Source organism: Rhinolophus hipposideros (genome assembly GCF_964194185.1).
Source record: "Rhinolophus hipposideros genome assembly, chromosome: 12".
NCBI lineage: Eukaryota > Metazoa > Chordata > Mammalia > Chiroptera > Rhinolophidae > Rhinolophus > Rhinolophus hipposideros.
Genome location: NC_138058.1, coordinates 4,537,433 through 4,681,611, shown reverse-complemented (window position 1 = coordinate 4,681,611; position 144,179 = coordinate 4,537,433). Strand labels below are relative to the sequence as shown.

The window sequence follows — 144,179 nt, the reverse complement described above, 5'->3', positions numbered from 1 at the left end:
GCCCATCTTCAGTTTCCCCAGGCCAACAATCTCCAATCAGGACACACCTGAAGCCTTCCATTTCATTCCACTATAAAGCTTTTCTACTCCTCAGCCTGCCTTTGAGTCTGCCAAAATATAAGTGATGGTGCCTGACTCCCAGCTATGAATAAATAGCCCATTTGTTTTCATTTAGTGAACTTTATTTTCACAAGAAAAAATGTTTAGGAGTAAAGATGATAAATATCTATAAAATCAAGAAGGATGGGCATAGAGCAAACAGAGATTTATCAATAAATATTGTTCTTTGAGAAGGACAGAGTAAGTTACTCAGTGTCATCTAACCTTAAGGCCAAGGTTAGGGAAAGCCCCCTGTGAAAATGATCATAACAAAGTAAACATATCAGACAACTGTAAAGGAACCCATCTTAGAAAATTATCTGTAAAGTTGACCTTGCTATGTGTAATGTTACCTCTGTCTCTTCCAATATCAGCCTGTCAAAAAATATGACCAAGAGGTCAGTAAGTAATACGAGGTCTGACAATTAAGTTCACAAATTCATCCTAGAAAAAGTGCTGCATACCTCATTGCTGAATATCACTACGGTCACCTTTGAAGTACTCCCCTTGGGAAGCTATGCATCAATGCCAGCACCTAGTCCACCCTTCAAAGCAATTTTGGAACTCTTTCTCTGCAATGGCCATCAGAGCTGTCGTCGTATTACCCTTGATGTCCTGAATGTCATCAAAATGTCTTCCTTTCAATATTTCCTTTATCTTCAGATAAAGAAAGAAGTCACTGAGGGCCAGATCAGGTGAGTAGGGAGGGTGTTCCAATACAGTTATTTGTTTATTGGCTAAAAACTCCCTCACAGACAGTGCCGTGTGAGCTGGTACATTGTTGTGATACAAGAGCCATGAATTGTTGGCGAAAAGTTCAGGTTGTCTAACTTGTTCACGCAGCCTTTTCAGCATTTCCAAATAGCAAACTTGGTTAACTGTTCGTCCAGTTGGTACAAATTCATAATGAATAATCCCTCTAATATCAAAAGAAAGGTCAACACTATCGTTGCAACAAGTTCGCGAACTTAAATGTCAGACCTCGTAAATCCACAGTGAGATGCAGAAATAGAGATATTTTTGGTTCAAATTCAATCCAAATTCTACCTCTTCCATGCAGCTGTTCTAGATCTTTAAGCTCTCCCAGCGCTCCTCCTACCATCACACATTGCCCTCATAGACTGTGATCAACCATACCCTTAAGTTCCATGTTGTACATGATGAATAATTAAGTAACTACTGTCCTCTCGTCTTGCTATGCTTCATGAGTCAATGTCAGCTCCCTCAAGCACATGTTAATTTTCTGAGGGCAGGAGCATAGAACGTACATTTTCTGGACTATTCACTGTAGTAACAACACAGTTGGACTGACCAGTAAGCCTGACTTGAGGAGCAACCACTGTCACATGTCCTCCTGAAATGACTATGGTTCCCACATCATAGCTCTTCCCATAGTGCATTGCAGTTGCTTGTTTTCTTATCTGTGTTCAACATCCAACTAGGAAGACTTTAGGGCCATGACAAGTGTTTTTTTCATCTTTAAATCCCCTGTACCTAGCATAGTAGCTGGCTCATAACAGGGCTTTGATAGTGAATGTTTTGTTGGCTGTCAATTTCTATTTGAGAACAAAATATGTATGAATCAGCAATGATCTGACTGGGTAGCAGTTGTTGCATTTAACATATCAGGGGGCAGTGAAGATTTTCTTAAAGGAGCAGATAGAAATTTTAGGCTTGCAAGATATAGGGTCTCTGTGGCAACTACTCAACTATATCTTTGTCGGCCAAGGCAGCCCTGGACAACAGTAAACAAATGGGTGTGTCTGTATTAGTACCATTTCTTCCATAAAAATAAAAGGACTCAGAAAGCTGGATCTGGCCTGAGACCCAAGACATGCCTGCCTTTGCACCTTTGATATAAAATGTCAAGACTTCAGAGAGAGGTGGGAATTAGAAATAGTCAACAAATCCAAACAATACTTTGTAACAGCCAAAGGATTGGCCTCTGGACCAATCTCAAAAGTGACATAATTTGTTGCCTACATTCATAATGGAAGAAAATGTTCAATTTCAGTCAGAGTTTAGTAAAGACAAAAGTGAACCCTGGGTGAAGAACCCTGCCAGAGGAGGAATGGAGCTACCCTCAGTTACCAGTCTCCACAATAACACCATTCATTGAGGGATTACATACCATGGGTCAAACATTTAACGTGCATCATCTTATTCAACCCTCAAAGAACACTTCCAAGTAGGCATCATCGTTTCTATTTTATACCTAAAGAAACAGTGATATAAATTAGAAAAATGTCTTGTTTGGGAACACAAGGCTTGTGTGAAGAAAAGATAATTTCAAGTCCAGGTTTACCCAGCTATAGAAGCTGTGTGCTCTTCAGACTCTGTAGAGGGGGTGGAAGAAGCCCATGTCACGAGAGGTGTGTTGTATGTATGTTACAATGATGACCTGTGTGACCAAATAAACATAGCCTATATTCCAAATACAATGTTTGACATTCTTTTAACTATTGAAATTGTCACCCAAAGATTAGAAGAAACCCTATATGATGAACTTAAACATTTTAGGGTAATAACTGCATTGCAATTTTCATTATCTAAGCAAAAAGCAACAAATTGCACATTTTAAAGAAAGAAGTCTTCATATTAAAACAATTCTAGCTATTTCAAAAATAGAAAATACAGACTATTTTTATTTAAACACATTGTAAAGGTGTTTAAAAATTCTAGTTTTCAAGTGTTCACTAACATGAGATTGAAAGTGTAAAATGTAACATGGATTGGTAACATTTGTAAAACTTGCTATGTACTACTACTACTGGCAGATTTTCTTATTTGGTATCCACAGTTTTCATTTTTACAGATGTCATTAAATAGAAGCACGAGGGGTTTTTTTGGGGGGGTAAAGGGGAGTTACTAAAAACACCCTGTAATATCACTGGCTCAAAACATGCACTAAAGAGACTGTGATGATTTGTTCTTCACTGGATTTTGACCTAAACTCACAATCTTTACAAATGATTCAGCCTTTATAGAGATGATGCAGAAACGGTGGCGAGAGTATCAGGTGTACCAATGAATTTTTTCTTTTTGAAATACTGACAAAGAGGTCATTTGTTTTCGGTTGTTTCCTTGCTTTAAACACACATCACACACACACACACAGACACACACACACACACACACTAGTTTGAATGTGCTAGAGTTCAAAGGCTTTCAAGCCCTCACCCTCCGGTTGAGGAAGTCTTTGCAATGATGGCACCAGCCCTCCCCCAGGGAGCCCCTCCTGAGCGAGGGCATCTCAAAGCCCTGCTCTTCAGAGGTCTCCTTGCCCTGTGAGCCTATCCTGGGGACTTCAAGAAATTCCTACCTTTGGTGTTTTTTTCTTTCCTCCTACAAGGGTTTTAAAAGTTAAAATCACATATATATATATATATATATATATATATATATATATATATATATATGTAGCAATTTCACATTCAGGTTATTTTGAAGCCTCCACAATCAAAGACTGTAAAAGTAAAGGTTCTTATAGCAGTTTCACCCACGTGGTCCATATGTTGTATTTTGGATAGGCAAGATGTTAAATATAAGCTTTAATAAATGCAGCGAGGCTAAGTGAAATTAGGAAACGTGAGCTTTGCATTTATTGCTTAACCATGATGTTGCCTCACTGTCCCAAATAAAAACAGAAAAACTTGAGCATGAGAGAGGGAAAAATAATAATTGTTTGTTTTTTACCATTTTGTAGACATATATTCTGTTTCAACTCTGCCATCTCATTTCCAGTCTTATTTTTTCTTCATTTAGGTTTTTACTTATCTGTTTTTTCTTCATAACCTCATATCATGACTCAAATAGAGAGAGAGAAAATAGGGAAATAACATTTCCCTATGCTCTCAGATATGTTTGGAGATAAGATTAGAATGCAGTGGATAAGCCTTGCCGGGGACTCATGATTCATGTGATGTGAGTTACCATCTGGATGACTATGCTGGTTTGTTTTGTAATTCAAGAATACTAATATGATTGTGTAGAGAAAAGAAAAGCTAAGGAGGAATATATCTTTGTTATTTGATTTCAAGTATATTCACAAATAGCTTTCAACACTGACAAAAGAGCAACACTCAGGCATTCTTCTTGTCAAGTAATGCCAAACATCTGGATGAAAACTAAAAAAGAAAAATCAAGCAAATTACCTATCATTGAAGAGTCATGAACTGAAACGTCATGGAAACATCAAACAACCATTTGATGAATGTATCCCTCTTTGAAGCTAAAATTCTATGAAGACTACTTTGTGTTCTTACATACAAATTATAGAGCCTTATGTCACAGAATGACAGAATTAGAGAGAAATTGGAGAGCTTTGGAGAGGCTGTTCTAGGGGCTGACATGTCCTCTAGCCAAGAAGGCAGGAAGTGAGGAGATTCTGCAAAAGGTGGTTCTGAGGAAATGGAATAAGTTGCTCCACCATAGAGAGACTGACAGCTAGCATTTACTGAGAGCTCACTGCACCAGGTGGAGGGTGGGTCCTCCATATACATTACCATATGAGCCTCAGAACAACCCCAGGACAGAATTCAGACTGCTGTTATTATACTTCTGATGCTACTAACATATAGTAGCTCTGACTTACTGAGTAATTCTCATAGATCAAGAAGTGTTCCAAGCACTTTACATTTACTTATTTGGTACTCACAGTGATCTAGTAAGTTAGTTCCATTTAATAGATGAGGTAATTGAGACCCACAGAGGTCAATTTACCTAATCAAAGTACTTGGGGAAGCTACAATCTGTGTAAAGGGGATGGTCCTAGATGTCAGTACAATGTGCAAACTGTCCATATGTCTCAGAGTCAGGGACCGTCTCATCCAAAGTATTGGGTAGGGATCCCCTTCCATCCACTCCAGAAATGCTTATTATGAGTAGCTATTCTTTATGGGATGTTTATTGTGTCTGACACTATGATAAGTGCTTCACGAGCACTACCTGTCTACATTTTATGACTTTTTTCTTAGAAAACTCAATTCCAGAGTGGTTAATTAACTTGCCCAAAGTCAACAGCTGTTAAATGGGGGAATTGTATTCATACTGTGAGATTGAAGCTCCGCATTAATTACTGCAGTAGGTATCACCTATGTGACCATTTTTTATCACATGCTATGGCAAAGTCTAGGTTAGATGTTGGGTATGCTGAGATGAAAGGGCAGAGTCTTTGCCAGAGAGGAACTAAGGGTCCATTGAAGGAGAAATACACAGACCAATAATCAAAATATCTTAAGATGGTTGTTTGAATTAAATGGAGGTGCATCAGGAAAGCACCTCATATATGACATGGCACTTGAACTGCTACTTAAAGGATACATGGGAAGTTAACTGGGCTAGATATAAGAGGAGCCTGACTGAGAGTGAACATATGCTTTATTGTATGGAGTCGTCTAGTCAGCTGTCGTCTTGTGACAGCTACAAGAGAGTCATTTAACATGCAAATGATATTTTACTGTAGAGCCAGAATCTTTTGCATGGGCTTGCACCATATTATGGCCTGGAATGTCCCTTCCTCCCTCTGTACCTTTTCAACACACCCACCCTCAATTTCTACATAGCTTTGATACTTAGTATTCCTAAGGCAGATTCAAGTCACACCTTCACTTCAGGCAGTCCTTATCTTACTATATTATAGTTGTTTTCTCCCATCTCTATCTCCTCTACTGGATTGTGCACTCACATTTTTATTGTCCAAGTGCTAGCCCTCCTCCAGGCCAGTGACTTACAGCCACTGAGGAGGTGCTTGAGAGAAAGCTTTTGTTAAGAATGGAGCCCAAACTCCCCATGCCCAGAGAACTTAAATTTGCCCCAAAACATGACTAGTAAGTAGGTGTCAGAGCAAAGTTTAGGTCCTTTGCTTTCTGGTCTAGCTTTCTGTCCATCACAACACACTGTCCCCAAATCAAGCAGAAACTCAAACTATTGACTCATGAATACGGAGCTATTAAGCCGAAGAACTAGAACTCCAACTCAAGTCTCCTGAGTGAGATTTAATAGTTTCCTCCACAGAAAATCAGCTAGGGTTTCTTTGCAAAAATGTAAGGTTATATATTGAAATGACAGCTCATAAGGCAATGAGCTTAGCTCAGCTACACCATGGCATCACTGCCGTAGCATCCATTTTGTTTGGCTAAATGGCCTACAGGGACTTTAAACTGACAACAATGCAAATATATGCTCTAGGTAGCAGCCAGAGTCATAAGCAAATTTAAGTCCCTGATATGACTTCCCCAACAGCCCTTGTGACCAACAGTCTCCCCTGTCTCTCAGCCCCTATATGCCTTATGACACTCCTTAAAAAAAAAAAAAAAAATCCCATGGGACTTACAAAAACCCCACTCAAAAACAAAAGATTTTATTGGGGAAGAGGAACAGTGTGTTTTTCCCTGGACCCATCAGCTCCAAGTCAAGAAGTCAAGTTGTTGTCCTTCAATCTTAGTTGTGGAGGGTGCAGCTCAGCTCAAGTTGTTGTCTTCAATCTAGTTGCAGATGGTGCAGCTCACTGGCCCATGTGGGAATCGAACTGGCAACCCTATTGCTCAGAGCTCATGCTTTAACCAACTGAGCCATCCGGCCACCCCCAAAACCTCACTCTTTTGGTTTACATTTACCAATACAGCCCTGGCTTAGGAACCCCAAATAGCTCCACCCATGGACCCCAATAGAAGCATGTATCTCAGGTCAGGTCTTTTTCTTCCTTTGTCTATAGGCCACCTTGAACCCCTTGTGTAGCTCCTCAAGGCATGTCCTTTACTTCCTCCATGAACTGTGAGTAATAAACTTCTCTATTTCAATTTCTCTGTGGTCTGTTGTTGAATCACAATTCACCAGCAACCTGTGCTCCAATTAGCAAATATTAATTTAGTAAAATCAAAACAGTGGAGCTCATGTGTAATAACAGGGGGTTACAGTTAAAAGAAGTACAAGACTCAGACTCTATTTAAGAAAGAGTCTCCAGGAGAACCAAAAGACAACAGGAGAGACAAAAACATTAAAGAAAATTTTAGCCACTGACACCATAGCCAGTGCAAACAGTAAACACAACAAATTCCTAGCCAGATAACATAAATCCTCACACTAAAGGCCCATTTATCTCAGTTTCTTTTATCCAATATATTATTTCTCACATTCAACAAAAAAATTACAAAGCATACTAACAGGCAAAAACCACAGTTTGCAGAGACAGAGGAGCCATCACAATCACACTCAAGTATGACAGAGATTTTGGAATTATCATGCTGGGAATTTAAAGTAACTAAGACTGATGTGCTAAGAATCAAATGGCAAAAACTAGACATGTAATAACACGTAAGTAATATGAACAAAGAGACAAAACCTTTAGAAAGAATCAAAAGGAAATCAAAGGCACTGTAATAGAAATATATTGGAAAAACTTTTCAAGTAAATGAATTAAAGTCCATATCAAAAGTTATAGATTGACTAAATAGAGAATGCTAAGAGAAAAGTTTATAGATATAAAAGCATACATTAAAAAGTAAGATCTGAAATCAACAACATAGCTTCACATCTCAATAAGCTAGACAAAAACTAAAACAAAACTAAGGAAGAAAGTAAATTTAAAAGATTTGAGCAGAAATTAATGAAATACACAAAAGAAAAATAACAGTACACATCAATGAAATTAAGAATTTGTTTTAAATATCAACAAAAAAAATTGACACTCTTCCCACATCCCTAGCTTGGATGTGGTCCCAAAGGAGCTCACCGATGAACAAAAACAAAGGGGAGTGGAAGTTTGCCAAGACCTTTTAGAGAGGCAAGATGATGTTTTAGACCATGTTATCACTTGTGATGGAACATGGGTGCACCAATACGACCCTGAAACAAAGCATCAAAGTGCACAATGGGAGTCAGCCAATTCTCAATGACTTCTTTCTTTAAGTAAAGAGAAAGGAAATATTGAAAGGAAGACATTTGGATGACATTCAGGACATCAAGGGTAATACGATGACAGCTCTGATGGCCACTCCAGGAAAAAAGTTCCAAAATTACTTTGAAGGGTGGACTAGGCAATGGCATCAATGCATAGCTTCCCAAGTGGAGTACTTCGAAGGTGCCCATAGTGATATTCAACAATGAAGTAGGTAGCACTTTTTCTAGGATGAGTTCACTAACTTAATTGGCAGACCTTAACTTTATAGTGTTTGATTAGGAATAGCCAGTGGTGATATTTTGAGTATCTCTATGGCCAGATCATGCCATGGACTTTCTGGGCTAGCTTTACTACCAGAAATCTAGTCTTTAAGTCTAATGACATTAGAGCACTAGTGCCAGAAACCCCAGAGTTAATTCTAAAGTTTCATCCTTAAGATTCTGTTCCTCCAGAACAATCCCCAGCACCAAAATCTGTATTAGTCAGTGTTCTCCAGAAACAGAACCAGTAGGATGTTTGCAATTTTTATATCCATAGGGTATATGGAGATTTACTATAAGGAGTTGGCTCACACAGTTATGGAGACTGGCAAGTCCAAAACCTGCAGTGTGGGCTAGCAAGTGGAGACCCAGGACAGCCTCTGTTGCAGCTCTAGTCTGGAGGCAGTCTCTGGAGGATCCCCTCTGGCTTCAGGAGGCCAGTCTTCTTGTTCTATTCAGATCTTCAATTGATTGGACGATGTCCACGCACAGCATGGGGGACAATCTGCTTATTCAAACTTCACCAATTTAAATGTTAATCTTATCCAATAATCACCCTCCACGTTGACACATAAAATTAGCCATCACATCTAGGGAGCTTTACAAAATGCAGATGCTTGAGTCTTACCCTCAATGGTTTTAATTTCATTGGTCTAGCATGAGGTCTGAGCTTCCAGATGTTTAAAGGTCTCCCTCATGATTTTATTGTGCTGCCAAAGTTAAGATCCTCTGGATTAGATCAATTAAGATTTGCATCCTTGTGGAGGGAGGAGAGCTCTGGAAGCACAGGACCTCCTGATGCCTGAACAAAATTGGAGTGAGCAAGAAAGAATCAGGTAGGGGTACCATGGCAACTAGTTTGGGATTAAGAACCTATCATCTCTGGCACAAAGTTTAAAAATGAATTCTTTTTCTAATTGTTTCTTTATTCATTAATACGTTCTATCATCCTTGTTTTACATGTGGCCATTTAAATTTAAATTTATATTAATTAAGAATAAATAAAATAAAATATTCAGTTTTTTAATCACTCTAGCCACTTTCCAACTACAGAATTCCATCTACGGCTGATGTCTACTGTGTCAGGCAGCGGATACAGGACATTTCCATCTTTCCAGAAAGGTTTTGGGGCAGCACTGGTCTACCATCACCAACTTAGCAGAATTCAGTTTGCTTTTGTGCCAGAAACTGAAGACAGAGACTACTAAGACACAATACTGCCCTCACAACACTTCTTCTGCTGCTGAAGAAACAGTATGTGATATTATATAATAAAATGTGATATTAACAATCATAACACATTCATTACACAAACATTTCAGAGGTAAAAGGTATCATAGGCCACTATACTTTTTTTTCTTAACTGTTCAGTTTTCAAACATTTCAGGCCAATTTTTCCCTTTCGGTATTAAAATAATAACTTCCATATACTTAAAGAAAAAAAAAAGAAGACTGTTTATAAGCACAGGTTACAAGGAGTAGTGGCATAAAAGAGACAACTTTTTAAGGTATTTGTCTACCGCACAAAAAATTAGTCCTCTACCACTGTACCAGGTACAGGAATCAATCCAGAACTGACAAAGAGAGACCCCAAACATCTGGTCGTTATTAACACAACCAGGAAAAACTCAAATTAAACTAATCCTCAAGAATTGTAAATAGAAGTGAGAAGCATGACTGCTGAAATTTGACCAGAACTGAGGATGTTGGTTCTCCCTTGGGAAGCACACAAGATGTAGAAGTATGCAGCCAGAATGCAACTCTTACCTTCATGGGCAAGCAGATCAGAAAATTATTTCAGCTCCACTGCTGAATTCTCTCCCAGTGGGCAAGCTACACAGGAAGCCCAGTCATCAGAAATTCATTTGTGTGCATGGCCTCAGAGTTATTTTATTGGAGCATGAAGTGGTAGCAACCCCAGTGTGGCCTGGGGAGTCTGTGGTCACAAAAAGGAATTACTTGTCAGATGGTCTGGACATGCCAATGAAATGGAGCCTCAACACCTTGAGAAAAGGGAGCAAATCTTCAAAAGTTTGGTTTTGGATCAACTAAGGAAATATTCTCCTTCACTCTTTCCATGGTGACTGACTCATTCACTCCTTTCCACTAGAATTCCTAACTGAAAACCGTTTTCAGAAACTGAAGCAGCTCCTTCCTTTGCCTGCTAAGGACCCTTGCTCACTCGGCAACCCACACTTCTTTTCAGATAGAGAGGAGGTGTCACGTGACGTTGACCTTGTCAGTCAGAGTCCTTCCTCCTGACTGGTCTGAGGGAGGTGACCAGAGGCCTCTAGCCTTTGAGGTCACGTAGCTACCCGAATATGAAATGGTTCAGTCCTTGAAGCCCTGGTTCCTGCCTCGTGGAGAATGTTTGTTTGTTTGTTTGTTTGGTTGGTTGGTTGTTTTTTTTGTGTGTTAGCAGAGAATGGCAGGCATTTGGAAACCTTTAGAAGAATTTGTATACGTTTAGGTGGGTTTGTAAACATTTAAGTAATATTGTCTTCTCAAAGAATGGAAATGCTGGAAAGAGAAAATATGAAGAAACAATGAAAAGGTGCTTGCTTTTCTGATGTAATCTTTATTTTACTACCATTTCAGTCCTGTAAAATACATCTTTTTAAAAAAGAGAGGCTATAGTAGATTGAATTGCGGTCCCTAAAAAGATATGTTCAAGTCCTAACCCTCAGGACTTATTTGGAAAAAGGCAGACGTAATTAAGTTAGGGCTCTCAAGATGAGATCGTCCTGGATTATCGGGGTGAGCCCTAAATCCAGTGACCAGAGTCACAAAGGAGAGACACAGAGAAGCAGACTATGTTGCGTGAAGACAAGTTAGTGGTTGGATTGATGCAGCCACAAAGCAAGGAAACTCGGTGCCATTAGAAGTTGAAAGAGGTGAGGAAGGGGTCACCTCTTTGGCCTGACCAAAACCTTGATTTCAGACTTCTGGCCTCCAGAACTGGGAAAGAATAAATTCCTCTTGTTGTAAGCCACCATGTTTGTGGCAATTTGTTATGGTGGCCCTAGGAATCTAGTACAAATGCTAAATAAAAACACAGTTTGCTGAATCATTCAATACTCTGATTATAGGAGGCATACGACTAAAGCCAATTTCTCGTTTCTAATAATTCTTGGTCTGACATTAAAAGAACGTTAAACAAAATGCTTGGTGTATATCTAAAAGTGGTTTTTTTTTGTTGTTGTTGTTTTGTTTCTTTGTCTGTTTGCTTGTTTGTTTGTTTTAAGCCAACCTAGATTGTGGGAAAGATCTGTCCTGGTTTCAAACGGGCTTTGAATCCTATTTCTTAAGTCAAAAGCATCGTCAGTTTTGACTGTTACTGGAGGTGGCAGAGAAAGATAATTGAAAGGGAATCTTTATCTTCAAATGAATTTCAGAATTCTTATGTAGGATGTTTCCAACCATGTGAGTATTTTGACAGGCACACTTCAGGCATTTGAAAAGGTTTTTATTGTTTGGTTCCATATTTTTGGCTCACATTTCAGGCTAAGATAAAACATAAAAAACATATTATCCTTCAGGAAATAAAGGACACAGTCTCCTAAATACATTTAAGTTTGTTGCTTCATATTTTTACGTTTTTCTAAGGCTTGCGTCAACTAAGAAGCAGAAATGGCACTTCCTTCTTATAAAGCATCATCGGGTCCCCAGCAAGGAAGCATCTAATGTGATTGTAGGAAAATTAAACTATTATATTTTCAATTGATTCTTACAATTCCTCAGTATGGTAGTTGAATATTCTTTCCAATCTCTTGACATATGAAGAAGCAAGGTGTTAAATTATTTTCCCCGAGGCATTATGGCTCAGGAAATGACAGACCTCTGCCCCCCAGGCATCTGCATTAAAACACCAGGTCTTAATTTATCCATCCATATGGCTCACTTGCCAAATCAAATCTTCGGAGGGTCACGGCATTTACTTAAGCCAAAGCCATATCTGGGCTGGCTCCAGAACAGCTGTAGGTGGCCATTCATTTGCAGTTGTGTGTTACCAAGGCCAAAGAAAAGCAAAGCTGTCCTTTCCCTCTAATCCTACAACAGGCGGTTACTCAGAGGCTCAGATGCCTGAAATCACCCATTAGACACTCATTCGTTCCCCTCTTAGAATGTAACTTAGCCTGGAGTGGAAAGACAATTGCTAACATCTCACTGTGGATTTGCTCATCGCTATGTTAGCGAGATGAGATGTGGGGATGTTTGAGAGCACTGAGGACTGCTCTTAAAGAAGATTGGAATAGGAAAGTTCTCAAAAAGAACAATGAAGATGCTGAAACAAGACAAAGAGAAGATAAGCACCCCACCTGAACAGTATTCCTGCAACATGCAGAGAAGCAAATAGCATGGAGGGAGGGATAAAGAAGCATTTTTTTTTTCCCCGTCCAGGTATTTTTAGATTCTGTTCTGAAATGTGCCAGTGGAGTATTACAGGTACCCTCCAACCACCTGTTTGGTTGGTATTATGGATGCTGTTTTGATACTGTGCTCATACTCCACCAGGTCTGGCCAGAGTAGTGCACCAGTCTGACTTCCAACTGCCATCATTTCATCTCTACACCTGGGGACTTTCTTTGGCAACCGGAGTCCTCTTAGCATCAAAGAACTAACGCCCTCTCCCACTGCCCACATCCCCCAGGCAGCCCTTGAACAGAGATTGACAGGAACTAATATATAAAACTCCTGGCTCCAACACACTTAGCTCTGCATACTACACTGGTGCCCACAGTACCCCAGCAGGACTGGTTATTTGCTTCACAATGCACTCTTTCTTGGCTGCCTCTCTTTACAGGCCTTCCATCGCCACTCTCCCTCCTACTGCTGTTTCCTGGGATTACCTCCAAACAAACTTGCACTTGTCTCAAGGTCTGCTTCTGAGGAAACCAAACTAAAACAATTGGCAAAGTTATCTGTAACCAGAACCTTTCCTATGCCTACATGACTGCCAACCTTACATTCACAAAGGCCTTTTCTGTCAATAGTGCTATATTATCCTCTCAAGAAAGGATCAGCCAAAATTGTTATCTGGTCTAAATACATAATTTCCTTCTTGGCTTGTGATTTGATTGTTGACAGAGAAATACCTCTAGATCTATCATTTTTAATACACAAAGGATGCCAAGGTACAAAGACAATACCAGCAGAGGCCTAGATGGGGACCTAAATTCCCACCCCTGCCCAGCAATGCCAAGGAGTCCCATCCTGTCCCAACAGAGGCCAAGTGGAGACCTAGACTTCCACTACCACTTGGGAGTCACAAGGTGACATCCCTTTTGCTCCACTGAAGTGGTGTAAGAGGAGCCCTACAAAAACACAGGATTTAAGTAATATCTTGAATCTTGTAATTACCAAAATATTCAGGTTTCAATAAAAATAATCACTTGTCATACAAAATGTCAGGAAGATCTCAAACTAAATGAGAAAAGACAATCAATAGACATCAACACCAAGGTGACACAGACGTTAGAAGTATCTGACTAGGATTTAAAGCAACATCATAAAAATAATTTAACGACCAAATATGAAAAGAAACAAATTTAAAAAATAGAAAATCTCAGAAGAGATATAGAAAATATAAAGAACCAAATTAAAAATTTAGAACTGAAAAACACAATGGCCAAGATAAAAGTCTCAGTAATGGGATCAGCCACAAAATGGAGAGGAAAGAAGGAATCAGTGAACTGGAAGACAAAACATTAAAAATTACCAAATCTGAACAATAGAAAGAGAAAATAGGCTAAGAAAAAAAAAATTGAACTGAGTCCCAGGGACATGTGGGATTATAACAAAAGATCTAACATATATGTCATCAGAATCTCAGAAGGAGATCAGAAAGAGAGTAGGAATGAAAAAATATTCCAATAAATAATAATTGAACACTTCCTAAACTTGGCAAAAAGCATAAACCTACAGATCAAGAAGTAAGTAATCTCCTAATGGAATTAAACCAAAGAAATCCATGCTAAGACACATTATAGGTAAACTTTTGCAAACTAAAAACAAAGAAAAACCTTAAAAGCAGCCAGAGAGAAATGACACATTACAAACAGGGGAAAAACAATTCAAATGACAAAAACTCTGTCCAGAATCCATGGAGGGAAGAAGGAAGTGAGACAACATTTTTCAAGTGCTTAAAGAAAAACACTGTCAACCCATGATTCCACATCTAGTGAAAATGTCCTTCAGGAATGAAGAGGAAATACAGACATTCTCAGATGAAGAAAGGTTAAGAGAATTTATCACCAACAGATCTACCTTGAACAAAATGGCTAACAGAAAGTTTCTAAACAGAAGGGAAATTATTTGAAAAGAACACTCTTGGAACCTATAGACAAAAGAAAATGTAAGAGCAAAATTAAGAGTAAATATAATAGAATTTCTTTTCTTAAATTTTCTTAATGATATTTGCTAGTGCAAACAAAAATTGTACCAATGTCTAGTATGGAGTCCCAAACTTTAATTGGTTCTTCTTTATATTTTCTCATTAAATATCAATAGCCTAAATACACTAATTAAAAGTCAGAGATTGGCAGAGTGGATTAAAATGTGACCCAAGAATTTGTTGTCTACAAGAAACTCACTTCAAATTTAATGACATACATAGTTTGAAAGTAAAAGAATGAAATATTATATAAGCTACAAACATTAATTGAAAGAAAGAGTAGCTATATTGTTAGATACAGTGGCTTTCAGAGCAAAAAAAATGATCAGAGACAGAGAGGGACATACATAATAATAAAAAAGGTCAACCCATCAAGAAGACATAACACTCGTAAATGTGTGTGAACCAAGCAACAGAGCTACAAAATATGTGAGCTTAACTAAAAGGAAAAACAGACAAATCCACAACTGTTATTGGAAACTTCAACACTTCACAGATAGCACTATACTCAGCAAGACTGAAGCACGGAAAAGATTTGTTTTGGTACACAAATGATATCTTAACTCTTCCTCCAGTCCTCCAAATCTAGGGATTCTGGAAATAAAATGTGAAAGACTGTGGGACAATTTAGTATGTCTAACAATGGAGAGCTAGAAAAAGAGCTGGCCAAATTCTAGTTGCCACTGTTGGTGAAACTAGGATATTGTGGCCTGAGAAAGGAAGGTGGACAAAGAATGAATACTGCCTGGGTTTTGGAGTTAACAGTCTCATGATAGAGGTGGATTCCTTTGTACTATGATCAGTGTCATCATGGGGTCACTTACCACTTAGGATGTAAGAGCCAAAAGAGGAAGTGGCTAATGATAACCAAAGATACAGAGATGGTATCAAATAAGAAGGGACCACCACGTTGGGTTAGAAAAGACTAAGATATCAATAACTTGGGGTGAAGAGTAGAAAAGTAGAAACCAAAGGTTCTCAAACTTCTATTTACAGTGTTCGTAGTGTCTCTGAAATTTTTCAAGGACCTGTAGGCTAAGAGAAATACCTAGTAGTTTAGTTCCTTTTACTAATAGTTGGGTCCAAATAACTTCTAAAAATGTGTATATTTTATTAGCTTTGTACAGCCAATCCTCATCATCCATTGGGTTCTCTATTGGGAATTCTCCTACTTGTTAAATATATTTGTAATCCCCAAATTAATGGCACTTTCATGGTCATTTGCAGACATACACCACTAGTTGAAAATGTTGAGTCATGTGACGAATACGTTTCTAGTTGACATCAAACAAAGGACCCTCTGCCTATTGTTTCAGCTCGCATATGCTAAACAAGTGTTCTTTTCTTGGACTAGTAAGTGCCATCTTTCTCACATTTTTGTGCCTTTTGCTGGTGATTTCACTGTTTAGAACACACGCAAGCACATCAATGAAATAATGTCTGTGTTTCTGAGTCCAGGGAAGTTATGAGGTGCCTCGCAGAGAAACTACATGTATCAGATCAGCTTCCTTTGGGCATATGTTACAACGCTGCCAACTTTGAGTGCAGTGTTAATGAGTCCACAGTATATATTAAGTAAGATGTCTTTAAACACAAACACCAATAAAACAAGGTTGCAAATTGATCAGTTGATGAAAATGTTGTGGCCAGGAGCTTGCAGGATCCAATTCAGTATTTCCCCTAGGAGCAATGATTCAGTATTTCCTAATTCACTGTTTGAGGGAACATTCTAGAACATAACTACTGCAAATAGCAAGAACTGACTGTGGCCATTTCAAAAACAACAAACATATAAAATATAAACTGAAGGAAAAAATACTTCTACTTCGTCCTTAAATACCCCAAATTACTTAATAATGTGTGTGCCTGGTGAGGACTGCACAACTTCTCAAACTTGAACTCAGACTGAACACTGCTGCCTTTATTTCTGATTCCACTTTGATTTTCTTATGATAGTTAATTTTTAATCACAAAAACTCTCAGCAACATAATTTCAAAGAGATATGATACCATCAATAACAATGTAACACAATCTCATGGTGAGATTCTCAAATCACGTTATTCCACAGGTATCAAAAAGCCCTGTTTCCCTTGAAAGTTTAAAATATCCTCTATCATCTCCATGAGTTTGCTGTGGCATCCCGGGCACCTCCACACACAGTGTGAAAACCATGGGTCTAATTAAACAAAGGCAGAGTCAAACTGATTTTTTTCCTTTTTTTAATTTTTTTAAAATTAAAGTTTATTGGGGTGACAATTGTTAGTAAAGTTACATAGATTTCAGGTGTACAATTATGTAATATATCATATATATATATATGTATATGTGTGTGTGTGTGTGTATATATATATATATATATATATATATATATATGACATTGTGTGTTCACCACCCAGAGTCAGTTCTCTTTCCATCACCACATAGTTGATCCCCATTACTCTCATTTACAACCCCCTCCCCACTTACCCTCTGGTAACCACTAAATTATTGTCTGTGTCTATGAGTTTTGTTCCTTCATTTGTTTGTCTTGTTCTTTTGTTGTTTTCAGTTTTACATACCACGTATCAGTGAAATCATATGGTTCTAGACTTTTTCTGTTTCATTTATTTCACTTAGCATTATAATCTCAAGATCCATCCATGGTGTCGCAAATAGCACTATTTCATCTTTTCTTATGTCAGAATAGTATTCCATTGTGTATATATATCACAACTTCTTTATCCATTCATCTATGGAAGGACACTGTGGTTGTTTCCATGTTTTGGCCACTGTACATAAAGCTGCAATGAACACCGGAGCACATATGTCTTCATAGATAAATGTTTTCAGATTTTTTGGGGGTAGATACCCAGGAGAGAGGTTGCTTGGTCATATGGTAATTCTATTCTAATTTTTTTGAAGAACCTCCACACTGCCTTCCATAGTGGCTGCACCAATTTTCAGTCCCACTAATAGTGTATGAGGGTTCCTTTTTCCCCACAGCCTCTCCCACACTAGTTACTATTTGTCTTGGTGATGATAGCCATTCTAACTGGGGTGAGGTGATATCTCATTGTGGTTTTTATTTGCATTTCTCTGATGATTAGTGATGTTGAGTATTTTTTCATATGTCTATTGGCCATTTGTATGTCCTCTTTGGAGAAATGTCTCTTGGGTTCCTCTGCCCATTTTTTAATTGGATTGTTTGCTTTTTTTTGTTGTTGTTGTTGAGTTGTGTAAGTTCCTTATGTATTTTGGATATTAGCCCCTTATCGGAGGCGTCGTTTGCAAAAACCTTCTCCCATTCGGTTGGTTGCCTCTTTATTTTGTCAATGGTTTGCTGTGCAGACATTTTTAGTTTGATATAGCCCCATTCATTTAATTTAGCTTCTACTTCCCTTGTCTTTGGAGTCAAAGTCATAAAATGCTCTTTGAACCCAAGGTCCATAAGTTTAAGACCTATGTTTTCTTCCGCGCTGTTTATTGTTTCAGGTTTATGTTTAGGTCTTTGATCCACTTTGAGTTAATTTTGGTACATGGTGACAGATAGCAGTCTAGTTTCATTCTTTTGCATGTGGCTTTCCAATTCTCCCAGCACCATTTGTTGAACAGACTGTATTTTCTCCATTGTATGTTTTTGTCTTCTTTGTCAAAAATTATCTGTTTCCATATTTGTGTGGGTTTATTTGTGGGTTCTCAATTCTATTCCATTGGTCTGTGTATTTGTTTTTCTGTCAATACCACACTGTTTTGAACATTGTTGCCCTGTAGTACAAGCTGAAGTCAGGCAGTGTGATACCTCCAGCATTGTTCTTTTTTCTTAGGATTGCTTTGGCTATTTGGGGTCTTTTGTGGTTCTATACAAATCTGATGATTTTTTTGTTCTATTTCTTTTAAAAATGCCATTGGGATTTTGATGGGGATTGCATTAAACCTGTATATTGCTTTGAGTAATAAGGCCATTTTAACTATGTTGATTCTTCCAATCCATGAACATGGAATGTCTTTCTATTTCTTTGTGTCTTCTTCAATTTCTTTTAAAAATGTCTTATAGTTTTCAGTATATAGGTCTTTCACATCCTTGGTTAAGTTTATTCCTAGGTATTTTATTCTTTTTGTTGCAATTACAAAAATAATTGTGTTTTTTTATTTCTTTTTATGAGATTTCATTGTTAGTATATAGAATGCAATGGACTTTTGTACATTGATTTTGTAGCCAGCAACTTTACTGTATTCGTTGATTGTTTCTAATAGCTTTTTGTTGGAGTCTTTAGGGTGTTCTATATATAGCATCATGTCATCTGCAAAAAAAGACAATTTAACTTCATTCCCAATTTGGATGCCTTTATTTCTTTCTCTTGTCTGTTTACTCTGGCAAGGACTTCCAATGCTATGTTGAAAAGCAAAGACTGAGGGAATTTTCTAACACACAACCTACCACTACAAAAAATACTGAAGGAGGCTATTCAACCTGCACAAATAGGGATAATTTGTGACAACAAAAACATAAAAGGGGGTGAGTAAATATCTGAAACCGGCATAAGGGAATGGAGAAAGTAAACATGCTGAAGAAAATGGAATACTCTAAATATGAAACTTTATTTTACATAAACAATGGTAACCACTCAAAAACAAACAAAAAATCCAGAACTGAAATATATAACATAATAAAAGAAGAAACAAAGGGAAAAAGCAGTTTTAAGAGGGAAATTTATGTCGTTACAGGCCTATCTCAAGAAACAAAAAAAATCCCAGACAAATAACTTCATGTTAATAAATAACCTTAAGGAACTAGAAAAAGAAGAACAAAGGAAACCCAAAGTCAGCAGAAGGAAGGAAATAATAAAAATCAGAGCAGAAGTAAATGAAACAGAGAACAAAAACGACAATAGAAAAAATTAATGCAACAAAGAGCTGGTTCTTTGAAAAGATTAATATAATTGACAAACCTTTGGTTAGACTCACTAAGATAAAAAGAGAAAAGATACTAATAAAATCAGAAATGAAAGAGGAGAAGTTATCATGGACACCACAGAAATACAGAGGATCATGCAAGAATACTGTGAAGGACTATATGCCACCAAATTAAATAACCTAGAAGAAATGGACAAGTTCTTAGAAACATATAGCCTTCCAAGGCTGAGCCATGAAGAACTGGAAAATCTAAACAGATCGATCACCAGTAAAGAAATTGAATCAGTCATCTGAAACCTTCCCAAAATCAAAAGTTCGGGACCAGATGGCTTCACTAGTGAATTCTACCAAACCTTCAAAGAGGATCTAATACCAATCCTGCTCAAACTTTTACAAAAAATTGAAGAAGAGTCAGTACTCCCTATCTCATTTTATGAGGCCAACATTACCCTGATACCAAAACCTGGTAAGGACAACACAAATAAGAGAACTACAGACCAATATCTCTGATGAATACAAAAGGAAAAGTCCTAAACAAAATTCTAGCAAGTTGAATGCAACAATGTATTAAAAAGATTATTCATCACAACCAAGTGGGGTTCATCCCCGGGGCACAAGGATGGTTCAACATCTGCAAATCCATCAATGTGATACATCACATAAACAAAATAAAGGACAAAAATTATATCAATAGATGCAGAAAAAGCATTTGACAAGATATAACATTCATTTATGATTAAAACACTTAATAAAATAGGTATAGAGGAAAATACCTTAACATAATAAAGGCCACATATGACAAATCCTTAGTTAATATCATAATTAACGGTGAAAACCTTTAGCCCTTTGCTCTACGTTCTGATTTTTTTTTTTAAATGAAGAACCAATTTGGTAATATTTCCAATATGGAAAAAAATGTAATTTTTGTTTTGCAGAAAATAAGGCTGGAAAATGAGGTTTGAACTAGTAGATGAAGACTTTAAACACCACTTCAAAAGTGGTTAGCTTTTTGGGAGGAGGGGGTTATCAATTTGTGAGGGTTGTAAACGTCTAACTATAATGTTGCTTTATACAGCTGAAACTAATTAAAAAATTGAATAAAAAAGAGTGTTTATCTTTTACTCTGAAGGCATTAGAAAGCCAAGGAAGGTTTTAAAGAGGGGAAGACAGACTGGCAAATCTGTATGTAGATATGTTTATATGATATGTAGCTATGTATACTAATAGAGATAAACTCATATATATATATATATATATATATATATATGATTAATATAAGTCATTGTAAATAAATATACCTATATAAATGAATATATAGATACATATGTACGTATCTGTATTTGTTTTAGGAATACAATATAGTGGCCATGAACGATGACTTGAATCAGGGAGAAATTAGAGGTAGGAAGACCAGACTGTGCAATAGTTTCACTAAAAGATGAGAAGAATCTGACCCAAAGCAATAGAAGGGCAAAGGAATATTTTTAAGAGATGGTGAAAATATAGGAGCTTAAAAAATTAATTAGCTAATAGGGATCAAGGGGTGTGCGTTTTGTTTGATTTGCTGCTTCCCAGCTTGGGTAAACAGGTGGAAGGTGATTTCTTCAACCAAGCTATATTCAGATTTGAGTTTAGAATTCTTCTCACTAGTGTCAGGTGAGAGAATAAATTAAATAAAGCTCAATTTTAGTCCATGGGCCAGTTAATCTTTATAATGGCTGCTGGTATCCATCACTGTTTCATTTTTCTGTCAATGCTAAACCATATTTAATAATGATGGCCTGAAATATTACTACTTCTAGAGTTTGAGAGGCCTAAACCTGTACATTCCAGGCTGTTTTCAGATTTTGTTTTTAAGTCAAGCCTTACTAACTCAAATTAATACCCCTTGGTAAATGCACCCAGGCAACTGTTCTAAGATTAACACACAAAGGTAACAATTATTATCCATCTTCCCTCAGGAAGATAAACACTGCCCATTAAAAACATATATGGGGCTTCTTGGGGAAGAAATAGGCTTATGGGACGGGGGGGGGGTGGTGGGGGGGTGGGGGGGATGATTGCTATGCTCTGAATGTTCGTGTCCCCTTCAAATCCATATGTTGAAGCCCCCATCTTCAATGAGATGATGTTTGGAAGTGGGGTCTTTGGAAGGTAATTAGGTTTAGATGAAGTCTTGAGGTGGAGCCCCCATGAGGGGATTAGTGCCCTTATAAGAAGAGGAAGGGATACCAGGCTTCCTCTCTCCATTATGTGAAGACACAGCTGGAAGGCCATTGTCTGCAAGCCAGGAAGACAGTCCTCACCAGGAACAAAATTGTCCAGCAACCTGATCTTAGACTTCTAGCTTCCATTACGGCAAGAAATAAATTTCTGTTGTTTAAGCCACCCAGTCTATGGTATTTGTGTTATGGCAGCCCGAGCTGATGAAGGCGAGTATAATGAGTTTAACTGTAGGTCTGAAAAGTTCTAGATGCCCAGCAGGCAGACACATGGCTGGGGCTGGTCTGGGGCAGAGGTCAGTGGGTGCCTCATGCTGGGGGACATCATATTACAAGTGCTGCTGGTGCTTTCAGGGTGAATGCTAGAGACTCTGACCTACTCCTGAGGAAAGCCTCCCTGACAGGATGGTCAAGCGCAGGGACTCAGATTTTAGAAGAAAGAGGACAGCACATTTAGGTCAAAGCCACGTTGTGCCTGGCTGAAGCATGAATGAGAGGTGAGGAGGAGAGAGAGTTAGTGTGTTCATTCAGAGTTTACCTAACAAATATTTACAGAGCATTGAACACAGCAGATGACATCCTTGCTTTTACTCATTCAAGTGGGGGAAAGAGATGACTGAGAAAGTATATCATTATACTTTAGAAGTACATACTTCCTTATGCAACTCTGTTATAGTTATCTGCAGGCACAAGCTGCTTCACCTCAAAATGATTTTGGTTTTCTGAGAGCTGTATAAAAATTGCAGGGATAATCAATGGTAAACCTACCCAGCAGTTGAGGTAGGTTTTAATTGGTTTTATTTCAGCTTGTTAGAGACACGTCTTTGAAACAGTAAGCAAGGCGGCATCACATATGTGCTGTCTGTTCTTGTAGAAATATATTTAAAAAGGAAATGTCTTGACTAGTCCTCAACCCACATCCAAATTCTCCCAAGGACTGGGGGGGCTGTTGGAATTAGATGTCCTTCTGGTAACTTTCTAATCAGTCTTTCCTCTCCTTGTGTGGAAATGAACACAGACCACCCAAATGAGAATGAGCAAAGGCTATGCATTCACAGCTGTCCATAGCAAGGGAGTCAGCCACCATCACTTGCATTTGGCAGAGATTCAAAGGCAGGCAGTTTAAGGTGGAGAAAAAGGAAGGTTTCAGGTATGTCCTGATTAGACTGTTGGCATGGGGAAGCTATAGGTGGGTGTATTTGTTTGCTAGGGCTGCCACAACAAAATGTCTCATCAGAGTGGGTGGTTTAAACAACACAAATTGATTTCTCACAGTTCTGGAGGCAGAAATGTCATGAGATGAAGGTGTCAGAGGGTTGGTTCCTTCTGAAGCTTCTCTTATTGGCTTGCAGATGGTCGTCTCTTGGCTGTGTCCTCATACTACCTTTTCTCTGTGTGAGAGTATTTTTGCTGTCCCTCTGTGTGTCCTAATCTCCTCTTCTCATAAGGACACCAGTCCTACTGGGTTAGGGACCACTCTAATGATTTCATTTTAACTTAATCACCCCTTGAAAATTCTAACTGCAAATACAGCCATATTCTGAGGTATAGGGTGTTAGGACTTCAGCATATGAATTTTAGGGGGACACAATTCAGCCCACGACCATTGGCTAACTAGAAATGGGGCATCCTATGTGATTTGTTAGAGGACCATATTTAGCTTTCTATGTATGGTCTTAAATTGGAAGTGGGGGCAAAATTTTGAGAAGTTGACAGTTATTAATTAAGCCTTGACTGGGGTCTACTGTATGGAGGCTGCGGTGTGGCTTCCTGGTCTTGTTGCAACAGATCGTGGGTCAGTTTTATTGTTATATATGGTATGGCTGTTGTTGATTTGTATACTCAGTCTCACCTGGAAAAAATAGTAGGTAGTAAGAGCTTGGACGTGTTCTGTCCTTGACTTCTATATCTTTAGATGCTAGAATTGAACCTGGCAGATAGCTGGCACTCAACAAATAGTTGCTGAAGGAATGAATTCAGGGCCAGAATGCTCTTCAATAAACGAACAATATTATGCCTCGCTCATAGCCTGTATATCCAGATTTTCTTATCTAAAAAGTGGGCATACTCCCATCCTTTTAACAACAGCAATTGCTTATTGAATAATTACTATAGTAGTGTACCACTTAACAATGGGGAAACTTTTTGAGAAATGTGTCATTAGGCAATTTTGTCGTTGTGTGAACATCATAGAATGCGCTTACACAAACCTGGATGGACAGCCTACTACCCATCTGGCTTTATGGGATAGCCTATTGCTCCTAAGCTACAACTCTGTATAGCATGTTACTGTACTAAACAACATGAAATTAAATCAAGCACAAGAAAAAAAAAATCAATGCCATCAAGAGATGTGGTAAATGTGAGATGTATGAGGCTAAGGCATAACACAGCCTACTGTTTTACAGCAAAAAAAAATGTTAAATAGAAAAAGTACATTCTAAAATAACAATAAAAAGTATCATGTAGTAAATATGCAAACCAGTAACATAGTTGTTTATTATCGTCATCAAGTGGTATGTACTGTACATAGTTGTATGTGCTATATGTTCATGACTGGCAATAACCATAAGTTATTGGTTACACCAGCATAACCACAGACACATGAGGGATGCATTGGACTGCAACGTTAGGATGAGTAAAACATAAGCGACAGGAAATTTTCAGCTGCACTATAATCTTATGGGACCACTGTCATATATGCTGTCTGTATTTACTTAAACGTCATTATTTGGCACATGGCTGTACGTTCAATTGGGGTAGGCACCTTGAAATTACTATCTCATTTAATCCTCTGGACAGCCTTATGACATGGATTATTACTGTCATTTTACAGATGAGAAAAAATATTCCAAGTTATTATCTTGCCCAAGTTACAATTACTAGATATGTGATCCCGGACAATTTGCTTCCTTTTTCTGTGACCTTACAGTTTCCTCTTCCTTAGAAAAAGAGTGACAAAAAAACTTGCATCAAAAGCTTGTTGTGAAATCAATAAATAAGGGGAAAGAAAAAGCTCTTTCTTATGGTACAATGCCAACCACGAGTGTCGAGGAATAATGGAACTATAATAGAAAATCACCACCATTGCAGGCGAGCATCATGAATGGAGGTAAAAACTGGTGAGTAAAAGTTTAAGGAGAAACAGAATATTTACACGGCTTCAAAGTATCTCCGCACACATTACTTTTTAATTATAAAGGAAGGAATAGTAACTTCACTGTGGAGAAACTGGCAGACCGCACCTTAACCAAGAAATAAAAGTTAAGGTCATCAATATAGCAACAATAAACATAATGCATTATTTTGAAATGATGTTCTGAGAAGAACATAAAGCTGTTGGATTCCTGGTCAAAAAGACAAAAGGAAAAACAAAAACATAACCTGAATCTAATCTGAATTTAATTGTGAGGAAATAACAGATAAGCCCAAATTGCAGGTATTTAACAAAATAAATAGTCTGAACTCAGAGAAAATGTTAACGTTAAAGAAACTGAGGAGCCATTCCAGATTAAAGAGATCAAAGAAAAATAACCCCTAAATATAACAGATGTACTAGGATTAGACCCTGGGCCCTATTATTTATGATTATTTTTTGCTATCAAGAACCTTAGTGGGACAATTGGTGAATTTGAATAAAGTCTGAGATTTTAGATAATAGTATAAGCAGTGTTATTTTCCTAATTATCATAGCTGTATTCTGTTTATATAAGAGAATGTCCCTGTTCATAAGAAAATGAAATGAAAGATTTAGGGGGAAAAGGGTGTGACATGTGCAACTCACTCTCCAACAGTTCAGGAAAAATCATAACCGGAAGGTGCAAGAATGATAAAGCAAACACAGTGTAGTGTCAATGTTTAGAGACTCTGGGGGAAGGTATTAGTTATGCAATTTTTCTGTAAATCTGAAATTATTTCAAAACAAAAAGCTTAAAAACCTTTGTTATAAGGATTAAATAAGTTGATACATACAAAGGACTTAGAACGTAGACCATTAAATATTTCTGTTAGGTATTATTATCACCACACAATTAAAAAGTGGCAGGGCCACTTCCCTATGACTTTTAATCCCCTCACACATTCACTTCATGATTCAGAGTTGGGGAAAATCCAATGAGATAATGGACAGGAAAGCCTTTACATTAATTGTCAAATGGTGTGCCCTTGTGAATGTTTGTAAGCTTGCGATGTGAGCTTAGATTCTTGGAGATAACTACAAAATGGATTTATTCTGTATCTAACTTCACCAAGGTGACAAGGTCAGAACTAAATCCCAGAACTCGTACACTTCAGTCCTTCCCTTTTAACATTAGATTGTGGACTATAAAGAAAGGAAATGTCTTTCACACCCTGACATGTTTTTATCCTGCTATGTCTGGATGGTGCTGGTTGACAATCTGAGGTCAGGCTGTGACCTCTGACCCCACCCTGAGGCATCTCTGTCCTTGACTGGAGCCCAGGGACCCCGTGCAGACTGTGGACCTCAGTCAGCTTAGGGACAACCAATTGCATCTCTTTGTCCTCTCTTCAATATCTGATGTTGAAAAGGCATCTTTCTTATAGCTGATGCTAAAAGCAATTTTCTTTCTCTGCATCGGAAAATATTGAAGGAAAGGATTGGGGTAGGAGGAGGTCCTGGCCTACGATCTTGGCCTCTACACACATCCAAATATCTGAGGTTGTTTCCTCATTAATTAAATATCCCTCATTAATATTTCTAAAGACAAAATGATGTAATTAAAAAAAAATCTATGGGTTGGCTAGGAAACAAATACACATTTCTTCTGGATCTTAGCATTATAATGGGTTCCAAACAAGTGAGTATCCAAAATTTACTTTTTCCAGGAACCACATACAAATTTGTTTCACTATTAAGTATGAAAAACACATCTATAAGTGATTTTCCTCTATGAGGTATTAATTTCATCTATGAAATGGCAATCTCTAGTAAATAGAACCAGGAGACATTATGCTTAGAGAAAATGGTCCTAATTATTTCCATCAGCCTCAGTTTCCCCATCTCTAAAATAATCTATGAGTTGATTGTGAGAGTTGAATGGCATAATAAATAGGAGACAAATATTTTCTATGAACAATAGTTAAGTGAAAACAAGTACCCCAGACTCAGCTGTACTATTGTACAGTTAGAAAATGTTTACTCTTCATTCCCTACTCAAACCCAAATACTTCTCAGCTGGAAGACTTACTGAATTTCTTAATTTGACCGCTTATCAATGAGAAATTTCTGAAAATGGAAGGAATGTCCCCTGTGAAATACAGTCCATCAGTCAACAGTGCATGAGATAGGACAGGCAAGGAACGCTGAGTTTAAAAACAGAAAAGGAAATTCAGGTTGTTATGAACAAATGGATAACAGCAAGCACATTTTGATGCCTCCCATTTGTAAGAATAAGTTTATTCTGGTTTTTTTGCGGTGGTTGTTTTGTTTTGTTTAGGGAAAGCACGAGAAGTGCCCAGAAAGTTTTCAGAATCTGTAGACTAATAAAAAATTAAATAATCTGATTCTGTTTGGAGTGCCTCAAACAATTAAACTAAAGGATGTCAAATATTTTATTTACCATAACAGTTTGACAGAAACAATCATCAGTTGATAGCTTTATGCTTATCAACTGGCTCTCTGATTTCTTCAGGAAGCAAGAGATTAAGTCAGGTTAGCCCCACTTCATTTACTACCCTAGCCATAAATAATAAACTCAATCCACTTAAAATTTTATAGCAGTGATTTGCATATTTGCCTTCAGGTGGTATTGTCTTTTACAAGCATAAAGTTAATTGTTATTTGGCCACTCATTTAGTTTCTCATTAAAATTTCTTTAAGGTAGTCAAGACATCAACTTTTGCAGCATTTATGGAAAAAGAACAGAAAGTATACAACATACAAATACACTGTAAGAACTGTCTAAAATTATTTTTCTGTTTCACAGTTAAAGTGTGTCAATAATGGCTATTATTATTTATTAACTATTAAAATTTATTAAGCATCACATTCCAGGCACTTAGGGGAGACGCTTTTAACACATGATCTCTACATCGTACAACAAACCTTAAAGGGAGGTATTGTTATAGGCATTATACTAGAAAAAAACCAAAGCTGATTTAGTCTGTGACCTGCTCAGGGCCCCTCAGCTGATAAAGGGATGTATTTTTCTGCATGACTTCCTTCCTTCACCCCCACTAGAGTGGGACTCTATCGTGTCACTTACATTTAACCACACTGAACATATTTCATATTTATGGAACATAGTTTTGTGTTTTGTTTGTTTTGTTTTTGTTTTTAATCCCTATGACACATTGTCTCTTCATGCAGCGTACAGAATTCTAGGTGTGAGAAGCAGTTATGGGGAAATACTGAGTAAGTGTCTCTGGCTCACAATTATGATTGAGTACTGTCACGCAGGGGACCCTGCTCGCTGCGCCATTTGTCGTGCAGGGTCTCAGCTCCCGCTCCCCGCCCAAGAACGCAGGACACGGTAAGGCCAAAAAGGAACACCCACGGAGCCATAGATAGGGGAGTCAAACCAATATATTCTCGCTGGAGGCTTGGCTGGAGACACAGGAAGCAGGATCTACATAATCTGCCTAACAGCAGTCCGCGCTTGCCAGCCACCATCTTCTTGCTAGCCCCCATTCCTTTTCTGCTAGCGTAGCCACAGCCGTTATATTAGTGGCCAATGGCCTACGGGTTACAGCTGACGGCCAACTAGCCACAGCTGCTGGCATCTGATCACAGTTGATGGCCATTTACTACCCGAGCCAGCACCTTTCTATGTGAGGCCGAGAGCCTGGAAACTGTTTTTTGGGGTTTTGTCCCCACACTCCACCCCTACAGGGTCTCGCCTCACAATCTACGCGACAAGCATCTTCTGCGAGGGGCCCTGTGCAAGGAGCCTGGAGGTGAATGCACTATCCTGAACACAGCCAGGCTCTCTGAGCACAGCCAGGGTTTCTCAGGGCACCACCACAGTACTTCTGGGCACAGCCAGACATCCTGGGCTTCTTAGGGTACCACTGGTCTCCCCGGGCACAGCCAGGGTTTCTCAGGGGACCACCACAGTACTTCTGGGCACAGCCAGACTTCCTGGGCTTCTTAGGGTACCACCTGTTTCCCCGGGCACAGCCAGCTTTTCTCAGGGCACCACCACAGTACTTCTGGTCACAGCCAGACTTCCTGGGCTTCTTAGGGTACCACCTGTCTCCCCGGGCACAGCCAGAGTTTCTCAGGGCACTGCCACTCTCTCTGGACACAGCCAGACTTCCTGGACTCAGCCAGGGCCTCTCAGGGCATTGCCACTCTCTCTGGACACAGCCAGACTTCCTGGACACAGCCAGGGCCTCAGGGCACTGCCACTCTCTCTGGACACAGCCAGACTTCCTGGACACAGCCAGGGCTCTCAGGGCACTGCCACTCTCTCTGGACACAGCCAGACTTCCTGGACACAGCCAGGGCTCTCAGGGCACTGCCACTCTCTCTGGACACAGCCAGACTTCCTGGACTCAGCCAGGGCTCTCAGGGCACTGCCACTCTCTCTCTGGGCCTCTCGGGGTACTGTGCTGGAACAACAGCGGCTCACATCAAGGTGCTTACATATTATCAATGGCGGCCAGTCAAGACACAAAAGCAAACATTCTCGCCAGTCCCACTACATGGTGGTATGTTCCCAAACAGTCAAGCGTCCATTAAATTAGGGATAGAAGGCAATTCCCCATAGTCCATAGTCATTCGCCAGGGCTGTCCTGGGGGTGAGGGATGACCTTAACCTCACCCTCATCTCCCAAGGAGGACTCTGCAAGCATTTTCTCCTGGGACTAAAAGTCCTGCATCCGGGCTGCCTCAGCAAGCAGTTCCCAGCCCACAGGGCGGCAACAACTTTCGCTTTCTCCGCTTTCTCCGGCCTCTGCTGGTTGGGGAACCATCCGCATCTTTCCACCCCTCCACGGGAATCGAGCTCTCCGGCAGCTGCTCCTCCTGGTCTTCCTCAGACTGAGGTTTCATACGCACAAACTGCTCCACTGCCCTTCGGAAAGCTTTGGCCAGCACCGTATCCTGCCGGCTACGCCATGTGTGGCGCAGGGGACCCTGCTCGCTGCGCCATTTGTCGTGCAGGGTCTCAGCTCCCGCTCCCCGCCCAAGAACGCAGGACACGGTAAGGCCAAAAAGGAACACCCACGGAGCCATAGATAGGGGAGTCAAACCAATATATTCTCGCTGGAGGCTTGGCTGGAGACACAGGAAGCAGGATCTACATAATCTGCCTAACAGCAGTCCGCGCTTGCCAGCCACCATCTTCTTGCTAGCCCCCATTCCTTTTCTGCTAGCGTAGCCACAGCCGTTATATTAGTGGCCAATGGCCTACGGGTTACAGCTGACGGCCAACTAGCCACAGCTGCTGGCATCTGATCACAGTTGATGGCCATTTACTACCCGAGCCAGCACCTTTCTATGTGAGGCCGAGAGCCTGGAAACTGTTTTTTGGGGTTTTGTCCCCACACTCCACCCCTACAGGGTCTCGCCTCACAATCTACGCGACAAGCATCTTCTGCGAGGGGCCCTGTGCAAGGAGCCTGGAGGTGAATGCACTATCCTGAACACAGCCAGGCTCTCTGAGCACAGCCAGGGTTTCTCAGGGCACCACCACAGTACTTCTGGGCACAGCCAGACATCCTGGGCTTCTTAGGGTACCACTGGTCTCCCCGGGCACAGCCAGGGTTTCTCAGGGGACCACCACAGTACTTCTGGGCACAGCCAGACTTCCTGGGCTTCTTAGGGTACCACCTGTTTCCCCGGGCACAGCCAGCTTTTCTCAGGGCACCACCACAGTACTTCTGGTCACAGCCAGACTTCCTGGGCTTCTTAGGGTACCACCTGTCTCCCCGGGCACAGCCAGAGTTTCTCAGGGCACTGCCACTCTCTCTGGACACAGCCAGACTTCCTGGACTCAGCCAGGGCCTCTCAGGGCATTGCCACTCTCTCTGGACACAGCCAGACTTCCTGGACACAGCCAGGGCCTCAGGGCACTGCCACTCTCTCTGGACACAGCCAGACTTCCTGGACACAGCCAGGGCTCTCAGGGCACTGCCACTCTCTCTGGACACAGCCAGACTTCCTGGACACAGCCAGGGCTCTCAGGGCACTGCCACTCTCTCTGGACACAGCCAGACTTCCTGGACTCAGCCAGGGCTCTCAGGGCACTGCCACTCTCTCTCTGGGCCTCTCGGGGTACTGTGCTGGAACAACAGCGGCTCACATCAAGGTGCTTACATATTATCAATGGCGGCCAGTCAAGACACAAAAGCAAACATTCTCGCCAGTCCCACTACATGGTGGTATGTTCCCAAACAGTCAAGCGTCCATTAAATTAGGGATAGAAGGCAATTCCCCATAGTCCATAGTCATTCGCCAGGGCTGTCCTGGGGGTGAGGGATGACCTTAACCTCACCCTCATCTCCCAAGGAGGACTCTGCAAGCATTTTCTCCTGGGACTAAAAGTCCTGCATCCGGGCTGCCTCAGCAAGCAGTTCCCAGCCCACAGGGCGGCAACAACTTTCGCTTTCTCCGCTTTCTCCGGCCTCTGCTGGTTGGGGAACCATCCGCATCTTTCCACCCCTCCACGGGAATCGAGCTCTCCGGCAGCTGCTCCTCCTGGTCTTCCTCAGACTGAGGTTTCATACGCACAAACTGCTCCACTGCCCTTCGGAAAGCTTTGGCCAGCACCGTATCCTGCCGGCTACGCCATGTGTGGCGCAGGGGACCCTGCTCGCTGCGCCATTTGTCGTGCAGGGTCTCAGCTCCCGCTCCCCGCCCAAGAACGCAGGACACGGTAAGGCCAAAAAGGAACACCCACGGAGCCATAGATAGGGGAGTCAAACCAATATATTCTCGCTGGAGGCTTGGCTGGAGACACAGGAAGCAGGATCTACATAATCTGCCTAACAGCAGTCCGCGCTTGCCAGCCACCATCTTCTTGCTAGCCCCCATTCCTTTTCTGCTAGCGTAGCCACAGCCGTTATATTAGTGGCCAATGGCCTACGGGTTACAGCTGACGGCCAACTAGCCACAGCTGCTGGCATCTGATCACAGTTGATGGCCATTTACTACCCGAGCCAGCACCTTTCTATGTGAGGCCGAGAGCCTGGAAACTGTTTTTTGGGGTTTTGTCCCCACAAGTACAATGCATTTTACCTGGTTCGTTTTAGTTGAACCACTCTGATGTCTTAAACTTCTGAAAGCTTCTTGAGGGTAAGAAGGTGATTTTATTCACCTTTGCATGTATGGGGAAGAATGAAACTTTCTTCTATCCTTCAAAGATGTTTCAGCTGGTCGAAGAATGAAATCTACATGAGAGATTAACAACAGCAAATAACCTTATTTAATTACATACATACCTATGGGAACCCCACCAACAGGAGCGGTTCATAAACAAAAAGGGAAAACGAGGTATATGTGGCTTTCTGAGCTAAGGGGCGTCAGAGGGGAGGAAGGTACTGCAGGAGGATAAGAAGAGCAGACTTTCAGTAATTACAGTTTGCCCTACCCTGTAGATAGGTCATAAAAAGCTATTTCTGGTGATAACTCACTGTGGGCAAGTCCCCTCCTTTAAATTCTTTAAGGGAGAGGGAAAAGTTTCTCTTGGGCCTGTGGGTCTCAATTGCCTTCAGCTGAAAACAATAAACAGGCAACAGCGGGACATCTGGGGAGGCCTCTGTTCTGAACCCCTTCACATTTCTGTGGAACCCAGAGTCCCCAACACATAATAGGCACTCAGATACCTGATGAGATGGGTATCTAGTTAACTGTTTTCTTATAAAAATTCTCAATTAGTTAAATGAACTTAAATACGAATTTTAAAATAGTAGATTTAGTGAAGGGTTTGTGTCTCCACAATGTTAGCCCCTGCAGGGACCTGGGATGAGATGGAGGGGGGCGGGGACTGGTAGGTAACTTCTAGTCCCTCTGAGATGGGCAGGAACTATGTGGTAATGTCCTTGAACTCAATCAGCTCTGCCTGGGGAATCCTCCACGCCCGAACAGCTCTGTGTCCGGAAAGGACCGCCTGGGAGATAGTCGGGTCTCAGGGCCACCTTGGCACACGTGGGGAGCCACGTTGAACTTCAAAGAAGCGAGTTTACCAGCAAACAAAGGGCGGCGAGGTTGGTCCCGGGACCAGCTGCGGCCGCCTCGGAAGAGCAAGAGAGCCGCAGTGACAAATGGACATTCCGCACACGAGCAGACGGACACCCGATCTGCTGCTCCGGGTGGCCCCACCCGCCAGCTTCAGTTGCCCGGCCTACAACCGGTTCTTCACGCTACCCGAGAGCCACCTCAGGCGCCACAGTTTCAAGAACTTGACCGTCCCTCTCGGGGCGAGGAGCGGGCAGGTGGGGGTCTCTAGGGAATTATTTCACTGGACTTGGCCGGAGGCCCTTCCCAAGTGGAAGGTGGCCGGCTCTCAAATCCAATCCCGACCCTCGGGAGCCTCGGAGAAGGTCTCCGGAGCGAGGGCCAGGGGGCAGCGCAGAGCCGGCCAAACGCGAGGAACAAAGGGAGCCTGCGGGCCGGGGAGGATGCTGTGCTCCCCGGTGCCCCAGCCAGCCAGCTCGCGGGCGCTATCTCGCCCGCAGGTCGCCTGGCCTTGGGCGCTGCAGGAGGGTGTGTTCCAACAGGGTACACAAAGACTCACTTCCGCGGGGCCAGGCACCCAGACTCCCCTCCCCGACACCCACAGCTCCTTTATATTCCTGCATCCCTGCCGCCTTCAGCGACCTGCGTGTCCGCTGTGTGCCCGGCGCGGTGCCAGGCGGAGCCCATGTAGGTAACGCTGGGGAAACTGGGGCTGGCTGGGGGCGGCGGCTGGGGAGAGGCATGCCTTTTCAGGCAGCTGCGCCGACCGCACCGCCCCACGCAGCCCAAGTCAGCAATCACTCTGCCAGAAGCAGGGCTCGGCGGCCGCCGGGGAGCGCCCCGCCGTGCACCCCGCCTGGGGCCGGGGGCACAGAGAGCGGCCGGTGCAACTTCCCAGGGCCCGGCGTCCGCCCGCGAGGTGAGTCGAGGCCCCGCGGGGGAGGTCGGAGGCAACGGCGGAGGAAGGGGGGCTCGGGCTGGGCGGAGGGGGCGCGGAGTCGGGGGCGGGGCGCGGCGCAGGCTGCGCACTGGGGCCGGGCGCCTCCCGCGCCTCGCGGCTCCCGACCGCGGTCCCTCCCGCCGTCCGCGCCGCCGGCGCGCTGCCGGGAACAATGAGGCGCGCGGCGCGGAGCCGCCCGAACCCCACGCCGGCCCCCGGGCCGCGCCCCCCGCCGCGCCTGCAGCTGGCGCCCGGCGCCCAGCGGCTTTGACCCTGGCGAGGTGATCCCGCAGGCCTCCCGACGCGGGCAGAGCGCGGGCGCCCCGGGCTCCCGGGGTGGCACGAGGAGGCTGCCCGGCCGCGGCACGGGCGTTCCCGAGCGGCCGCAAGCCCCAAGTTCCGCGGCGCGTCGGGCGCCCCCAGCCCGGGGGCTCCGCTCCAGCGGCGTCCGAGGGCGTGTGGGAGCGCGTGGCGCGCGCGCACGAGCGGCTGCCGGAGAACACATGTGACACGCACGTCCCCGACTTCAGCGCCGCGCGGCTGGGGAGCGCCGAGCCCCGCGGTGTCCGGCGCTCGGAGGCGCGGCGTCCGGAGAAGGTTGGTGCGGGAGGGCGCGGGGGTCGCGAGGGGCGGCGACGGCTTCCTTGGCGCGGCCGCAGCCGGTGCGCTGCCCAGTACCGACTTAGACGAGGAGACCGGACTGTGTGGCAGACACGTTGAAGGTGGTTTCGTGGGGGGAATGGGATTGTTGAGAGAGTGAGCGAACCCGAGGGCTTGCGCTTTGAGCAGAGGTGGACAGGATCGTGCCTCTGTGGTTTAGTTACGGTGATCTTTTATTGTATTTTACTTTGGCTCTGGAGACATGTTTAATTGTCTTTCTCGACCCCATCCCCATGCAAAACTGCACTTCGTAAAGCTCAAAGTGTGTGCTGTTGATTTCTAGTTTTCTGTGCAGAAGGGACCTTAGGATCCTAAATACCGGGTGTGAAGTCTTATGCACTTGCACGGGGAGAACTGCTTTTGAGCTGTTTTACTTTCCACCGTGTACAGAGAGGGTGTTTGATGCATTCTTTGGACACGGAACGCGGCATCCATCGCGTTCGGATGTGACGATGCTGGGGCACCGAGAGAAGTTAAACTCGCGGCTCACACCAGGTGGTGCCTTCCAGAGCCATCAGCACAGCTCTGTCTGGAGAAGCCGTGCTTTCCAGGAATTTAAATGAGACTTTTGTGATCGCCTTCCAGGTCTCTCCTCCTAGTACCCTATTCGTTTGGTCAGGCCCAACTTTCAAAGCTGTTTTATAACCCCAGAAGCACTGTGGGAGAAAAGTAGTGCGTGGCTGGATATTTGTGAACCGATTTTTACTGGTCATGCTGAAAATTGGGAGAGAGGTATACCATATTTCGTCGAAATCTTTGTTTTTCCGTGACGTTGGCGTTCCCATCGCGAAGAGGCTCGCAGATCCTCAGCGCCCCGGACTCTCTGCTGGCGTGAGGATATCGTTGGAGGACTTGCAACATATTTTGTGTTTAAGTACTTTCTGCAGTTTAAAAGAGCCTCATGCGAGTTACTTGATATTTTAATTTTTTTGAAATTTTGCCATTTTGAAGTAAAATTTGTGACTAATGGAGAATTTCAATAAACTGAAATACTGTATGTCGTCTTGTTGCAAATTTAGGGTTAACATTTCTTTTAAAAGAAAAAGGATGTGTGGCCTTGAACCTGTTTTAACCAACTCTCCTTCCCCCATTATGTTCTGAAACCAATAACCAAAATGTTCACAGCACTTGACGGTTTGCATTTCCTACCAATGCATTAGAAAAACTGTTGACAATGGAGCATGGATATTATGCAGAGAAAATCCTAAAATAATAGGTGGATTGCTTTGAATTTTACAGGTGGGTTAAAAAATGGCACTTAAATATGTAGGAATCCTTGATTCAGTTTTCACTGTGATTGATAAAAATTGTAGCATTTTACCTTTTTGCTTGGTACAGTCGAGCTACTGCAGTTTTGAGTTCAGCCTTTTGTAAAGATTGTGATATGAGCCTCAGCTCTTAGTGGAGTTTTGAGCCCCACAGTTCAGAGAGCAGGTGTAGACTGTGGGAGAGTTCAGAAGAAGACCACCGCCTTTGGGGAGTGTATGTGGTGCACAGGATCTAGGAAGTAATAATAAAGGAATGAGGATATTTAGACTGGAGGATTCAAGGCTGAGATAATTTAATATTTGAAATATGTGAATGGTTTATTATGCAGAGCAAAGCAATCATCTATGGGTTCTGATGAGGATAATTAAGAGGGAAAGACTTTCCTATGGGGTGAAGACTTAAGTTGGATTTGTGGCCAGCCAAGGGGGAGATTGGTTAAATGTAGAAGTGGTTGCTGAGAAATTCCTGTAGATACTTGTCTCTGTTTTTTTGTTTTTGTTTTGTTTTGTTGTTTTTTTCCCTGAAGTTCTCTTCTTTCTGAGATGATTTAAGTGTGTGAGTCTCTGATTTATCACTTACAATACCTGATATTGTATACTCTAGGCCTGTAATTTATCCAAGTATTTCTCAAGTGCTTAAGTCTTCTCTAAAATGACAAACATTCCTAGGCTTCTACAGCTTCTGCTTAGGTAAATAAATGATGGATTTCTTTCCAAAATCTTGGAGCTCTGTGTCCTTTGAGAAACGTTTAATTAATTTGCAGACACGGATTCATTCTTGATATTTTTGGATAAAAATATGCATGATCATGTAGTCTTTTAAAAAATATGCATCTTCTCTTTAAGTATGCTTGATTTCCCTCTTCTGTTATATGATCTTCAATTTACCTGTTTAAATTAAATGAAGTACTTTATTCGACTTGCTTAAATGTCTAAGTGAAAGATAGTGTTCTCAGAGTAGTTTTGAGTTTTTAAGCCCTGAGCGCTCCTCCTTAAAAAAGAGCTGTGGGATTAAATTCACAACTGACTGTAAGAGAAATAATTACATAGAGTCAGATACTAATTTTGGAATCAGGAAAGTGCAGGTGTACATTTACAAAGAAATTTTCAGTGTTCTTAACAGATTGATGCCAAGCCCAAGGAGTGTGCTGTAAATGACTGGTTCCCCTTAGTGGATAAACATCAGACTTTCAATTTAATGAAAACCCTCCTTCCTATTTTTGAGAGGTTTATCTGTAAACATTATTAAGTACACAGGGCCCAGGCAGAAGCATCAGAGCAACATGGACTTATGCCCCTTATCAAATGTCATCCTGATGTGAAATTTCAAGCCTCTCCACCCCAGAACTGATGGGGAACAGTTGCAATTCACAATGCTTGGAACCCACCTGGCCTGTGGGCAGAATGGCAGCTATGCCTTTAAAGGGTATGAGGTGGGAAATGGGCAGTCAGTCGTAAACTTTGCAGAAGCTGGTTGTTTAGTCCTAGTATCTTCAGTCCTAGACATGCCACTGGGCGAAAGCTAGGGCTCAGCAGCTGCCCACTTGCTGTCTTCACTTGGCCCCCTGCAGGTTTTGGGCTGTCCCACAGCACCGAGTGCCTCCTGTTTTGTGGACAGAAATGACACCAGTGAAATACTGCTCTTGGGAAGTTTTGTCTGCACAGACTGTCCCATGCCCCCTCCTGGTTTCTGCTGCCCTCTATGGTCTCCTCTAGGAAAGAATTCTGAATTCAAGGCAAACAGTGGCTCTATCAAGCTAGATGGATGTGAGGGCTGGGTTTGCAATTATGCACTGGACCTTTTCAGACAGCAGAGTGTCAAGGAAGGCTCTTGGTGGCGCCTCAGACCTGAGCCCCAGGGAGTGCTACCCTTGCAGGAACCAGTGCTGGAAGAAGTATGGGCCTCCCCAGAGCTCAGTTTTTAGGGCTGTAAAATGTAGACTCTTAGATTTAATCCCCTGCGTAGTGTCTGGTATGCTGGCATTCCACGAAATTGATAATTATATATTCTGGCATACTGAAAAGCTAATTCCAATGCATGAAAGAGAATTAACCTCTAGTTAATATGCTGGACATCCTTCAAATACCATATAGCGCAGGGAGGAGTAGTCATTCAAAGACTAATAACAGTGACTGATTGCTCCACGCAGTTCATCAAAGTACATCTTAGCCACAACCCTGGAACATATTATTAGCGTCTTCATTTTATAAGTGAGGAGACTCAGTCTCAGAAAGGTGAAGCACCTTCCTCAAAGTCCTACAGTAAGAAAGTGGCAGAACCTGGGTTTGTGTGTCTCCAAAGTCCATGCTGTTAGACTGAGATCCGACTGTGCAGAGGAAGGGGAATGACCCCTTACGTGGTCACTGTATCAGGGCCAGAGAACAACTGTGACTGTGAGCTTTCACTTGTTCAAACCACAGCCCAGCTTGCTGGACCAGGACGATCGTACTGGATGGAAGAGGGTGGCAGAGGATCCAGGTGGGCATAAAGCCCATGCATTTAATGGCAGCAGAAAGAGGCTTGAGCTGCAACCTACAAATGGCCCTGAAATTTGGAATGTCCAGAATGAAATTCACACTCATATGCAGGGTATCAGAGCAAGTGAAATTTCCATGGAAAATTTTAAGCTGAGATTTGAGAAAATTATCCTTATGCTTTGAGGTACTGGGTTGGTGAGGAGAGCAAGCTTAGAAACTAGTCTCTTGGGACATTTAGAAATACATTGGCTAAATAATTAGAGAATACACTGTAAAGAAAAATCCTGCAATATCTTCATGATAGCTTTTGTTTTCAGAAGTTTATAATTCACACATTAAGTTCCACTCTGGGCTGCTTCTGGTGTTTGAGCCTGAGAGGAAAATACTTTATTAAATTTAAAACAATTGGTTTTCTATGTTCAAATTATACAAATTTTTCAAGTAAAGGTACTTGCATGTTGGTGATTATTGTGGTTTCTAAATTACTTAGCTTTAAATTAAATTTGGAAAGGGTAAGTATCTTAGATAATCCAATAACTTTCCTTATTCAGAACTAAATTTGAAAAGTAGCTTCCTTGAAAGTGTAGCTATGACTTTTCTGAAATATAAGTATATTATATGCTAAAAACCTCTGACCACAAACGGATAGAAAAAAGTACAATTAATATCGGATTTGTTTTCTAAATGATAGTTAACCCACTTACTATATGGAACTATAGATGCATGATTAAATTAATGAATTTGTTTTTATGGTTAGAAGAAGGATCTTGTGTGTAAATTATATTTTTAAATTGGGGAAACTATATCTCATAAGAAACCCCAATATGAAAAAGAGGACTGTTTTAAAAAAGAACATGTGTTTCTCTCTCTCTCTCTCTCTCTCATACACACACACACACACACACACACACACACACAATCAAAAATACAGGAGGAATATGTCCCTGCATTAATATATTTTTACATTAACGATTAGGAGTAAGCTCTTGAATTAGGACACTTAAGCATTAATTGGGAATCCCAGCTATTTTGTAATAAAATCGGGACTGACCTGACTGAGAGAAGAACATTCTTTTTCCTGTACTATGTCTGAGAGAACTGCATGTTTCAAATTACATGTGGCTTGTTGGAAGATATCAAAAATATTTCAGGTTTAAACTCTACTCTTAATGTAATATAAATAGCATACATATGGAAAAGCACTTTTATTTATGTATATGTAAGTGTGTGTATTTATAAATGTCCTGTATGACAATAGCATCTTCAGGGTACCTTTGGTGGTTTGCAGAATGACTGAGTCCCGTATTAGTTAGTAGCTGGAATTAAAAGAGATTGAGTCTTACCTGTTTCAGGTCAGCCTAAAGTTGGACAAATAGTGCGGGTGACAACCTTTGTGATGGAGAACAGATTAGTATTTGAAGTTGCCTTGAATTGTGTCCTCTAATCACTTTAGACTTTAGATAAAAGAATTAAGACAATAAGCTCCAGAGTTTTATTTTTTTTTAAAGCACTATACCCTCTAATTTCCAAGGTAATTTTTTGAGCAATTTATGAATAAATGGGAAGCTGACATGTGCAATGTAGTTTACTTTATTAATGATATTAATATATATGTGTATATGTGTATATAATGTTTATGTAGGTATATAGTTTCCATGCTTCAAAGGGCAGCTTTCCCCCTTTGAGTCACAGTGTAGTGATAAACTATATTCCTCCTCCTTATGTTCAAAATTAGTAGCTGGGAGAATTGAACTAATTAAGTAATTGGCCTGACTCAATACTTGGTATTTTATAATAACATTCAGAGATGCCATTAAATAGATTACATCATTAACTATTTGAGGTGGGAGAGTTTTAGAAATTGACTCGCTAGTAATAGGAAAATGTCTATAATGTGTGGCTTTAATACAATGTGATTGCTTTTGTAAGGTAAGCCCGAACAGTTTTATATTTGCTTCACTCTGCACTTTCCACCACATAATTAAAGCATATCATTACTGTATTATAGTCACACCCCAGTAATACCCCACATACCACTGTTTGATACATACCCAGAAAGAACAGAATTAATTTTTTGGTTTGTGTTTTTTTTTTCAATATTTTCATAACTGGTAAACATAGTATTAGATGTAAAAACCAGAAGTGGGTAAAGAAAAGCTTTAGATTGTCTTAAATAATATGCCTTGTTAGGGGTAGTCAGCAGAATCTTAGACCAAGAAAACTTTGTTGTTCCTGGGTATGTGTAACCCAGTTATAATATGGAACTCTGTGAGTATAATCAAAGCATGCTATCTATGCATGTCTTACTGGCAAAACTGAACTCACCTTACCCCATATCTCCTCCCCAGGGGCGACCCTGCCAGTTCATTGCCCAAATTAAATCTATCTTAAACTTATCACACCATGTGGAAGATAAGAGGTGAGTTTATAGTGTAGAAATACATAAAGTCATCTGCATAATGGCAGCACATTTGGTTCGGGAATTACTGGGTCACACTAAATGCTCCCTGTGATCCTGTAGCAAGCAGCAGGAGGGGCTGTCGCTAGGTCCGTATACCACCAGACCCTAGCAGCTTGAGAGGACGACCATTCCTTAGAATTCATTCCTTGCTGAACTAAAATGCATACTTAGGTTGACTAATTAGCTTTCCAGGGTACATGTTTTCTGTGAACCCCACCTACTCTTTTCTCTGAAGTGAAAATTCAAGTCATGTATGTGAGAAAGGTCGCCATGGAACGGGGTTACAGGAGGGAGGTCATGTGTTTTTGTTTGTTTGCTTCATATTGTTTTTGACATTGTGGGTAGAAAATGGAATGATGATGTCACTCAGTATGTAAGCATTCCCTTTTTTATCCTGTGTAGTCGGTTAGCACATTTTTTTTTTCAGAGATAAGGTAAAATCCCCTGGAATGTGAGTTCACGTGTGTACTCCAAAATGGCATTGCCTTCAGTTGGTACTGACAGTTCAAAGGGTAGAGAAAAAGAAAACTGACTGAGTCATGGACTCCACTGCTTCTGTTGGTCGAGTGAGAGATAAATGTTAAAGTTCACCAAAGAAACTCACACCACAGCATTTGTTGAACTCTGGGTACTTGGAAGCGGGACATCATGCGGTAAAATAGACCTGGAGCATGGTTTTGTTTTCAACTTTTTTTTTTTTTTAATTCACAGGACTGTAGTTACTTTCATGTGACATTATTCGTGTCGGCTACATGTATGCTCACGTATTGGATTTCATCAACCACAAATACAAAAGACAGAGGTGGAACAATGCCCCGAAACCATGTTCTGGGACCTCAGAAGGATACAAAGAAACAAGCTTAGCTATGCCTAGCTTGCACAGCAAATAGGCCATCAGAGGATTTACTAAATCATCCAGACTTGGTACACTAGTCAGGAAGAACTGACCTGCCTCTTTTCCTGCTAGTCCTCAAACCAGAAATGGATGATGTCCAAGGAAATTTGGGAGGAGAAAAAAGGTGCATAGAAACATGCCATCCTTACTTCCCCCCACCCCAGCCATCCCTTGTTTTTTTTTTCCTCCAGAGAGCTCAGAATTTTTATTTTCTTTTCCGTTCTCTCTAAATATGTCTGTTATCAGTCACGTGCTTCTTGTGTCCATGTACGTAAGGAAGAAGCATTGTCACTCTTTCCAAACTTGAGTTTTACTGTGGTTTTGGGCAACTACGTTAGCTGTCTTGTTTTCTTCAACTATGAGGCTTGACAGTTAAGTTTGCGAACTTGTTGCAATGATGTTGCTAATTTTTCTTTATATCAGAGGGATTATTCATTATGAATTTGTACCAACTAGGCAAACAATTAACCAAGTTTACTATTTGGAAGTGCTGAAAAGGCTGTGTGAAAAAATCAGGTGACCTAAACTTTTGCCAACAGTTCATGGCTCTTGCATCACGACACCGCACCAGCTCACAGGGCACTGTCTGTGAGGGAGTTTTTGGCCAGTAAACAAAAAACTGTATTGGAACACCCTCCCTACTCACCTGATCTGGCCCCCAGCGACTTCTTTCTTTACCCAAAGATAAAGGAAATATTGAAAGGAAGACATTTTGATGACATTCAGGACATCAAGGGTAATACGAAGACAGCCCTGATGGCCATTCCAGAAAAAGAGTTCCAAAATTGCTTTGAAAGAAGGACTAGGCACTTGCCTCAGTGCATAGCTTGAACCCAAGGGGAGTTCTTCAAAGGTGACCATAGTGATATTCAGCAATGAGGTGTGTAGCACTTTTTCTAGGGTGAGTTTGCGAACTTAATTGTCAGACCGCATATATTCCTAGACCAGAAAAGTTAATTAGTAAATCCTTTGCTCATGACAACTGTGCACAGCTCATAAATGTAAAGATAAATTTTCATGAACTGAATATACCTGTGTAACCAGGTAGATCAAGAAACAAATATACCAGCATCTCAGAAGCCTCTTCTGGTCACTGTTCCCCAAAAGGCACCTATGATTTCCAACAGCATAGTTTTGTGTCACCTGCTTACATTCAAGTTTAAATAAAATATTCTTTCAATAATTTAGTATCTTTTTCTAGAGCTAAGGCAAAGTTAACCAGGTATGAAATATAGGTTATGCTATTAAAGTAGAGAAGTTTTGTATTAATTCATCATTGAAACTACCATGCTGTGTGAAGTGTACATTATGCTCTAAATCTTGAAGACATATTTTAAAAGCTGAATATACAACATTTATATGAAAAAAACACTGTAAAAATGAAATTTAACTAATGGAATTTGTTTTCATTTGGCCACTTCTAGCCTCTGCACTATGAATTCAGAATACTTGAACATTGCAAGTGGACACTGATATACGGATAATTCTATGAGATATTTTATATAATACGCATACAGTTAGACTCTTAGGAGATGTTTTTAAGAAACTAGCTCATAAAAAAATCAGCAGGACATTAAAGATTAAAGTCTTAAGTTCTTTGGAGTTTTTATCCTCGTAGAGAAATTCTATATTGCTATTTGGAAATAATAAAAATCTAAAACTGAAAAATCTGAAAACTCATTCCAGGCTGTCAGTTGCCTGGCCTGTACTTGGAGTACACTCACTGACTTTGAGAGAGGTTTCCACTATACCAAAAACTAAAGTTCAAAAGGATATGAAGAAAAGCTAGAATGATATTTAAAATCTAACAGAAAGGAAGACAATAAGAAATGAAAATGTGATTTTAAAAAGAACAGAGAGATTGCTTACTAAAGATCCGATGTACGCAGATTACATCGTATAAATTCAGGGTTTTGCTAACGCCTGGGAGATTGGCTTAAACCCAAAGCCAATGGCCGCAGTTGGTATGGAGCTGCGTACCTGGCAGCAAAAGTTCACACACAGCATTAAGAGTTTCATGATTCAATCCCTGTCTCCTGACAAGGAAGCAGCATCTCTTACCTGCTTGTGGAAATGCTGGCTTTTCTACAAATGCCCTTGGTGTGTGCTATTTAAGTGGCTTGGAAATGTGTGATCATGCTTCAGTGCCTGTCCAGAGTCTCTTTCCTGATGGAGACAGTGACATTTACAGTTTCTGGAGGGCAAAGTGTTTCTTGGGCTTTAGCTGCTAAGGTTTATCATCTTATTTACAGAGAAGAATGGAGGGAAGCCCTGCACTATTACTAGCCAAAAAGGCATTTTATATGAGAAATTCATTTTATAAGAGGTCTCCATCCACTCTTGCTCACCTCCTGCACCCCCTCCCATTCTCCATATTGGCAGAGGATCATCTTCCCAAACCCTAAGCTTGATCATCTGACATTCTCCTCTTGGATGCTCTGGTTGCCCTCCATTGCTTACAAGACGCAGGCTGGAATTTTTAGAATTTCATGAGCTTCCTCACTGGGCCCCAGTTTTATTGTCTCCACTTTCCCACTTGCAGGCTCTCCACTTACCATATTAGGCTGAATGGAAGAATGAATCTGGTTCTTTCTCCCTCGGTCAGCAAGCCTTCCATCACACACGTGTACACATGCACACACACACACACAATGAGTTAATGGTCTCCTGTGCTCAGCATCATCTCTCCGTTGTTGCACTTACTACTCTGTATTATAATTGTTTACTTCGCTCACATCCCTGCTTAACAAGGGTCCTTGCATGCAGCCCGAACACCCTGTGTCTCAGCTGCTGAGCTTATCTAGAGGTACTGTGCTTCTAGATGCTTGATGAGTGTTTGCTGAATGAATGAAGCTAAGAATCCTATTAGATTAAATGACTATGTTCACTCCCCAACATGATTTCTACTACTAAAAGGGAGAGGGAGGATCTTTTCCACCTTTTTTGTCAGGGTGAATCTCCATGAGTGCAGCTCCCCCAATTCTAGCTATACATTTATAAACAGCGTTCAGAAGACCAGGGACTGTGGACCAGGAGAACAATTCTGTACCTGCATTATCTTTAGAATTGTAGTTAATCACTTGGGAGAGACACATTTACAGCAGGTCCTCAAAAACCCTCATGTCGTTCAACATGGATTTGCTATAATGTTGAGGAGATGCCGTCTGAACTTAACTCTTGTTTATGTATCAATTCGCCTGTGGTAAAATAGGCTGAATAGTTTAAGTTTGGCTTACTCACACTGCTAGTACAGAAAGTCTTCACTTAATGTTGTCGATAGGTTCCGTGACTTTAAGCTTGAAGTCACAGAACTTATCAAAACAAAATTAAACCATTCAGCCTTTTCACTTTTATGCTACTTGTAATTCTCACAGAGAAAACCTGAAATTCACATTTCTTTCGATAATTATTACAGATGTGGTCGGGAATCTTTGTTCCTGTCTTGAACAAAGCATTCAGAAGTGAGGGACACAGGTATTTGGTTAAGTAATTAGTAAATAAATTAGGTAGGACCTGTCCAGGGGGATTTTATAAAAGCACATCATCTGGGATTTGTAAATGTATCAAATTCTTACAGAGCTACATACATTTTCAGTGCCCGGTGTGATCACAAAGGCCGCTCCACAGCAAAGGGGCCCAGCAGCACTTCGTTGTGCTGTACTTTTTTCTACCTGCCCAAGAATCATCTGTGAATACCATAGATATTAAAATTTGGAAAGGTCCAGAGAAGGTATATATGGCAAGGTCTTGACCCTGAGTTCAATCCAGCCAGGTGTAGGTGGGGAAACTAACATACACATGGGGAAGAAGCTGTGCTGTGCTCATAGTGTGTGTCTGATGTGTGGCCATGACCTCATTCTGCCAATGCTCCCTGCAGGAGACAGCGCCAGGGCTGAGGTGCGCCTTCCAAGGACAGAGGGTCAGCGTGTCCTTGGGGTCATTAGAATTTATGAGGAACTTTGTGTATTTTCAAAGTATCTTCCTGGACTCCCATCCTCTTGAGGCCTGAGCACTTGGTATTTCTCTCCCCACAATCTGAAAGAGGGTTGTTTTAAATTTTGTACTTCCCTAAAGGGTCAAATTAGAGATGGGGCATGCCTAGCATGTGTCAGTTAGTTAAAGGGACATTTTCGCTTACTCTGAACCGATGGTAGAATTAAAATGAAAGAAAACGTTACCAGTGGTTGACCTTAGGAACCTTTAGTGATTCTCAGTGGCAAATGGAACACTGCAGGAATTTAATGAAAGCACGCAGAGTTCAGATATATATACATGGAGCATTTAAAAAAACGATTTCATTGCTCCGTTTACATATGCATAAGATACCAGGGACAGCTTTGGAGTCAAGAGAGTACCTATGTGTGGATTTCTTCTCACCTGTGGAAATAAGTGAAATCACTTCCATAATCAACATAAGTAGATTTTAATGACTTCATGTGTGTTGGCTATTAGCAGTTGTCTGGCACTCTGACAAGTCTTCTGTCTGGTCACCCACCCTCTACCCCGGTTACAGGTACTCTCCACTCAGCACAGACTCCGATCTGCCCCTGGATTCACACACCAGGCAAAGGAAACATCTTTAAGTAAGAAGATCCGGTCCTCTGTGAGAAGTCTATCTTGGGTCCCAGGGCATCAGGCTGTTGCTAATACTTAAAGTAATATATTACATTTTGAAAATCTGCAAAAATTATTTCATTTTTCTTAATGACCTTACATCTCTGCATGTCCCCAAGCCCTTTTAATTTTCCTTATGAGTCCTGCTATGCCAGCTTAATTAGGTTTACATTGTCGGTTGGTTTTTCTGCACTTTTTAATTATTCTGTCCCAGACAAGGTTTTCAATAACTGGACGTGGTTAGAAAATTCTCTTACTGTTTTGGAATTCTGGTGCCAGCCAGGAAGGCCTAACCCTGTGATAAAACCAACCCACCAACTTATGTTATGAGTTCAGGAAACTCCTAACCACTAGATGTGGGAATGGATACTCAGCTGGATCCCAAGCTTTCGGGAGGGTGGGAAACTTGGCCTGGGCCTAGGTAATGGTGTTTTGGTGTTTTGCTCGTTTATTTCTTTGGTTTTCTTTTCTTTGCCTGCGTTAAACGCCTTGAAGGCTTACTCTCAGGCCCTGAGCCTCAAAGTCAACAGAATTCTGTGGCTTCCTAGAAACTGGTCTTAAATCGTATGGATCTAACAAGAAGTTCTGCATTTACCTTGTTTACAGTTCATAAATATCTGAAGTAATTGGAGATTTTAACTTTTCAGGCCCTCTTTGTGAATTACTATTAAACATTCCGTTTGAACACCAAAATAGTTGTCTTTATTCTTTTTAGAAAGACAAGCCTTCTCTTGGTGCCCCTGGGAAGGCACCAGGGGCACCTTCCCAAGCATCCTACCTGAGTCATACTCATATACATAATGCCTTCAGCTCTCTCATGTGCAAATGAAATGTGGGGAAGATCTCACTGTGTGGTGATTGGAAACATTCCTTGTCCAAACCGTGGCTGAGTGCAGTGATACCAGGTGATTGTCTGTGCAGAGCTGGTTCTCCCTGCCCTTCTGTCATGGGCCATTTTGCAGACAGGTGTTTGAGCAGTCTCCCCAGGCAAGCTCCCTGTTTTGCTGGGCCCACCAGGAAAAGTGCAGCATGGCTCAGGACAGAAGTCTGCCTGAGTATAGTCTTCACAAATAAATAAATGTCAGGAAATCTGTCTCCCAGCCTCAAAGGTCAGGTCTCCTGGCTGAGCCCTCTGCTCAGTGCTGCCACATGTCAGAAAGGGGTGGGACGCTGGGATGGGGAGAGCAGGGATCCATCCCCTCAGGGGTCTTGGAGCTTCACCCTCAGCGTCTGATCCCTGCATTGCTGAGTGTACCCCTCAGCATTCAGTCAAGTTAGTGAGAAGGGCTTAAAAGCAAACAAATCCTTTCTTACTTCCCCAGGGTTCTTCAACATTCTGGAAGGTTCTGACTGACAGCTTTCAAGGCCCCACTTCTATCCAGAGAGCCCAGGCAGAAGGCGGGGGCTTCTGCACGTTGTAACCTGTCAGCTTCTCCCCTCCCTGACCTAGAAAACAGAGTGGGGGTCCCTCTGCCCCTCATCTCGGCAGGCATCCTAAGACAGGAACAATTCTCATTGTTTGGGGCTTCTGGAGGGAAAGATGAAATGACGAGATTAATTATGTTTTCTCTTTGCTGGAGGAAACAAGCAAAGGAGCCCAAGTTTGCTTTTTCCCTGGAATGGCTGAGTGGAAGAGATAATGACTCTGTGTCCAAAAGAGGATGACAGAGGTCCCAGGGCCATTCCCCTTGCTCACTGGCTGCACCTGCCTGAAAGGTGCAAATGGCACATTCTAGTATGTCTGGAGCCTGCAGCACTGCTTGTATCTCCTGGAGTACTTGTCTTGTGCTTGTGAATGTTCTGGTTGCCACCCCCAAATGCTCCCCAACCACTACCCCCAAAATTCTTAGGTTTGGGAGCTTATCTAGTTTACCTCTGTGTCCCCAGGGGCTGGCAAATTCCTTCCGTAGATATGTGTTGAATGAAAGAAACTTCTTTCATCATTTGTGGCAACTGAGCAATGGATGGCCACCCATCTACTTTTTATTTTGCTACTAATATTGCAAAATATAATAGCATTCCCTCAACAAATAATGAGTTTAATAGGAAGGTTTTTTTGTTTTTGTTTTTATTGCACTCTCTTATTCATGTGTTTCAGCCATAATTAACATAAGTAGAAGAAGAAACTTATAGAAGAAAGGTGTACATTCTGAGATTAGAAATTTCCTTCCTAAGAAGAGAGACAAAATGGCTTATTACAATTGCCACTTAAGCCTCCAAACTCTACATTGATGCTAGACTGATGACATTTGGTTTATTATATTGGATTCTGTCCTTGCCTTTCTTCAGCTTCTAGTCTCCCATCTCTTTCTCCGGCACATGTCAGTATGTGAGCACTCACGGCAAGGACCCTTGAAGATTAACTGTAGGTTTTCCCGACAGTTGTCTTTGCTTTGGGCCTTGTATATGGATATTTAGTTTATTAGGTCAGGCTCTAAAAATGTATGACCTATGAAAAGTTTATTTTCAGTGTAACTGGGATCAGAATTGGACATTTAATCTGAAATCCGTATGTCCCTGAGTTGCACGATATGTGAAAGCTCTTTGTAAACTGTAGAGGGTGGCCTGAGAAGGGACATGGGGTCTGGAGTCAACAGATTAAGTCTCGAATTCCAGGGCCTCCAATTCAGAGGGATTTGTGTGAGTTAGTCTTTCCCTTTTCCCCTACTTTTCTAAAAATTAAGACTTTTAGAGTGGTTTTAGGTTCACAGCAAAATTGTGCAGAACATACAGAGATTTCCCACAACCCCCCTGCCCCTACCTACATGCACAGCCTCCCCACTAAAAACGTCCCCCACCCGGGGGTACATTGGTTATGATCCATGCGCCTACATTGACACATCATCACCCAAAGTCTGTGGTTTACGTTGAGATTGAATCTTGGTGGTGTATATTGTATGGGTTTGCACAAATGTGTAGTGGTGTGTATCCATCGTTGAAGTATCATACAGACTATTTTCACTACCCTAAAAATCCACCTATTCATTCTGCCCCCCCAACCCTCCTGCAGCCACTGGTCTTTTACTGTCCCAATAGTTTAGCCTTTTCCAGAATGTCACATGGTTGGAATCATACAGTATGTAACCTTTTCAGATTGGCTTCTTTCACTTAGTGACATGTGTTTAAGTTTCCTCCATGTCTCTTCATGGCTTCATAGCTTGTTTCCTTTTAGCGCTGAGGAGTATTTCATTCTCCTAATTTGATCTCTTGATGCACCATAGTTCATTTATGCATTCATCTACTGAAGGACATCTCAGTTGCTTCCAAGTTTCTGGCAGTTGTGAATAAAGCTGCTATAAAAAGCCATGTGCAAGCTTTTATGTGGACATGAGTTTTCAGCTCCTTTGGATAACTATCAAAGAGCATGATTGCTGGGTCATAATGGTAAGAGTGTGTTTAGTTTTGTAAAAAACCGACAAACTGTCTTCCAAAGTGGCTGCCCCATTTTGCATTCTCACCAGCACTGAAATGAGACTTCTTGTTAACTCCACATCTTGGCCAGTCTTTTGTGGTATCAGTGTTCTGAATTTTGGGCATTCTGATAGGTGTGTGGTGATATCTCATGGCTATTTTAGTTTGCATTTTCCTGATGATGTATGATGTGGAACACCGTTTCATATGCATATTTGTACCATCTGTATATCTGCTTTGACATGGTGACTGTTAAGCTCTTTAGCCCATTTTTTAATCAGGTTCTTATTGTTGAGTTTTAAGAGTTCTTTGTACATTTTCAAAAACGGTCCTTTACAAGGTATGTCTTTTGTAAGTGTTTTCTTCAGTCTGTAGCTTGTTTTCTCATTCTCTTGACATTGTCTTTCAGAGAAAATTTTTTTAATTTCAATGAAGCCCAGCTTATCAGTTATTTCTTTCACGAAACATATCTAAAAAGCCTTCACTAGACGCAAAGTCTTCTGGGTTTTCTCCTATGTTATCTTTGTTAAACATACATTTTAACTTCCATGCTGAATGTCTTTTTGAAAGAAAGGGTTTATTAGGCCATTGCTAACAAGAAAAACACCAGGTCCTGGGGCAAGAAGTGTCAAACCACAGGCAGCATGGGTATGTGGAAAAGACAAGCACATCCACCATCCTGGAGCTGGAGAGAATTTTTATACATCAAGTAGTGGGGAGACAGATGTAAGTTGTTTGGAAAGAATTAACATCATCTATAGATGGGAGAAGATGAAGTGGACAGGGCTAGTTGTGGGTAAGTGCAGTCTGTAAAGAAGAAGTGTTTGCTTTTTTGGGTTGGTTATGGGCAACCGTGTGGAAAGTTCATGTGTAAGCAATAAGTGGAGGTGCCCAGGGTGCAGTGGTGCCTGGCTATTTTCTTCAGATAATGGTGGAAATAGTCACCTGGGTGTTAATCCCAAATTCCAACAGACATACAGGAATGTGAGTTTTCTTTTGTTAGCTGGTCACAGCTATTAACAGGCTAACTGTTCTATCACTTTTTCTCACTCCAATGGGTGTCGTTTAATTTAGAACACCTCAGAGTTTTTTCTTGTCATCTTCTAGGAATCTTATAGTTTTGTGTTTTACATTTAGGTCTGTGATTTTTTTCTACTTTTTGTTCTAACGAAATGGGGAAACTAACCATATTCAAGCCTTTCGTTTCCTCCTCTATAAAGAGAGAATAAATGATCTGGTTCTTTTTGACAAACAGTATTTTTAAATACCAACTCCTCATCTGTACGGGGCTCAGGGTGGCTTTTGTAGCTATTATTATTAGAACACAATACAAGAATCAGAGAACATGAAATTGGCTGCATGTCTAGCAAATTTTTCTTGACTCTTCCTTTGAGCAGTCTTCATCAATGTTTTAGTGTTTGTTTGCTGGTGCTTACCTTCTTATATAACACCGTATTCTTTGAAGTGACTTGTGGTTGGTATAATTTACAACCCAGGAGATCCTGAGAGTGCAGAAAAGTTGGGTGAAAATTCCCTGACCTCGAGTCCTCTTCAGACTCACGCACACATAATTTTAATCGGCTGCTTCTAGTCCACGTTCGGGGTTCAGCTGAACAAGCCCTCTTTGAAACGCAGTGAGCCAAGGATTCATTTCAGTCTGGCTTCCTTCCTGGCCAGCCCATCCTCTAAAAGATTATACCTGCCATGAAGTACAGCCTCCGGTTATAGAGGTAATTAAGTATTGGGGGGCAAGAAGCTGAAAGACATTGGAGTTACATAAAACTCATCCTTTATTTGCTTTTAGTAGGCTTCCTACAAATGACTGAGCCATCTTTGTCTCTAAAATTGTAGGCTTTCCTGATACACTGTTGAGGAACAGAGTTATATGTATGTTCCTGGCACAGAGTGAAGATTTCCTCAGAGAATGGAGAACACACAGCTTAAATGATTGAGAAAAAACAAGAAAAAAGAAAAACCAAGAAATGCCAACGGGAATAGACAATTAATTGTCAAGTGTCTAGATCGCTAACAGTAGAATAATGACAAAATTGTTCTGAAACTCTGGGAGCCCTGTTGCTTTTAATGAAAGCTTGAATCAGACAGTATCAAAGCAAAGGCACTTTGCAGTCAGCCTGGGTTCAGATACTTATTCTGCCACTTACAGGCTGTGTGACATTGAGGACTGGCTGAAGGACCTCAGGCCAGATTAAAATGTGGGCCCCTTATTCAAAAGTCAGGGAAAAAATACCCTTTGTGATATTAAAACCAAACACGTTTTCCTTCTCTTCCCTTTCTTCTCTCTTGTCAAGGTGTTCTTAATGTTGTTCTAAGAAAAATTAAAATTATGAGCATGCATTTTACTATTCATCTGTATATTGTGCTATGTCAGTTTTAAATGCAAATAAAAGAACATTTAACTCCTATGCAGAATCCCCGAAATTACACAATGTGTACATTGTAACTGGCACGAGCCTACCAGGTTCTTATAATTAAGTTGGCGAACTTGTTGCAATGACGTTCCTAACCATTTTTGATATCAGAGGGATCATTCATTATGAATTTGTACCAACTGGACAAACAGTTAACCAAGTTCACTATTTGGAAGTGCTGAAAAGGCTGTGTGAAAAAGTTAGACGACCTGAACTTTTTGCCAACAATTCATGGCTCTTGCATCACAACAATGCACCAGCTAACACGGCACTGTCTGTGAGGGAGTTTTTAGCCGGTAAATAAATAACTGTATTGGAACACCCTCCCTAGGCACCTGATCTGGCCCCCAATGACTTCTTTCTTTACCCAAAGATAAAGGAAATGTTGAAAGGAAGACATTTTGATGACATTCAGGACATCGAGGGTAAGACGACGATAGCTCTGATGGCCATTCCAGAAAAAGAGTTCCAAAATTGCTTTGAAGGGTGGACTAGGCGCTGTCATCGGTGCATAGCTTCCCAAGGGGAGGACTTTGAAGGTGACCATAGTGATATTCAGCAGTGAGGTCTGTAGCACTTTTTCTAGGATGAGTTCATGAACTTAATTGTCAGACCCCGTATGTCTAGGTCCTAGTGATGTCTAACGGGTTCTTGACATCACGGAGCCTCTGTTTCCTCATCATCAAATTGAGGCAATCCTATTACCTGACTCACAACTTGTTCTTATGTTTAAATGAAGCTCTGTTTATATTTACATGCTACCACACTTGGTATGTAGTCAGTCTTTATTGAAACTTCATTCTTACTCTTCTACTGAGCAAGTTTTTAAACAAGATGCCTCTATTGTTGGAAAGCAAACCTAATGCGGATGCAAACCAGAGCCATTAAATGTCACTTCTAGAATTGAGCTGGATGCCAAACAAATTTTGTAAGTCATCAATATATTTTATTTCTCTTGAAATGAGTCAGTGTTTGTACAAATGAATAAACAAATAAAATGTAGGGCCTTAAGGGTTTTGAAGAGCAAGGTAGTCTCATAAAGATTTAAGACATGGCTTCCAGTTCCACATCTCTTTACTTATGGCCACCTTACTGTCGTCTGTACCTCAGTTTCCTAATGTATCAGATTAGGAATCAGATGTCTGACATGGATACTAGAGTTTGTCACATCATGGCATTGTGTCTTACAACTAGAATGGACCTAAGATAAAAACAGACATATAACTATGTGCAATGGGGACATACACGATGGAGAGAAGAGCTACAGTAAGTTGGTTTTATCATCGCCATTGATGTTGACTGGGTGTTGACAGTCTACTAAGCACTGCAGACCTTTCTCTCTGCACAGCTAAGGCGGTTGCTCCCCAGGAGACATGCACACATGCACTGTGTGCCATGAAGAGGTTCTGTATCCACGTTTCACCCTTGTCGAAAGTCTAAGCATCTGCTTTCTGCATCCATTCCAAGGACGCTGCAAAAATAAAGGCCTCTAACTGGGCTGAAAAAACTCTGAGGCCCTGGAATTAATGCCCTTGTGTAGTCAGCGTTCTCTTGGTGGGGTGACATACATGGTGTGCTGGAGCTGGCTTGTAAAATGTCAGGAGTTTTGTGAGCCAGCTATTAAATTATATTGAAAATAAAGGTAGCACATTCTCAAAACTCATCACTTCCGAATTGTTTGGTTACTTTTTACTATTGCCTGCTGTCTTGAGGTCGTTTACATGTGCTGTATCTGTATGGTGCAAATACTATATGGTGAGGACCTTCTGCTCGTCTCTTCCTAACCCTGTGTTCAGTAACACCACACTGGTAGTTGTACTTGGCCGTGGTGAAAGTATATCATGGATATGGGCAGATGCTAAAAATCAGGTTTTCTCTCCCCATTCCTCCTTCCTACAGAACCAATTGAAAAACATTTATCAGCACATTACTGAGTAGGAATGAAATTTAGTGTAAAAGTTCCTTTTGGCAGATTTGTTAAGCTGTGGCTATTGTAGACCATTACAGAACCCACTTAGAAAGTATAAAAAGGGAAAAAGAAAAGAAGGAAATGAACATCCTTCAACATCTGTGCCTGGCAACACAATTGATTTTCATATAGAGGTCAGTTAAAATTGTTTTAAAGCCTGGCTAAGCCATGCAGTATCACCTCAGTCTTGCAGTGAAAGAAAGTGATCTGTGCTTTAATAACGTGCCTATTTTACTATAGCTAATAAGTGAAGAAACTTTTGTTTCTTAAGTATTTGAATGTAGGTGTTTGTGATTGCTTATGATCTTTTCCCTATAGAAGAGAAATTTAAATACATTTTGTAAAGGAAATCGTGTTAAAAGATATGGTAACATTTTTATAAGTATAAATAATATATTTATATTTTTTCATTCATCCGTTTATTTGTTCGTCAGACATTTAAAGTCAACTACGTCGCAGCCACTGGTCACTTAAAGATTCTACCTGAGGGAGAAATAGGTATGTGCTGCGGTAACCCAGGAAATGAACAGGGAATGTCAGAGAAGGAGGCTTCGGCTGGTTCTTAAAAGGTGACAGCTCCACGTTTCGTGTAGAGGAAACAGCCCTTGCAAAGTCTTGTAGATGCGTGCCTGGTATCGCGTGTGGTCTCCGGAGTTTAATATGTTTTGATGGATGTTGGTTTGGTGGAAGTGACAGGAATTAAGAGAATGTGGTCAGACAGGTGTCTGTGGCTAGTTTGGGTGTTCCAGCCAAGCTCCCTCCTGAGGGACCCATGGCATGCACTTGCCATTCGTACCAGCCTCTCTGGCATCCACTCATCCGGTCTCAGCCCTTTCAAGGGCATGCCATCAAACTGGAGCGTCTACGATGCAGGCTCCTGGGCCCTACCCCTCAGGTTTCATTCTGCAAGTCTGGGGTAGACCCCAGGCAGTTTCCTTTATCATCATCCTTAGAGATTCTGAGTCAGCACCAGGCACTCCTCATTGAAAAATATTATTCTGTAGTTCTGTGCGGTCTTCACCAATGAAAAGAAAGGGCACGTATGTGATAAGAATAATAGCTCTTCCTGGTTTTACACCAGTTTATGTCGTCTGTCTATCCCCACGATTACCCTGTGAGATGTTCAGAGCACTTAATTACTTTTCTTATTTTACAGTTGAGAGAACTGAGGATGGCAGAGGTTAATTAAGTAGCACCGGGCCCCAGCATTAGCAAATGGTGGACCCAGACTTCTTGGCATTCTTCGGTGCATAGTACCCATAGGGAGTACTGCCCTCTGGCCACCACGTGGTGACCTGCTCTGGGGCCAACCTCAGAAACATTGTGCCTTAAACAGAGGACCACTGATACTCCTGGAAATATTTGGATATCCATTGGAATGGTGCTACACATTTCATGTAGTAATTTTAATCTTAAGCTTCCTTGTTCTCAATTTCTGCAGGCTACTGTTCAGCCACAGAACTTTAAAATATAAAATCCGTTATCCGATGTATTTAGTATCATTAGGCTAAATATTAACAGCCAGTAGACTAGATTTCTATAGGTTTTAAGTAGTCTCTTTCCACCACTTAATGAACAGAACAAGACAGAATGGGAGAGTGAGCTTCAGCCAGGATCCCTGTATTCTCATTTGTATCAGTCTCGAACTAGTTTTGTGACCACAGGTAACATACTTTCCTTCCCCGGTGGGTTCCTTGCTAGTAAAGAGAAAAGGTGGACTCCATCTAAGTCCAGCCAGCTTTTGTTAAAGCTCCAGGGTTAGGGGTGAAAATGTAACCACTGATTACATGTTCTTTGGCTTTTCCAAGACAAATAACACGTTTACATTGTGAGCAATGAACTCAGGAGTCTATTACTATATTCATTTATTTAAGGTTTGGGAAAAATAGAAATATATTTTACCCGTCAAATTAATTAGATTTAAAATAGTTCAAGTGTTTGTTTTCTCTAGTGTTAAGTCACTTTTCCCCACTGCCCTGCTCTGCCACCATCTAGATTGGGGGTTTTCTTATATGATCTCCCTCTGTTGAATGCTTTGGTCAAAAAGTGAAGTAGAATAAAATTCCATTCATCTTGGCCTATGCTTCTCAGTTGTTTGCCCTTAGAACTGATATTTTGGCTCATTGTAGAATTGGGACTAAATTTTTTTACTAAAATGAGAAGGGCAACCAAGTGAGAAATGGTTTTTTAGCACACAATGCAGTGTAGACGGCCAGTAGCCATACACGGCTTACCTTGAACTTTACGTCCCAAGAGAACTAGAACAGTTTTTAGGGTATATTCTTTTCCTTTGACTTCAAAGTCATAGCTCTGTGCTGTTCAGAAATGAATTCCAGATATAGATTTTTATCAAACACATCTGACACTTTAAATAAATTTTAGACTGATGAATTCAGTGTTTCTGTGATAGAGATCATAAACATTTTCCTTTTTCAAAATGCAATCTGGAGAGGGTATATTTGTACTGCAGTTAATGCTGTGTAAGTCAGTGTAATATAGCTGCTGCAAACATTTGTAGAGCGAAGAAAAAAAGCTTGTATTTAAATCTTGCCAGGAGCAGAAATAACATGAGCAAAGGCACACTGGAGTGAGAGGCTACATAAAGATTAGCACTGTTTTACTACGGTGGTGCAAGTGGTGCTAGTATCTCATTTAAACCCCATGTAACATGGTATAATCACTAATAATTTCCCGTCTGAGTGTGTGCCTTGTAAGAGATGTTTGTTGAGTGAATAAATGTTGGATCAGTGATGTTTTTTTCTACTACAGAACTTTCATTGACTCAGCATGGAAATTAGATACAGATACCCTAATTGTAACGCTATTTGTATATTTACATAAGAGTCAGACATATGAATAAATGAGCGTCAATTTCATTTAATTATGAAGTATTCTTGGCTAGCACAGACGCCATGAAGACAAGTTTAGTAGTTACTTTTACTAAATTATAGAATCATGAAAGATAAGACTGTGTCGTGTTGTCCTTTTAATTGGCACCATCTGGCCCAGTGCCTGGACATTTAGTTAATGCTTAATACATATGTATTTTGTTTTGTTTTGTTGGAGTGTGTGTGCGTGTGTGACCACCAAGGGTAGGTGGGCATCTTATCTGCCACAGCTTATTGACAATTAGACAAAAGAGCTTTTTGCAGCCAGAGAGAATTTAGAGCAGAAAGGAAATGGGGCTTGGGTCAGCTGGGCTGGGGAGATAACCAGAGTACTTGTTTAGCATAGATAGTAACCAGCATTCGTCAGAATGATTTATGATTCATGGCGTCATCTCAGAGACACACAGTTTTCAGACAGCACCTTCTTTCCCCTTTGATGTGCTCTTTTCCTGTGTCATACTGGTTAGCTTCAAGTTCAAATTCCGGTCACTTAGACATGACCATGGTCTCACCCTTTTACCCCTCCTTTCATTTCTGTCCCTGACACTTCAGGAGTTGGGCTGCCCCCACTGCATAGCAGGTCTGGGTTTCCAGCGTTTGACGTTTGACGTTGCTGCCTCCTGTAAATGTTTGGTTCTGCTGACGCCCTGCAAAAGTCTGCAGTCCATCAAGGCTGGGTGGATTGGATGCTATTATTATTTTCACTTTTTTCTCTCTTCTTCCTAGTTCCAAAAATACACATCCAGAAGTCGTACTTCTAAGTTCCCATAGCTCGGTAGCTACATTTGTGAGGGAGGGTTTTTACTGAGCTCTGATAGACAGGCAGATACCCCTTGCATTTCATTTATGTCATTAGAAGTAATAAAGACGTTCAAGTTACAGTGCTTCTCACAAGTTTAATTATGATATTTCACAGAAGCCAGTGTTTCCATATCACCGTGTGTTTGTAGCATCAGTGACCAGTGGCTCAATCTTTGTAAAGTGGATCTGTTATACACCCGTTCACTCACCCCAGTTACGGTTCCAGGCTAGAGTCCTACCTGCCTGACTTCACGGCTCTTCTTCTCTCACTTGTATTGTGCTGACCCCCAAGTACCTGACTCCTCACCATCCATTGGTTCTCAGCTTACATTTTATTGTCTCCACTGGCTATCCCAGTTCCCCAATCTAAATTATGCCCTGAAGTTGCCTCATTCCTTTCCTTCCCGACATCCTTCTTGGGATAAGCACTTAAACTCTGCCAGGCACTGTTCTAGGCACTGAGGAAAGACAGGTCACCCCTGGATCTTAGGCTGCCATTGAAGGAGAAACGCAGTAAGGAAGGAGTGTACCCGGTGGTGATCAGTATCAGAAATGAGAACAAAGCCAATTAAGAGAGAGTGTTGCACTGAAAGCCTTTCTGAATAGGGCTGCAACTTCAACAAAGCAAGAAGGAAGCCAGGTCAGTTTCTAGAGGAGGGGTGCTCCAGACAGAAGGAAGGGCCTGTGCATACAGCCTGCAGAGGCAGCAGGGGCTGGGCGGAGGGAGTGAGGGTGAGGGGAAGTAGTGGGAAATGAGGTCAGAGAGATGGGCAGGGACACTCCATGCAGAGTCTTGGGAGACCAAGACCGTACATGTCTTATGTGAGGGAAGAAGGAAGGAGAGAGCAGGGGACTGGCAGCATTAAATCCTCATTTTAAATGTTCCATTCACTCTGCTGCCTGGAGCGTCTGCAGAGAACAGGCAGGGTGGAAGTAGGGTGACCTGTTCTGAGGTTATCCCACTAGTGCAGGTTACAAGGGGCTAGGGCCACACTGGGGCACCGGGGAACGCAACCAGTTGTGTGAGTTTAAATATATTTTAGAGGCAGGGCTGGCATGGTCAAGTTAGGCCTGGTAGTTGAGATTAGATATAGGTTTAATTGGAAAGAAGAATCAAAATGACAAAGTATTCAACCTGGGCAGCTGAGTGAACATTCATGCTGTTTACTGGATAGGGCAGTCTAACGAGAAACAGAGAATAACAAATGTTTTCTGTGGACATGTGAAGTTCAAGATTCCCAGAACACTTTGAAGTGGACACATCACACAAGCATTTAGTTAAATGGATCTGCAGTTCAGGGGAGAAACCAAGGCTGTGGCTATAAATGTAGAAGGCATCAGTAGACAGAAAACAGCACAATTATAGCCAGACATTTATGTAATAGGTGTATATTTTCGGTCCACATCCCAATTGTTCAATGAATGCAATTTTATCTAAATTCAACTTAGTCTGTATTTTTGAGACCCCATTCTACTAAGTACTGGAAAATTTAACTGCCAATTCAGCCAACATTTTTAGGTTGATTAAATTAAATGAAGTTGACACAAATACTTCGGTCCTCTGTTCCCATCTAGCTCCTGGAGCTTAGATAGCCTCGTGACATCAGGGGCATTGTCTAGTCCTCAGCATCCGTGTACATGCGTGTTGTACTGCTGTCCTGCTGCTGGGTTACCTGCCTGCTTTCCCGCCTTGTAGTGGACACACATGCTTCCCTCCACTGCCTCCCTACTCCAATGCCTTGCCTGCAAATCTTCTTTAGGTATGTGGATTCTCTCTGTTTGGGGGGCCACATTGTGTTTCAATTCCATGCTATTCTGGGCACAGAAAACGGGGACTCACACAGTCATCACTGTGCTACCATTGCCACACAGGTGGAGAACTCCTACAAGACCTTCACCGCCCAAGGTTCGAGGTGCAGAGTGCTGCAAGATCCCCTCTAAGTTCAGTCCCTACACTTACCTAGGGTGCTGTGTCCTCTTCCTGCTGGTGTTAACCCCTTGGGTTTGGATGTTGTAGGACGTCACACCCTCTTCAGAGGCCCTTACCAATATTTATTTTTTCTGTTTCAATTCCCACTCTCCTTTCCATCAGCCCAGAGATAGTTTTTACCTTCCCTTAGGCAAGAGAAAACTGGCTTAACAAGTAGTATTCTTCCCAATTTTTGTGCTCTCTTCCTCACTCCTTATACACACCTTTTGGATTTAAAAGCCAAGAATTGACATAACTGATTTCTGGTTCCTTTGTGACAATTATCCTTTGGGCACAATAGGTCTTATGTTTATCCCTGTGAGTGAAGAGAGGTCATGGGGTAAAGGAATGTGGTGAAAAAAAATCAATTACGACTGCACAATATGCTGCAAGATTTGTATACTTAATTTCTGTCTTTTCCGCGTCACTGTAAGCTCACAGAGGGGCGAAGTTACATTTCATTTGCTCAGCATTGTATACCTAAACCCCAAATATCTAGAACTTATGAATGAATATAGTAATGGGGAGTGTGTCACGGCGGGTCAGCACTGTGCTCATGGACACGTGCACACAGATACAGAAAACTTTGTGTGCCGCTGTTCACGTGCGAGCTGTGCCTCAGTGACTGGCCATGCCTGGGGTTTGTTGGCAATTAGAAGATATTATAAGGGGAGCTAATCCTCAGAGTTAGAAACTTCAAAAATTATTTCGTAATCTGACAACTTTTTACTGGCTTTCAAAAATGAAAACTGGAGACACATACTAGTGAGAAAACATCTGAACTATGTCTGGGTCACTCTAAAGCCCGCTGGGGAGTCTGATTCTTGAGTCTCACCCCAACTGCTCAGATTTTTCCACAAGGGGAGCTCTATGGATAGAGAAGGACAATCAGCTTTGAAATATCAGATGGCAGAGTGGGAAACTCCACACTGAGAAATTTCTTTGAAGTCTCATCGTTTATATGAAATCTTCAAGTTGATTTTATATTTGTCTCCATAATACAGAGGGTGCAAAAAAATGTATACACATTTTAAGAAAGGAAAACACTGTGTTAAAATTGTAATACTCAATATATACTGATAATAAAAGATGAATACAAGTCACGTTTGACGTCTGCAATGACAAGAGGTGCTCAAAGTGGTTACCGTCAGCGTCCAGACACTTCTGATTATGGCGAACACTGTTTGGTAGACTTCTGTGGCGAGCGTGTAACCTGTTTCAACACCACAGCAGAAGAGCAGGACCTGTTGCTGAGCGAGGCCTCCGGGATCTTCCCTTGTGCACATCACACACAGTGCCATGCGTCTCAAACTTACCACAAATGCGTGCAGTTGTTAGGCGTGTTGGAAGTTCTGTTGCACACTCATCCTCCATTGTCATCATACTTCCACAATGTTCTCGAATTTCAAACACCACTTCAAAATGGCCTTGTGCTCCTCAAATGACAACCATGCTTCCGCCATTTTTTTTGACTGTCTTGCCTGTTGCATGGTGACGCTAGCCTAGCATTCATATGATTAATGCCATGTTTTGAGCGAACGCCATACTACATATTGCTACTGTAGTTCAACTTTGAAAAGTAATATATAGATAACATCTCTTAAAATGTGTATATATATATTTGGCACATATGTGTATATGTGTTTTAATATAAAAATTAATGTGCTTTTCCCATCCCAAGTCTTCTATTACAGTTACCACCCCAGGAAGACATGGTTGGCTTATCCTCTTACTTCCGTGGCATATGTAAGGAACATAGTGTTAAGTCATTTAACAAATTGGTATTTTATTTTAATAAGGTCTTAAAAGTTCCATCCTTAAAACCAAACCTAAAGAGTGTAAAGGCTGCATTACTACAATCACTGCTACCACCTTTACTTTCTCAGAAGAATGTTCACCTGTCTACGACTTTCCCTGGTACCTGTCCATCTGCCCAGGTGATTTTCATGTGTACCAGGAGAACCTTTTTATTTACACTTATTTTATGAAACAAAAAATCAACTAAGATTATTTCGACATAATAATTCAATCTAAATATTGACAATTTCTCATGTCATGAAACCTGAATGAATTTGTAGGCCATCTAAATTTAGAATATTCTTACTAATGCATTTCTTTTCCTTGTCTATTTTTCACAACCCTGGGAGATAAGAAGAGCAAACACTCCCACTGCACACTCATTTTGACTGCCTACAATTATACCAGGTACTATCCAAGCTCCAGCACTTTTAAATAACCTCACTCTGACTCATGTTTCTTATCCATAAAATGGCTTCCCCTTAGTTCCCAGATCATAGAATTTGAGGAACACTGAGGTAACTATTCAGCGCCATAGTTGGTGCTATGGTCAGATAGATGGAGGTTAAAATATTAGGTGTATTCCTGATAAAGTCATGCATAACTTGTGGCCTCGCTGTGAGAACAAACTAGATTGCCAATCTCCCCTTTCCTTCCCCAGACACCCAAATCTAGACTTTCGGCCAACTCAGTTGGATCTACAGGGATGCGTGCCGTGATGGTTATCTCCCAGTAGACTGGGGACTCCTTTTCCGTGAAAAGGATTAAGAGGTGGAGCAGAGGCCGGGTGTGTTACTCTGGAGACATCCCTCAATATGGAAACACTAGGAGAGACTCTGTCTTCCCAGCCAGTTAGGGGTAAACAAGATGGCACCACATAAGTGCTTAGCAAAGAGACTACAACCACTCAGCGTAGATGATATTTTTAGGTACTTATTATTGATGGTTGTAACAGTAAATACTTTATTTGCCTTTTCTCATGTAAAATATGTTGTTCTGTAAAGACCCTTTAAGATCACGATTACCTTCATTTTATGGAAGTTGAAGTTGAGGCTCCAACAGGTAAAGTAACGTTTCCAGATTCACATGGGTAGTAAGAGTCAGGGCCAGAACCCTGTTCTACTGTAAGCTCGATGCTCTCTGCTTTCATAAGTCATTGTAACTCGGAGAATGTTGTCACATGAACGTTTTAACCAAAGCCGGGATTCAGTGTAAAATGTTAGATTTATATTTTCTGCTACTGTGTTAGCAGGAAGTATTACCTGAAGAGATTAGGAAACAAATGTAAATATTAACACAATTAATGGTTTCTCTTTCTTATTTTTACAACTTTTGTTATAAATTTGTAATACTACTTTAAATTTTGTAACACTACTTTAAATCTGTGTAAAATAGAGAAAGTAATATATTAAGTGAGTTTCTATCCCATATTTCATACCAGTTAGTATTTTGCCACATTGATTTGGATCTTTTCTTTATAAGAAGAGAAATATTTTAGCAATGATGCAGGCATCCACCCTTCCTTCCACTCATCCAAATCTCTTTCCTCCCTCCTCAAAGGTGGCTTACTGGCTGTGCTGATGATTTAAATTTTTACCAGAATCATAAATGGTATGATTCTGTGGGTTGGTTCTGCAGGTTCTCTTTCCCTGAGCATTACATTTGAGATTTACCCCTGATCGATGGATACGGAGCTAAAGCATTAGCCTTTTCCTTCTTCTTTCTTCCTCCCCCTCCTTCCGTCTTCCTCCTCCTCACATAAAACACTTTCTAACAGAGAAACCAGTGCTACATGGAGCCTCAAGTGTTCTGAAAGCAGGAAAACAGTTCTCCTGTTCCCTGGGTTCTTCTCAAAGACCTTTCTGTCTGGACTAAAGAGAGATTTTGCAATTCGAATCTATATTGTACTTTCAGTTCACTCTTTGGTTTTTCATAATTTAAATTTTAATTTCCCCAAGAACTTAATTCCATTCCTCAAGGGCAAAGCATCATGTAATATATGTGTATTCAGCTTTATACTAGACTTAATAAATATTTGTTGAATTATAGAAGCATAAATTATAGTAAGCTGATAAACACAATGAAGCCATTAGAAGATACTTATCAGAAATTCAGTCCACTACAGGTTTACTTTTTATGATTGAAACACCAGAGAGAGGTCTTTATTCAGATAGGATTTACCTAGTACTTACTAGCCTGAGTCAGGTGTGGATGTCTGTCTAAATCAGGGCATGTCAGTCCAAGGTCATTGAAAGAGAGGGATGCCTTCTGGAACCCTGTTAAGTGTATATACCCATGTGGTGAAATCCATGCTGATTTTACCACTTTTTTACTTTTACAGAATTTCAAAAGCTGGACAGAAAGGTCATATTTATTGAGCTCTAAGTTTGGGCACCAGCCCAGTATATCACAAGCACTGATGATCTGGGCAGTGTTATGACTCACATTGGGTGGAGAAACTGAGGCTCAAAGGATTTACCCAAAATCACACAGCCGGCAAGGGTCTGAATAGGCTGTCTGACCGTAGGGCTTTCTGGTCAATTGCACATGGCCTTTAGTCCTCCTAATGCGTAGGCATCTGTCTCACTTTATAGGCCCCGTGTGTAGGCCAGGGCTGGTGACCCCCACTTGACACCTCAGTGGTGCCGTACTCCGTCCCCATCATGGCTACCCACTGCCAACCCACACTGATGCTCGCTGCCCCTTGGGCTATGACACACAGGCATGCTTCTTCTCAGAAAGCGTGGCTTCTGTTAATACACAGGCCTCCTGATAAGAGCCCCCTGCCAGCTACCATGACGCCTATTTACATTTGAGGAATCAGAGTAAAACTTTCAAATCTCAGTGGCAGGTATAAAGCCTTCCATCTTTTTGACTACCGGCTATCAACGTGGAAGCTAATTTACAGCTTCAATCATGAGCCTTGGCACATTATTGGTATAGAGTGTAAATATTTGAATGCTAATTATCGTACAACAAACAGGCCACTGTGTCCAAAGCAGACGGGTGCTGTTTCCGGAAGCTGGCAGATCCTAGCTCGAAGGCAGCTGTGTTGTCTCTGCACAACCAATAATAGATGTCTGGAATCAGTCCCGCCTCCCCCTGCCCCAACAGCACCTGCCACCTCATTGTACAAAGGTTTGAAAGCTAAAAGCTACCCAGAGTGGCTCACATATGTAAGTCTGTCTTTTAAACTATTTTCCATCTGCCTTGCCACTCAAGCAAAAACCTTGTATTGCTGAAATCGTTTGCCCAGAAATTAATCCATCATCTTAATAAGTGCGGCCCACCCTGGTCCAGCCTCAGCCCATCACTCGTGGTCGCCAGCCAGTGTACCATATTCTCCGTATTCTCATCCCAGGCACACTTGGCTCAGGTATTCCACTGGCTGGAAGTGACTGACTCCCTTCCACACCAATCAGTCCTTCAATGTCCAACTCCAGACTCCCTCCTCTCTGACGCACTCCAGGATTACTTGAATGGCTCCTCTGCACGTTCACCCTCTGTCTAGGAATACAGAATCAAAGCATTCAGAATCATTTTAATATTCCTTCCTCCTTGAAATCATGGGCCTTCACTGACAGCCGTAGTTTCAGAGAACTGGCAGGTCATTCTACTGACTGAATGCTGAGCACAGGGAGGTATGGTTTCTAGATCCTGAGGCCTAACTAGGAAGATCAGTTTCTCCAGTGAACAAAAACACCGATAATAGGGGAACTGGGATGTTGGGGGGGGGGTCACTTGGTCCAGTCAACTTAAAGAGCGAGACTGAAATTCAACATCATGCTTTGTGACAGAGAGAAGAAAAATCTCAATACAATTTTGTGTGGTGCAACGTCTTCTTGGCTTTGTGATATAGTCTTGCAAAAAGATGGGGTTTGTGGAACAATGTATAGGAAGGGGACCACTTAGAGCTTCAGTTTCTTCATATGCTGAATGATAATCATACTGTTTAAGGGATTTGTTGTAAAGGTTTAACTGAGAATGGAGAATGAGACTATACGTGAGGTGCTCGCCATAGTGACTCGCACATAGTAGGCATCTGACAAGTGGCAGCATCTGATAGGCCTGCTGCTAGCTCCTCCCTGACTACTGCTATGACATGATACTAGCCTAACCATTTGACAACTGGCCGCATTTGCTGGGAGCCACCACAATGGCCCGGGAAGCACAGCAAGCATTATATTCCCTGCCCCTGAACCCAGCCAAGAGCCCCGACCAGCCCTGTCCCACTTATTTTACTGCATTAATCCCGCTCATTCATTTCATTTACTTCAGAAGCACGAATGGGAGCCTCCCATGACACAACCTACTTTGTTTTCTGGGAATCTGAGTAAGATGTGGTTCCACCTTCCAGTAACTCACACGCTTCCAACTGAGCTCCAACATCCAAATTTTAAATGAACCGGAAGCCCTGGCACACGTTTTTTAAATTTATGCCTTTGCTAAGTGAGCTCACTCGAGTCTGCCAGCCCAAGCAATGTCCTTCCTTGCACAGGAGGTTGCTGCATCCATTCTGGAGTCAAGTGGTTCCCGGTCACAGGGAGACCTGCCCGGCGCCTGTAGGAGTTCTGCACACACAGGGCTCGCAGCACAGGAGCGAGGCTGTCCTACCACCCAGCTCCACTAGACCCAGGCTGACCTTTTTCTTTCCGTCCTACTGGACCTTAGCTTAAAAGTGGGCTGGGACTAGAGAAGGAATGAATTAGGGAGTGGACCCTTAGTGTCATGCATGTAGCAGTCTGGAGGCTTTCTTTCTTTTATAAAAAATGAAAAAAAAGAAAGGGGGTCATTTTTTAAAAGGAACCTATGAGGTTGTAGAGAGAGAGAAGAATCCCAGCTGGGGGTGGTACCTTCCTCTTTTCTGCAGACGAGTGGTTTCTTGGATATGCGACAAGAGCTAATTTTAGAAAAATGGTTCTTGAAAGAAAATAACTCCTGAAGGCTATTAAGATACAAGAGTGTCTCACTATCACTCACACACTAAATCTTCTTTATTATCTCGATGTTAAAATAAAGACGTAGATTTAAGATCAGTTCAGACAACTTCTATAGAAAAAGAACATGTGTGTTTCTCACAGCAACAGAAAAGGTGGCCAAATGGCCATTGTAGCAGACACTTAAAGTGTGTTAAAAAAGTTACTCTCCATTCAAGAAAACTGGTGATCAAAGTGTGTCAACCTCAGGGCTTATTAGGGGACACCATTAAAGTGGCAAAGCCCAGAATGAACTTCTCTTTATCCTTGAATAAAATAAGAATGTGGCTGTATTTGCCCTAAAGTGCGTTGTAATGTTCATCTGTGGTAGTGCTTACAATTCAAAATTTCATCTGACAACTTTTAATAAATTATGGAAAATGTGACTTTCTGAACCATCTGAAGGAGAATTTAAACACTCTTTTGTACTATTTTGAATATGCACGTGGAAATGTGATTCATTTCTTTGTTTGAGAATTAGTTTCCAAGATATGGGTACCAAAGGTCCTAAGCAGGTAGAACAATAAAATTAGTTTCTAGTAGTAGGTCATTTTAAAAATTCTGCCTGTAATCACAGCCTTCGTGTTGCCATGCAGATTTCCTAGAGGCTGGGCTAGAGAGGCAGTGCACAGCGGCAGAAGGGTGGGAATGGAGAAATGCAGTTCAAATGGGCAGAGAACGTCCACTTGGAATGTAGACCTTAGTATGACCAGGTAATAATGTTAGATTCACCATGGCACAGGAAAGAAAGCCACACCACACAACCTGCATATAGCATTGCCAGTATCTTTCCGGGGGGAACCTGGGAAGAGCTCAGCCACGGCAGCCGCTTACACCATCCCCGACAAAGCACATGTGGACGTTTGATTAGGGAGTGCTTTTTCATCGGTGGCTGGGGACAGGTGATTTCCCTGATGTGCCACTTACGCGTCCCGGATGCGATTTATGTCATGCAGCTAATGGTGTGATACAGCAGACACCATGTTGTTTAAGTTGTGTCATTATAATATTTCAGATGTATTAGAGAAAAAAATGTGTGTTTTTCATTTTTTTATGTCCTATTGCTTAGCCAAACATTTCTTCCTATTAGATTCTATGGTCGTTTTAAAGAAAGAATGATCCAAGGCTGTGACATTCAGGATGTCCTCCATCTCTCTCTAACCTGGATTTTTAACTAATATGTTGCTGATGGGGACCCAGTACACATACAAAGATTCCTGTAGCATTTTGCTAGCAGAGGATTTACTGTTGCTTTGAGATTTAATCCTTGCACAATGTTCCCTTAATTGGCAGCAGCAGGTTTGCAGTGACAGAAGTTGCAGAGAAGGCTTTGGGATTATTAAATGTTGAAGCCTAATCATGAGTTGAGGCGGGTCCCACTCCTTTCTGTGATTACTGTGCACGAGGGGCCACATAGTCTTACCTAATGAGAACTCCTCATTCTTGGCGTCCTGATACTTATTCCTTCCACGATGCTCGGAGAGCTTCACAAACCCCGCTCTTTCTACCCCTCAGCTTCCTAGGCAGAGAGGACAAAATGTGTCCCAGGGTCCTGGCTCAGCGGCAGCCCCCTCTACACAAATAGGCTTTCCCTTTACTTTCTTTGTGTCCACAGACTTCCTTTTATCCTTCTCCCTCCCTTTCATGTCTGTCATCTCCCCATAGGGGGAGAAAGGACTGCATGTCTTCAGCTGGGAATTAGGCATTTCTGTATAATAAAGTCTGTACGTCTGATACTCTGAATCCTGACATGAAGTTCATGGGTTTCCTTTGAGCTCCAGTTCCATGGCTCCTCGACTCTGCTGCACCGAGACAACTGAGGGTCATCTGGTGTGAAAGGTACTGGTCCCCAACGCCAATCCCTGAGGCCAGAGGTTTCTAGTTCCTCCCCAACAACTAATGCTTCCTGTTCCTTGTTTCACCTAGTGCAACTCTACACACACCTCACCTTTTGACTTTGTGTTTTGAAAATGGCCTCTGAAGCAAATGCTGAAGTAAGAAGCCTCCATTTTCCATTCTTTAGTAATCCCCCAGAATAAGCCCCCAGAGCTGTTGCATGGCAGCCAGGAAAAGACGATTTCCACCAGAATCAGAAAGATTGGGCATTACTGCCTTTTAAATTAGCTACTACAGTCTTGTAGTAGCTAGACGATTTGGACATAACGATTTGTTTGGTCTTTGTCCTGGGTTTCTGGCATGAAGATTCTAAACCCCTGGGGATTTCCTGAGTGATAGGAGTGTCTTCGTTATGTTAATGAAGTGAGTCCTAGTGGGTCCCTAGGTAGCTACAGGATGGAGGCTAGTCACTGGAATGATTAGATGTGGGGGACTTTGGGCCAGCCTGACCTCTGGGGAGAGGCGGGGTACTGGAGATTGAATTCAGTCACATGGCCAGTGATTCAGTCAGTCATGCCTGTGTAATGGAACCCCGATGAAAACTGTGGATGACAAGATTCTGTGGAGCTTCCTGGTTGGTGAACACATCGATGGCCTGAAACCTCAGGGCACGGATATGAATTCTGCATTTGGGACCCTTTCCCCCCTTCCCCCCCACACACAACCTCCAACCTCATGTATCTCTTACAAAGAAACTGTAATCATCAATAAAATGCTTTCCTGGGTTCTGTTAGTTGAGCAACTTATCGAACCTGAGGGGTAGCGTGAGAACCTCCCAAATGGTGAGAAATGCAGGTGGCCTGGGGATACCAATTAAGGCTGGTGTTGGGAGTGGGGCAGTCTTGTGGGACTGTGCTGATTCCAGTGACGACGAGGGTCAGAATTGTATTGCAGTGTGCTCGATTGGGTGGAAGCAGAATAACTATTATGAAGGTCACTTCTTTGATTTCTCATAGAAATGTTGAAATACTGGAAAGTTCTAGATCTTCAGGTTGGGCATTACAGTTTGAAGCACTGTCTCCCTAGTGGATAGGTTTAGAAGGACTACTTAGCAGACGCTACTCAAAGTGTGACCCCAGACAGTGCAGGCCTGCAAACTGAATTACCAGTTCCTGACTGAGACATGTTTCAGAATTGACCCTAAGTATTTAGAAACGTTTACAGCCATTAGATATTGCCAAGACATTCAGGAATGGAAATATAAAAGTATCAGATTGTGACAATTTGTGAAAAAAAAAGTGATCCTTCACCACAGATGGTTCAAGGTTTATTTAGAAAATACAGCTTCAGTTGGGATGATCAGATGGAATCAGAAATTAGTGTTAAAAGTGTGAACCCCAGAGTCAAGCAGATGGGTCTGTACACAATAGCTGCTACTTGCTGTCTCTGTGGCTTCGGGCAAGTTACTTAACTTCTCTGGGCTTCAGTTTCCTCATCTAAAAAATGGACATAGCAGTATTTCCTACCTTAGTAGGTTCTGGGAAGAGCAAATAAGATAATCCAGGAAAAAAAGTGCTAAGCACGGGGTGTTGTACATGGAAAGTTAACTACTGGTATTTCTTCCGTGTTCATTTCTTGGCATCGGTGTCTCTAGCTTGGTGAAAGCATGTGCTATGTATGTGTGTGATTTATGACTGATTATGACATCTACAGCCTTGCTTTCATGTGAACACAAGGTAAAGCAAACGCTTTTGGAAAAGGCACACTCTATGTATTTAAACAAAAGTTGCTTTTCATATAATCCCTGTGAGAGGCTGTCCTTTATCTCAAGGATGCCACAATTGTTGGAAGTATTTTGGGCACTTCTCATTTGTCATCACGATTAGAGGCTGTTCCAAGGATCTATTCTCAATATTTACCAAATCACCTCGAAAGTCAGTGACTTAGAACAACAATCTATCATTGTCACTCATGGTTCTGTGGGCTGACTGGCTTGGCTGGGTTCTTAACGTGGGGTCTTCCATTGGGTGTAGTCAGAGGTTGGCTGGGGCTGGAATCATCGGAAAGCTCACCTGGACTGGCTGTCACTCTTCATGTTTGGTGCTGGGACAGAGATGGCTGGAACAGTTCAGGGCCGACTGGGCATCTCAGTCCATGTGGCCTTTGCACATGGCTAGTTTGGGCTTCCTCACTGCACAGTAGAGTCAGGTTACAGAGAAGTCTTTCTCGGTGGCTGGCTTCCCCCAGAGTGAGCTTTCTAAGAGGCAGGAAGTGGAATCGGCTGGACCTGGACCTGATCACTGACCAAAGTAGTCATGTGCCCCCCACTCCACTTACTCAAGTGGAGGATACAGAGACCCCATCTCTCCATACGAAGAGGGTCAGAGAATCTGTATCCATCTTTAACTGTCTACAGAGCCCCAAGGCACAGGCGGTTTTCTTATTTGGCGTGGCTGCATTGACATAGGTGTCACTCATTTTGATTTCAGTTCTTATGTGAGTTTAAAACCCCAACGCTGCGTTACATTATGGCCATGCCTCATGTGCCTCAGTGGTGTAGTAGCCGGTAGCCTACGCTCTAGAAGGACTAGATGAGTCCTGATTTCCCCATGAGCTCCTCCATCAGACCCTTTCTGAGTGTCAGACCTCTACTGATGACCTCCTCCTGCCGCTCCTCGCAGCCCCTGCCTTACCTGCTACAAAATTGTCTCCTGAAAGCCCATGCAAGCAGCACATCATGCCTTTGCTCAGAGAACTTCCTGCCTCCCATTTCTCATACAGCCCAGACATCCACCACTGGGGGGCCCCCACGGCTGAAAGGGCATATAGCTTTCCAGTTGTTTTCCCCAAATGGTCTCCCTGCTTCTTCCAACAGCATCACTCGAACACACATCCACACATGCCTGCAGACCCCAACATGCACACACACAGGCTCACCTCATTCTTTCAATTCATATTGATTCAGTCTGCCTGTGCTGGGTGCTTTGCTCAGCTTTACTAAAGTTCCAGCAAGCTCAATTATTATTCCACAAACGTGCTTTATGTTTTTGCCTTTCTGGGGTTTGGCTTACATACCTGAAGTTTAGGTGCATTGCTTATTAATGTTTTATTGTTTCCCTTAGTACTAAGCACTGTGCTACCCAAGTATCAATATAGCAATAAACATGGTTTGGAATACTGTATGGAGGAGAGTTTCCTTCTCTCTTACATTCTATCTCATAGGTACTTTTCATGTCTGCTGCCTTTGTCACCCTTTCTCTGTTGGGGGTTCATCGAGAATCAGCAAGCTCTCTCCTCATCTCCTCCGTTATTTAACATTTTAACAGACTTTCCTCGCATTCCCTCAGAGATTCCTGGGGAGGGTGAAGTAATTTGGGGCACTGCTGAAGTCCACAGACTCACTGGCATCACCTCCCCCTGCGGCAGGACCACCATAGATGGGCCTCTGGTGTGTTCTAGGCAGCCTCCCAGGCCTAGGGAAACCAAGAGAATCCGATATGATTGTCACCCCTTAGAAATACACAGAAGTGCATTTTGGTCGCCTCATAATCAGCAAAGAGATGGCAAACTCTGCTTAATTTTCCTGCTGTGCTTTACCACACTGGCATTCTATAAACCCAACTTCAGGGAGAGGTCGTTGGGATGGCCCCCATTAAGCAACTGTCAAGGTGGGGAAGCAGACTTGTCACTGAGTGACCTGGAGAGTGGTTACAAACATACACCCACTGCACCTCCTCTCTCCCAAGACTCTCAGCTGCGATGGTGGAGCCCGCTTGCAGAAGTTGGGCGTCAGGGGAGCTATGACCCCTTAATTTAGCCAACGCTCCCAACTGATCCTGGTTTCTGATGACACTCCTAACCCTTCCTTACAGAAACACTGCAATAAACTGTCCCCAGAGATGTCTGCGCAGGTATTCCACGTTGGCTAACTGTAGACCTCGATGTTTTTCAGGTTCATCCCGCCCGCCACTGCTTCAGGACGCGGTGCTTGGGGACCACTGAGACCTGCCATGAAACCGCACTTGAAGCAATGGAGACGACGAATGCTCTGCGGGATATTTGTTTGGGGGCTGCTCTTCGTGGTGATTTTCGTTTACTTCACCGACAGCAACCCTGCTGAGCCTGCGCCCAGCTCCTTCTCCTTCCTGGAGACTAGGAGGCTCTTGCCCATGCAGGGGAAGCAGAGGGCCATCATGGGCGCCATGCAGGAGCCCTCCTTGCCCGAAAGCGTGAACGCACATGAAGGACTGCTCCACGGACACCTGTCTGGCCCCTTCCTCCCAGGGCCGCGCGACCTGCAGAAATGGGCCCAGGTGCAGGATGGGTTTGAAAATGAAGAAGAGTTCTTGTCATCCCCGATCGGGAGAAAATCTCAGAGCGCTTTCTACCCGGAGGACGACGACTACTCTTTTGCCGCTGGTCAGCCAGGTCCCCACAGCCACACTCAGGCCACGCTGGGGTCTCTTTCCCGCGGGGACCCAGGCCGGTGGGAGGGAATGTCGCCAGCCCACCAGGCCCGGAGAAGACCGGTGCGGAAAGGGCAGCGGCGCCAGGGAAGGAGCCACGTGTTGGAGGAGGACGGCGACGGGGACACGCTGTCCTCCTCCATGTCCAGGGCCTTCCTGCACCGGCTCTGGAAGGGGAACGTCTCCTCCAAGATGCTCACCCCACGCCTGCAGAAGGCGATGAAGGACTACCTGAGCGCCAACAAGCACGGCGTGCGCTTCCGCGGGCCACGCGCGGCGGGGCGCAGCCGGGCGGCCCTGCTGTGCGCGCTGCGGCGCCGGGTGCGGGTGCGCACGCTGGACGGCACCGAGCCGCCCTTCTCGGCGCTGGGCTGGCGGGCGCTGGTCCCCGCCGTGCCGCTCGGCCAGCTGCACCCGCGCGGCCTGCGCAGCTGCGCGGTCGTCATGTCTGCGGGCGCCATCCTCAACTCCTCCCTGGGGGAGGAGATAGGTGGGTGTCATCTTGGGGTCTCCGGTCACAGCCCCGGCCTCGGCGCCTAGCTGCCGGCTGGCTCTTTTCCCCCTGCCTTTGGGTCCCACTGTCGGCCGATGGGGCCCAGCACTGGATGTTTCGGACGTTAGCTGGAGAGTGCTTTTCCCTCGCTGGGACAGAAGGAGCCTCTTTGGGACCCGACAGAGGAATTCTGTGATGCGATTTTAGACCCCAGGAGTTCTCCACGTAGCTGGGTTCCCGGGGGGTGGAAGGCCCGCGCCCGCCTGTTGTAGCCTCAGTGCTCTCTCACTGCTGCTGTCTCGGGCTTCCTCTCCCTTAGAAACTGTGTTCTGACTCGGTGGGCTCCCAGCCTGGCCCACAAAAGCCTGAGAAACCCATAATGTGGTTAGAATGATGGGAGAGAAAACAGGAGGATGAGAAAGGAAAGCAGAACTCACCCCGGAGCAAAGACAGGGCTGTCAGCTCCAAAGAGAAGTATGCATGATGGTGACTATAGATAGTTCAGGGGCCAAATGGACGTGGGCTTTGCGGAGAGCCCGACTGCTGTCGAAAACAGTATTCCTGTCGCAACTGTGAGTTCTGACCTCCTCCCGTTGGCACAAATCCAACTTTGGGTCATGACCAGTGCACCTAGCAGGGACTATTTAAGACGGTAAATAGCACAGCCACACCCAGGGTCCCATCTTCCCTTCGGAACTCTGTCAAGAGCCCTGGGGCATATTTGTTTCATAGTTTTCATATCAGGCCTCTCCAGAGAAACAGACAGATGGGATGTTACTGTGTTTCCCCGAACATAAGACCATGTCTTAATATTAAGTTTTGCTCCAAAAGACACATTAGGGCTTATTATGTTCAGGGGACGTCCTCCTGAAAAATCATGCTAGGGCTTATTTTCCGGTTAGGTCTTATTTTCGGGGAAACGCTGTATATGTAGAGAGAAAGAGATTTATTTTAAGGACTTGCTCCTGTGACTGTGAAGACTGGCAATTCTGAAATTTGTAGGGCAACCATGTAGGCTGGAAACTCAGGTAAGAGTTGCTATCCGTAGCCTGAAATCTGCAGAATAGGGTGGCAGGTGGAAAATTCAGGGAGAGTTTCTCTGTTGCAGTCTAGATACAGAATTCCTTCTTCCTCAGGAAACTTCAGTCTTTGCTTTAAGGCCTCAGACTTCCCTCTGTGCCCAGGCTAATTCTATTGCTGCACCAGTGAGCAAGCAGCTTGGCCCTTTAGGCACATTAATTCATTTAACAAATAGGTATTTAGGACTTACTGTGTGCCAGCTTCTGTACTAGGTGCCATGGGAATGGATGTGAATTAGATACAGCCTTGGCCTCAAGTCCAGATGTAAAGCTACCAGGTCTAATGCCTTCTTACAATAGACATTGTTACTCATAACTAATCTGGAAGTGACATTCAGGGGCCACCACCCATTTGTTAGAAAGAAATAACCCTTGTTTCCTGGATCCATTGGTCGTTCTAGGTCCTTGAGGAGAGCCATCCAGAAAGGTGGGTGGTGCCATTGTGATGAGGCTTCACAACCCTGACCTTATCTCAGATGTTGGGCATGAGGCTCAATGTGAAATTTTTGAAAAGTTAAGAAAACAAGACACAAATCTGGGATTGAGGTCTTGGGTCCCAGTGTCCCCGTGCTGACATTACAACAGGCTCATAATAATATTGTCCATGTGTCACGTAAATGTGTAGCCAAAGCCAGAGCAGAGCAGCCTGCAATTGATCAGGCAAGAGCGGTGGTATAGATAGACGTCCCTGGAGGGAGGTAATGCCACCGTTCTTTCTTGTTTCCAAGGACCATTATTAACAATGGAAGAAGGAATTTCAGTATTATGCTCTAAAGCAGGCAGGAACTTGCTTCTCGTTTTTGTTTTGATTTGTTTTAAACACCTCTGCAGTGTAGTTGCGTGTTTAGGTTGCCCTCGTTTAATATCCCTCGTTCTTTATTCTGACATCAGTGTCCCTGACCAGAGTCTCATAAACTCGACTCTATTTAGAATTTGGATTAGAGCGTGAAAGACACTGGGAATTGCATGTTTCTGGGGAACCTGAAATATCAGTTATATCTTTGTTAATTTTTAGTATCTAAATTTATATGCACTTATATGAAGTTTCATGATTAGAATTGTAGAATCGTAAGTAAAAAGTACTGTGCTTTTTAAAATAATTATCTTTACTGTTTTGCATATGTTCCTTTGAATCCAGTTATAAGAATATGTCATCATAGCATAATACCATTTGTGAAAACAAAAAAGTCTTTCATTTTTATAAGCTGGTCTCTCGTAACATCAGCACTTGTGGCAGTTGAGGTGCCGATGTTTGTCTTCCCTAATCATCTGAATGTATAATGCTTATTGACACATGGCTGTTAACAGCTCTCTTAATAAAAATAAATTCATGTAGCAGAGTCCTCCGGCAACTTGGAATATAGGGCATGCTGCACTATTTAGCTAAATTTATCTTAGCCTCCACATATCTAACTGCTTGTGAGTTGACTACAGGAATATCAGAAGACCCACAAAAGGTCATGGTCTTTTGAAAACTGAGGGCAGAGCTAGAAAAGTACCTGGGCTAGCTTCATGTCAGCCCTGCCAGGAGGTCCTCAAGGGCTGCCCTGTCCTTGAATGCGGGGCAACTCCCCATCCTCTGAGAGGAAGCCCCAGGGGGCCTCCGGGTGGTTCGCTTTTGGGGCGCCCTCTAGCTCCCCCTGCTGGTTCCCTTGGCAGTGCAGCCCTGTTTCCCAGTTCTGTCAGACTGAGTCATACCCTGTAATTGTTTTTAAGAACACTGTAGCAGTTGTAAGCACCCACACTTTGAATGTTACTGAAAAGCAAACTGAACTGTTTTGGAAGCGTGGGACATGCTGGCCTAGCATCAGTGAGATGTTTTTTTTTTTTTTTTTTTCCATCTATACCTGTAAACGATAGTAATTTGGTAGCAAGATCACCGCCAGCAGTCCTGTGGAAACACTACAATGTCTACACTGAACTAACAACAGTGGCTTTGACATGGGAGATCAGAGTCTGTGTACTTGAAATTCAAATTCTGGGAAGTGTGTGGGATATGGAGAGGGCTATGTAGGGAGTGGGACATATAGTACTTGCTGGTGAGAGCTTGGGATATGGCAGATCCTGGTACCTAAAAAAAGGGAGAAAGTTGATCAGACAGTCAGTCAACAAACATTGGCAATTTATTGATACTTCACTGAGGCCTGAGGCTATACAAGCTACAGTGACATAAAGAGAACAGGCGATGATAATCTTGTGATGAACAGTACGAAGACAGATGTAAACTGACAGACAGACAAGACAACTGAATCCTAACCCACGGTGAGGACTGGTGCCACGGCAGAGAGAGGAGGTTAGCAGAGACTGCTCAGAAGAGGGCACTCCAGGCCAAAGGCCAGCATAGAGAGCAGAGAGACGCGGGAGAGCATGGTGTGTGTGTGTGCAGGTGATGCGTGCTACTGGGAACCTGGAGGCCTGGAGGGGGACAGGCTGGCAGGGGTCAGCTCCCAGATGTTCTTGTGCATCATTCTTCAGACTTCAGACTCAATAACTGTATCCACAGGTACCACTTAATAGGACATTTACAGCAGACAAGGTCCAGTTCTAAAATGCTTTTATGTGGTAACTTCTAGAAGCCTCGCAACCCGAAGTGATATGATTATTCCAGTTTTATGGATAAGGAGATCGAGGCACCTAGAGGCCCAGTGGGCAGAGCCTGGATTCCATCAAACCCCAGTCTGAGTCCAGAAACTCCAGCTCCGACCCCTGGCCCACGGTGAGAGGCAGTGCAGTCTTTGAAGCACAGGCGTGGTGGGTCAGCTTTTTATTTTAGAGAGATTGCTCTAGAGCCTAGATTTGAGGGCATGAGGGAAGTAAATCCCATTGCAGGAGTCCTGTGAGAGGTGAGACAGACCCGGGCAGTGGTCAGGAAAGATGAATTCCCTAAGGACTGGAGGCCTTTTCTCCCAGACTTCCGGATCTTGTTTTCTGCAAGAGCGTGGAAAGGAGAACGAGGAATGCAGTGCCCAGGGCAGGGCAGTGGCTTGATGCTGGTGCGCCTCCTGGCTGGCTGCTCCTTGAAGGGTTTTAATCTTTCTTCAGTGAATGCACTTAGCCTGGCTCTGTTCTCAAGGTCAAAGTGAACTGGCTCTGGGCTGCAGATGCCGTCTCCAGAAATGATGCTTTCCTTTATTCCCCTGGTGCTTGCTGTCCGATGCATTTCTTTTCTAAATAGGGATGGACAGCTAGTTTTTAAGGCGTGTTACCAAGAAGATGCACACACCGCCAGACACACATTTACAAAACGTGTCTGAGTGATGGACACTCTGAGCTCGTCCTCCCCCACATGCTTTCCCTCATCCTGATCCACTTTATCTCATGATGGCTGTTAAGGAGGTTCATTCTCCGTCCCCATCCCCCTGCAGCCTGGGCAGCCTCGGCTCTGTCTCCCTGCCTCCTGCAGGAAACGGGCCTTTTAACTCTTCAGACTCACACCACTTCCTAAGGAGTTAAGCTAGCTTACATTCCTGTGCCCTGGGCCTCATGAGATTGTTTGAAAGCTTCAAACATCCCTCACTGTAGAACACTGGCATTTAAAAAGCTGGGGCAGACAACAAAGAAACAAAAACTCATAGACCCAGACAATAGTTCAGTGGTTACCAGAGGGTAAGGGGGGAGGCGGATGGTAGATGAGGGTAAATGGGATCCAATATATGGTGATGGAAGGAGAACTGACTCTGGGTGCTGAGCATACAATGTGATATATAGATGATGTGTTACAGAATTGTACACCTGAAACCTATGCAATTTTACTAACTACTGTCACCCCAATAAATTTCACAAAAAATAAAAAGTTGGGACATTTTCAGAAGCTATACGGTGAATTTGGAATTGCTGCCTAATTAATTTGAAATGCTTGGGATCCTTGAGTTGTTCACCTTACCTTTAGACGGGGCTGTGCCTGGGGTCCTGTGATTTAGGGGAGATGGTCATTAGGCATGCTAGCCCCCTGCTTCCGTTCCTGGTGTTGTCCTGACTACCTCTGACTGCCTGGAGTTCACCTCATTGCCTGGAGTCTCCTCCCTCAGCCTTGTCAGAGGGTCACCTTAGGTCGGGGGTTAACACAGTGTGGTCTGCTTACGCATGGGGAGTTCAAGACCCTTCCAGGGGCTCATGAGGTGAAAACTTTTTATAATAATACTCAGAAGTTTTTTGCTGTTTTTTAATTGTTGGCATTTGCACTGATGCTGCAAAAGCATTGATTGATAAAACTGTTTCTTAGCACAAATTCAAGGCAGTGGGAACCCAACTCTCCTAATCATGATAATTTTCATCACCAAGCATAGCAGTAACAGGAAAAGGTGCCGGTTGCACTCATGGATGTCCCGATGAAGCATAAAAATTGTTGGTTTTATTAAATCTCAATCCTGAGTTATCACGTGTTTAAGACAAAGTGGGAAATGACCTGAAAAGCACATGAGCATACCAATATACAGTGGAAAAGAACTTGTGTGATTGAATTGTGAGCAGAGTACAACTCATCATGAAACACAAATTTTACTTGAAACAAATGACTGACAGACATACTTTTTTCCGACTTGCATATGTGGCAGGTATTCTTTCTAAAAAAAGGAATTAAGTGAGCCTGTCACTTTTAGGAACATAACTGACAGTATTTCTTGCTAGTGATAAAATTCAAGCTTCCCCTACTTGAAAACTAATGCAAACCATGGTGATATTAACTAATGTGGTCCTTCTTTTTTTATCATTTCACAATATTACAAAATTATGCATGGTTGAATCAACAATTTTAAGAGTAAGATAAACTAACATGTGTCAATGTAACAGAGCATGAAAAGTTCATTGATACTGTGTCACATTCCTCATTACAACTAACTTTTAAGAAACTAGCACTTGTCAAGTTTGATGAAGTATCACAGAAGACTTTTTCCAGTAATCTGGAAAGACTTAAAATATCCTTCCGTTTTCAGTGACACATTTGAGCCTTCATACACCTCAACGAAAGCAATACATTGCAGCAGAGTTAATTCAGAAACAGCAAGGAGAAACCAACTGTCTTCTTAAAAGTCACACTTTAATGAGATTTGCAAACATTTAAAACAGTGCCAGTCTTCTCACTATTTTTGTCATTGAAATTATAGTTTCTTTGTAAAAAAAAAATTATTTTAAGTTAATAACTATTTAATTTGTTCTATTTTTACTTTCTAATGTGGTATATATTGATACATGTAGTCCAAATAAACAAAATGTCTTTGGGTGGTCATACATTTTCAAGAGTGTAAAGGGGTTTTGAGCTCAAAAAGTAAGAATCTAGAGATGACAAGCTTCTTTTTTTGAGGAGCCAGGTAGTAAATGTTTTATGCTTTGTGAGCCATAGGGTCTGTCTCTCATCACTCAACTCAGCCATTACAGACAACAGGTGAACAAACGAGTGTGTCTGTTGCAGTACAACTTTATTTACTAAAACACGTGGCCTGTCATAGCTTGCCTCCTATGGCAGAATTTTCCCTAAAAGACTGTTGTGGGATTTTTTTTGATGACATAGCCATAGCTTTATTCATTCTTTGTGTTCCAAAGGTTTATCAATTTTGGTGCTCAAAACTGGAATCTGAATTCTTCTGAGTTTGGTGCTCGTCAAGAGAGGCACCTTTTGTAATGTGGTTTTAATGGTGGCATGCACAGAGGGTCTGCTACTCAGGGAGTAGAGAGATCTTTCCCACGGAGACTGCTCAGGAGGGCCGAGCAGGACTCGAGTAAAGAAACTGAGCTGCTTTTGGGATTCGAGTGGGGTACGGTCGTGGGAAAACGGCATACATCCACAAGGCTCTTTGGCAAATCAGAAATACATAGTCTCTCACTCTCACAAATAGGCATTGTCATTGCTCCAAGTTAAACTTGAAATGCATATGGAGTTTTTGAAGCTAAATATAGCCCACAGAAACTGCCTTATTGCTGATTAACTCTGGTTTCAGTCTGGCCTCTGGGAAATGCATTAGCTGGCACGGGAAATTTCAAGACATACGAATGCTTGTAGACTGATTTGTGCAAAGGGGACATTGTCCTCATTTTCATCCCTTAGTCGGGTGAGCCTCTCACTCTTGTCTCCCTTGTCAGCTTCCATGATATGGGAGCCTTGTTTTCACTCAGGACCTCGGAGAACTTGGGAAAGTCTGACTCTCAAGTCAAATGAAGAGAGACATAAACTTATATTGTGGTGGAAGCTTCGTGGACCAAGGTGTCCTTATGGAATGTAAATAGCCTTGGGAGCTGGTACCATTGGTGGGCTCTCCCTTCCTCCAGGGCTGAGGCAACAAATCAGTCCTTTCCTGGAAATTAAGGATGCTCTCACGCAGGTCTCCTTGGCATCGTCAGCAGTATGTAAAGATGCACACAAATCAGGGCTGGTTTTCTTTTTAAGCACAGACAGACCAGCACCCAAAAGTGATAAAGTTGCATTGAAGGCTGTGGCTCTTCCTGTGTGAGAGACGCACCTGGTCTTGGTGCAGACGGCAGCAGTGGAGGTTCAGGAGCAGCCTCCGTGCTCTACGAGCAGTGAGAAGCTGCAGGTGAGAAGACGGTTTAGGGCATCCTTACGTGTCCCCATAGAGGACACCATCTTCAAAATGTTTTGGAATCTTTAGGACAATGGCTGCATAAAGCATATCACTTTTAAAGAATGTGAACACGTAACAAGTATCTAAACATAACTTTTATGATACAGGACCACTTATAATTGAATGGATTTGTATATTTCCATGATGATTTGGCCTTAGCCAGAATCTCATTCCAAACAGACAGTATACTGAAAAATATGCGTACGGGTCTCCATTGTTGGTGTCTAATTAGCTTCAGGTACTGAAAGATTTACTTTAACCTATTTTCCTAAATTATGTTGATTCTACAGAGGAAAAAAAGTGAGTTTGTCACTTATGTGCCCTTAGATTCTCATGATGCAGTTTTGAGATTTAACGCTGCTCCTACACGTGGCTATGAGAAAGATGTTGGCAATAAAACCACTGTACGCATCATTAATTCCCAGGTAAGACAGATGCAGTGTTTTCATGAATGTACACTTTATAGGTGAATAGATTAACTGGATAAGTGAAGAGAAATTACCCAGTTACCCCTGATCACAATCTTGCTTATTTCTATGGGTTTTGTAATTATATAATAATAATAATAAGGAAGAATTCAGAGAAATGGGAATTTATGTGTGACATGACTAGAAAAAAAGTAAATAAGATCAAAAGGAAAAATCAGTACATATAAACTACATATATATATATACATATATGAGACTTAGCATGCTGTATTTTGTGAACTTGGAAAAAGACACTTAAATTTAGAAGAAATCATGCCCATGAGAAGACAGAGGATGGAGAGAAAAGCAAAGTTTCAAAATTCAAGGGTTTATAGGGTAGCTTGAAAACTTTAGTCCATTACTTGAAATTTCTCTAAATGAAATTTCTCTAAATGAAATTGTTGAAAACGAAAACATCTTTATTCTTTGTGTTCTTAATAAGAATGCTTTCCAAATTTATAGTAGAATTATTCTCAGCACAAACCACAGTTTCTAGAGTTTGAAACTATATAGAAAAATATGACGTGATGAGTGACTTATGGTAAGTTGTCCACAGAACAAAAGATTAGCTTTCTGCGTAGTACCCTGAGCCAGACAGCATGCAGTGAGGTGAGAAACAATTACTGTATGTCCTTAATTTATAGATTCCATTGATTGTAAGATTCACCATTCATTTAATAACAGCTTCTCAGAGTGGAGGAGATAAACCCCACCAAATTAAAAAAATGTTACCTGTAAGATACATTTTAACTTCAGTTACATTAAAATATGAAGAAAAAAGTTGGATTTTTAACTGAAAAATTGCACCTTAAAATTGAAGAAAATCAATACTTTTTTTTCACCAAAAAAACTAGTTAAAAAAAGAAAAAGTGATTGGCAGGTGAGATTGAAGAACTCATCCAGGACCAGATAGGGCCACAGAGGGAGGATGGTCATTCCAGGGCTGATTCAGCTGGCCAGGTTCTCTGTGTCCCTTTTGTCCCAAGGATGACACTGTGGAGACACCTTTGTAATTTACTTCATCCATACCTGTAATTGTTTTTCCAAATTACCTATGAAGGTGATGGAATAAGAGGTTAGGGGGCTGAGTTAGCTAGGGAATGACATCTTTCAGGAGCCTATCATTACCACCACAGGTACGAGTACAGTGCTGATGAAAACATAAGAACTAGTGGACTTAAAAAACAAATAAGCAAAATCCTCGTTTCCCCAAAAAATTATTTTAAGTACTTTATTTAGCATGCAATACCAGTCTGTCTCCCTCCCCGGGAAGAAAACATAAAGTCTGAGGAACTTTTTAAAGCTGAATCAGAGCAAGAAAAAAAACATTCATCTCTTTGAAATGTGATTTTGAAGAAACAAACACTTGCTTTGAAATGATCTTTCTATGTATTTGCAGATTCTGACCAACCCCAACCATCACTTCATTGACAGTTCATTATATAAAGACGTCATTCTGGTGGCCTGGGACCCTGCTCCTTATTCTGCAAATCTTAACCTGGTAAGTGTTTCTTTGGTGCCCCTACCTGGACCCAATGATTAAAAGTACCTTTGGCTGAGTAGTAATGGGAGCAAGTGAATGATTAAGCTTTGATAGAATGAAACTGATTGGGGTGGTACTTAAATGCCCCTGCGTTCCTACCACTTTGATACCCCCGTCCGGTAACATACTTAGTGAACATTGTCCATCTAGTGAAAAAAGGGCTATTGCTCTGGAGGATTTTTTTTAAATGTACAATGTCCAAATGTTCACAAATTCCTAGTTATGCTATCATTTGGGCTGATTAAGCTCAGAATGTTTCCGTTGAGATAGGGTTACATTATCTTCCAAGTATTTACAAGACCTTTTAAAATAAATTGGAAGTGCTTTGAGAATCTAAATTTGTGTATCAACAGCTTATTATTGTTTAAATGGACTCTGTTAAGGGCTTTTCCTAAACCTTTGGCTTTGACCTCTAAACCTTTTTAGTCTTATTGACATAGCCTAACCAGATTATTACTAGCCTTCACAATATAAGCAAGTTATGTCCGTGACTTTGTGGCAAGTCATTGCCTATCTAAACAAGCAGCTAGTTGCTTTTGGTGAAACCTTTGAGGAAAAACCTGTACGTGTTTTTGAAAGAGGTCTGGGAAATATGGATGATAATTTAGCCTTGTGAAAGATGTCATTACCTGTGCCTGTGAGTGTCCTTTTCACTTGTTCTGCAGTCTTCTTAAGATGAACGAGGGGAAACAGATCTTGGCTCCACCAAGAGATAACTTTCTAAGAGAACTTCCCAAGGTTGAATGGATCCTTCTGGAAAGGGTGTTCTGAAGCTAGACTTTTATCTAGCGTGACCAGCTATCTTGCTAACCAGCTTTTAACCAGGAATGCAAATCAGAATCACCTGAGAGTACTTTTCAACTCTATCTATCAGAGCCTCATTTCCAGAAATGTAACATATAGCCTTGACATGTGTTTTTGAGAAAGCCCCAGTCGATTCTCATATGTACCCTCTACTGAGAATCAAGCATCAAATGGGTATTTCAACTTTTCAGCTTTCTTCCTGGCCTGAGGTTCACTGGCTTTAAGTTCCGACAGCTCTCTTGCTGTTTGTGGACAGTCTGAGAGTATCTAGCTGTTGGATCTTGTTTCTTCCTCTGTTGGAAGTATCCAAGCCCTGGGCACAGAGCTGTCCACCCCAGTGGGTGAGGACTGCCACACTGCTGAAATCCAAGCGCCAGGGCCAGTCTGCAGGCCCGGTGCTCTGAGACTGCTGTGGGAGCCCTGGGATGAGGGGTGAAGGAGCGAGCCCCACATTTCTCTCGCTTCCTTTCCACTGCCTTGTCGGTTAAGAGCATAGTTAACTAAAGATGGCCTGACCCAGTTATTCTCAAAAATGTGAAAGCCACAGAATATACTCAACCGTGGACTATTCCTTGGGGTCCTTCCATGTACACAGGGTGTCCATGTGTAGGGAGAATGGGGCCCCAGAGCCCTATGAGCTAAACCTCTCCCCCACATATTTTCTCCAGATTGCGTTTCAGGGTCTCATTTGAGACATTTCTGAAGACATTTTATTTTTTATTAATCTACCTTATGGTTCATTTTTTTATTAAATAATTTATGTAGTCAGTGTAAGTATATATTTTGATGAGTATTAGCAAAAACATATAGTCATGTATCCACCAACCACAATTTAAAAATAGAATGTTTCCATCACTCCAGAGACTTCCCTTGTGCCCCGCCCATCATTCTTCCCAGCCCCAACCCCAGACCTACACCATGCTTTCTGTCACTATAGATTAGATTTGGGAAACACATTTTTGAAATACACTGATTGAGCCTAGGAGTGACCAAACTGTAGCCAAGGACCAAATCTAGCCCTGTTTTTCAAATAAAGTTTTATTGGAACAAAGCCACACCCATTCATTATGTATCTTCCGTAGCTGCTTTCACAGTACAAAGGCAGGGTTGAGCAGATGATGCAGAGATTGCATGGCCCCCAAAGCCTAACACATTCATTATCACGCCCTTTACAGAGCAGTCTGTTGACCGCTGCCCTAGCCATCTCCTTCATTTTATTAAAGAATAAAGCACTGGTCCGTCAGGGCTAGAACCTGGTCTCTCTTTGCACTCATTCACCTCCGAGTTCCCCCTCCCTGGGTGCTGCCCTGTTTCCTTTTTCATAGTGTGGTCCTCAGTACTTGATTGTGTTGATTTTATTTTTCTCTTAGTGGTACAAGAAGCCAGATTACAACCTGTTCACTCCATATGTTCAGCATCGTCAGAGAAACCCGAATCAGCCATTTTACATTCTTCATCCGAAATTTATATGGCAGCTTTGGGACATTATCCAGGAGAACACTAAGGAGAAGATTCAGCCCAACCCACCATCTTCTGGCTTCATTGGTAGGTGTTAAAAAAATTGGAATGATTGGGTGGGCAGGCAGGGTTAGGCCTGATATTTAATAAACACACATTCATGTTATAGAAGAGCAATTTAAAGGTGGTTTTGGAGGAAAACTAGAGTAGCTGAAGAAAAGAGAAACATTCTGTTCCAGTTTCTATTGCTGCGTAACACATTACCCCAACACTTGCAGGTAAGAAATTGGCCCGAATAAGAACTACTTTATTTTTCTCGTGATTTGTGTGTCAGGCCGGGCTTGGCTGGGTGTACTGTTCTACAGGCACTGACAGTGGGGGTCACTTGGTTGTATTCAGCTGCTTCATGGGATGGCTTCACTCCCATGTCTGGCCCCTTGGCAGGGATGGCTGGAAGGCCAGGCTCAGCTGGGACCATTCATTGACTACGTGCCTGCCTGTGGTCTCTTGCATGATGGCCCAAGGGTAACTGGACTTCTTAGATGGAAACTCAGGGCTCCTGGCAAGTGTTCCAAAAGACAGGAAATGGAAGCTGCAAGTTTCTTAACGCCGAGGCAGAGCATCCCTGTGTTTCAGAGCAGTCAAGGGACTACCAGGTTCAAGGGTAGGACACACAGATACCACCTCGGCCATCTTTGATCTAAACTCCCTCCCATACACACAGCTGATGGGGCCAAGCTGGGGAGCTGAATTTGTGACCACAGGATAATGCCAGGTAGGTCCAGGCTTGGATGAGACTAATTCTAGCACCTTGTATAGCTCTCACCACCAAAGTCCACTAGTTCCAATCGCAAAACTAGATTTTATATAACAAGATCATCACTCTTGTTTATTATGTACTCTTTTCATCCAGGCTTTGGTCCTCCATGTGTGTGGTCTTACTCCATTTCTCTACCTATGTTTCAGCTTATCACCCCATTATATGATTTCACCTAAGAATGGTAATATTAAGAACTTTCTTAGATCTCCTTGTCAACGTGAAAGTTGTAATGGAGCCAAAGAGTATTAGTTTTGTCCATAAATAATAGTCATATCTCCACCGTAATTTCAATGAGTTTACAACCCTGCACCTTAACTTGGGCTCCGCAGTGGGTCCCTATGAATAAAGGAGAGATTTAGGAGATAACAACTCACCTGATTATGGATACAGGGCATACAAGTATCTGAATTGAGAATTTCAGATTCTGGAATGGGTTTTTGGTATTTTAATAATATGAGATATTTTATGTAGAATTCAAGACAAAATTTATGATATGACTCTGCATATTATTTTACTTAAGCATGCTCCCCCTCTTTTAAAGTCTGCCTTTGACACTTTATTTCCAAATAACTCTTTGGAATCCTAAGCTGTTTATCTTCTGTGAAGTTTCATTGGATCCTGTTAATTTAGGAAAGAAAGTATCATCTAGTTTGTCAGCAAAGGGTAACAGGTTAGAGTAATGCTTAGACAGCATAACACCATGTGGCAGAAGTGTACCAAAGTCTTTTCCATATCATTGCCTTCTCATGAATTCATGTGGGCCGCGCTTGATTACAACAAAAGTTTTAGGGCACAGTGCAGGGCTGTCAGATGTACTTAGTATGGACATGTAGTTTGAGATATTCAAGTTAGATAGCCATAGCTGTGAAAAGCTTTTCTCCAGTGTTTTTGTTGAAAGAAATTGTGCCCCCTATGGCCAGCTTCCTTTCATAGCTATTTAAAGACAATTTGGACTTTTTCAGAAGCTAATGCTTGCCTTTAGGCTTCTTTTACCTGAAGAAAGGGGATTACAGTTTGGTGTCATTGCAAGAATGTGGTTGGGTTAGGCAAATTGAGTGTGAATTCTTCTCTGCCACTTACTAACTTTCTGGTCGGATAAATCACTTAATCCTAATCCGGTGAGTCTCCGTGTGTGCATATGAAAACTGGGAATCAGAAAACCTTTCTAAAGATGAGTTACCAGGCCAGTTTGCTGCTGTTACTATTTTATAGCACCGTCCTGTCCAGTATGGCAGCTGCTAGCCACAAATGCCTATTTAAATTGAAATCAATTAGGATTAAATAGGAGGAAAACTTCAGTTCCTGTCTCACTAGTCCTGTGTCAAGTTCAGTAACCTTCCTGCTCCTGGTGCCTAGTGTATATAGGGCAGAGCAGGTGGAGAGAACATTACAGAAAGTTCGGTGGAACAGCACTTTGAATTTCACTAGTAACAAAAGAATGAAAAAGAGCAAGTGGATAAGGCATCATTAAATTCCCACCAGGTTAGCTGGGCTGTGTGGCTGGGGACATGGGTGTGACAGACTGCATAGCCTGACCTTGAATTCATCCGCTGCTGTCTTCCCTACTTCCCTGCAGGAGGTACAGCCTGGGCAAGCTATGCCCAGCAGAGCACCCATCACCCTCTGAATGCCCTGCTAAAGTGGCAATCTTTATACCTCTTCTTTGATTTTGCTCAGAAATATGCTGAAAGTCAGAGTCTGTTTTATAATTTGTCAGACATTCTCATATATGTGCAAAAATGATGTCACCCACATCTCAATCTATCTGCCAGAAGAATTTTTAAAAATCAATGAGTGTTTTGTTTCCGTTATCAAAAAGTGTTCTCAAAATGCCCCATCTTGTTCTAAGGTCACGTGGAAAAGCTATTGACTTGTTGTCTCACCACCTCATCATTTCCAAACACTCTGACCTCAGTGACTGAACAGAAGAACACATTGTAGAGCTGTTCAGAGATACGTTTCAATGTGCACAGATGGGGTTCCTCCCGGCATGGAGCCAGCAGGATGTCTCCATCCAAGAAGCACACGTGACTATCTCCCACCCTTTCTGCTCTCACGATTAGCACAGGACTCCACCTGGAGCTGATGCAGGATGAACCCCCTTTCTTTACTGATGGGCTGCTGACCCGTCCATAAAAAATAGTCTCCCTTTTAATGCCTTACATCTCTAAACCCACAGCATACGCGTTCCCTATAAGTGTTTATGAATCTGCATGTGTAAAACAGAGGGACTCTAAAAGTTGACTGTTTTGAACACAAAAGATATTTCTTTCTATGGAAATTTAGCCAGTGGTAGTTAGATTCCCAGGGGAACACACCTGACCTCCTTTAATGTTACTGGTACTGTTTAGAGGCCTGTTCCTGGGGCCTGAATTCATTGCATAGGAGGAGGGCAGTAAAGATGGAAGGGAAAGTCACCCACCGAGTGCATATTAACTGAGCACCTCCTGTGTGCCATGCACAGGGCCGGCCCCAGGGGTAGGGTCTTGAGGAAACCAAGCAAAGGGCCCCCCGGAACTGCCAATGCAGCAGTAACAGACATAACATACGTGCACGTAGATAAATGATATAAACTGTGGTAAGTGCAATGAAGGAAAAAAACAGGACACATCGAGGTCTGGAAGCGTCTGTTTTGCCCATCACTGGGTTTCTGCTCTTTGACTGGCACACAGTAGGTCCAAACAACTATTATTTGGAGAATGAATGAATGTTCTAGCTCAGTGGTTCTCAAAGATTTTAGCATGCATCAGAATTACTCAGAGGTGATTGAGTTTTGCTAGTCACAAAAGGATGAAAAAGAGTAATGCTCCGAAGCAAATTACCCTAAAACTTAGATACTGAAAAGAACAATAAGCATTTCTTATCTCGCACAGTTTCTGTGGGTCCGTCATCTGGGAGCAGATGGGCTGCATGACTCGGCTCAGTGTCTCATGAGGTCGCAGCCAAGCTGGACTGGGCTGGCCAGTCTGCATTCAAGATGGCTCACTTGTAAGGTGGCTGTTGTCCAGAGGCCTCAGTTCCCAGCATGTGGAACCATCCATAAGGCTGCTTGAGCACCCTCCTAACATGGCAGCTGGCTTCCCTAGAGCAAGGGGTCCGAGACAGAAAACATACAGAGGAGGCCACAGCGCTTTTTATGGTGACATCAATGATCACATTGGTAACTTTCTGTTCGCTATAGAGTCAGCCCCCTTGTTGTGAGATGCAGATTCATAACAATGTGAATACCAGGCAGGGATCAGTGGCTGTCGTGCTGGAGGCCCGCCCTAGAGATTTTGAGTGGGTGGAAGTGAAAAGAATTTGCATTTCTAACAGATTCTCAAGTGCAACAGCTGGTTCTGGGGCTGCACTTGGAGAACCACTCTTCTAGCTTTTTAGAATCTTAAAATTGGAGGAAACTTGAGAAGTCTGGTCCACAGGTTCTACATTGATGAGCATACCATCAAGGTGACAGGCATTTGGCTCAAGAGAACACGAAATTCTACAAATACATTATCGTTTTTGTTTCTTTGAAGACGTAGGTATAAAATTTGTTCCCATCATGGACTCATTTTATGTCCTGGAAAGTTAGTGTAAAATGACATATGTACAGCTGACTGTAAATGTCCTTCTTAAAAGTAGATTTTCATTTGTTTGCTTGATTCTATCACCTTGGAGACAGAATTCTTGGATATACTGATTAGTACAGTATAAGTTTGGGAACCAGCAAACAAGGTCCCAACTCAATGATTTCAAGAAACCAACCTCTCAGTAATATTGAGGCACATGGTTCAGCCAACAGCATTTTCCATGGAAAAAGTATAGCATCCTTTTTGTACCTTCATTAGCAACCCCTAGCCCAGCACCAGCAGCCTCGTTGATGGCACACAAGTCTTGTGGGCATGCCTTGTTGGATAGGAGTTGTGATGGGGAAGGGGAGCATCTGCTGGAAAGGGAAGCCATAAATATTGGAGGGAAGAATCGAGGAGCAGCTTCTGTTTAATTCACCCTTCTGAGTGTTCCTTAGTTAGAGTGGGCCTGGAGGTACTTTTGTGTCAGCACTGTCTTTGATCCCAAACCTGGAGTCACAGGGCTGTGCTTTTCCTTTGTATTATCAGTTCCTATGGAGAAGTTTGCTTTTGGGCAAGATATCCTAGTAAAATCAGATTTGGGCACAAACACTTTGCAACTAAGTAAATTCTTCTTGTTTTATCTATAAATACAAGGTCTGCTTTTTCTACTTCCAGAGAAAGAGCGGTAAGTTGTAGGATTTGAGGAACATTTTGACGTAGTATTGAGGCAAACAAACTGTAAGAACCTCTTCCCTGAAACTTATTTTATTGTTGGAAAAACATTTCAGAAGTTTGTAATTCACTTACATAGAGAATTTATCAAAGCTAATAATTTATTATGCTTTCTTCATAATGAAACCTAGAGAATATCGGTGAACAATTATATTGACACAATATAAATACATTTTAATATTAAATGAATTAAACTATACTTTCATTACAAGCCTATTTAGTATTAATAAGTTACTTAAAAATACTTATTAAAGTTTTAATACCTGTGATATATACTGAAATTAGTTATCTTGAATTTCTAAATGAATATTTTAAAACCATGTTTTCTACTTTTTTAACATCAAACTCATATTACCAAACAACTTTGCCAAACAAAATATTTTGAAGAATTGTTATTAAAGATATGAATATTTATCATAATTAAATAAGAAACCTATAACTCAAAGTTACACATTAATTACTGATAATTATTTTTCAAAACATTTTAATATAACTGTGCAAATATATTTTGACTTTTGGTAACAAGGTCATTATGTAGAAATTAGTGAAAACTTGACTAACTTTTCAAGAAATCTCATTTTATTATGTAAGTCAAAGGAGATTTAGTGATATTGTTTTTCATCATGTAGATACTGGCCCAAAGCTTTCACTAAACCATACGGAAGAGAGTGACTCTGTCTTGCTTTATAAGATTATTCTTTGCAACTTTTTTTGAAGATTCTCCTTTGCAGAACTTACAAAAAGGGAGACATATCTTATAACCAAATATTTAAACATTTTTTTAAAATACCAAATAACCCTCCACCGTCAGTACTGCCATCCTGATTTTATTTTAGTCTGTACCCTTCCAAATTTTGACCTCATCTAGACTTACTTATTCTAAACATCATTGTAATAAACTAGCCTCAATTCATGGCACCACAGAACAGGCACACAATAAATGTTTACTTAATGAAAGGCCAAGCAAAAGAATGGGAAGTTGTGATTTACATCACCTTATAGACAGACTCTCACCTTTCGTTCACCTGATCTCACATATAGAAGGGTGCCCCCCTCCTTCTCTATCACTTTATGTGGGGTCAAAACCATGGGCTCCACAGAGACCAATCTTGGCCCCAACGGCCAACTACATATGTGACCTTAAGCAAGTTACTTAATGTCTCCAAACTTCAGTTCTTTCAACTAGAAAATGAAAGAAGTAATAGTATCTTTCTTTCTCTTTGAATCGTCATGTGCCTAGCACGACAGCTAAAACTTCATGCTAGGTCAAAGAAGACTTGATTCCCAAATATGTAAAGATCATTCTTTTTTTTTTTTTTTTTTTTTTAGTTTCAGGTGTACAAGACAAGGTAATACTTAGACGTTCATCATTTATATCCCTCACACTGTGAACCCCCCTCCCCCCATCCACTATCCCTCCGACCTCACACTGAACCATCACATTATATATATAAAATTATAGTTGGCATTCATTAATGTTTAGCTTCTGGTGTACAATGCCATGATCAGGTATCCACAGTATCCCTGAGGTGGTCTCCCAAATAGGACGCATGTCCATCGGATACCCAACAAAATCTTTACAACATTATTGAATACCTTCCCCAAATTAATTTTCAAAAAAACCCTGAGGCCATCTTGTGGTTACCAGCTGCTTCCAAATCCCTTCACCTTTCCCCTTATCCCCAACCCCCCCCCACACACCCATCTAACAACTCTTGGTTTTTTCTTTGTGTCCCCAAAACTGTTTCTGATTAGTTCATTCACATAGTCTTTTCTTTAGGTTCCATATATAAGTGAGATCATATGGTACTTGTCTTTCTCTTTCTGACTTATTTCACTTAACATAATGTTCTCTAGATCCATCCATGTTGCTGCAAATGATAAGATTTCTTTCTTCTTTATGGCTGCGTAATACTCCATTGTATAAATGTACCACAGCTTCTTAATCCAGTCATCGACCGATGGGCATTTCGGTTGTTTCCATATCTTGGCTATTGTGTAAAGTGCTGCAATAAACATAGGAGTGCATACAGATTTTTGAATTGGAGTTTTGGATTTCTCCGGGTAGATGCCTAGGAGTGGAATTACTGGATCATAGGGTAGTTCCATTTTCAGGTTCCTGAGATACCTCCATACTGTTTTCCATAGTGGCTGCACTAATCTGCAATCCCACCAACAGTGCACTAGCGTTCCCTTTTCTCCACATCCACGCCAGCATTTGTTGTTTGTTGATTTATTGATGATAGCCATTTTGACTGGAGTGAGGTGGTATCTCATTGTGGTTTTTATTTGCATTTCTCTGATGGTTAGTGAGGTTGAGCATTTCTTCATATGTCTTCTTGCCTTCTGTATGTCCTTTTTAGAAAAATGTCTCCTCAAGTCCTCTGCCCATTTTTTAATTGGGTTGTTTGTTTTTTTGGAGTGGAGTTGAGTAAGTTTTTTATAGATTTGTGATATTAATCCCTTATCAGATATATCATTGGCAAATATCTTTTCCCATACAGTGGGATCCCTTTTTGTTTTATTGATGGTTTCCTTTGCTGTGAAAAAACTTTTTAGTTTGATGTAATCCCACATGTTTATTTTTTCTCTTACTTCCCTCGCGCGAGGGGATATATCAGTGAAAATCTTACTCCGGGTAATGTCCATGAAGTTTCTTCCTATATTTTCTTCTAGATATTTTATGGTTTCAGATCTTACATTTAAGTCTTTAAGCCATTTTGAATTTGTTTTTGTATATGGTGTAAGGAGGTGGTCCAGCTTCATTTTCTTGCATGTGTCTGTCCAGGTTTCCCAACACCACTTATTGGACAGACTGTCTTTACCCCATCGTACATTCTTGCTTGCATTGTCGTAGATTAGATGGGCATATAGGCATGGATTTACGTCTGGACTCTCTATTCTGTTCCATTGATCTATGTGTCTATTTTTATGCCAGTACCATGCTGTTTTGATTACTGTAGCCTTGTAGTATAGTTTGAAATCAGGTATCGTTATACCTCCCACTTTGTTCTTATTTCTCAAGATTGCTGAGGCTATCCGGGGTCTTTTATGGTCCCATATAAATTTTAGGATTATATGTTCTATTTCTGTGAAAAACGTCGTTGGTAGTTTGATAGGAATTGCGTTGAATATGTATATTGCCTTAGGCAGTATGGACATTTTAACTATATTAATTCTTCCTATCCATGAACATGGAATGTGTTTCCATCTATTTATGTCTTCTTTCATTTCTTTCTTCAGTGTTGTATAATTTTCTGAGTACAGATCTTTTACATCTTTGGTTAGATTTATTCCCAGATATTTTATAGTCTTTGGAGCAATTGTAAATGGAATTGTTTGTAAAGATCATTCTTTCATTAAGATATATAATTAAGATGAAAATAGATTTTTGTTTTCTTCGATATTACAGAGGCCATGTCATTACATCAAATAGGTATATAATAATTTTGCCTTTCTTTAGTTGTTGAGTATTTAGGTTGTTTCAAATTATTTGATATCATCAAACAGTTATACTGATGAGCCATTGCTAGATCTGTGTACTAATATATATTATAGTTTATTCTATATGTGAATACATAGACTTCTTTCATTTCAACTATTTCCTTAAGAGAAATTCACAGGCGTATTAGTGCAGAGCAAAGGGCATGACATTTTGATAATTGTTGATTAGTGCTCACATACTGCTTTTCCTTTGAATTTCTGATCAGAGTCCATATTTGCCCTGCAGTTCACAGGAAAAGGTGCACTAGTACATACATTGGAAATGTATTACCGTGCACCATCCTCTTCTCCAGAGAAACATATAAAGGGGGGCCTTACACCTCTTGGACTGCATATGTGTTTTCCAAATTATAAGGAAGTAACACAGATCACAGTAATTGAGATGAGCTATAAAGACTTGTTTCTTTGGAACAACTTTTTCATCTTATTGGGTCCTTTACCCTAAGCCCACTGGGGAGCTAGTGGCTCACATGAGTAGTGTTTCTCACTTTCATCCCTAGTTGGGTATTAGAGATTCACCTTGTTATTTGGTACCATGAAGTCATTTTGTCTGTACTGTATGGAGCCTGACTGAAGATAGAGAATAATTTACTTGGAACTCCACGGCTTCCATTTTGCTCTCAGATGTTTTTAGCTCACCTGAGGTCACAAAGCATGGCTGGATTGGTTTGCCACCTACATGCAGTAGGACATTCAGCCAAGCCAGGAGGTACCAGCTTCCCCACCCTTGGCTCGTAGTTTGTGTACCATCAGACAGACGGGCCTGGCACAGGTCCCAACAAGCAGCACAGAGATGGGCTCACTTAAAATCCACAGGTGACGATATTTTATTGTAAAAAGCACTAACACCTCCTCCCACCTTTTTAAAAGGCAACCAGTAATAATTTCCCTGTTTCCCTGAAAATAAGACCTAGCCAGACTATCAGCTCTAATGCATCTTATGGAGCAAAAATTAATGTAAAACACGCTATTAAATTAATATAAAACCCGCTACGATACTACACTATTCTATACTATATTATGTTATATAAGACCCAGTCTGATTTTACTTATTTTACTATAATTTTTGCTCCAAAAGACGCATTAGAGCTGATGGTCTGGCTAGGTCTTATTTTCGGGGAAACAGGGTATATTGTAAGTAACATTTCCTGAATTCATAGATACAAACATTATAATTTCACATTATTTAATATGTGCACAAGAATATGAACCTTAAAAACAACTCATAACTTTCTTTTCTGTTTTACACTGCTTTTCATGTTCCAATTTTCCAATATATCATCCAAACTCATGATTAACACAAAACAATAACACATTAACACAAAACAGTAAGCCACTTAATATCCACACTTATGATTGTATAAAATGTGTCACAATTGGGTTGATTAGGAACAACTTTTCATATTCCCCTGTAAATAATGAACATTGAATGTGTCTTACCATCAAATAATACAATATAAATGAGCTAAAGATTGGCCTTCAAGTATTATTCTTGCATTATACAATTTTATTTAATATGGTAGGTGCTCCTTAAATGTTTATTTTACTACATGAAGTTAAAATTTCCAAACCACCTTTTAATTACAAATATTTTCTAGAAGTCTCACTTAAAAAGTCACTTTCACTCCTTAAATAATCTTAAGTATAGTTCTCATAATTTTCCATTTTATGATTAATTTATAGGGAAACCACAAAACAACTGCTATATTTTCATTAAACCAGAATATTCAATACACTTAGCCTTTGCCCTTTCCCAGTCATTCAGAAATAGGTTTTGCAGTGTTCTATTGGTCATTCTCAGAAATTCCTAATTTGTCCGACATAAAAATTATGTTCGTTCAAGTGTGAATTGGAATTGATGTAAGCCAGTATTTTTCCTGTCACTTGCATTGTGTTCTGTTTATACATAGCTTATTTTGCCACATGTTGAAAAAATATGTTCATCAAGGAGAAAATGCTATTATTCTTAATGATTTTGAATATTACTTTAAATATTGCCATGTGAAAAGCAAGGTGATTTTAATATAATCACAGTTAGGATAAAGGCTAGAAGTGATTAAACTGTACTAAACTCTGAAAACACATCAAATGCACCTACATATGCAATTAGAGTCTTATAGGGGGAACCTCGTTCATTCAAAATTTGTGATAATCTGAACGTGGGTTGAAGTTTGCTTTTTATCCAGATTTTGGAGCAAATAAGTAAGTATGCATGCTGCTTCTTATGCTGAGTCATATGGAGTGACATTTTATTAAGACTAGTTGAAATGCTTTTTAGTTGGTTTGATAATTATATTGCATTATATGATATTTTAAAACATGCAGTCTGGCACATGAGTGCCTCTTGAGTCATAAATCTGGCCAAAGAAACTTAACATTAATTGAATTACGTTTCAAGATTTTACAAAGCTGGCCACATGCCCATTTGATTGGCTTGCAAAAATACATTAAAAAGTGTCTAAACATTGGTCTGCCTATCAAAAAGTGCAGTTCCACGATGAAAGCAGTAAAATTTTATTAGTGGTGAAAGCAGTTTCTTTTTGGTAGCCCATAAACAAAATGACTTAACATAAAAGTTCCTCAAGTCATTTTAAAGAAATGCTTTACTGACTACCATAGGATTGGGTGATTTGTATTCTTCTTGCTTTTTATGTAATCCTGAAAAGTCATAAGAGAGGAAGTGAAAAAAACGTAACATTTTTAGCATAACCAGATGTGAATTGCCCATGTCAGTCTGGCATGGGGAAATGATTACAAAGTAACCTGATACTTGGCGTTTATACATATATGGTACCTGTGCAGAACGGACCAGACATGGTAGGCCTGCCCGCCCACACTAAGGAGGGCCTGCTTACCAGGACCTTGGTATCTGGAACTTGGATTTGGGGAGCGGTCCCACCCCCATAACTGATCAGAGTAGTTCACTGTGCTTAGTTTATGCAAGCATGTGGCTTGCGCGGGACACCTGCTTTCCTTCAGTCTGGGATTTGGGTAGGTGCCAGGTAGATTGCCTATGTGACCAGCTCCCAGTAGAAAGCTTCACTGATTGGCACCATTTCACATGTGTGTGTAGCTGGGGTGGGAGGTGATTAAGTAAATCCTGTGTGACTCTCCTGGGCGAGGACTCTAGAAGCTTGCCTCTGGTTCCCCTGGACTTCACCCCACGGGCCTTTCCTCCTGCTGGTTTTGCCTTGTATCACTTTGCCGTAATAAATCATAGCCGAGTAAGACTGTATGCTCAGCAGATCATTGAGCCCAGAGGGTGGTCGGGGACTCCTGACATGGAACCTCATTGGTGGTAATTCAGAGACCATCTGAGAATCACGCGTTGTCAGTGTTTATGTCACTTGTGGATGACAGGGCTCAGCATCGCAGCACTTCAGAAGAGATGCTGGTGGTAGTGCACAAACATTTTACTCAGTACAGTATTTAAGACACTTTCTTAAAGTCATCCTAAATATTTTAGGTTATGGGCTTGACTTCTGTTTTTAAATTTTAAGGTTAGGTCTTTAATTTACTTATTTTTTTCCTTAAAAAAAACCTTTCTGGAAACCTCCAATGATGAGCACTGTGCCCTGTTTAGTAAATGTTCAATTTAATTGAAGAGGCCTCCAACAGTAGTTGAAGGCTCGGGTCTTTCCCAGTCCTGCCCTAACCCTGCCTCAAGCATCTAGTTGAAAGGACATCTATAGACACCATCCATGGTTCTCCGTCCTGGGGGTGGGAGCACCCCAGCTCCAGACTAGCTGCCTAAATGCACAGTGTCTAGCTGCCTTGGCACAGCTTGGGGATCGATTACAGCAGAGTTTTTCAAATATGTGTGTTAGAGCAGCATGGTCCTCCAAGCATGGTCAGTGGGCCAGCATGGGGCCAGGAACACTTGTTACTGGTCTACAACTAGGTCATTGTAGACATGGAAAGTATTGAGAAACTTTTACAGAAATTTGACAATGAATGGCATCCAAATACGTGATCGTTTCTCTAACAATTCATTGTTGTGTTTCACGCAAGTATTGGTCTGTGATGGATTGGAATTTTTTTCAATGGCCTTTCACCACGGTAGTTTAGGAATGCTTGTTAAAAATTCAGTTTCCTGGACTTCCGCATAAACCAATGGAACCCAGATCTCTGGGAATGAGGACAGGTTCCAGGAATCTGCAATTTAACCTGCCAAGGTCGTTTTTCAAGCTGAAGTTTGAGAACTGCTTTAGGAGAACAAACAACAAAATGACTAACGTATTTCTTAAGTATAACATTAACTTTTGAAAGCTATCCACTTTAAGAACCAGTTGCAAAGATAACAATTCCTACACAATTGACTAGAGTCCCCATGGAAGAGGCTGTGCTATTGGCTCACAGTTACGCCTGGTGACAGAGACCTGTGGTTTCTATCCACTTCCACCGCCAGTTTGTAAGATGCCTTTGTGCCAAAGACACCCTCGAAGCCTCTTCACTGCCATCTGCAGACAAATTGTTGTAGTAAATATGCGAGTGGGTGATATCTGGGATGTGACCTGTGCCTGGCACCCTTGATCTGGTGGAGAGACGGCCTGTACAGCCACACACCAGACCCAAGGGAGGGAGAGCACCCACGCTGGGCAGTGTACAAGGACTTCCGGAGTCCTGACTAGAAAACCCTGAAGCCGTCCTCCCTCCACAGACATGCATCCCGCGGCTCTCATTGAGAGGACATATACATTAGAGGGGATCCTGTTTGTTGCAGGTTTAAAGAAACTGGAAATAAAAGGAGAATTAAATTCTCCCTGGGCACATGGCTTTCTCATTCACCGTGTCAGTTCTTTGTAGATAATTTCGTGAGGGGTAGAAAAAAGTGTTCACAGAGCAGGGGCTGCTTCTCAGAGGGAGGGGCTTCATTATCGCCTGTGGCGCATGTTCAGATGTTCGTGCCCACTCCTCTCCGTGACTTTAGGAAGAAGGCGTTGGTCCTCACTGGTTCTCTCTGGGCTCCATCATCACTTTTGGTCAGCTTGAGGAAGGGGCCACAACCGGGCAGTAGGTCAACCAAGGAAGAGAGGAGGAAAAGATGAGAACTGACCCTTAGCTGCAAGTTTGGGCATAGCTCTTAAGAACAACTTCACTTCCTAGAATCTGAACAGAATAATCTCTTGTGAAGGATGTGTTTTACTCTCAGCCACAATACTGACTCGTGGCTCCCAAGTCACATGTTTAAAGCCTTCTAAACAGGATACCGTTGTCTTCTCTGGAGCAGCACCCCTTCTGCTGTTTCCCTTCACCTCGTCTGCCAGGCCGTTCTTTTAGGTTCAGTCCTCACCCCCCACACACCCCACTCCAAGTCCCAGTCAAGCTTTCTGGATCTCCTAGGAACAATCAGGCCCCCTCTTTCTTCTCTCCTGGTGTCCCTTATGCAGGACTTTCTCTAGTTGTGGGGATTTCATTGATTAGTTAGAAATATGATTGGCCTCTGCAGACAAATATTGCCTATAATAGGACCTAACTGTGTGACTGTTTTTTCATAACAGCGGATATCCCTTTAGTTAAAGAGACATGCACTTTTTTATTCTTTTTTTTTTAAGTTTAGAGAATGTTAACAAGGCACTGGTGGTGCTAGGAAAAGAAAGCCCTTTAACCGAGATCAAGAACTAGACTTGTTCAATGGTGATTAGGTTTTATAGCTGTCTATGTGAAACATGGAAAGAAATTAAAGCAGCTTTAATGCTGACAGTTCCTGTGAGAAAAATCATTGTGTTAACATGAATCTGGGACTGTGTCCACAACTCCATTTATTTCCATTGAAACGACTATTTTATGTTCAATTTGTAATCAAGTAATTAATTTATAATCATTTTCTATAACGTGTTTCTTTCGAGCACAGAAGTCCTACTATTGCAGATTAGATGGGACCTGTGTGCAGAATGAGATACATGATTTTCTAAGTTGGGGGAATGCAAATCTGTCACTCACTAGACTGTGGTCTATGTAGGTTCAGTAACTGTCTTTTCATCTCTCATTCCGGAGCCACAGTGATCAGCCGAACGCGTGCATATTGTATGTCAGTTTGTCCCACACCCTGTGCGCCCTACACACACCCACCGGAACCTGTAACACTGCAGCTGGAAAGACGAGTTGTGGAGCGAGTCTCTTGCCACCATCATACCCCACGCGGCCCCGCCGCTCCAAGCGTCCTCCTCCCACTGCGAGTCATTCATCAGGTTCTCCTTTTCTTTCCGTGCCAGGAATCCTCCTCATGATGTCCTTGTGCCGTGAGGTGCACGTGTATGAATACATCCCGTCGGTGCGGCAGACGGAGCTGTGCCACTACCACGAGCTGTACTACGACGCGGCGTGCACGCTGGGCGCGTACCACCCGCTGCTCTACGAGAAGCTGCTGGTGCAGCGCCTCAACACGGGCGCCCAGGGGGACCTGCACCGCAAGGGCAAGGTGGTCCTGCCCGGGCTCCGGGCCGTGCGCTGCCCTGCGCCCCGCTCTTGAGAGGGGACTCCTGGGAATCCATGTGCAATAAGGTACTTTGTACTCTGAGTCACAAAAGAATACTTGAAGCTGTGTTGTAGGCAATGTCGTCTTGCGTCTTTAAACTGTAATTTAGTGGTGGCCACGAGAATCCTTCTCTTTCTAAGCCATGGAGTATTTATTACTGCTTTGAATATAATAATGGAATTGCAATGGCAGGCGCGGGGAATCCAGAAAGATGCCAACAAACAAACAAAAAAGGAATAGCGGGGGGATAAAAGCAAATGTATAAGGTAGGGGCACCATACTGCCAAAATTGGTAAGTTTCTCTCTGCCCTGGGCATCACTTACCAGTGTTAGTTTCAGTGATACACCTGACACTATCAAATGGCGTATGCCGACATTGAGGTGCAGTCTCTGCAGCACCCAGTGTGTCACTTGTACGTGCATTCATCATTAAAGATCCTAGAATTTATGACGGACGTCTGAATTATCACTCAGATGCGTTTATTTTAACAGCAATGTCCCTCGCATATTACATGGTGCTCATGTTTCCAGACCGTTAATTCACCATCCCTGTTTTTCATCACCCCCTGAATGCTTTGTTCTTTGTGGATCAGGACACATTTCTAAAACCACAGAGCACCCATGTTGAGCAGTTGAAGAAAAAGCCAACCCCGGAATAGCACCACAGAGACACTTTGTTTTCCTGCAGCGTTTCCTTACTTGACTAGGAGTATTACCCAGACCAAAAGGAGTATCACTGGCAAGGAACACAGAATCACGGGCCTGCAGGGTGGCCCTGCTTTTCTGCCTCGTACCTTCTCGCCTGCAGTCCTCTCTACAGCCTTTCACAGTTTCAGGCACTGACGATTACAACACTCCATGGGACAGGGCACCTGCCAATCCAGAAGGCAGGGTTTTGGAGCGGTAACCCAGTGCTTCTGGGGACGCACATCTATCTCTTTTATATGGATTTTGTGGGTTTCTTGTAAGTAAATATCAGCTATTGCAACCCGAAAGTGATTTAACAGTCACTAGTTCTTCCTACAGATGGACATTTAGGAATCCCATCCTTGTTTTCATAGATAGGTTTTATGTCAGCAACATAACAAAGCCATATAATTAAATAAAATTGTCTGAAAGCATGGCTATTTAACAACAAGGAAAATATGTGTATGCTTCAGAGGGAAAGGCAGCTAGTGGGAAAATTGGCATCCCAGTGCATTAGCTATATTCAGTTTCTGGCTTTTTTAATGTCAATTTTTGTCACTTGATAGTTTGAAAAAAAATTTTGATATGAACATAGTGAAACAGAACATTTTGGAAGACCTTAATTAAATATGCTATTATTTCAATATATAACCAAAACGTACCACAGTGGTACGATTAAGATTTCTTGGCAATGACCACAGCAGCTTAATATATTCTCCCTTACAAGTGTGTGAATGTCAGGAGTTTATGGAAAGTTTTTTGTTGTTGTCCCTGGGTTGTTTTTCTCCTGAGCCCTCTCAGGACTGCTTTCTTGAGCAAGAATGATTTACAGAAACTAACAGCTGTTTGGTTAGTCTACCCAGCAGAAATCTCATTGGATAACAGACATCTCCTATGATTTATTATAATAGTGGACTAGGATTCATTGAAAAGTTTCAATCACAGCAATGTCCACTAAAAGCCTATTCTGAGAGCTTTGTTTCTAGATCTATAGGAAGGGTGGATAATTTTGTCCTACATATTAGCCTATATCTCAGCAGACATGGTTAAGCCACTCTTCTCCCTGATTTCTTGCTTGGTCTTGTCCCCATGTTTAGTGAGCAATGATTCTGGATGCCGGCGAAGTAGCTCTGATGCAGGATGGGAGGTCCTCCTGCAGCCTTTGTGTCTCCCTGGACCTTCCAGGCTCTGCCTTCAAATGCTCAGGGCATTGAACTTTCTTTGATATTTGTCCTAGTGGATTTCCTTACTGGCATCCTTATTACCAGGACAACCCCGTTTGATGACTTGAGAAATTGGTTAGAGGAAAATTTATTGAGGTCGATATAAATATTCAAGTTCAGAAGCCCCAGAATACACTTCAAAGGTTTTAAAATAGCATTATGCTGTAACGCATGCACTTTTAAAAAGTACTTTCAGTCGCACTGAGGTTTTAAGAAAGACTGAAGAGCATAAAGGAGACTTAATTAAAATTTTTGAATTTATTAAGGCCTTGGGAATCAGGGTCTGTTAAACATCCCAAAAATGTGGTATACATATTAATACCGTGTGGGCTGGGCATTCTTCTATTTAAAAGTTTAAATTGATTAGTCTCTCAAAATATTAGGCAGGTTAACATGATGGCTGCTTCTAGTATTAGCTGAATTGGCCCTAAGTGGCAATACTTGGCCAGACATTGATTAAGTCCTTATATGCTAATTTACTGGATTGCAATAAACACGCAAGCCTTTTGTGGCAGAGTGAACAGTAAATGGTGTCCCACTGCATTTCCTCCAGGCTGTGTCCCTTCCAAAACCCTGCATCCTCTCTGTGAAGGGTCGCTAAGAAAATCCTTCTGGTGCAAACTGAAGCCATTAAGTGTCCCTGTTTTCACTCTCAGGGCTAACAAAGGTCATATTGCTTTATATTTCAAGATAGTTTCACTTGATCTTTTTTTGTTTTTGTTATCACAAAGAAACAAATATTGACCAAGAATGACAACTCACCTTCATGTAGATTCTTCCTAACTCCTTTCACCAGGTACGAGGGTAAGGCTTAACAGTTGCAGCATTCTCACTGCCCCACGGAATACAGTGCTGGCCCTGTGTACCCGACTTTCCTCACCAAGTCCTTACAGAGCTGCTTTTATCAAGAACTTTGCGCATGGCCAGGAGATGGTCAATTACAAGTTGTATGTCAGCCTCATGCCACCTCAGAGGCATTCGTTAAAATGTGCCCAGTGAGGGGCTTTTGCACATCTTTCAGTAACTGGGTCTTTCCTTATCCACCTGGACACAGAACCCAAGGAACCCAGCTTCAGCACCAGAACCTCCCATGTGTCTCATGCCCTGGGTCTCAGCCAGTCAATCCGGGACTTTCCGGTAATCACCTGTCGTTGTAGCCACAGCATCTGGACAAAACAATGCTGACATAATCATTAGCATTTTCAAAACTGGGAAGTAAAAGTAACTGTTTAAAGCTACTGTGGGGTCTCTCTGTTACATGTTTATGACCAGTTCATTCTGGTGGAACAGATTAATACTTATGCTGTTGGCTGACCCTTCGAGGCGGGAACACTTCCATACACTGGATAAATTAGGTCCTGTTTTGCTGCATTCGGTGGGATCAGTCACACATGAGTAATGGTATGTGATGGAAGAATTTTGTATGCACAAATGACATGATTAAAATTATTTCTCCAGCCTTTCTTAGAGAGCAACTCATGGTGCATGTTTGAGGCTGGTGGCCAAAGTGACCTGGTCCCATTTCTGCTTAGCTATGGGAAGAAACAGAAAGGAGGTAGGGAAATTATCAAGAAAATATGAGTGAATATATAGGCCACATAGTCTCTGCATATATTTTATTATACTGTCTGTTTCGACCACTCACTTTTTCTCTGATAGTTCAGAACTCTACCCAGTGGTTACACAACTGACAAAGGCAGCTACATTTAGAAGTGAATTGCTTAGGTAAACTATACCTGAGTTCAACTTTGTTTTTTATACTCTGGATATTTCCATTGTGAAAAATATTCTGCATGTTTCTGTCACTGGGGCATCATTTACACAATTGGTAAATGAAAGGTATTTCTCTTTCAATTCCAGGATAAAATGTAAGTGCTGATTCTTGTTTTATTTAATTAATGAAGCCTTTTAATAAGAAAAATTAACCCGGCATATTCCTGTACAAGCTTGGGCTAGTGGAATGTAAAGAATTAAAGACATTGATATAGCGCTTACTCTTGTTATAAAAAGTGTGCATGTAGATATCGTTATATAATTTGCATATATACATATCAGCACACGTGGTTGGTTTTGTATTGTCTTTATTCTTCACACTTTATTTCTGAAACCTTTATAATAAATTTTAATTATGCAAACACCAGTTTTTTAAGAGAAGAAAGGTGATGTCATATGTTCTTCTGTTAAAAAAAAGTCTTCCCACACATTCATACTTTACACATCTTGCCTACATTACAAAGCATGGCAGAAATATTTCAAAGGCGCTTCTATGGTAGAACCACTGTCTGAAGACAATATCCTAGTCAGAAGCCTTTCACTCCAAACTTCGCTGAGAAGTTTACAGCTCATGGCTTTTACAAGATTAGGGGAAGAAACATGTATTGGTTCTATGGAAAATAGTCTTCTTACTTAGTAGGTTTCAAGCAGATTAACTGACTTGGTAGCATTAACACGTAACATTTCTGATACCACACATTCTATTTTACCCTAGATAAACATACTTAACGAAATTTTCCTGGTGGAAACCAGTCAACTTTTTTAACAGCTTTGGGAATTTTTTTGTATGATAATTTTTAAAATGAAATGTGTACTCTTCTAACTAATTAAGGCCTGAGGTTTTCCAGGAGTCACATTTTAAAAGTGTTTGTACACATTTTAACATTTTGATATTTTCTATTTTGGTTTTGTATATTTTTATGTATACACAGTGTACAGACTTTTTCTTGTAAATAAAACATGTTTTCATTTGTCTAGACATTTCTCTGTTTTAATTTGTAGAAGTTGTACAAACAAATGAGTGAGTGACAAAATAATGAAGCGTCCCTAGAAAAAAAAAGGCACAAAGTTGAAATCTGTTATAATTAGAAGTCTGTAAAAGCCGTAACAGCAGCATGCCTTCCAGCTCTGAGTGTGGACGCGCCTGGGCCTGAAACGAGAGGTGGGTTGCTTCTCTTCGTCCAGGGATTAATGGCCACATGCAGGAGAATGGCAGTGGCAAAATCAAGCAGAAAAGGCACATTTAGGCTAACATCCTGACATTGACTTAGCCCAGCATTGTCATTAATTTATTGCCTTGGGAAACTTCCTCAGCACGACAAGGCTTTAAGTCAGAAAATATAAATAAGTTATTAGAGGAAAGCCTAGAGACAGTGAAATCACCTTAACCCACTGCAATGTCAAACTAGCCTTGCTATTTTCATACTTGCCACAAGAAGTGCAAATCAGTTAATTAGGCTCCTACAAAGTAATTCCTGGGCATTTGTACTTTCTGGTTAGAATGTGAAGGAATCCTTGAAAGGGAACGTTAGGGTGTTTGATGTGAGGACTGATGTGAGCAGCTGGGGAATTGGGGCGACATAAATCACCTCTGGCAGTTGTGCTGAATCAGAGAGGACTGCCCCACCTTTGTGTTGTAGTTGAATTTCTGTCTCTGCAAGATGACTACTTGCTTCCAGATCATTAAAAAGCAGGCTGGGCTCTGTGGGACCTGATTAGGAGGGAACAGAGGTGGAGCTCTCCAAAGCAGTTACTCCAGACTCAGAGAGTAACCTGGGATGCCCCCCCTCCCTGGATGCGGGGGTGGGGGTGGGGGGGGGCGCACACACAGACTTGGCAGCCTCTGAAATCAAACGGAATTACTTTAAGTAGCACTCAAAGAGATGAAGTGGGACAAAAGGAAGGAGGTGGGGGTGGAGAACACAGTAGGGGAAGGGAAGGCTAAAGTGAGGTGGAGGGAAAAGCAAGTACCGTGTTCCCCCCAAAATAAGACCTAACCGGACAATCAGCTCTAATGCATCATTTGGAGCAAAAATTAATATAAGACCCGGTCTTATTTTACTACATGTAAGACCGGGTCTTATATAATATAATATAGTATAATATAATATAATATAATATAATATAATATAATATAATATAATATAATATACTATAATATAATATAATAATATAATACCGTGTCTTATATTAATTTTTGCTCCAAAAGACACATTAGAGCTGATTATCCGGCTAGGTCTTATTTTTAGGGAAACACAGTAACACGCAATGCAATATCTAGATATATTATAGAATTGGACACTTCAAATCAATGTAATTTTGCTAAGCATCGTCACCCCAGTAAACTTGGGGGAAAAAAACGAAAAGTGAGTACCAGGCATCTTCATGGCCATTTGCATCTGAAAGTCATTAATTCAGAAGCAAAAGTGCCTCTAGACTAAAGGCTCATCTGGTTTACCCAGCTCCATACACTGAAGGGCTGCATTCAAGGAACACTGATGCACAGCGTCTGGCAGGGAAAGGCCCTTCTGCACTGAATCTCAGCTAGGCCCTCGTTGCCTGGAGCAGAGGATGGCAAACCATGATCCACAGACTGGTTTTGTAAGTAAAGGTTTATTGGCACGCCCATTTGTTTACATGTTGTCCATGACTGCTACATACAAAAGCAGAGTTGAGAGGTTGTGACACAGACCTTACAGCCCTCCGAGCCTGAAATACCATCTGGCCCGTTACAGAAAAGGTGTGCAGACCCCTGATTATAAATACAATTTACCAAGAACTATTTAGGCAAGCCTTATGGTAGATGGTGTGCATGGAGTCCTCACAAAACCACCTTCTAAGATAGATTTATATTAGACCCAGGAAAGATGGGCTCAGAGAGGTTATTCATCAGCCTGCAATCAGACAGCCAGCAAATGATAGAGCCTGGCTTGCAGTCCTGGCCTGACTTCAAAGCCCGTGCTTGGAACCAATAAGTTAGGCTTTGTAAAGCAGTCCCTCCCTGAGACACTGCTCTAATACTCACAAACCCCATCCCCTAACATAGTCCAAGGGCTCATTTTTGGAAGATAAATTGTACTTCTAATACTTTGAAAAATTGTGCTTTGAAATTTATGGAGATTAAAAGAGAACCCAGGCTTTTCAAGTTCTCTAAGTTCCCAGAACATTAAAATGTATCTGAACTACATGCGTCAGTCAAGTACAAGTTTTTGTTATTAGAAGCCAGTCTATTTGTCACAACCCAATGAAAGCAGTGCCTTTGATGCTTTCACAGAGAGAGCAGACGTGGAGGTTGGACATTCCGTAAGCTCTTTTCCCAGTTGCTGTCCTCACTAAATTGTATGCTGGAGAAACAAACAGCACTGAACTGAAAAATGAGACACCACCTGAGAAACGGGTCACAACAGTCAGTCAAAGAAAAATCAATGACTTTGGAAAATACATCCTCTCCTGTCATCGCTAACTTCCTGATACAGGGTGGAGTTAAAATAGCAGCATGCCCCTTGGTTATTCTAAAATCAATGCTGACACAAAGAGATTCAGGCAGGTTCTTTGAACTGCTTATTCTCATCTATGAAAGCTGTTTGAGGGAACCCAGAAGGGCATTGGAAGACCTAGAGGAAGACAGGCAGAGGCCTTGGCCTCCCATTGGGCCCCAGGAAATGAAGAGCCAGTAGCAATGGGGCTGCTGCTTCCTCCCTGTAGGGGGTCAGAGAGGCTGACTCAGAGCTTATTTGGGAAGACTGGGCCAGCAGGGGTGTTCTGGTGGATTCTCATCTAAACTACATAGCAGGTATGTGTGAGAAACTCAACTTAAGTTTTTCCATAACTGAACTTAATTTCTATCTTGAATTCCCTTCCCAGCACAAGGTAAAAATGATCATAGTTCATCTACTTGAAGATACCATTAAGTGTACGATGCACCATTCTTTTTCTGTACCATTTCAAAGAACAATGATGTAATGACAGCATATCGTGATTCTTACATCTCGCTTAGGTGTGCACTGTCCGAGACAATAGCCACAAGCCACATGTGGATATTGAACACTTAAAATGTGGCTCCTCAGAATTGAGACGTGAGGTGTAAAATACACCCTGGATTTCTAAAACCTAGTATGAAAGACGAATGTAATATAGCTCCATAATTTTCTTAGATCGATAACAAGTTGAAATGATGTTTTAGACAGATTGGTTTAAATTAAAATATATTATTAAAATTAACTTCACCTGTTCCTTTTTACATTTTTTAACATGCTTACTAGAAGATTCAAAATGATGTCTGTGCTCACATTATATTTCCAGTATGCAATATTAACTTCAAACTTTCATATTTGTTGAAAAAGCTTTTAGATTTATTTAGACACAAATTTTTGACTACATGTCATACACACACACACATACACACACTCACACACACACACACACACACACACAGTGCCAAAAAAAGTATACACATTTTAAGAAAGAAAAAAACTGTATTAAATCTGTAATACAATGAATGACACTAGCATTCATTTGATTAACACCATCTTTGGAGCAAACTTCATACTGCATATTGCTGCCGTAATTCAATTGAACTTCAAAAAGTAATATGTAAATAACATCTCTTGAAATGCATGCAGTTTTTGGCACCCCTGGTATATATAAAAGCCAAATGTAAGTGAAATCATTTAAGGTATTCTTAAAACATTCATATTCAGAGGCTTTCTCTTCTGAATCACTTTTTTAAAGAGTCATTAATTTCTATGTTTTGATTTTTTTCCTACCTCAAATTGCCCTCTCCAATATCAGAAGCAATGAGGTTGCACCACTTTTTAAAGAGGGCTTTACTATTGTCTCCAGGATTTTCTCGTAAGCTACTGACACATTCTGCAATTTTGATGTCCACAGATAGACAATGACAAATTCCTCAAGGCTGCTGACTGGCAAATAGTGATTGCAACATGCATTTGAATTTCAGAGAGATTAAAATGTGAGGGGGAAAAATAGATTTTAGCATTAATGAAAAACAGCATTTCTAGTAAAGCTTGGGTTTAACCCCATTGTTTCCCCAGAGTCATTTTTAAATTCTGAACTGCAGAAAAGCACTTCTGATATGGCAGAGTGAGGCCTTCCAGAAAGCCATTCCCTCCATAAAAGCAACAACATTGGCAGAAATAGTTCAAATCAAAATTTTCAAACATTAGAAAATTAATTAAGGGCTTGCAACAATCCAAGGAGTGTTTAGTCAAGAATAATGGCTAAATCTCAGAAAGAACAGTGAGCTCTGTGGCAGTTTAACAGGCCTATTCTCATATCTTTTTCCCCAGCTCCATGAGAGGCTTGAATAATAACTTCACAAATATGGTGGCTTGAAAACCAGAATGCTAGCAGCCACTGCAGGGTCCGAACAGCTGTTGTGCTTCCTGAAAACCTCAGAGAACTGTCACAATTTGACCTTTCCTGCAGGGCATTGAAAAGCTCCATTCTCAGAGATTGTGGTTATTTTACCTCACTCAGACACATTTTGGGCTAACAGCCATATCCCTAGGATATTTGTTGAAAACAACCAACAACAATTGTTTTAACATTGGAGCTCTTTGAGACAGCAATACAGACTGGAGCAAACAAGAGCCTGACCAGAAACCTTATAAGGACAAACTGAGAATAAGATGTCTATAGCAGGCTTTGAAAAGCTCTGCGATATTCCTATGAATCTGGAAGGCCATGGACACGTGCAGGATGTGCGCGCCCAGAAAAGACCTGAGAAGGCCCTAATCTCTCACCTCTGGCCCACCTGATGTTCAAGTGCTGAAGACATGCTTCAACACATGCAAAGACCCCTCATAAAGGCTAAGTGACTTACTAGTTCAGGCATTTAAGGAAATCACCGTCCAATTGTTAGCTGAACACTGAGCAAAGACGGCAATGGCTACATACCGCAAGGAATACAGAATTTACATAATAATTAGCCCAGGAAAGTCACTAAACACACAAAGAGCAAAAATAAATAACCATGGAAAAGGGGTGTCATGCAGGGTCTCTGGTCCCACTCCCCGCATAAGACCCCAGGACATGGTGAGGCCAAAAAGGAATGCCCATGGAGCCATAGGTAGGGAGTCATACCACTATATTCTCACTGGCAGCTGGGTTGGAGACACTGGAAGCAGGAGACACTGAAAGCAGGAGACACAGGAAGCAGGAGTCGCATGATCCACAACCTGCCGTCCGCTTCTCTGCCAACCAACCAACCCCCTAGCTCAGCCACGGCAGTTATATCAGTGGCTAATGGCTAACTAGTTACAGCTAACGGCCATCTAGTACCCGAGCCAGCACCTTTCCACGTGAGGCCGAGAGCCTGGAAGCTGCTCTCTGGTACTCTGTCCCCACAAGGGGGGAGACTCTGACTTCCAGAATTGCCATATTATTTTAAATGTCCAGTTTTCAACAAAAAATTATGAGACATAAAACAGCAACTGTAAAAAAAATCGATTAAAATGGCAGATTTTGAACTTAGTAGAGAAATTCTTTAAGTCAGCGAGTATATATTCAAAGAACTAAAGATAACCATGTCTAAATATAGTGTGAGAACAATTGTTCACAAAATAGAGAATATCAATAAACATAGATATTATATAAAGAACCAAACAGAAATTTTGGAGTTGAAAAGTATATGACCTGAAATAAAAAATTTGCTACAGGCGCTCAAAAGCAGGTTTTTAATTGGCAGAAGAAATAATTAATGAATTTCTGAAAATATATAAACTGGACTTCATCAAATTAAAAAGTGTTGTGCTTCAAAGTGAAAAGACAAGTCACAAAAAGGGTTTGAATAGATATTTCTAGAAAGAAGATATACAAATGGACATTAAGCCTATGAAAAAATGCTCAATGTCATTAATCATTAGGGAATCAAATCATTAGGGAATCATTAATCATTAGGAAAATCAAAACCACAATGTGATACCATTTCACACATCCTACAATGGCAGTAATCAAAAAACAGACATAACCGGTATTGGTGAAAATGTAGAGAAATTGGAACCCTCATACTTTGCTGGTGGGTAGGCAAAATTTCCTATCTGCTTAGAAAGACAGTTTGACAATTCCTCAAAAAATTAAAGATACATTGACCAAGAGACTCAGCAATTCCATCTTATGTATCTACCTGTAGTAGGCAGAATAGGTCCCGCCTAAAGATCTTAATCTCTGGAACCTGTGTCTATGTAGGTTACATGGCAAACAGATGAAATTAAGGTCACTAACCAGCTGACCTTAAAATAGGGAGATGGTCCTACATGATGGGGCTGGGCCAATGCTGTCATGAAGGTATTAAAAGAACTAGAGGGGGATATGAATAAGGAAAACCAGTGAGATGGCCATGCGCAAAGACCTCTGTCTAAAGTGTCGATCTTGGATGATGAAAGCAGAGAGCCGTAAGCCAAAGACTGGGTGGCCTCTAGAAGCTGGAAAAAGCAAGGACAGGACAGGAGAGCCTCCAGCAAGGAAGGGAGCTGTGCTGACACCTTGACTTTGGTCCAGGGAGACCCATTTCAGACTTCTAAACCACTGCACTGTAAGCTAATAAATGTTTTTTAAGTTATTGTTGTAGTCATGTACTACAGCAGCCACAGAAAACTAATGTGATACCCAAAATAATTATAAATATATCCACATGAAAATGTGTGTGTGAATATCTATGGCAGCTTTATTCACAATAGCCAAAAAGTAGAAATAATCTTAACGTCCACACTGATGAATGGATAGAAAAAAGCGTATCCATACAATAGAGTTATTTATTTTGCCATCTAAAAGAATAAAGTAGTGATATGTGCTACAATACAGATGACCCTTAAAAACAATATGTTAAGTAAAAGAAGCGAGTCACAAAAGGATAAATATTGTATGTTTTCATTTACACGAAATATCCAGAATTGGGCAAATAGAGACAGAAAATAGATTAGTGGTTCCCAGAGGCTGGGGAGAGGGCAAACAGGGAATGACTGCACATAAGTGTGGGATTTCTTTTTAGGGTGATAGAAATGTTCTGGCGTTGGTTGCACAAGGCTGTGAATATATTGAACACCACTGAATTGTACACTTTAAAGGGTGAATTGTGTAGTATATGAATTATATCTCAGCAAAGTATAAATAAATATACTCAATTTTATTTATAAAATATTATACTCAAATGTATTGATACAAATAAAACCAAAGTTTCATTATAATAAAATCTTCAGTGATGTGTGGGAGTAGCAGCTCAGGGCGTGTGAGGCAGCAGGAGGAAATTTCTCGTCTTAGCCGTCATCTGGCTGTGCAGAAATGAACTCTTCGGTATCTAGTGTCCAGCTACCGGCCGCTCCACGCAGCCTGCTGCCTCCCTGCTCCCTGCAGTCTCGAGGCCTCCGAAGGTGCTGCTCTTCCACATAAACTATGTCTTCACTCCTTTGGGACTCCTGATTCCCAGCTGTGTCTGCTGGAACACTGTGACGCCCGAGTGTCTGGGAGTCACATTTGCTATTTGAGGCGACCCTGGTTGTGGGGCAGCGCTGCGCATCTTGCTGCCTCCTGCAGCTCCCAAGGACAAGCCGGTCCTGCTCTCTGTTTGGGGACCTTCAAACCCATCTTGGAGTTCTTTCACCGCCCTGACTGTGGATGTAGTCTGGGCTGGGTAGGACAGGGAGCAGCTCCTCGTTCTGGGCCCATCAGTGTCTATCTCTCTTGGTTCCTCTCCAGTTTTTGTTTCACCCACTCTTTAGCCAATCTGGGCATAGATAAAAACTATGATGGCATAGACTTCCAAATCTTTTGCCGTAAAATCAAACTGTGGGTAACGAAAATCGCCCCAAATCTAACTCTTTATCCCTCTGTATTTTATAGTTCCATTCCTTCTGTAAGGAAGGATGGTAACATGTCTTAACTCCCTGAACTGAGGAAAGCTCCATGTGTATTAGGGGTCATGGGAGGAGAAGCTTAAATCACTTTTTCATGATGCTATTACCACATACCAAATTTGTAAGATGGACAAGTTCTAGGTGAGATTCAGATTCGAAACAGTTCATGGTTCTCTATCCACACCATGCTTTAACTTAATGATTCCTAAGTGCCTGAAGATTTTTGTAAAACTTCAAAATGATGATATGCTAAATTCATCTCATGCACTAGGAAAAATTTTCTTTCTGAGGAAAATTTGTCTCTCATATGTGTTCAATATAAAATTATAACCCTGGGCACACCTGAAAAGCGGTAAAACAAATTGCTGAGCTAAGAATAAAATTTTATTTCTTAGTTTTGCGATTTATCTTCCTGTGCTACTTGCTTATTGGTTTTGTCATTTGCTAGCATCATCAGCAGACAAACACTAGTTGATGCCAAAGGTTTAAGAGAAAAACACAGATGACATATTTTATGTTGAGTCTATCAATAAACACAGTTGTTCCCCCTGCAAATTAGGGAATGACTGCTATATTACTAATGCAGTTTGTTGCTGAAACAACTCCCAAATATCAGACTTGGATTTTGCTTACATGATAGTTCAATAGGATGTTTAGCCAACATTCTTTCACATGGGGAAAAGGGACACCAGTTCCTCTGACTTGAGGCCCTTCCCTCCCCTAAGAGTTTCAGAGCCCTCCACACATCTCTACATGTGCCCATGGGATGAGAGGAGAGAGACTGTAGGACCACATGGGGTGTTTTACTTCTGCCCACAGTCCCCTGACCTGAAATAAATCGCAAACCATGGCCTAATCACAGGGGCCTTTTGGGAATTGTAGCCTAGCTATGTGTCAGCAGGAAAAGAAGCATTGCAATGTCTCTGCCTCAACAACTATTTAAATTGGACCAGTTCATTGAGTATCAGCATTTTAGGGACTGTTGTTTGAGAAATACCATTTGCACCCAAAGTGCTAAGCAGACCAGACAGAAAAGAAACTATAAAGACTCATTGTCTCTATAGGAGCCAGGCAAAATGACCACCAAATAGGAAGTTCTAAACCAAAAGGAGGGCTCTGGGAATACCTTAAGTAGAGATAGTATATACTGGCATGGAAAACTCAGCAAGCATGTGTCAGCCAGAGATCAGTGATTGATTGCTGTGCTGACTAACACCTTGGACATGAGGTCCTAAGAACAGGAGTTCTTGTTATTTTTTTTTTTTGCATGGAGAAAGACACAGAGCACTTCTATAGAACACAACTCTCCTGGACTCTCACTGCCAACTCAGATTATCCTTTGCATAATGATATTGTAATGTGTTCCAATATAAAACTAGGTAAAAGCTCTCTATGTGCTTATAGTTTTCATACAACTAAGCAACAAAAACATTTTTAATTCAATAGAAATAAGCTACTAAATGAATTAAATTTCTATTAAAAATATTAATGAGACAGACAATATTGTTTTGTTGAAGCTGAATCACATGATAGGGTACAGACAGCCATGGGGCAAATTCCTTTAAAATTTTTTTATTGTTTTTTAAATATGTATTTTTTTTATTTTTCAAAAAAAGTTGACTAACAATTTATAGTAGTTTCAGGTGTACAGTATAGTGGTTAGACATGTATATAACTTATGAAGTGATCACCACAATAAGTCTAGTACCCACCTGGCACTAAACATAGTTATTATAATATTATTGACTATGTTCCCTACACTATACTGTACATCCCCCTTGATTGTTTTTGTAACTGCTGATTTGTATTTTTTAACCCCTTCACCTTTTTCACCTATCCCCCAACCTCCTCCCTCCTAGCAACCGTCTATTTGTTCTCTGTATCTATGAGTTTCTTTTTATATTCTTTGTTCATTTACTTTGGTCTTTTTTTTTTAATTTTTTAAAAATTGTATTTAATTTTATTTAATTTATATTTATTTTATTTTATTTTATTGGGGAATATTGGGGAACAGTGTGTTTCTCCAGGGCCCATCAGCTCCAAGTTGTTGTCCTTCAATCTAGTTGTGGAGCGTACAGCTCACTGGCACATGTGGGAATCGAACCAGCAACCCCTCTGCTCACAACTCACGCTCTAACCAACTGAGCCATCCAGCCGCCCCTACTTTGTTTTTTAGATCCCACATATAAGTGAAATTATACAGTATATGTCTTTCTCTGTTTGACTTATTTCACTTAGCCTAATACTGTCTAGATCCATCCATGTTGTTGCAGATGGCAGAATTTAACTCTGCCATCTGCAGATGGTTGAGTAATATTCCATTGTTTTAATGAACCACATCTTCTTTATCCATTTATCTACCAATAGCAATAGCTGTCACAATGGCACCAACAATAAATCAACAAACAACAAGTGTTGGTGAAGATGTGGAGAAAAGGGAACCCTCTTGCTCTGTTGGAGGGATTGCAAATTGGTGCAGCCACTATAGAAAACAGTATGGAGTGTCTTCGAAAAGCTAAAAATAGAATTACCTTATGACTCAGAAATTCCATTTCAGTGTATTCATCCAAAGAAATCCAAAATACTAACTCAAAAAGATACATGCACCCCTATGTTCACTGCAGCATTATTTACAATAGCCGAGTCATAGAAGCAATCCTTTTAAATTCTTGAGTCTATCCTATCGTGAACCATTCTCCTGACATTTTCTTCTAGATAAAATTTATTTATATAGTATGTTTTGACATAATTTGGCATTAAATTTGTGTTCTTGTCTTGATAACCCACATTTAAAGTCATACTATACAGTGCCAACTTGAATATTTATATATATATAAACATATATATATATACATAAACATATATATATATACATATATATGACAGTACTTTGTCAGCAAACCATAGTCTGCAGCTAAATTCAGCTTGCTGTCTGTTTTTGTAAGTAAAGTATTATTTGTACATTGCCAGGCTCATTCATTTATATGTGATCTATGGCTTCTTTCAAGGGTACAACAATAGAGTTGTCTAATTATATCAGAAACTAGAAGTCTCTCAAAGCCTAAAATATTTACTATCTGGTTGCTTACAAAAGATGGTTGTAGATCCAGATTCAGATGGTTTGTGTTAATAAATGTACACTGTTTGGCTAGTAATCTGTTGCTGCCTAAAACTCTCCAAATGTTAAATAATGGCCATTTTATGAAATCTCATAATTTTGTTGTTCATATATTCATGCAGCACTTAGATGAGTGATCCTTCTGCTCTCTGTACTCAGCTCATGGATGGGCTGGTCTGGCTCCAAGATGGCTTCATTCACATGGCTGGCACTTTGCAGGGATGATTGGAAGGCTGGGGTCAGCTGGGTTGTCAACTGCACTGTCTGCATGTGCGCTCCCTAACATGGCAGTCTCAGGGTTGTCAGCTTTCAACAAAGGCAAATTTTCAGAGAGAGTATACCAAGAGGACAGGGTTGGCACGTTTCTGACGCTGTGTTCTCAGAAGTCTCAGAATCTCACTTCTGCCATATTCTATTGGTCGAGCAGGTCAGTAAAGGCAGCCTAGATTCAAGAGGAGGAGAATGAGAATGAGACCCCACCTCTCAATGGGAGGAATAGCAAAGCATTTGCAGCCACCTTCAACTGATCACATCTACTTCTTGACTAGCAGTGAAATGAAAGCATACAACTTAAAATACCCATACAACGAACTCACAACCCCCTGAATAGTATTAAATCTGAGCAGGCTGATGAGTCTGTGAATCATAGTTTGAGAAAAACTGAACGGAAAGATTGCAGACAATAGACAGGAAAATGTGGGCGAGGGGATCTAAGCAATTGCTCCAAGTTTCAATTCAGAAGGTCTGTATATAAATATGTGCAAACACACACACACACACACACACACACATATTTGAATCAAACTAAAATAGTGAGCCAGAGAAAATAAAGATTCCTTGGAATACTTATGGGTCTTTTCTTTGGAGATAACAATAAACTCCTATTGCTTGAGCTAAGGTTTAGAGAATGGAAATACAAACTGGTAATCCCAATTTCCATATGGATATACTAAATGATAATATTTCTTGACCATCAGCAAATCAGGGAAAAACAATGAAATAATATATTCTGTTCCTCTAGTTAAGTGAAGTCTTATTTTCTTAATAAATGAGTAAATGGAGCTATGGACCCCAGGAGAGTCAACCATCTGACCCAGTGTCTGTTTTTATGGACCATCACATTTGGGGGAGTTGCTAAGAGAATGAAGTGCTGAAGAAGCAGTTCCCAGGGGAGTGACGGCCCCTGTGGAGACCAAGATGTTTAACAGGAAGAGCTATTTTATGAAGCACTTCATTCTGATGTCCTCTGGTAACCACATCACATCTATTAACTTATTTCGTCTCCTAAATGTGGTATCATTGTCTTTTCATTAGAAAGATGAGAAAACCAAGGCAAAGTAACTTGATAAAAATTAGAAAGCTGGCAAGGAGGAGAATCAGGATCTAATCCCGGCAGATCTTTTCATACACTTATTTACTCTGTTGTGCTATTTCTGTATTATCGACTATTTAAAGGAGTCCACTACAACATCATATGAGTTGCCAGCCACACTAGGTAACCATCTATAATGAACACTGTGAGACAAAGAATCAGCATCTGAAAACTAGCCACCTTCCCCTTTCCCCAAAGCAAAAAAATCTAGATAAAGAAATTAACAAAATGTTACCACTGAAACCGACACTGAGCACTCAGTATGTAGCAGATGCTATACAACATTATCTGACTGATCCTCACAAAACATTCTGGGAGGTAGACAGCATCACCCCCACTTGATATACAAGGAAACTGAGGCTCCAAGAGGCTCTTACTTGACTAAGGTCATCGTGACAGAGCAGGATTTGAACTCAGGTCTTCTTTACTCGAAGCCTGTGATTTTGTCACCCAACCTTTCTGTCTAGAGAACAAAATGAATGCAAGAATAAACACTGGGTCTTGCCCTATGTCAAAAACAAATTAATAGTATTTCCAAGGAAATTGTCCTAAACTCTTCTATGTTCTAAGCTTGTGAAACATCATAGAGTGGTGGAACCAAACCCTTAAGGGAATGTCATGCAGCCATGAAAACCATGGCTATAAAGAATATTAGTGACATGGCGGAAAGTTCATGATATAATGTTAAGGGAAACAAATAGGATAGAAAACTGTACCAACATTATAATCTTTCATATTATATATACATATGTATGTGTTACTCACAGGTTTGTACATATGTGTAGACATATGAGTCATCCATATACAGTAAGTTCTCACTTAACATCATCGAGAAGTTCTGCACCTTTAAGCAGAATGACTTACAAAGAAACCAATTTTACCATAAGTTAATGATATAAACAAGAGTTAAGTTCCTATGGTATCTCATCAATGTTATAATAAAACAATGTTGAATGAAATGACATTATTTGAGGACCTGGTGTGTGTGTTTGTGTGTGTGTGTGTGTGTGTGTGTGTGTTAAAATCTTTTTAAAATGCCAAAATAATTACAACAGTAGTGATTATCTCCAGATGGTAGTGAAGTAGGTGGTTTCTATGTAATCCTATGACTTTATTTCACACATTTTAAAAAGATCTATAAATATAATACAAAAAGCAAAATATTTGGACGGTCTTCTGGTCTAGTAGAAAGAGTATGGACTTTAATGGAGTGGGCAATCAGAGAAGAAAATCCAGGTTCTGCTTTTGGTTTATTCATTTATTTGATCCACGTGTTTTGAGGATCCGAGTTCCCAAATGGCCACAGCAATAGAGGCTAGCACAGCACCTAGCCCGTCAACATGTCCTCACCAACAACAACCAAGCCCTGTAGCAAGAACCTGGGGGTCACATTATTTATTAGAAAGGCAAGGTTCAATCCCTGCCTCCTAAATCAGCTTTGTGACCTTGGGTAAGCCTACTCTCTCTGAAGTTCAGTTTCCTCATGTGTAAAATAGAGATAATAACAGTATCTACTCATTGAATTATTGCAATTATTCATTTAGACAGTGCATGTAAATTATTTAGCACAGAGCCTGGCACCTGGTGAATATGAATTGTTGGTGGTATTATTATTCCGTTGGTGCAAAAGTAATTGCAGTTTTTGGAATTATTTTTAACCTGTTAAACTGCAATTACTTTTGCATCAACCTAATATTATTATTATTGTTGTATTTTCATCTCCTCAGTCTAATATATCTAAATAATTAATAGAAGAGAACATTCATGGATGGTAAATATTGCAGATGATTGCTTTTTCAGAAAAGTTTCATCTGTTTAAATTTTAAAAGTAAAATAAAATTTTCTTTGTGGTGATAATTTGTTTTCAAGGCCCTGTAAACAAAACTCTGAAGGAATACTCTTTCATGAAATGAGAAAACACAGGTAAATATGTTCTTGGACTTTTTCCCTTGTTTCTGTCCTTTCTTTCCCATATAGAGGATCAAGATGTCTATAATTTATTGCCCCAAGGAAGGGGTTAAACATCTGTAAATGATTCTCGTCAGAATCTGCACAAAGACTCACAAAACAACATAAAGTGAGTAAATAGAGAGAATGTTGTAAATAGCACAGTTACTGTTTGTTTTCTCCTCTCCACAGCTTTTCACTCCATTTTAGTTCTTCCACCATTGGCATATCAGTTATCGATTGCTGCGTTAACAAACTGCAACGGCTCAGAACAAGCTGCACTGCTGCATAACAAACTGCAGTGGTTCAAGACAAGAGCCATGTACTTACTATTCCCCATTGTTCTGAGGACTGGTTGGGCAATTCCTCTGTTAGTTTCTCCTAGGTGCACTCCGAGGGCTACATTCAGCTGGAGAATCACCAGAGCTGGATGGTTCATGTCATTCACACATCTGACGAATGGTGCTAGCTGTCACTGAGTCTCCTCATTCCTCCTCCCCCGGGCTACTCATGCTTCAGTGAGACAGAGAGGCTCCCTTACAGGTGAACTTGAGGCAGAGGTCTAAGAGGTTGAAGGAGGGAGATGACAGTTCTTTGAGGCCTACGCTACAGAGCTAGCACAATATCTACCACATTCTATTTGTCAAAACAAGGGGGTGGTGGTACACTGGGAATAAAGGGGAACATTTTCAACTTGGTAAAGAATGTCTATAAAAAATGACAGCTAACATAATGGTTAATGGTGAGAAAGTAGAACATCTCCCACTAAGATCAGGAACAAAGCAAAGATGTCTTTGCTCACCATTCTTTTGTACAGCGTTGTACTGGAAGTCCTTGTTATTGCAATAAGATTTTTAAAAAGAAATAAAAGATACAGATTAGGAAAGAAGAAATAAAACTGTTCACAGATGACATGATTGCCTTGTGGAAAATCCAAAATGATCAAGAACCAAAGGGAAAAAAAAACTTCTGAAACAAATAGAAATTAGAAATTATAGCAAGATTGCTGCATCTGAGGTTAATAGACAAAAGTCAATCACTTTCCTATATACCAGCAATGAACAAGTGGCATGTGAAACTAAAATACAATACTATTTATATTAATACTCCCAAAATGAAATACCTAGGTATAAATCTAATAACATATGTACAAAATTTAGATAAGGAAATCTACAAAACTGTGATGAATTAATTCAAAGAAGAACTCTATAAATGGACAGATATTCTATGTTCATGGATAGAAAGACTCAATATTATCAAGATGTCAGCTCTTTCCAACTTGATTCAATGCAAACCCAATCAAAATCCCAGCAAGTTATTTTATTGACTATTGACAAACTGACATTAGAGCTAATATGGAGAGGTAAAAAATACAGACTAGCCAACATAATATTGAAGGATAAGAACAAAGTGGGAAAACTGAGGCTACCTAACTTCAAGACCTACAGTACATCTACAGTAATCAAGATAGTGTTGTATTGGTGAAAGAATAAACAAATAGAACAATGGGAGAGAATAGAGAGCCCAGGAATAGATCCACATAAATACAGCCAACTAATCTTTGACAAGGGTGCAAAGGCAATAAAATAGCCTTTTCAACAAGTGGTGCAGGAACAATTGGACATACATGTGCAAAAAATAAAAACAAATCTAGACACAGAAATTGACAAAAATAACTCAAAATGGAACATAGATTTAACTGTACTATACAAAACTATAAAAATCCCGAAAAATAACATAGGAGCAAACCTAGATGTCCTTAGGTATAGTAATGACTTTTTAGATATAACACCAAAGACACAATCCATGAAAAAAAATAATTGAAAAGTTGGAATTCATTCAATTTGAAAGCACCTACTCTGTAAAAGACAGTGTCAAGAGAATGAAAAGGCAAACCATAAGTTAAGAGAAAATATTTGCAAAACACATCTAATAAAGGAGTTTTATAAAAATATACCCAAGAACTCCTAAAAATCACCAATAAAAAAAAAACCCAATTTTTAAAAATGGTTTTTAAAAACCATAACAGACACCTCACTAACAAAGATATACAGATGGAAAACAAGCAAATGAAAAGATGCTTCACATCATATTTCATTAGGGAAATGGAAATCAAAACAACCATGAGCTACCACTACATACCTATTAGAATGATCAGACTCAGGAACGCTGACAACACCAAATGTTGACAAAGATGTGGAGCAACAGGAACTCTCATTCTTTGCTGGTGGGAATGCACCATGGTGCAGCCACTTTGAAGGATAGTTTAGTGGTTTCTTACAAAACTAAGCACAATTTTATCATACGATCCAGCAATTGCACTCCTTGGTATTTTCCCCTAAGGAAATGAAAATTTAGTCCACAGAGAAACCTGCACACACATGTTTACAGGAGCTTTATTCATCATGGCCAAAATTTGGAAGCAACCAAGATATCCTTCAATGGGTCAATGGATAAATGAACTGTGGTACATCAAGAAAAATGGAACATTGTTCAGTACTAAAAAGAAATGAGCTATTAAGCCATATAAAGACCTGGAGGTACTTAAATGAATATCACTAAGTGAAAGAAGCCAATCTGAGAGGATTATGTACTATATGATTCCAACTATTTGACATTCTGGAAAAGGCAAAAGTGTGGAGACAGCAAAAAGATCAGTGGTTGCCTGTAATTGGGGCAGGGAAAGGGATGAGTAGGCAGAACACAGAGAAGTTTTAGGGCAGTGAAGATAGTCTGTACGATACCATAATGATGGATGCATGATATTATACATTTGTCCAAACTCATAGAATGAAGAAATCCATGAGTGAAATCTTATGTAAACTTTGGTGATAATGGCATGTCAATGTAGGTTCATTGATTATAACAAAGTACCTCTGGTGGCGGGTGTTAATAATGGGGGAAATTGTGCATGTGAGTGTAAGGGGTTAATGGGAAATCATTCTGTCTTCCTCTCAATTTTACTGTAAATCTAAGACTGGTCTAAAAAATCGTTTAAAAAAAAAGAAGAGGATGGAAAGATGGACTCCACCTGTGGATTATAGGGGTGGCAAAGTAACACTTGCAAAGGGATATGTTTCTGGAAGGGAAAACGTTGTGGCTGTTAAACAACTTACCATACTTGAGTATGGTCCCTCCATTGTTCTTTTACAACTTTTGCCCAAATCACTGTTTTTATTTTCCCACAAACCCATCCAAAATGAACCCAAAGTTATTCTCTCATGGGGAAAGCAATGAGGTATTCTTGCACACTAGTGTCTGCCTTCAACTTACTATCACTGACACCACATTCCTAGGTTTCCTCTGCACCAGTGAAGAGAAGCCATGCACTCCATTTCCCCACATCCTCTCCCCATATGGTTCTGAGTAAAACTCAGAGTAGCTCAAGGGAGATATCAAAGGTGAAAGAGAATGAAAGGTCATTGGTTTCTAAAAGCACCTGGGGACAGAGCTGTAAGCAGATGTGTGATTCATGGCAACTCTAAGTAAGCTCTTGAAATCTACCTGCTTCACTGCTACACAACTATTTAGTTGACAGAATCCTCCCAGAAGATCCTGAGAATTAAAGTGGCTACTTGGAGAGCTCTTAAGAATCGCACTCTGGTGTGTCAGGCTGAAGTCACTGGTGGCAGATTCCCTGAACATCACTCACATAATTGTTGCAACAGTTTGTGTAATCCATGACTTCCCTACATTAAAACCTCTAACTAAACACTTGAATATATAGAGTGGCTTTTTTTTTCCCGACTGAAGCCTGACAGATACCGCTTTGGATGTCAGAAGATTGTTTCTCAGATATGAACTATTTTGATGGCAGTAATGATATGTCACTCGTGGAAAAACAGATGTTCACAGTCCAAGACATATCATGACAAAGTCTTTAGTTCTCAGTCATAGTTTCCTGGAATCCAGTGCTAAAGATGGCCAATTTGGGGGAGGTTGAGTGGATGCTTCCCAGAATGTGATGATGGAAATGAGTTCAAGGACTGAGGAATTTAATAGTATTTCTCACTGCACTGGAGATTTGGGGGAAGAAGATAAGCTCAGACCTTTAAATTCTCATCTCCAGGCATGCATAGGCAAGGAGATCTTCTATTAGTGTGCTACAGAAATCCCTCATTTCTCACAGCCAAGTAGCCAGAACTTAGAAAAACGAACCAAAAGTTGAATACTTGAATGTGGCTGAATTACAATACAAATTGAAATCACAGCCTTGCCATGTTTGTTATGTAGTTAGAGTTTAGAGCAAGAAAGAAGGAGTCTCTGAGATTAGAATGGGATCATTAGGGAAGAGTCCTATGAGTCTGAGGAATGCCATATCCCAGCAAACCTCCCTCCCTAGCCTTAGTAGCTGAGTCCCCCCTTACCTGAAGACCATATGATAACCTCACCCGAGGTAGTAGTTACCTTGTGGGGAGATGCTTCCACAGGCACACAACCCCCACCTACCTCTCAATGCTTCCACATGGGTATTTACAGTTTGTATCAGTTATGGATTTAGTGCAGGATAAACACAAAGTCTGATCTCAAAGGAGGTTCTATATGTATTAAAATAATTGCAAAAAAATTTTGCTGGTTTATATTGAGTGAAATCTGAGAAACACGTATGAAAATAGATTCTGAGGGCAAGGTATTTGACTACACTGTTTCAAACTGTTTCTTCAGTTGTCTGTAAGGCTGCCAGATGTGAGTGGGTCCCCTCGTGAGAGAAGGCTCTACAGCAGATCCAGGCTGCAGGTCTAGATGCTCGGCACAGGGGTCATATATCCCAGTGGATTCACTGGGTCTTTAGCAGGCCTTGATAGATTACATGTAATGATCCTTTTGAATTTTGGAACAAGATCATGATCTCTTCTTCTGACAACTCCTCTCCTTTAAAACAAATATAGCTCCTGTCTTATTACTGGGCCCTGGCAGCTCCTATGTGACCCAAGACACATATTAGGAGCTGGGTGTTCTCTAAGTTACTGAGTTACAGAGCTGGGCACAGGCAGCTGATATCCATCATCAGGTGGAACTGGTACGTGGCAAATTGAGTTCCTGCAAGTTCGAAAGGCACAAGTATGTTGCTTGAACAAGCAGCTCAAACTCTGGTGCATCTTCTCCTACACTGACCCATTTCCTCAACCCATACTGACAGCCCAATAGGGGGACCCAGGGACCAGTTAACAGGACCAAAAAATGTGGGTCATGTTTTCAGATGATTCCACGTGTTATGCTGGTACATTGAAAAGTGGGCAGCTGTGGCACTACAGCCCCACCTGGGAGTGACCACAAGGGCAATGGGAAAGGAGATCCTCCCAGGTTTGTTCACTATGCCTGAAAGCAGAGGTATGGAACTACACTGATGCAGAGGTCATGGCTAATGGTTCCAAAGGATGTCATGGACTTGGAACGAATGAGAATGAAAAATCAGTGACAAGTTGCTCTGAGGAAAAAAAGCACTTGAATGGGCTTTCTGAAAACACATAATGTGAAGATATTGGTCCCTTGGAAATGCTCTCCACACAGCAACTACCCTGGAGGTGGATCTCAGCAAACAACAGGATTAGATAATCTATCTGGGGATGTCAGTCACTGTCTCTGCCACCTTCATAAAACCGGCCCAATAAGCTTGTGAGCCAGCGATCATATGGGCAGGTTTGGTGGTCATCTTTCGGCCCAACAACAAGGGTTACCACACCAAGGCAACAACCTCTGTTGAGTGCTGAACCTGTTAACAGCAGAGGGAAGCACCTACCTCTCTGAATTAGCAACATCTTTCTTGGTGGCCATTGAACCACCTGGTTAAATGAATTGGACCCCCTATCATGGAGTGGGAAGGGATGTATGATACTTCACTGGAACCTTCACTTACACCAAATGTGGATTTGCATTCCTTGCCTGCAATTCTTTTCCCAGTGCCACTACCCATGAATTTTTAAAGACCTCATCCACTGTTATACCATTACACAGGCTTCTGACCAGGTAACTCACTTTATACTGTAGCAAGTGTGCCAATGAGTTTACACTCATAGAATCCACTGGTTTTACCATATACTCTATCGCTACAATTACAGCATCAGCAAGTAACAGCAATGTGGCATACATTCTGACCAGCAACCCATGTATGTTGTCATTTTGCCCAACACTAGAGTACATGGAATGAGGAACCATTCATAAACCATTAGCAAAATACTGGCTCCCCCTTTTCATCTCATGGACTTCGGGCTTAGTCATAGGATTCCTTTAGGCCAATGGAACATGAATATGTATGCAAATGCCCGAAACAGGCATTTTTTACAACCTCATTTCTTTGGTGATTAAAGCCATTCTGCTTTTAAAGAACAGACCAAACTTTAAGTTCTGGTTACTAAAAAGTTATTCTTGTATCTAAAAGAAGACTACATGATTTTCCTAAATCTGCCTTTGGATTTGATGTTCCCTCCTTAGGTTAGGGTCCTTGCAGAGGTCCTGGCACATCCCTGAAAAATGACTACAAATCCTTCAACAGTGGTGACCACAACCAGTGCCTTGTCTGTGCTCCTTCCCTCCCCAGACACCGTAGGGGACCCCCTACGTGTATAATCTGCCAAGATTCAGTGCTGAAACATTTATTGTGCTCAATTAAATGTTTGTCAGAAATGTTAGTGGTGCTAATGGGACGTGCATACAGGATCAAGCCTTGACATTTGGATTTATATCTTGCTGGCCTGAGGCAGCAGAGAGGGGCTCTAGGAAGATGGATAGTTCAGTGTGCAGCCACACCTCTCAGAGGAGCTAATAGGACAGTGGCCATGCCAACTGATAGCATTTGAAATTTAAAGAATTCTTGAAGCCAAATGTCAAGTGAAGTATTCCTTTTCCAGAGGAGCACGCTGACGGTTTATTAAGTCCCCTCAGCTTCGTTTGTGGGCAGTACAACAAAGTTTGGGTGTAGAGGAATACCTGAATACATGTGAGGAGACTTTGCAGGGAAAAATACCTCTTCTGAGTCCTCATCCCAAAAAGAAAACAACAAAAATGAAACTCAATAGTTCTAGGGAGACCAAAATGTCCTCCTTTGATACTCTGAAACCTATCCAAAGGTAGTGACAATAAGTTTCATTTTTTGGTTAGATGCACTCCAAAATCCAGGTTTGTCTCTTCTCTAGGCCAAAAAAAAAAAAAAAAAAAAAAAAAGAAATTACTCTGAGACTAAAACATATGTTTCGGTCTTTATTTGCCAGATAAAATACCCTAGAGGAAGGAACCACTCTCTGCTGTATGGAGAAGAATTCATGGGTTCTCAGGGTTGTGGGGAGTGAGAGCCAACATGCAGTTACATGTTTGAGTCTAACAGCTAGGATAGTAACATATGTCTGGATTGAGGAGGGGCAAGAATAGGGAGAATTCTGCAGCAGTAGAAGGACGTGCTACTGGAGCTAAAATGTAGTCATACTCAGATTTTAGTTGAGTGTATGGGAAGGTACTGTGCATGAGTAATTTTCCAGGGCCTTGACACAGAGAACACAGCTAGACTTCATTTCCCAATCTCCCTTACAATTTCAGGTGGTCACAGGACTGAGTCTGGCCAAGGGGATTTAAGCAAGCACAGCCCAGAACACCCCAGCCTCACCATCACAAACCTCCACAAGCACTGCTCTATCTTCCTCCCCCTTTTACATCTGAATGGAGAAGGCCTTTGATCTCCAGAAGCCACACGTTGAAAACAGCAGAACTTTCTGCAGCCTGAGCTCCACAATGATAGTGTTAGGTCAAGACAAAACATCTGGTAAAATTGTTGCCTACCATGAGTTGGAAAGTAAATCTTGTGACCCTGTGGAAAATGGTGGGAAGGAGCTAGAACACTGTTGTGGCCTGTTTGCTCCTCACTGTATATAGCAATGTGTTGCAAGAAAGAGATAAATTTAGGCAAGTTTGGCCAGGTCTGCAAAATCAAAGAGAGCAGAAAATGTGCATGAATTTAGGTCCTTATCGGGTTAAAAAGAGCTGACAACATCTAGACTCCAAATGTTTAGGGGAATAAAAGACTATAATAGGCTTGGAGCAATATTGATTCACTAAGTCTTCTCAGTTACATAAAGTGACATTCCTGTGGCAAGTATCACATCAAGAACGTGGTCTTTGCTCCAAGCAATTGTTTCAAATAGCTTGAGAATAGCTGCCATTCCATTGAAGGAAGTGTGGTGTCCAGGAAGAAAAACATGCAGGCTTGAAAATTGCATCTAGAAAATGTTCTTGGGCTTCTGACACATGGAATAGAGTCAACTCAGATTGATTGGAGGGGATGTTACTAAGGTGTGGGAGAATTATCCTGCCAAAGAGGCTAGATACACACACACACACACACACACACACACACATACACACACACGCCACAAAATCCAGTGAACGTTACTGCAATCTTGGCCTCCCAACTTGCACAAACAGAAAATTGGCCATGAAAGTTGACAGTCCTGTTGACAGGGGGTCAGAACATTCCACCTCAATATATGCCACTTTGGCATAAGTATTATTTGAGCTGAAGGCAATTAAGAATCAGCAAATACAGAAAAAGCTCTCTATCCTTTTCCTATTTGTCTAAAAGCAGATATTAAATTTCTATTTCTGAAGGTGTTTCCCCTCCCCTTTCCTGTATCAGGAGGAGAATAATCATCACAGCTGGAGACAGAAAGTCAGCACCAAGTTAGGGTTGCACAACCAACTTTACTAATTAATCCTCATCTTCCATTAGTTTTCCCCATATATTCACCTTCCCATAATTTGCCACTCCTAAGAACCCAAATCTCTTTCCTTTGGCTTGTCACTTTTCCAGAATTTGTCACTCTTTGTTAAAATGATATATAAGCCCGTAGATCTAACCACTTCTTTTGAGTCTTTACTTCTTTTCTATGAATTCTTCTGTATGTGTACATAATAAACCTTTTCTCCTGTTAACCCCTCTTGTGTCAGTTTCATTTGTAGGGCCTCATTCACTGAAAATAAGAGAATAGAGAAAATAGGGTGTTTTTCCCCTTCCCTCTCTGTCTAATATTCTAAAGTTCCCTTCCATTGTAAACACATGAAAAAATGAACAAGAAAAATACTCCCAGAGGACAGAATCACAGAAATCAATGGACAGGGCAGTTCCTTCTAGACTAGAGGGATCCAATCAAGAAACTGTGCCCCATGCCAGGGCAGAGGAGCCTTGCAATGCCTGCCTGAAAGGACTTCATCATTGCAGTGACTGCTGCGTGTGTCAAATTCTTTCCTTTTTCACCTGGGACATTTTTGCTGTATTTGTCTTGTCACTACATCAGCATCAGGAATGAGGGTGTGGTGGATGGGACAGGGGGAGTTAGGAGCAGTAGGAAGAAGATAACTGCCTCTTAATTTGTCAAACCATATGGATCTACATTCATACCTGGTGAACTATGCTGCATATAACATAGAGAACTTGGACTTTAAGCTTAACGCAGTAGCTGGATAGGACTTCAATTGTCTTTATTGGGGAGGGAGATAGCTATTGAGGAAGAATGGTATGAATGGATATTGGGGGAGTGGACTGGACAGAGACTGCTAGCTTCACACCAAATTTGTTCTATCTTGGCTTTTGAATACTCATCTAGAGAGTCCAGTTTCCTTTACAATTAGGTGGGGCAATATGACTGAGTTCTAGTCGTGGAATGTGACCAGGAGTGATGGGTACCACTGCCTGACCTGGCCCATAAACGCTTCTCATGTGTGATGTTCCAGACTCTTTCCTCTTCCCCGACTAGATAGAGATGACAATGTCAAGTTTGAAAGTTGATGGCAGAGCCTCACGCAGCTTGGGTCCCTCAATGGCTATATGGAACCAAGCTCCCCAGTGACCTGAACTACTCAGAACCGGAACATGAGCAAGAAGCATGATGAAGAAATACACTTAGGTTGTTTTGAGACATTATGGATTTAGTGTGTGCAGCAGGGAGCAATTGTTTTTTATCCCAAGTATCATTACTCTGAATAACATATTGATTGACTCTTTATGTTTCCCTGGGCCACTAATCAAAGTTAAACTTGAGTATGCAGTCAATTACAATTTTACTGATTGTTGGAAGGCCTCCCTCTTCCTCCAAATAGCTCGCTTGTGTTCTAGTGCCTAAAATTCTTCTGTTGGAGATACTTTCTTCACATCACTATCTCTTTGATGTTGGACAAAGCAGTTTACATCTCTGGGTCTCAAAGCCCTCAGTTGTAATGTGGGGATAGTCACCAAACTACCTCACATAGACAGCCTCTGTGCAATGATTGAGATAACATCGAGCCCATCTTTATCACAATGCCTGACACCATGTAGGTATTCAGTAAATGTTCATATTAATTGATGCTATTTTTATCTTAAAGTGTCACATGTTCATGTGAAAATCCCCTTAGTTTGAATTGGGAGGGGGTAAATATCTTCAAGGGGTAAAATGAGGTGTAATCCTCTATGCCCGAATGGAGTGACAATATAGCCGATAGATTGGGACGGGAGAGATTTGGGTAAAGGAGTAGACCAGGAGCCTGCAACTCCCAAGGGGTCCTGGGAACACCACAAGTGAAAAACACTGTGTCAGGACATTGCAGACCAGACCAGGTGTGAGGCAATTGTCACTCCTGACAGCTTATCTTCACATAAAGCAAGTACCTGGAGCTAAGGAATCAAGGTAACTGGGTTTTGAAATAGACAGAATCTTTTTTTTTTTTTTTAATTTATTGGGGTGACAATTGTTAGTAAATTTACATAGATTTCAGGTGTACAATTCTGTATCTTAAAGGAGTAAGAGAGGGAAAGCCAGTTAGAAAAGTGAAAACTAAGCTGAAGGAACCTAGAGAATCAGGAGCTAATCTCTTGGGATAAGACCAAAGTAGGTTCAATTAAGGATTGTGTGTGGGATAGTTCAAGTTTTTCATAATGTAGCTCTCAGGCCACCCATATCATGATGCAGTTTCCTAGGCCACCTTTCTAGACCTCCTGAATCACAATCTCTGGAGGTGGAGCTCAGGAATCGGTATTGTCTAAAATCTCCATGTGATCCTTATGACTAACATTTGTTAGCTACTTGTCAGTCTGATAGGAGATGCTCAATAAGTGTCTATTTTCTTTCTCCATGCTTCTAAAAGCCACTTAAAAATGCTTGCACCTGGAGAATTATCTCCCAGCTCCTACAAAGCTATATATCAGAAAGAAATTAAAACTGAATCCTTTGTTTGCATATAAGTTCTTCTGCCCTGATTATGTTTCCAAATTATCTATGTTCAAACAGTTATCTCTTTTCTTTAACGTAGCCTCAATCTGTAAATAATCTTGGGAAATCTAAGGTCTTAGCAGCCTGAGGGTCTTATTCACATGCCTGTGTGTGTGTGTGTGTGTGTGTGTGTGTGTGTGTGTGTGTGTGTGTGTGTTATTGACTTTATGTCTCCAGCACCCAGCACACAAAAGGTTCCACAATGAATGCTTATTGTAGTGTGTTGAGTTTTAAAATAAGACTCAAACTAGAATCTTGGCTTAGTTCATTGGTAAAATTCTATTCACATCATTCATCAGAAGTTCTATCAGAATAGTTCAGCAGCTTTATTCTCTGTAATGAAATAGCATTGTTCTTGGTGTTTTTTCCATGCATTTCATTAATCACTATGACTCAGTAATATATAATTATAAGGCCAAGCTTTGCATTCATAAAAGCACTAACTGCATATATGTGTGTCTATTAAGAAATGTTACAATTTATGATAATAGGTGATAAACTGTTAAAATTGTAGAAGGCATTATTTACTGTTGTTAATGAGGTATGTCCCAATTAAGACTATTGACCTTAAATTCATTTTTGATTATTTTTCTCTTACTGTACTCTTAAAAATTTTGAGTAAAATACGGGTTTTCATCACTCAAAATGGAGAGGGAACATATCAGAAAAGAAAAGGGAAATAATTTTAGCATTGAATAAACCAAAAAAAAAACTAAGTGGTTTATTGTGTGACATATTCATACCAAAAAAAAAAAAATGGTATTCAGCATTCAGCATGTGCTATATACCAGGCACTATTCTAGCTGGGGCATTCAGAAAAACACAGTCTCTACTTTGGGTGGGATCTTACGGGAGATGTATAAATATATGGGTAAACAAATACTGTGGATCCAGGAAAAGTGAGAGGACACAGTACATAACAGCACTCTGAAGAGTGACACGCTCTGCTAACAAACCACAGGTCGATTAAGTGAAGAGGCAAGCTGGTAGATAGAAAGCTCTGGTCCCTGCTCTTAGGGAGCGCCCTCTCTGGAGGAGAGGGGAGTTGCAGCACCGTAGGTGTTTAAATCCATATATAGGAAAGCCATCCATGCGCGTCACAATGCAGATGGGCACAAGGTGGAAAGCTGAGCCATGATTGCTCAGCAGCTAGCTGTCTGACTTCACTTCGTCACAGGTCGCTTCCTTCAGCCCTGGCATGAGTGCCCTGATAGGATGCCTTACCTTTAGAAGCTTACAGTCCAATTGAATAACAAAGAAAATGTCCAATTAGAGAGCACATAAGGGCCAAACTGCAGTGATTCTGAGTTTATTGTCTGGATCCTGGCAGCCTAGTCTACTCCCACTCCAACACTAGCAGCATGTCAGCTGGAAAACTGCTTAAGCTCCCTTGTTTTTTTTTTTCTGTAAAGTCAGGCTGTACTAATAGTACTGACCTTTTGGGCTGTTGTGTTACGAATGAACCTGGGGGAAGTGACCAGCACACAGTGCATGCCCAACAAGTGAGCCATTCTGCTTATTTCTCGGTTGACCAGACCCCGCAGAGAAATCTGCTCCATCCAACACTCTAAGAAAAAAGTTTCCTGAACAGTGAGTGCTCACTTCACATTGTTGATGAAAGATGGTGGTTTTCAAGAGGAAGGGTGACAGACGGTGACTGTATATGGAAGGTATCCTCCCCTGTTTATTGGACTGTCAGGGGTGGGGGAGAGGGTTGTTCCTCCACAGGTGCAGGCTGGCCATCATTAGGCTATCTTCTCTGCGATTAGTGACAAAGCTACAGCCCCTGGGACAGTCTATTTCTTCTGAAATGAAAGACTCCTAATGCCTTCCCATGAAAACAGCTCTGCAGTAGCCGCCCAGTTGAATGAAAGGCATCTCAAGACCTAATTGAAATAGAAAATAGGTTTGCCACAGTAATTAACCAAAAAAGAGAAGAGACATCTTAGAAGAAAGATTCAAATTACCCAATGCTGAAGTTAATTGGAATGCTTATTTGCTTTTCTCCCTAGAGGTTATGTTGATCTGGCAAATCAGCAGTGTTCCTCAGCTCATTGGTACCCCTTACTGAGAAATTCAGCTGCAAAATAAAAGGAGGTGACTACAGAAGTACGATTACCATACTGCCTTCCCTTGAGCTTTCCTAGTGGTTATCTGGTTTATTCACCCTTCTCTTTCTCAGTCTGATGATTCCTGACCATCATCCATGGATTCTTATGATAAGAGAAAAAAGAAGACAAGAGGGTTAATTTTCATACCATGAACAAGAAAAACCTGGAGTCTATATCCTAAGAATTGGTCATAAATAGTCAAAGAAACAGCCAGCAAAGAAATGTGAGGAAGACCCAATTGCTACAATGATAGCGCGCCCAAGCAATTCAACACTGTCTCTGGGAAATCCGCCTGCCTTTCCACCAAGCTTTCATTCATTCATCCATGCATTCATGCATTCACTTGTCAGATATTGAATGACATCAACTATATTTTAGGCACGCTGCACACTTTGGGGCTACAGGCATAAATCTGACTGTGTTTCTTTGGAGTTAGGTGTTTCCCAGCTCCAATCTTTTACAAATCTGTTCACCTCTCTCAGAAGCCCACTTAAAACTTCCATCTTTATTATTCCTTGGGTTTTTATTTTTTTTAGGTTAATATGTCCTTTCATTTTTCTTGGATCTACTTAACAGATATTTCAAACACTAAGTTGAAAAGCTTTTTAGGGAATCATATCCAGTCTCAAAGCTTGAAATAGTATCTAAATACCAACAACTCCCAAACGGATTCTTCAGCACTTGCATCTAGATTTGTGCATTCAAATGCTTTCTTGACATCTCTATTTGGATGTCTAATTGAGTTCTCAAAGTTAACATGTCCAAACTGAGCTCTCGATCTTTTCCCCAGAAGCCTCCCACAGACCACCATCTCAATAAATGCAATCTACCTTTTTTCCTATTTGCCCAGCATAAGAACCACAAAGACATCCTGGACGCTTTTCTTTCTCTCACAGCCCAGATCCAATCCATCAGCAGTGCGGGTGGTCTTCTAGCATTGTTAGTTTCTGATCTTCACTAGTCTAAGCCACCCTCCTCTCTCCTGTGGACTATTTCAGGAGATTTCTAACTGTTCTTCCTGCTTTCTCTCTTGCTTTCCTTCTGTTTAACAACTTGAACAATAAAATTGTTCTAAACCTGGCACAGGATGAGCAGTCAATCTATGTCTGCTTATTGAATAAGGAGTGTCGGAAATGTCTCATAATTGAGCAGCCAACATGTATTTCATGTGGCTTTGTATCCTGGTACTACATCCTAGAAGGTTTCTTTCCTGAACTTTGATGTAGGATGCTCAACAATGACAAATCACACCGTGCTTTGCACTTAAATTCTGCAGAGCCCAACTACTACGTTTATTAACTGTATTCCTTCCTTAAATGATGAGTGGGAAAGAAAAACTCATAGACACAGACAATAGTTTAGTGGTTACCAGAGGGTGAGGGGGGTGGGAGGAGGGAGATGAGGGTGAGGGGGATCAAATATATGGTGATGGAAGGAGAACTGACTCTGGGTGGTGAGCACACAATGGGTTTTATAGATGATGTAATACAGAATTGTACACCTGAAATCTATGTAACTTTACTAACAATTGTCACCCCAATAAATTTAATTTAAAAAAAGATTTTAAAAAATGATGAGTGAGTTTACTTCCTCGAAAGAAGATGGTGCTGTACAGTGGCCAACACCCTCTTCACAGGATCTGAAGGCTGCTGCATACTGCTACCTCAGCCTGGAACTCATGCACTCTGGCATAGACCCCCAGCTTCCACCTCCACACTGTGAATTTTTACATCTGCTGCTGCTGCAAACTGCGGACTGACAGGGAGCATTCCCTGTCTTTTTGCTGGCCCATTGATCCCACCATTTAATTTTAAATGCCAACAGAAATCTGCTGCTGCTTATTGCCCGGCAGTCTTTTGTCCCCTGCCTCCATGCTATATGTTTTTGAGTGTTACCATTACCACCTAATTCAGTGGAGAAATTTCAGGAGAGACTTGACATGAATGTACAATCCTAATGAAGTTACAATGTGTATTTGTATTGCTGCCATTACTTTCATAGCAACAAGGAACAGTTTTTACGGGATTAACAAGTGATATTGAGAATTCAGGAAAGTTAATAAATATGTGTGATTTGCTTTCTGTTAGAATTTATAGCTATAGGAATAAAGCTTGGCTACTTTATATAAGGACACAAAAGAGAAAGAAACAAATCATTTACAAACTTTCCAGGAGACAACTCTCAAGATTTTTTTCTGACAACATTATTTCTTCAAGTAAAGGGCTGACATTTAATAAGGTCTTTGATACTTCTTGTAAAAATGCAAATCCTTAAAATCTACTGTATTCTAATTTTTGATGAAACCTCTAGAATGAAAAAATCGTAATAGATTTCTAAAAAGAAATATTTCAATATATGCATGTTACTATTCATCCATATTTATTCACATTCGCATTAGAGACTGATGGGAAGCAGAGTTTGCCACCCCAAAATATGCTTTCTTGGGGATGTTGATTGCTTGTTTTATTAAATTAATTGGGGTGACATTGGTTAGTAAAATTATATAGGTTTAAAGTGTACATTCCTATAATACATCATCTATATATTGCATTGTATATTCACCACCCAGAGTCAGTTCTCCTTTCATCATTTTAAGCTTATTATTTTAGGGGGGAAAAAAGACTCAGGAAGAACCACTGACCTCTCCTACAACTGCCTAAAAGAATTTAGAGGACCCGTTCCAGGAAGAGAGCTATTCTCACAGATAACTATATTTTAATATGAACTAGGTGTAATAAACAGGGAGGAACCTAGCAAGTTTCCTTCCATCAAAGTCCTTTCTGTGTCCCATTGTTAAAGATGGCCCAGAAAACATTTGTTTATAAAACATTTGCTTTTCCATCTCCATGTATATTGCCTTCCTTCCCTTTGAAGTTCAAACCCAACCTTCTACTTTCTTCTTAGCTCAAGATCACATATAAGCCTCAAGAGCCTCACTTGTTCGGGGGTCCAATAGTCTTATGGAACCCCCATACATACATGTATAATTAAACTTGGTTATTTTCTCCAGTTAGTCTGTCTCATGTCAATTTACTTCGTAGGCCAAGTGAAAACTCTTCAATAAGACACAACTCACTCTCGAACCTCCAACAACATCTGACAACATAGTCCAGGACAGGAAGAAGACTGCATATGGGAAGACTTGAGGGAGTGTGCAAATAAGTGATGGAAATGCAACTATACCACCCATCAGGTGTGTGAGGGGTATGGAAGGAGCAGGAACCTCTTAAGGATCAGAGTACAGTGGGTTTCTGCTCTACGTCAAACCTGAAAAAATAGAAACAAATCCCAAGGGGTAGGAATAAACACACTTTTAGCAAAATCCAAAGGACATGGTTAGGATCCAATTAGCATCTAGAGCAATTCACAAGTAGTAAATTTGGCACTTATGAGATGACACACGGCAGCATCCCATGCTGCCATTTCAGGACTATGAAAAATTTTAAATTATGGTGAGAATAGAGGCTCCGAGGAGGAGCTGCCTGAAATGTCTCAGCAGGCTGTTCAGTGCTCCCACTGATTTTCAACATTTGCACATGTAGTAAGCTCAGAGTTAGGCCTCCTTCAATCTGTTTTCAATTCCTCAATCAAGAGTGATGGAAATTGAATTGTACTTGTTTTGCTTTTCCATAGAGCTCATCCCAGAGTCTAATCAAACCAGACAGAAAATGGATAAACTGCATGGTTTCTGCAGAAGCCTAAGAAATACACGGGAAATGCAGGAAGTCAGAACTTGACTATTGCCCTTATCAACAACTTGTAATGACCTTGAGAAAGTTGCTCTTTCTGCAGTCTCTGGCTTCTTTGTTAATTGAAAATGACAGTTTTAATGTCCCTGGAGAGCTGAGAGGAGGAAAAGCTCAAAATATCCTGAAAGTCCCTGTCTATGACACCCTAGGCAGTGAGGTCCATGTGATACATAGGGCATGAATGATTTGTTTTTTAAAAAAAAAGGGGTAGAAAGGAGAACTTTTAAAATCTGGAAGGTTAGCATAGCCTGTAGAGGATTTTAGAGCAATATGGCATTCCCTGAATATCACACTCAGCCATGGGACTTGATTTGGATGAAGTTCATGGAAAACACATATGAACAAGCACTTGGGGTCCACAGGTGTGTGGACTTTGTGTCAATCAGATCCTGGGAGAAAACGAATGTCACACTCAAATTGTATCATTGAAGAAGTTTAATACAATAATCGTTTGTAAGTATGTGGGCATGGAGTGGAGAACAGCACAGCACCTAGGTTACTCTGGAACCGAAAGAACATAGAAGCTAATAGAGGGGGCTGCAGGAGAGAAATTGTGCCCTGGTCCAGGGCCATAGTCCAGCCAGAGGGGACCTTGGAGAAGGAACAGGAAGCAAAATGCCCCAACCTCCTTCACCTTTCCCGTCTCCTACGACTGATCCCCATTGGTCCAAGTCAACAGGAGGTAGAAGACAAGGACACCCAGATGCCATGCATACTGACCGGCCAGCCTCTTGGGGCAAGAGAGGCTGGACAGGGAGGTGACTTCCAGAGTCAGCACCTACTGTGAAGAAGGTTCCTTATGTGGTTAGCCACAAATCTTGGAGTTGTATTGCTTAGAAGTAATCCTGGCTCCTCCACTTGTAAGAGTTGTGTGAGTTAGGCAAACTTTCTGTAAATTGCCAATAAAAATACTACAGAGGGAGCCAAAAATAACTGAACGTTTTCAAAAATGGTTCCTCAGCAACTAGGTAAGAGGAAGGAGGTGAAGTTGCCAGCAGATGCCCTTGATTTAAGCTTCTTGTCAACTGAACTAACGGATGAAAAGACTAATGGCATCTGCTAGGAGGAAGAGACTTTATTTATTGAATACTATCAACAGGATGGCCTGCCTAATAAATAATGTTTAGTAAATAATCCCATAGTCTATGAAGCAAGACTTTTAGGAGAGAATGTCACATAAGCCAAACAACTCTCCTGGGTATATATAACATTGCGGTATTTTTTTCATTTAAGTCCTCCCTGCTGTGTGGATCCCCACAGAACTTCACTTGGAGCCCATCTATTTTTCTGTGCAGAGAGTGTGGGTCTAATGCAGGAACAAAGCCCCTGGTGGGTACACAGGATGTGTCAGACTTCTTTCTGCCTTGTCTGAGACTCTGGATTGGCTGTAGCCCAGAAATTACTAGTAAAGCTTGGTACAGGGTAAGATCTCTGATTTGGGTGAGGCTGATTTGACAAGTAAATCAGAGTAGGGACCAGTGGGAAGTAAGCGAGGGGACCAGCACACAGTTGCAGGAGGCACTCACTCTGATTTCATGCAAATGTATGTGGACCTGGGACTCAGGCCTCTTTCCATTTCAGTAGATGCCTCTCATGTCACAGAGCTCATGTTAAGCCTGTTACCTGGTTCCCTGTTGGTCCCTGAGTGCTGGGAGGTGCAATGTCAGCTTCACTTGCAAATCCTCAGGCCCAACCTCAGACCCACTGAATCATCTGCATTTTAACAACGTCAGTAGGTGAGTGGGTGGATATCAAAGTTTGAGATGCTCTGCTCTGATTCCCTGAAACTTCTATGGCATCTGGTAGTTAATGGTTGCCATAGCAGCCACAGTTTGGTTCCTCATCGTCCCAGAACTGGGCAGGGAAGAGATACACAATGCAAGGCACATATTCAGTGGTTTTTGACAATTTTCATAGGTGAGCTGGTTTCTGAGGGATAGATTTTCAAAGTGCTCAATTCCTTTCAGATTTTCATGTACCTAACCCATAGGGCGCTTGAGAGTAAATGAATAAACAGGAGGTATGGTACCTGGTACTTAGAAAACATTCAGTAAGGGTTAACTCTTACTATCCTAGGTAAGCCCTATGTAGGAAGGAAAAAAAGGAAATAAATTGTACGTTCCATTGATTTGAGGGAATACATTGAGAACATTTAACTACTAAGTGTTCTTGACCTTAAACTCCAAAATCAAAAGCTTGTCACTGACATGCACATAAATACACTTTAAAAACCCTGAGGCAAATGAACCAAACACAGTTAAGGAAGATGCAACCCAATCGGTTATGCTGCATATTTTTTACACCTGTATTTGAAGATTATTGATAAATAAAGGGATATGTCGAATGTCAGGGCAGATTTGCCCATCAGTCTGTATCAGATTGAAAAGTTGTAAAGGGAGATTTTTATGCCAGTTCTCGGTTATTAAAGTTCTTCTAGGCATTGGAATAGAGGATTTTTCAGCTTTCTCTACAAAAAAGCCATCTATGACCTCAGGAAGGAATATACTTCTTCAAGTTTGGCAGTAGCCAAGCAAAACAAACAGCAAATTTTTATTTTAAAACCAAAGTCAACCTGTTTCTGTTCTGTTGTGAATTTATTATATGTGGTTTCTTATGACTGTTGCGTTTACAGAGGATGGAAGCTGTCGTGTCTGATTCATTTATAATTGTGTTCAGCGACTTAAATAGGTGTAGAGTTAATGTTCATGAACACACTGCTTTATAATTCTTCACAATCAAAATTTTAACCCAAGTTCCTGGATATATAATTAGCAGCTCAGACAATATCTGCCACTGACATCTTAGAAGGTTTTGCTCAAAGAATTCTGAGGTTCAGTCAGGGTAATGCACATTGACCATCTTACGATTATAAGGCCTACTGGGTCACTCAAACTATGTTAGCAGCTTCATAATGTCAGGGATGAAGCTGATAAACATTCTTGAAACTGTGAGATGCTGAGAGAATGAAAAATGTTTGAAATACCAGTTTCTGAACTTTAACATTGAAATTGCATGTAGAAACAAACAAACAGAAACCCTTGATTTTCAGAAAATTGGATTGAAAAAAATCACATTGTGGATTACCATTTAATTTCTTTTCCGGTTCTGAAGGGTCATCATGTTTCCACTGATCAAGAACTTCAAATCCACAGCAGAAAAGTGGTAACTCACATAACAAAGGGTTGTTTTAGACAGCAAGGCCTTTTCAAGGAACATAACTTTGAGCATATGAGATATGCTCAATTTATTATAAGATATGCTCAATTTATTATGTTAATATTATATTCAGAAAAAGCTTTTATAAGAAAGGTGCAAGATAGTTTTTAAAAATGAAAACCAGAACAAAGAGTAGGAGAGTAGAATGAGGTTGCGGGGAGGTATTATATAACAGCCAGTTTCTGACAAAGCTTCACTAGTTTGCAATAAACTTAAACAAAAGAAGATAATGAAATATACAAGCTGGTGTTCGGGTTTGAAGTTAAGTTATGAACAAATTTATTTAAATTCCTGTGGAACTTCACATCAAGCTGTCTCATGGGTAGTTAGTTACATATGCCACTATGGCTTTAGATTTATTTTTAAAAAGTTGGACAGTGAGGCTGACAGGAGATGGCAAAGAGAGTTTAAATAAAGTGCAAGCACTGAAAGCTAGGATGGAGTAAAGAAAGCATTTCAAGTTTTGATCCCTTGTCCAAGACCATTGGTACCTTCACAGCACTGCAGGAATCTTAGCATGAGCTCCACCTGCCTCCCCCAAAGGGACATGTGGTGCTGGCCTTTGCTTAGAAAGGGAAGTTGCACTTCTTGGTTCCTTATTGTCTACTATATGCTCACTGGATTCTCACATTAATGCCAAGGGTCAGCTGTGATCTGCTCAGTTTTCAGAGAAGGAAGCAAGCCCAGAATCGTTAAGTAACTTAGACAAGGTTGTGTGACTGGCCAGTGGCAGATCTGAGGAGTGACTCTATCCTTCTTTGACACCAGAGCCCGCCCTTCTCCCAGAACGCCATCTGGGTTGGGAAAAGGGCTCCAAGCATGAACGGTGGGAGTTTAGTAACACTAACAAATTTTAAAAATCACTTGAGCTCCGAAAAGGGAATCTATTGCTAGATAAGTGATAACCCACTTACTGAAAAGCTTCTTTCTTTGTGCAGAGAGAATGGTGTGATGACTGCAATATTGTTAGTTTTCCTTTATGTAAGTTAGAAGGAATTGAAGAATTATGTCAAAGACAGGTGACTCCAGAAGGCCATATGTCAAATTTTGGACTTTTCCAGAAGAACATGCCAACAAGGTGACCATTTGTCCACCTGTCCTCTTTGCCCATGATTAGATAATTACATATGCATACACATATATGCATTGGCCTCTCTCCCTTCCTAACTCACTCACGCACGACTGCCATGTTCTCTCACCTCAGCTACCACCACCTCAACTTCATGTACAAACGAGAGTGAAAGGGCACGAGGAAATCAAGGATCCTATAACATACCAAATCTACTGCAATGTTCTGACCAAGTCCTTGGCAAGATGCTTAAGAGAAGAATGGACGTCAAAATGTTCCATTTCCAATCCAACAGGGACTCAATTTGGAACTGAGTTGAAAAGTTGCAAACTTTCTTTTACAACAGTGATTTTCCCCATGCCCTAAGGTTTTACTTAACAAAAATGCAAGAGCTCAGAGTTCTTCATAAATAAAATCTGTCTTTTCTTGCCCTACACTGAGATTTCATACACCAGGAGACTGACCTTGGTTCTGACAATCCTGGTGCCAGACCTAAGGCCTTTTAGACCTTAGAAAAAGTTTTCCTTTTCTTCAATTAAAATGGCAGTCCTCCAGTGCTTTTTTTCTCCTCAGTTAGCAGGGAGTGCTAAGTTCAGCACTTACTGATGTCCTCGGTTCAGCTAAAAGGTGTACGTGCCACTTTGACACTAAAGATTTAGTAAGAATGTACCTTTTGTGGAGAATTACTTTTTTGAATTTTACCGGTAGAGGTAGGGACAATTTCAAGAATGTAATTTTTATTTCCAAAAAAGAATATGTATTATGTTGCACGGATAATAAGAATAGGATCATTCCGAAATAAAGGCATTTTATTTCTAATTATAAAATTATTTGAGTTATTCAAAAAGTTTCCCATTATTTATCTCATCTGTTTTTGTTTGTTTGTTTGTTTGTTTGTTTGTTTGTGTGAGGACTATATGTTTCCCTGATTCATAGATTTGATTTTTGAATATATTATATATACTATAGAGACATCTTATAAGCGTGATATTAATTTAATTATCTTTTTTTCTATGAGGATCAATTCATTTATACTCATTTTTTCAATAACACATATGGAAAAAAAATCAGGAAATAAATTTACTTTTCCTCAACTTTTTCCTTTTTCTTAAATTCTTCCCTTTACTTGGTTTCCTCCTAATCTTAGTCTATTATCAGCCCTATTTAACAATCATGTGATCACATTTATGTCACCTTAAAATCCACATTTGTGTCTGTCCCATAATGCTTTATCCCCAGTCCTGTGACAGTTGTTACAAATGGAAGCCTATCCTATGCAAGCCCCTGCTCCTTGAGTGTCCTCGCGTTCTTTGGTGGCCATCTCAGCAAACCCTAGGGCCTGTAGCTCCCCTAATTCCACATACCCCACAGGATTCCCCCAACCCTCACCCCATGCCAGAATTGTGCTAAAGAGTTTGTGATTCCCTCTTTAATATCCGCATATGCAATCTTCTCCATTAGCCCAAGATAATAAAGAGTTGTCAAAATGGGTAAAAGACCTTTAATGAGTTCTCTTTCTCCAGAACCGCATTGGTAATTCTCTCACGCATTATTTTACCCAGTCAGAGAATGCACATTAAAGTCAGGGGCAGTTTTCTCTCTCATTGCTTTGTTTTACAATTTCTCCATCAGGAACTGTTTTCTTTTTAAAAAAGGTTTTAAATAGCACTTACTAAATATTGGGGTGTGGGGGGAAGATCCTTAACTCTTTTTGCTTTTTGTTCATCTTCGCTTAATTCTCTCTAAATTTCAATACTTCTTGTTGTTTCGATTTATCTATTTTTGATTTTTTTTAAAACTAAGACCCCTGTGCTTTACCATCATTTCTGGATCTGTCATCACTTATTTTGCCTATAGACAAAAAGAGAGGCTTCAAGTTCAGATGGAAGCTTATCCAGGATGGTCTGTAATATCATTCCCAACTATTGCTGTCCATCAACCTCAGTTGTGTCTGGTGTTGCTGGTAGGCAGTCCCGTGGTCCCCCAAAGAGGTCCATGTCCTAATCCTTGAAACCTGTGACTATGTCACTTTACATGATTAAGTTAAGGATCAGGAGATGGGGAGATGATTCTGGAATATCTGAGTGAGCCCGATGAATCACAAGCGTTCTTAGAAGAGGAAGGCAGGAGGGTCAGTGTTGGGAGATATGTGGAGACAGAAGCAGAGGTTGAAGTGACGCAGACATGAGCCAAGGACTGCAGCCTCCAGAAGCTGGAAAAGAAAAGGATTTTCTCCCAGAGCCTGCAGAAGGAACATAGCCCTGCTGGCACCTTGATTTTAGCCCAGTAAGACCCATTTCAGACTTTTGACTCCAGGAGTATAAGATAGATCTGTGTGATTTTAAGTCACCAAGTGTGAGGTCATTTGTTATAACAGCCATAGGAAACTAATGCTCTGATTTTCTGTTATTTCTTCATATACCACCTTACTTCTTTTCATGCTCACTATTACCATTTGTCCTTTAATGTCTGATGTTTGTTAATGTTCTTTCTCCCTTATTTTTTCTGCTTATGTTTTGCTGGAAACCTGTAAGTTCTGTGCACAGACATTATCCCCTAAATGCCTTACATTGCCCCTGCTCTGAACAACCTTCTCTGGATCTTTGTTCTTATATACCCCCTCTACCAATGTGCATTCTGGAAGAAGACAGAACTGCTCTGCTCTTATGAGGGGGCTCAGCATCACCTTTGCCTCCTTTTTAAAGAGCGATTTACTCTTTCTAGGTCTCCCTTTCCAAACTTCTTCTGTCTTCTTGAAGTTAATTGATCCTTTTCTTTTCATGTTATCTAAGGAAAGCATATCCTTCACCTTAGGTTCCACTTTTCATACAGTGACACTGGGTAATTGATCTTGTCTCTCTTTTGCTTTATTAAAAATAATCACTTTGGTATTTGTTTGTTTGCTTGTGTTGAGAGAGAGAGAGAGAGAGAGAGAGAGAGAGAGAGAGAGAGAGAGAGAGAGAGAATAATATAAACAGTTTATCTTTTTCTTCTAAAATTACATTTTTATCTGATTAACTTCAAGGAAGAAATGATCCATCTTCTAAGTCCAAACACTTTCTCTGCTACCCATATCTATTCTTCCTGAGGGTATTTACCTCAACTGATCTACTTTTTACTCTTGCAGAGATATTAACAAATTCCATCTTTTCTGTTGTTCATCCAATCTGCCATGTCTTCCACTTAAGAAGCTAAGGCAAATACATATTCTCATCTCATACTTCTAAAATCTCACCTTTCTCTAAGATTCAAAGTCTTCTAAGACTGAACATTTTTTCTCTGCTTATAAAGTTTGATTTCCCACAAGAGGATGGGGGTTTCCTCATCAAAATATCTGTGTAATGTGAGCATAAATTGACACATTTTTCGAGAAAGTAATAGGGCAACAAATTTCAAGTCTTTTAAAATCTCAGACCTTTTTTTGATACAGAAATCCATGAAATAAATTTATGAAATAATTGGAGAGTAGGCAAATAGTTATGTAAACATATTTATGATGGGATCATTTATATAAAATGTAGGAAATAAAATAACTATTC

At 41.2% G+C, this 144,179-nt stretch overlaps 1 protein-coding gene across 4 annotated transcripts; it reads left to right on the top strand.

Annotated features, from left to right (window-relative positions):
• Positions 1-33,737: 33,737 nt before the first annotated feature.
• On the top strand, positions 33,738-104,924 carry ST6GAL2 (ST6 beta-galactoside alpha-2,6-sialyltransferase 2). 4 transcript variants are annotated; one of them, XM_081069640.1, is made up of 7 exons: positions 59,371-59,483; positions 72,254-73,257; positions 81,242-81,339; positions 82,781-82,882; positions 85,099-85,273; positions 100,009-100,297; positions 102,978-104,924. In XM_081069640.1, exons 1-6 carry the CDS (start codon positions 59,458-59,460, stop codon positions 100,263-100,265), a joined length of 1,662 nt encoding a protein of 553 aa, XP_080925766.1. In that variant the 5' UTR covers positions 59,371-59,457; the 3' UTR covers positions 100,266-100,297; positions 102,978-104,924. The 4 variants fall into 4 exon arrangements, with proteins under 4 accessions (XP_080925768.1, XP_080925767.1, XP_080925766.1 ...); XM_081069642.1 differs by lacking the exon at positions 59,371-59,483 and adding an exon at positions 33,738-33,828 and having other exon boundaries at positions 100,009-104,924; XM_081069641.1 differs by lacking the exon at positions 59,371-59,483 and adding an exon at positions 34,359-34,446 and having other exon boundaries at positions 100,009-104,924.
• Positions 104,925-144,179: the final 39,255 nt, after the last annotated feature.

Bases quoted from the DNA above. Each gene is read 5' to 3' on its own strand.
- ST6GAL2 (XM_081069640.1), top strand. From the start codon at position 59,458: ATGCCTTGCCTGCAAATCTTCTTTAG. The intron at 82,883-85,098 runs GTAAGTGTTTCT...TTTTTCTCTTAG, and splicing joins ATTCTGCAAATCTTAACCTG to TGGTACAAGAAGCCAGATTA. The intron at 85,274-100,008 runs GTAGGTGTTAAA...TTTCCGTGCCAG, and splicing joins ACCATCTTCTGGCTTCATTG to GAATCCTCCTCATGATGTCC.